At 47.3% G+C, this 134,213-nt stretch overlaps 5 protein-coding genes, 1 non-coding gene and 5 pseudogenes across 6 annotated transcripts; 4 read left to right on the forward strand and 7 right to left on the reverse strand.

Moving 5' to 3' along the window:
• Positions 1 to 1,767: 1,767 nt before the first annotated feature.
• Positions 1,768 to 2,463, reverse strand: LOC114808952 (olfactory receptor 14A16-like). The gene has a single exon (XM_029057255.1). The coding sequence runs from the start codon at positions 2,461 to 2,463 to the stop codon at positions 1,768 to 1,770; it is 696 nt and encodes a 231-aa protein (XP_028913088.1).
• A 10,331-nt stretch (positions 2,464 to 12,794) lies between these two features.
• On the reverse strand, positions 12,795 to 13,721 carry LOC100089702 (olfactory receptor 12-like). The gene is given in 1 exon segment (XM_001518991.4): positions 12,795 to 13,721. A coding segment is annotated over 1 exon segment (927 nt).
• A 546-nt stretch (positions 13,722 to 14,267) lies between these two features.
• LOC114808960 lies at positions 14,268 to 14,405 on the reverse strand. Its single transcript, XR_003756705.1, has one exon. It is a non-coding gene; the product is annotated as a small nucleolar RNA SNORA7 (small nucleolar RNA).
• A 16,519-nt stretch (positions 14,406 to 30,924) lies between these two features.
• Positions 30,925 to 31,848, reverse strand: LOC114808953 (olfactory receptor 14J1-like). Its single transcript, XM_029057256.2, has one exon. The coding sequence runs from the start codon at positions 31,846 to 31,848 to the stop codon at positions 30,925 to 30,927; it is 924 nt and encodes a 307-aa protein (XP_028913089.1).
• An 18,415-nt stretch (positions 31,849 to 50,263) lies between these two features.
• LOC100083290 (olfactory receptor 14A16-like) lies at positions 50,264 to 51,238 on the forward strand. Its single transcript, XM_001513818.5, has one exon. The coding sequence runs from the start codon at positions 50,264 to 50,266 to the stop codon at positions 51,236 to 51,238; it is 975 nt and encodes a 324-aa protein (XP_001513868.4).
• On the reverse strand, positions 53,750 to 54,692 carry ORNANAV1R-PS3582 (vomeronasal 1 receptor ornAnaV1R-ps3582 pseudogene; annotated as a pseudogene).
• LOC100087179 (olfactory receptor 14A16-like) lies at positions 72,739 to 84,220 on the forward strand. Its single transcript, XM_029057257.1, has 4 exons — positions 72,739 to 72,767; positions 73,892 to 73,978; positions 83,405 to 83,539; positions 83,623 to 84,220. The coding sequence occupies exons 1-4, from the start codon at positions 72,739 to 72,741 to the stop codon at positions 84,218 to 84,220; spliced, it is 849 nt and encodes a 282-aa protein (XP_028913090.1).
• On the forward strand, positions 97,873 to 98,565 carry ORNANAV1R-PS3344 (vomeronasal 1 receptor ornAnaV1R-ps3344 pseudogene; annotated as a pseudogene).
• On the forward strand, positions 109,978 to 110,878 carry ORNANAV1R-PS3974 (vomeronasal 1 receptor ornAnaV1R-ps3974 pseudogene; annotated as a pseudogene).
• LOC107547496 lies at positions 118,954 to 119,712 on the reverse strand (annotated as a pseudogene).
• Positions 119,713 to 131,144: 11,432 nt separating this feature from the next.
• On the reverse strand, positions 131,145 to 132,071 carry ORNANAV1R-PS3145 (annotated as a pseudogene).
• Positions 132,072 to 134,213: the final 2,142 nt, after the last annotated feature.

Genomic DNA, 134,213 nt, shown 5'->3' on the forward strand with positions numbered 1-134,213 from the left:
ATCTATTCTCCACCTCTCCCTCTGAGAGGCTTCACCATTTCTACATCTCGGTGGCCTGAAATGTCTCTTTTACTTACCCAAAAGCGTTATAATAATAATAACAAAAACAGCAGTAATAATCATAACAGTATTTAACACTTACTATGTACCATGCCCTGTGGTGGATACCAAAAAAATCGGATTGCCCACAATCAATCAATCAATGCTATTGAGTGTTTACCGTGTGCAGAGCAATCAGTTAATCCATTGTATTAATTGAGCACTTACTGTGCCAGTCAATCAATCAGTGGCATTTATTAAGTGTGTGGGCTGGGTTTATAGTGGGATTAGGGGAGTCCAGCACTGTGGAGACACAAAGGGCCATACCACTGCAGTATAATGGTGGGGGAGTCCAGCTTGGTAGAGGTAACCGGGATAATCACCCCTGTATTCTATCGGATGACCCCTTTGCTCCACCCAACTCCATGAAAGTAAGCTTCAGTGGTGGAGAGTCAAAATGAACTAGTGACCTGGGAGTCAAGTTCAATTAATCATATATATCGAGCACTTATCGTGGACAGGAGAGTAAGTGAATGAGACTGGGGTCAGTGTTGAATGACTGAAGGTAGCATTGCCCAAGGGGAAAGTAAGTAGCAGCAGTAAGCAGCAGCATGGCCTGAAAGTCAGAAGGTCATGGTTTAATTGTGACTCTGCGCTTAACTTCTCTGTGCCTCAGTTCCCTCAGCTGTAAAATGGGGGTTAAGACCGTGAGCCCTATGCGGGACAGGGACTGTGTCTAACCTGATTATCTCGTATCTATTCCAGTGCTCAGAACAGTGCCTGGAACATACTAAGCACTTAACAAATACCATAAGTATTAATAGCAGCAACAGCAGTGTTTGTAATGAGTAGTAATAGCATTATTGAATGGTATTTGTTAAGTTCCTATGATGTGCTAGGCACTGTACTAAGCACTGGGTAGAAAGAAGATAGTTTGGAGGACAGTCCAGTGAACCACAAGGGGCTCACAGCCTTAATCCCCATTTTACAGATGAGATAACTGGGGCACAACGAAGCAGCATGATCTAGTGGAAAGATCTCAGACCTGGGAGTCAGTGGACCTGCATTCTAATTCCAGGTCCACCACCACTTGTCAGTCAGCAGGTGAATCAGTCAGTCAATTGCATTTATTGAGAGCTTACTGCATGCAGAGCACTGTACTAAGCACTTGGGAGAGTACAACATAACAGATCCATTTCCTGCCTACTACGATCTTATAGCCTGTGTGACCTTGGGCAAATCACTTAATTTCTCTGTGCCTCAGTTACCTCACCTGTAAAATGAGGATTAAGACTGTGAGCCCTATTTGGGATGTGGACTGAGTCCAACCTGATTTGCTTGTATCTACCCCAGTTCTGAGTACAGTGCCTGGCACATAGTAAGGAATGAAGTGTGGGGATAACAAATGATGAAAATGGTGTATGCATTTTGCCTCCGGGAATATACTAAGCCAAATGGGAGATGTGCAGAGACCTCTCCTGTGCAAAATTTCCCCTTTAAGAATTTTCCCATTGTGACCTTCAGGTCCCTGTTCCTCAGGCTGTAGATGAGGGGGCTTAGGGTGGGGGGCTCCACTGTGTAAAACATAGACAGCAGAAGGTCCGTAACTGAGGGGGAGTCCAAGGGGGCCTTGAGGTAGGCAAAGAATGCCTTGAGGTAGGCAAAGAACCCAGTGGAGAGGGAAATGGTGATGATGAGATGGGGCAGGCAGGTAGAGAAGGCTTTGGTTCAGCCTTCTGTTGCCGGCATCCTCAGCACGGCTGCCATGATATGGATGTAGGAGACAGCGATGCCAATGAAACAGCAGAAGTCGAAAGCCACTTTGACGCAGATGGGCACCACCTCGTTGAGGAGGTCAGGAGAGTGGGAGATGGTGAGTAACTGGGGGATGTCACAGAAGAACTGGCCTACAACGTTGGACCCACAGAAAGAGAAGGAGAAGGTGCTGGCTGTGTGTAATGCAGCAGACAGCACCCAGCTCAGCCATGAGGCGGTGGTCATCTTCACACAGGCCCCTCGATTCATGACGACCTCATAGTGCAGGGGGCGGGAGATGGCCACATATTGGTTGTAGGACATCACTGTGAGGATGACCAGTTCTGTAAATACTGATGAAAGAGCAAAAAAAACCTGGAGGACACAGCCCAGGAAAGAGATGGATCTGTCATTAATCAGGGAGTTGTGGATGGATTTAGGGACAGTGATGGAGATGAGGCAGAGGTCGAGGACAGACAGGTGCCTGAGGAAGAAGTACATGGGGGTGTGGAGGCACCAGCCTAGGGTGGTGATGGTGATGATGAGGAGATTCCCCACCAGGGCCGCCAGGTAGACCAAGAGGAACAGCACGGCATGGACCAGCTGCAGCTCCTGGACCTCTGAGAACCCCAGGAGCAGGAATGCCGTCACTTGTGTGACGTTGGTCATTCTCTTAGGGTGTCTGATTCACTAGCTGTGTTCAAGGAGAAGTAGAAAAGATAATGAACAACACTAGTTATGTATTTTGTAAGTATATGAGTGCTGTGTGGTTACCCAAGAATCAAATATCAAGACAGGAATCAAAGATAAAAAGTCCTGGAATGTTGGTGCATGATAACAGCCACAGAGCATATGCCATCAATCAATCAATCAATCAATCTGAGTGCTTACTGTTTGTAGGGCACTGTACTAAGTACTTGAGAGAGTACAATATAGCAGAGTTGATAGACATGTTCCCTTCCCAGAATGAGTTTACAGTCTAGAGAAGGAGAAAGACATTAATATAGCTAAATAATTTGTAATATATAATTTACATATCTTCAATCACTCGTATTCACTGAGCACTTACTGTGTGCAAGCACTGTACTAAGTGCTTGGAAGAGTATAATATAACAAAGTTGGTAGAAATAATCCTGCCCACAATGAGCTTACAGTTTTAAAGAGGGAGACAGACAATAGTATAAATAAAGAAATTACAGATATGGCCATAAACACTGTGGGGCTGAAGAAGAGGTGACTAAAGGGAGCAAATCAAAGAGCAAGGGTGGCATAGAAGAGGTGGAGAGGATAGGAGGACAAAGTCGGGGAAGGCCTTTTGGAGAAGATGTAGTTTTAATAAGGCTTTGAAGTTGGGGAGAGTGACTGTTTGTCAGATATGAAGAGGAAGGGTGTTCCAGACCAGAGGCAGGATGTGGGAGAGAGGTCGGCAGTGAGATAGACGAGACTGAGATACAGTGAGTAGAGTGGCAACAGCGGAGCAAAGCATTCATTCATTCATTCATTCATTCAATGGTATTTATGGAGCACTTACTGTGTGCAGAGAACTGTACCAAGTGCTTAGAAAGTACAGTTCAGCAATAAAGAGACAATCCCTGCCCACAGTGGGCTTACAGTCTAGAAGGGGATAGACAGACATCAAAAAAAGTGAAAGGCATCAATAAATAGCATCAATATAAATAAATAGAATTATAGATATATGCCATCAAAACAGGTAAACAGGCATTAATATGATAAAATGGAATTATTGATATGTACATATATGCACAAGTGCTGTGGGGCAGAGGGTAGAGCAAAGAGCAAGTTGGGGCTATGGGAAGGGAAGGGGGGGAGCTGAGGGAAAAGAAGTTAAGTCTGGGAAGGCCTCTTGGAGGGGGTGAGCCTGCAGTAGGGCTTTGAAGGGAGGAAGTGTGTTTGGCAGATTTGAGGAGGGAGGGCGTTCAAGGCCAGAGGTAGGACGTGGGCCAGGGGTTGACAACAGGACAGGCAAGAACGAGGCACAGTAATAAGGTTAGCACCAGAGGAACGGAATGTGTGGGCTAGGATGTAGAAGGAGGGAAGGGAGGTGAGGAAGGAGGGGGCCAGGTGATGGAAAGCTTTGAAACCAATAGTGAGGAGTTTTGGCTTGATATGGAGGTTGATAGGCATCCACTGGAGATTTTTGAGGCAGGGGGTGACATGCCCAGAACGTTTCTGTAGAAAGATAATCCGGGCAGCAGAGTGAAGTATAGACTGAAGTGGGTAGAGACAGGAGGTTGGGAGGTCAGAAAGGATGCTGATGCAGTAATCCAGTCAGGATATTATGAGAGACTGTATTAACCTGGTAGCGGTTTGGATGGAGAGGAAAGGGCGGATGTTGGCGATGTTGCGAAGGTAAGACCTACAGGCTTGGTGACAGATTGGGTATGTGGAGTCAATGAGAGAGCAGAGTCAAGGATGACACCAAGATTGTGGGCTTTTGAGATGGGAAGAATGGTAGTGCTGTCCACTGTGATGGGAAAGTCAGGGAGAGGACAGGGTTTAGGAGGGAAGATAAGGAGCTCTCTCTTGGACATGTTAAATGTTAGGTGACTGGAGGACACCCGAGTAGAGATGTCCTGAAGGCAGGAGGAAATGCAAGCCTGGAGGGATGGGGAGAGAGCAGGGGAGGAGATGTAGATTTGGGTGTTATCTGCAGAGAGATGATAGTTGAAGCCTTGGGAGCGAATGAGCTCACCAAAGGAGTGAGTGTAGATGGAAAACAGAAGGGGGCCAAGAACTGACCCTTGAGGAACCCCTACAGCTAGGGGATGGGAGGGAGAGGAGGAACCAGTCAACACGATCAGGTCTGAGCTCCCCAGTCACCCCTCCGCCCTCCCCTCCCCCCCACCAACCCCTCCCCTACTTTCCCATCCTTCCCTGCAGATCCTCAGAAGATCTCTCCCTCCTCGCAAGTGTCACCCCTCCACCTGCGCCTCGGACCCCATTCCTCTCTCCTTCTTTAAAACCATCGCCCCTAGCCTCCTCCCTTCCTTAACTTCTATTTTTAACCACTCAATCTCCGAAGGGCTCCTTCCCCTCTGCCTTCAAACATGCCCACGTCTCCCCCATCCTAGAAAAACCGTCTTGACCCACTTCCCCTCCAATTATCGTCCTATCTCCCTACTCCCTTCTTTTCCAAAATCCTAGAACGAGTCGTCTACAGTCGATGCCTAGAATTCCTTAACTCCATTCTCTCCTAGACCCCCTCCAATCTGGCTTCAGTCCCTCCACTCTACGCGAGACTGCTCTCTCTAAGGTCACCCATGACCTCCTTCTTGCCAAATCCAATGGCTTCGCTACTCATTCTGATCCTCCTTGACCTCTCTGCTGCCTTTGACACTGTCGACATCCCTCCTCTCCATACCTTATCTCACCTTGGCTTCACGACTCTGTCCTCTCCTGGTTCTCCTCTTACCCTCTGGCCGATCATTCTCGTCGGTCTCCTTCGCTGGAGCCTCCTCCCTCCATCCTTTAACTGTTGGAGTTCTTCAAGGGTCAGTTCTTGGCCCTCTCTCTGTTCTCCATTTACACTCACTCCCTCGGTGAACTCATCCGCTCTCACGGCTTTGACTACCATCTCTACGCAGATGATACGCAGATCTACATCTCGCCCCTGTCCTCTCCCCTCCTTCGCTCGCATCTCCTCCTGCCTCCGGGACGTCTCCACCTGGATGTCGGCCCGCCACCTAAACTCAACATGAGCGACTGAGCTCCTCATCTTCCTCTCCCAAACCCGTCTCTTCCAGACTTCTCTATCACCAGTGGATTCGACCATCCTCCCGTCCGCGGGCCCACAATCTCGGTGTCATCCTTGACTCGTCCTCTCGTTCACCCACACATCCTATCCGTTACCAAACCTGCCGGGTTTCACCTCTAATATCGCCAAGATTCGCCCTTTCCTCTCCACCCAAACGGCTACCTTACTATTACGGGCTCTCGTTATATCCGCTAGACTACTGTGTCAGCCTTCTCTCTGACCTCCTTCCTCCTCTCTCGCCCCGCTCCGGTCTATTCTTCACTCCGCTGCCCGGCTCTCTTCCCGCAGAAACGATCTGGGCATGTCACTCCCCTTCTTAAACAACTCCAGTGTTGCCTATCGACCTCCGCTCCAAACAAAACTCCTCACTCTAGGCTTCAAGGCTCATCAATCACCTTGCCCTTACTACCTCTCCTCCCTTCTCTCTTTCTACCGCCCACCCCCCTCCGCTCCTCTGCCGCCCACGCTCCTCACCGTCCCTCGGTCTCGCCTATCCCGCCGGTCGACCCCTGGGTCACGTCCCGCGGGTCCTGGAACGCCCCTCCTTCACCTCCGCCAAACTGATTCTCTTTCCCTCTTCAAAACCCTACTTAAATCAATCACCTCCAAGAGGCGTTCCCAGACTGAGCTCCTCTTCCCCTCTACTCCCTCTGCCACCCTTTACCTCTCCGCAGCTAACCCTCATTTTCCCCTTTTCCCTTGCTCCTCCACCTCTCCCTTCCCATCCCACAGCACTGTACTCATCTGCTCAACTGTATATATTTTCGTTACCCATTTATTTTTTGTTAATGATTGTACAATCGCCTTGATTCTTTAGTTGCCATGTTTTACGAGATTCTTCCCCTTGACGCTGTTGAGTGCCGATTGTTCTTGTCTGTCCGTCTCCCCCGATTAGACTGTAAGCCCGTCAACGGCAGGGACCGTCTCGATCTGTTGCGCCGACTTGTTCAGCCAAGCGCTTAGTACAGTGCTCTGCACATAGTAAGCGCTCAGTGGGAGAGGAGGAACCAGTGAAGGAGACTGAGAATGAACGGCCAGAGAGATAAAAGCAGAACCTGGAGAGGACGGAGTCAGTGAAGCCATGGTTGGAGAACATGTTCAGGAGAAGGGGATGGTCGACAGTGTCAAAGCCAGCTGAGAGGTCGAGGAGGATTAGGGTGGAGTAGGAGCCGTTGGATTTGGCAGGAAGGAGGTCATCGGTAACCTTTGTGAGGGTGGTTTCAGTGGAGTGGAGGGGACGGAAGCCAGATTGGAGTGGGTTCAGGAGAGAGTTGGAGGAGAGGAATTCTAGGGAGTGAGTGTAGATGACTCGCTCCAGGAGTTTGGAAAAAAGGGTAGGAGGGAGATGGGGCAATAACTGGAGGGGGCTGTAGGGTAAAGGGAGGGTTTTTTTATAGGTTGGGGGAGTCATGAGCATGTTTGAAGGCAGAGGAGAAGAAGCAATAGGAGAGTGAGCAGTTGAAGATGGAATTTAAGGAGGGGAGGAGGGAAGGGGTGAGAATTTTTATAAGGTTGGGGGAATGGGGTCTGATGTGCATGTGGGAGGGGGGACACTTGAGAGGAAGGAGGAGATCTCCTCTGAAGATACTACAAGGAAGGATGGGAAAGTAGAAGAAGGGGTCAAGAGAAGGGAGGATGGAGGAGAGGGAAGGTGATTTCGGGAGTTCAGACCTGATGCTGTTAATTTTCCTGTTGAAGTAAGTGGCCAGATCGTTGTGGGTGAGGGTGATTCAGTCCCCTTCTATTCTCCATCTACACTCATTCCCTTGGAGAGCTTATTCTTTCCCACAGCTTCAATTACCATCTCTAGGCGAATGATATCCAAATTTACATCTCCTCCTCTGATCTCTCTTCCTCTCTCCAGGCTCGCATCTCCCCCTGGCTTCAAGACATCTCTACTTGGATGTCACCCTATCACCTCAAAATTAACATGTCCAAAACAGAATGCCTTATCTTCCCACCCAAACCTTGTCCTCTCCCAGACTTTCCCTTTACTCTAGGCGGCACCACCATCCTTCCTGTCTCACAAGCCTGTAACCTTGGCGTTATCCTTGACTCCGCTCGTTCATTCAACCCACATATCCAATGTCACCAAATCCTGTCGCTCTTTACCTTCACAACATTGTTAAAACCGACCTTTCCTCTCCATCCAAACTGCTACCACGTTAGTATAATCACTCATTCTATCCCTCCTAGATTACCGCATTAACTTGTTGAACTCCCAACCTCCTGCCTCTCCCCACTCTAGTCAATATTTCATTCCTCTGCCCAGATTATCATTCTACAGAAAAGTTCAGGACATGTCACCCCTCTCCTCCAAAATCTCCAGTGGTTGTCTCTCCACCTCCATATCAAATAAAAACTCCTCACTATTAGCTTTAACACACTCCATCACCTTGTGCCCTCCTACCTCACCTCACTCCTCTCTTTCTACAACCCAGCCCACACACTTCACTTCTCTGCTGCTAACCTTCTCACTGTGCTCATTCTTGCCTGTCTCACCACCAAACCCTGGCCCATATCCTACCTCTGGCTTGGAATGCTCTCCCTTCTCAAATCCGACAATCACTCTCCCCACCTTCAGAGCCCTACTGAAGGCACATCGCGTCCAAGAGGCCTTCCCAGACTAAGCCCCACTTTTCCTCCTCTCCCACTCCCTTCTGCATCACCCTGACTTGCTCTCTTTGCTCTTTCCCCCGCTCCTAGCCCCACAGCACTTATGTATCTATCTTTAATTTAATTTATTTATAGTGATGTCTATTTGTACTGATATCTGTCTCGCCCCTCTAGACTGTGAGCTCGTTTTGGGCAGGATTGTCCTCTTTATTGCTTTGTTATACTTTCCCAAGCACTTAGTACAGTGCTCTGCAAACAGTAAGTGCTCAATAAATATGATCAAATCAATGAATGAATCTTGCGTCTACCCCAATCCATAAATGGTATTCCCAGCTCTGCCACTTGTCGGCTGTGTGACTGTGGGCAAGTCACTTAACTTCTCTGTGCCTCAGTTCCCTCATCTGTAAAATGGGGATTAAGACTGTGAGCCCCACGAGGGACAACCTGATTCCCCTATGTCTACCCCAGCGCTTAGAACAGTGCTCGGCACATAGTAAGTGCTTAACAAATACCAACATTATTATCATTATTATTATTATTAATACTAATTGTGGCATTTGTTCAGCGCTTACTATGTACTAAGCACTATATTGAGTGCTGGAGTAAATATAAAATAATCAGGTCCTACATGGGAGTCACGGTCTAAGAAGGAGGGAGGAGAGGTATTGTATCTCCATTTTGCAGATAAGAGACCTGAGGCACCAAGAAATTCAGTGACTTGCTCAAGGTCCCACAGCAGACAAGTGGCAGAGATGGAATTAGAACCCAGGCCCTCTGCCTATAATAATAATTTACTGAGCACTTACTAAGTGCAGAGCACTGTCCTAAGTGCTTGGGAGAGTAATCACAACAGAGTTGGTAGACACCTTCCCAGCCCACAAGGAGCTCAGTCTAGGAGGGGAGACCTATATTAATCAATCAATCAATCAATCAGTGGTACTTATTGAGCACCTGTTGTGGGCAGAGCACTATACTAAGCACTTGGAAGAGTCCAATACAACAGATTTGGTAGATAGGTTCCCTGTCAAAGGTGAGCTTTCAGTCTAGAGGGAACGGGCTGTATGGGAGGCTTAGTGAAAGACTCACCTGAATGTTTCAAGCCCCAAGCTGACATCAGATTCAAAGGCTCTGGTTACCAGCTCTCTCCCTGTTGTGAGAAATGAGCAAGAGTTCAAGGGGGAACATTCTTCCTTGAGGAATGACCAACATGGCGGAAGAAAGGCACCGTTTTCCACAGTCCCTGTTCCAACAATTGCCATTGGTGGGGGTATTCAATCATTCAGTCAGTCAATTGCATTTTTCATATTTACTGGTAGTCCCAGTAAAGGGGCCAGGGACACAACAGCTATTAATGTCGTGAGGAGATTTTGGTATCGTGCACCCAAGTGAATTGCATCAGAAGGGACCGGAGTCCACAGTGCACATTGCTGCCTTGGTTTCCATGGATACAGAAATTGGATGGCTCAGAGGTGATTGGGGAATGATCAGCCAGGAATTGGTGTGGCAGGAAGAAATCCCAAGGAGCCCAGCTGCCATGTGAATGAGAAATGGGCTAGGTCAAAGCCACTTCGAGTGGAGAATCATGGATAATGATGCAAGTTACATTAAGGGAGTCATGTCTCCCTTCGGTGCCAGGAAGTCATTAATTCAATCATATCTATTGAGCACATACTGTGTGCAGAACACTTTATTAACTAATTGGGAGAGTACAAAATAACAATAAACAGACACATTCCCTGCCCAAAATGAGCTTAGTGTCTAGCCCCACTGAAAAGAGCTTCTCTGACCCTTTAGTTTAACCCCTTGGCTTACTCCTTTCGTTGTACACCACCTGTGGTGCAGCATGGGCTAGTGGACAGTACATGGGCTGGGATTCAGTAGCCCTGAATTCTAATCCCAGGTTCGCCCCTGACCTGCTGTGTGACTTTGGGTAAGTCGCTTAACGTCTCTGGGACTTGGCTTCCTCATCTATAAAATGAGAATAAGATACCCACTCCCCCTATCACTTTGATTGGAGACTATGTCCAATCTGATTACTTTATGCCCTTCATTTAGTACCTGGCATGTGCTTAATCAATCAATCTATCAGTCAGTGGCATTTATGGAGCTTTGACTGTGTGCAGAGCACTGTACTGAGCTCTCAGGAGAAGACGATACAGTAGAGTTGGTAGGCATGTCCCCTGACCACAAGGAGCTCACAGTCTAGACATGAAGGCAGACATTAAAATAAATGGATAAATTATGGTTATGTGCTTATGTGCTATGGGGTTGAGGGTGGGGTGAATATCAAGTGCTTAAAGGATAAAGATCCAAGTGCAAGGGTGATACAGAAGGGAGAAGAAATAGGGGAAAAGAGGACTTGGTTGGGGAAGCCCTTTGGATGGAGATATAATTTTAACAAGTCTTTGAAGGTAGGGAGAGTGATGGTCCATCACATATGAAATGGGAGGGAGTTCCAGGACAGAGGGAGGATATGGGCAAGGGGTCGGCAAAGAGATAGACAAGATTGAGGTCTAGAGAGTAGGTTGGCATTAGAGGAACTGATAGGGTCTGGGCATCAGAAGACCTAGGTTCTAATCCCAGCTCCACCACTTACCTGCTGGATGACCTGGGGCAAGTCACTTAACTTCTCTGTGCCTCAGTTTTCTCATCCACTAAATGGGGATTCAATACCTGTTCTCCCTCCTACTTCAACTGAGAGCCCCATGTGGGATCTAATTATCTTGTATCCACCCCAGTGCTTAGTTCAGTGTTTGACACACAGTAAGAGCTTATAACACAATTTTTATTGTTATTATTACAGTGAAGTATGTGGACTGGGTTGTAGTAGGAAAGCAGCAAGGTAAGGTAGGAGGGATTGTTCTTACTGGTAGAGTCAACCTGCTTAGGATTTTTCTCTACCTGAGTAAATCCTCCAGACTCAGGGGAAATGGGAGCATAGTCAGGGAAGGCCTCTTGGAAAACTGTTTTTAATAAGGATTTGAAGGTGGGAAGAGTGATTATCTGTCAGATATGAAGAGGGAGGGGATTCCAGGCCAGAGGCAGGACTTGGGCTAGAGGTTGGTGGCGAGTCTCCAGTCCATACTTCAATCATTTTTCTACAAAAACGTTTTGTACAAAAATGTTCAGGACTCATCACCCCATTTCCCAAAACCTCCAGTGTTTGCCCATTCACCTCTGCATCAAATAAAAACTTCTCACCATTAGCTTTAAAGCACTCAATCACCTTGCCCCCTCCTATCTCACTTTGCTACTCTCTTATTACAACGTGGCCCGCACACTTGGCTCCTCTAATGCTAACCTCACTGTGCCTCGACCTCTCCTGCCTCACTGCTGACCCCTCACTTGTGTCCTGCCTCTGGTCTGGAATGTCCTCTCTCCTCAAATCTGACAGACAATTACTCTCCCCTATCAAAGCCTTACTGAAGGCATATCCCCTCCAGGAGGCCTTCCCTGACTAAGTCCCCTCTTTCCTCTCCTTTCATTCATTCATTCAATCGTATTTATTGAGCAATTACTTTGTGCAGAGCACTGAACTAAGTGCTTGGAATGTACAATTCGGCAACAGATAGAGACAATCCCTGCCCAACAACGGGCTCACAGTCTAAAAGGGGAGACAGCAAAACAAACAAGTAGTCAGGCATCAATACCATCAAAATGGTAAATAGAATAAATAGAACCATATACACATCATTAATAAAATAGAGAAAGAATATATACAAATATACATTAGCGGAGTGAAGTATAGGCTGAAGCAGGGAGAGACAGGAGGATGGAAGATCAGAGAAGAGGCTGTTGCAATAATCCAGTCGGGATATTATGAGAGATTGTACCAGCAAGGCAGCAGTTTGGATGGAGAGGAAAGGGCGGTTCTGCTTCACCCTGACTTACTCCCATTATTCTTCCTCCCAGCACTTATGTACATATGTGTAATTCATTTATTTATATTAATGTCTGTCTCCCCCTACTAGAATGTAAGCTCGCTGTGGGCAGAGAATGTGTCTACTTATAGTTGTACTCTCCCAAGCGCTTAGTACAGTACTCTGTACACAGTAAGTCCTCATTAAATATGATTGAATGAATGAATGAATGAATGAATGAATGAATGAGATATTCGAGATGGAGGTACAGTGAGTAAATGGGCACCAAAGAAGTGAAATGTGTGGGCTAAGATGTGAAAGAGCCTGGGCTTGAGAGTCAGAGGTCATGAGTTCGAATCCCAGCTCTGCAACTTGTCAGCTGTGTGACTGTGGGCAAGTCACTTAACTTCCCTGTGCCTCAGTTCCCTCATCTGTAAAATGGGGATGAAGACGGTGAGCCTCATGTGGGACAACCTGATTACCCTGTATCTACCCCAGCGCTTAGAACAGTGCTCTGCACATAGTAAGCGCTTAACAAATATCAACATTATTATTATTAGTAAGAAATCGGGGAGATAAAGCAGTAGAGGACAAAGTGATTGAGTGCTTCAAAGCCTATGTTAAGGAATTTCTGTTTGATGCATAGGTGGATGGGCAACAATTGGAGGTTCTTGAGGAGTGGGGAAACATGGAATGAACTTTTTTGGCCCAGAGTTGTCCCAAGCCCTGTCCACCAGGTCATCAAATGATCACAGAGAGAGCTTCTTCCTGATCCTCTTCAATGCCTCCTTGACATCTTTGTTCCTCAGACTGTAGATGATAGGATTCAGCCCTGGAATGATGACGGTGTAGAAGATGGACACCACCTTGCTCTGCTCCATGTTCGAGGTGGCACCGGACTGGGCATACATGAAGAAGACAGAGCCATAAAACAGACCCACGCCCACCAGGTGGGAGACACAGGTGGAGAAGGCTCTCATCTGTCCCTCTGCTGAGAGGATCCTCAGGATGGTAGAGAGGACAAGGACGTAGGAGATCGAGACGATGGAGAAGGTGCCCATGATGATGGAGCCACCCAGGCCGAGCAAGACCAGCTGGTTGCTCAGCGTGTCGGAGCAGGACGGGGTCAGGATCGGGAGGACGTCGCAGAAGAAGCCATCGATTTTGTTGGGCCCACAGAACAGTAATCAGAAGATCATGGTGGTTTGGGTCAAGGCGTTGACCACTCCCCAGAGGTACAAGCCCCCCACCAGCAGATGGCAGATTCCATGGGACATGATCATGGAATAGTGGAGGGGGTCACAGATGACGATGAAGCGATCATATGCCATGGTGGCCAGGAGGAAAGCCTCTGTCGTCCCAAAGAGGGAGAGGAAAAAGAACTGAGTGGCACAGCCAGGGAAGGAGATGGCTGCCCGCTCTGAGACGAAATTAAGCAGGGCCCTGGGGGCGATAGTAGAGGAATAGCAGACTTCCAGGAGAGATAGGCTGCAGAGGAAGGAGTACATGGCAGTGTGAAGCTGGGAGTCCAGAGTGATGATGGCAACCATTCCGAGATTGCCCACCACGGTCACGCCGTACAGGACCAGGAACGTTAGAAATAGTGTTCCTTGCAACCACGGCCCGCCTCGGAACCCCAGGAGGATGAACTCAGTGACAGTGGTGAGATTCTCCATTGCTAATGAACCCCGTCCAATACCTTCTACTGGGATCTCCTGGACCAGTTGAGTCATGGTCGTTTGCTGATAATAATGACAATTACCATAATCATAATCACAATAATCATAATCATAATGGGATTTGTTAAATGTTTACTAAGTGCCAAGAACTGTACTAAGTATTAGAGGGGGAAACAGACATTAGTATACATAAGTAAGCTACAGATCCTCTAGACTGTAAGCTCATAGTAGGCAGGGAATGTATCTGTTTATTGTTGTATTGTACTCTCCCAAGCACTTAGACCAGTGCTCTGCACACAGTAAGGGCTCAATAAATATGATTGAGTGAATGAGTGGGGCTTGACTTCTGACTCATAGCGACTTCATAGACATATCTCTCCTAGAATGCCCCACCTCCATCTGCAATTGTTCCGGTAGCATATCCATATAGTTTTCTTGGTAAAAATACAGAAGTGGTTTACCATTGCCTCCTTCCGTGCAGTAAACCTGAGTCTCCACCCTTGACTCTCCCGTGCCACTGCTGCCCAGCACAGGTGAGTTTTGACTTCTAGCAGATTGCCTTCCACTCGCTAGCCACTGCCCAAGCTAGGAATAGAATGGGTAGGCCTCTGCTTGACTCTCCTTCCTGTAGCCAAGACTGGTAAAGTACTGGATACTCTCTAGGTGAGATCCTGAGACGGTAATGAATGGGTAGATAGAAGATAATCAGGTCCTGCAAGGGGCCTACAGTCTAAATAGAAGGGAGAACAGGTATCGAATCCACATTTGGAGATGAGAGAACTGAGGCACAGAGAAGTCAAGTGACTTACCCAAGGCCACACAGCAGAGAAATGGTGGAGCCAGGATTAGAATGCAGGTCCTCAGACTCCCAGGCCTGTGCTCTTTCTACTAGGGAAGAGGAAGAAGAAGAAGAAGGAGGAGGAGGAGGAGGAGGAGGAGGAGAAGAGAGAAGGAGAAGAAGAGGAATAGGAAGAAGAAGAAAAATATTTGTTAAGCACTTACTGTGTGCCAAGTACTAAGGGGTAGATATGTCATGTTGAACACAGTCCCTGCACATTGGGGGCTGATAGTCTAAGTTGGGGGAAGAACAGATATTGAATCCCCATTTTGCAGATGAGGGAACTGAGGCATAGAGAAGCAAAGTGACTTGCCTAAGGTTACACATCAGACAAGTGGCAGAGCTGGGGTTTTGTTTATGACAAATTTTCTCATTGTATCCTCATAATGACGCTCTGAAATAGGAAGAGGTAAGGAATATTATCCACACAGAGATTAAGGTGCTTCAATGAGTCAATCTTATTTATTGAGCACTTATTGGGTACAGAGCACTACACTAAGCACTTGGGAGATTACAATAGAACCGAGTTCCCTGCCCACAAGAATAAGTATTTAATCCCCATTTTGCAGATAATGAGACTAAGGCACAGAGTCCTCAAGTGACTTGCCCAAGGTCACACAGCACTCAAGTGGTGGAGTTGGGATTAAAACCCAGGTCTCCTAACTCCTGTGCCCTTTGCTGACAATGACCCATAAATTCACTCTTTTAGGCTTGCCTGCCATTTGTCATCGAATAACATTCGTCAGTTGCCCTGTTGAAAGTGCACTAGAAGCTGGTCTCTCTTTTTGCAGTGGGTCTTGGAACCACAGCCTAATAGGAGAAGCAGCACGGCTTAGAGGAAAGAGCACAGGCCTCAGAGTCAGCTCATTATGGGCGGGGAATGTGTCTGCTAATTCTGTTGTATTGTACTCTCCCAAGAGCTAAGAACAGAGCTCTGCACTTAGTACATGCTCAATAAATATAATTGATTGATAGTGCAGGCTCTGCTACTTGTCTGCTGTGTGACCTTGAGCAAGTCCCTTAACTTCTCTGTCCCCTCAGTTCCCTCATCTGTAAAATGGAGATTAAATCCTCCTCACTCCGATTTTGGCTGTGAGCTCCATGTGGGATAGGGATTGTGTCCAACCTGATGAGCTTGAATCTACTCCAGGACTTAGTAGACTGCCTGGTACTCAGTAAGTGCTTAACAAATACCATAAAAAAAAAAGATTGGACACCCACAAAGACCTTGCATGGGCTGTGTTCTCCTCCCAACTTGGTTTCTGAGATGAAAACAATCTGACTTCTCAAAGAACCGCATTTCTCAAAAACTGCTCCTCTTTTTTCTGCCCCCTAAAAAAGGGGCCTGGATCACCTCCCCAGACCATTTTAGAACAAAAGGCTGCCCAGGTTGTCAAGAATCACTGTGACTTTCTGTAGTTTAGGATGGGTGAAAGACTATGCCCCCTATCAGGGTCACACCTGGAGAGTTTCCATTACTCTACCAGTCTCAGCTATGGGAGGGAGAGTCAAGCAGAGGCCTACCCATTCCATTCCTAGTTTGGGCAGTGGCTAACAAGTAGAAGTCCATCTGCTACAAGTCAAAACTCCCCTGTGCTGGGCAACAGAGGTATGGGAGAGAGTCAAGGAAGGAGACTTGAATTTACTGAGCTGAAGGCGGCAATGGTAAACCACTTCTACATTTTCACCAAGAAAATTCTATGGATACACTACCAGAACGATTGCAGATGGAAAGCGGGGCGTTCTGGGAGAGATGTGTTTGTGGAGTCGTTATGGGTCAGAAATGACTTGACGGCATAAGACAAGACAAGAGAGACTATGGATTTAGAGGAATCAGAAGTTAGAATCTGTATTGTTAGAGAAGCAGCATGACCTAGAGGAAAGTGCATGAGCCAAAAAGTCAGAGGACCTGGGTTCTAATCCTGCCTCCACCACTTAGCTGCTGTGTGATCTTGAATGAGTCATTTCACTTCTCAGTGCCTCAGTTATCTCATTCTGTAAAATGGAGATTACCACTTTAAGCCCCACATGGGACATGGATTCTGTCCAAACTCATTAGTTTCTATCTATCCCAGCCTTTAGAACAGTGCCTGGCCCAAGGTAAGTGCTTAACAAATGCCACAAAAAAAACAAACAATCCCGGCTCTACCATTTAGGTTCTGAATGACCTTAAGCAAGTCATTTAACTTCCCTGTACCTCACTTACCTCCTCTGTGAAATGGGGATTAGTCAGTCAATTAGTCAATCTTATTTATTGAGTGCTTACTATTCATTCATTTATTAAACTGTATTTATTCATTCAATAGTATTTATTGAGCGCTTACTATGTGCAGAGCACCGTACTAAGCGCTTGGAATGAACAAGTCGGCAACAGATAGCGACAGTCCCTGCCGTCTGACGGGCTTACAGTCTAATCGGGGGAGACAGACAGACAAGAACAATGGCAATGAATAGAGTCAAGGGGAAGAACATTGCGTAAAAACAATGGCAACTAAATAGAATCAAGGCGATGTACATTTCATTAACAAACTAAATAGGGTAATGAAAATATATACAGTTGAGCAGACGAGTACAGTGCTGAGGGGATGGGAAGGTAGAGGGGGAGGAGCAGAGGGAAATGGGGGGAAAAGAGGGTTAAGCTGTGGAAATGTGAAGGGGAGGTGGTAGAGGGAGTAGAGGGAGAAGGGGAGCTCAGTCTGGGAAGGCCTCTTGGAGGAGGTGAGTTTTAAGTAAGGTTTTGAAGAGGGGAAGAGAATTAGCTTGGCAGAGGTGAGGAGGGAGGGAATTCCAGGACCGCGGGAGGACGTGGCCCAGGGGTCGACGGCGGGATAGGCGAGACTGAGGGACGGTGAGGAGGTGGGCAGCAGAGGAGCGGAGCGTGCGGGGTGGGCAGTAGAAAGAGAGAAGGGAGGAGAGGTAGGAAGGGGCAAGGTGATGGAGAGCCTCGAAGCCTAGAGTGAGGAGTTTCTGTTTGGAGCGGAGGTTGATAGGCAACCACTGGAGGTGTTTAAGAAGGGGAGTGACATGCCCAGATCCTTTCTGCAGGAAGATGAGCCGGGCAGAGGAGTGAAGAATAGACTGGAGCCGGGCGAGATTGGAGGAAGGGAGATCAGAGAGAAGGCTGACACAGTACTCTAGCCGGGATATAACGAGAGCCCGTAGCAGTAAGGTAGCCGTTTGGGTGGAGAGGAAAGGGTGGATCTTGGCGATATTGTAAAGGTGAAACCGGCAGGTCTTGGTAACGGATAGGATGTGTTGGGTGAACGTGAGAGACGAGTCAAGGATGACACCGAGATTGCGGGCCTGAGAGACGGGAAGGATGGTCGTGCCATCCACGTTGATAGGGAAGTCTGGGAGAGGACCGGGCTTGGGAGGGAAGATGAGGAACTCACTCTTGCTCATGTTGAGTTTTAGGTGGCTGGCCGACATCCAGGTGGAGACATCCTGGAGGCAGGAGGAGATGCGAGCCTGAAGGGAGGGGGAGAGGACAGGGGCAGAGATGTAGATCTGTGTGTCATCTGCGTAGAGATGGTAGTCAAAGCCGTGAGAGCGAATGAGTTCACCAAGGGAGTGAATGTAAATGGAGAACAGAAGAGGGCCAAGAACTAACCCTTGAGCAACTCCAACAGTTAAAGGATGGGAGGGGTAGGAGCCGCCTGCGAGGGAGACCGAGAATGACCGGCCAGAGAGATAAGAGGAGAACCAGGAGAGGACGGAGTCCGTGAAGCCAAGGTGAGATAAGGTATGGGGGGGGCGGGTGGTCGACAGTGTCAAAGGCAACAGAGAGGTCAAGGAGGATTAGAATGGAGTAGGAGCCATTGGATTTGGCAAGAAGCAGGTCATGGATGACCTTAAAGAGAGCAGTCTTGGTAGAGTGGAGGGGACGGAAGCCAGATTGGAGGGGGTCCAGGAGAGAATGGGAGTTAAGGAATTCTAAGCAGCGATTGTAGACGACTCGTTCTAGGATTTTGGAAAGAAAGGGTAGTAGGGAGGTAAGGCGATAACTGGAAGGGGAAGTGGGTCAAGAGCGGGTTTTTTTAGGATGGGGGAGACATGGGCATGTTTGAAGGCAGAGGGGAAGGAGCCATTGGAGACTGAGTGGTTAAAAATAGAAGGTAAAGAAAGGAGGAGGGCAGGGGTGATGTTTTTAATAAGGTGAGCAGGAATGGGGTCCGAGGCGCAGGTGGAGGGGGTGGCACTTGCGAGGAGGGAGGAGATCTCCTCTGAGGATACTGCAGGGAATGATGGAAAAGTAGGGGAGAGGGTTGGTGGGGGGGAGGGGAGAGGCGGAGGGGTGACTTTGGGGAGCTCAGACCTGATTGTGTTGATTTTTGTGATGAAGTAGGTGGCCAGATCATTGAGGGTGAGAGATGGGGGAGGGGGAGGAACAGGGGGCCTAAGGAGAGAGTTAAAGTCCGGAACAATTGGCAGGGGTGACGGGCATGGGTGTCGATGAGGGAGGAGAAGAGGTTTTGCCTGGCGGAGGAGAGGGCAGAGTTAAGGCAGGAATGGGGGACGGTGAAGATGTGGGTGGCAGAGGAGCGGAGCGTGCAGGGTGGGCAGTAGAAAGAGAGAAGGGAGGAGAGGTAGGAGGGGTCACGGTGATGGAGAGCCTTGAAGGCTAGAGTGAGAAGTTTTTGTTTCATGCAGAGGTTGACAGGCAACCACTGGAGGTTTTTAAGAAGGGGAGTCACACACACACTCACACACAACACACACACACTTTATTTACCCCTTCAACTCACCATGCACTTAGGCACACCCACCAAGCTCTGAACTATACACCCCACAACAATTAGGTATATATCCTTCCACTTAGGTCCTTACCTTACCTATATTGTATTAATTGGGTCCTCCCCATTCAACTGATGCTGGACCTATAAGATTCTAAGGGAACTCTGGTAGTATGTGGGAGACAAGCATACCTTGAAGGTGCAAGGGAAGGAGAGCAGAAAAGTGGGGACAGGTCTGTTAAGGTGGTGAGTCAGGGCTGCAGTGAACATGTCTGTTAATTCTGTTTTAGTGTATTCTCCTAACAAAGTAGTACAGTGCCCTACACATAGTAAGCACTAAGCAAACATCACTGATAAATTGCAGGAAGGAAGTGTCTCTTGGAATTTCCACAGCCACAGACAAAGGCTGGAGAACAAAGAGACAGTTTGAGTGGCGAAGAAGCCTTCTGAAAGGGAGTGTTAGGCTCTTCACCCCACTACCCACTTCCCTCACAGGCACGAATAAGGTCGGGAAAGGGGAAAGATTATACCTCCACATAGCCTGCCAATGACACCTTGAAGGAAATTACCTGGCCCAGAGAGCCCCTAGTAAGCAAGCCAGAAAGCACATTCAAAGTTACTCCAAACTCCACACCTCCTTCACCCCCAAAACTTTCCTCTTATCCTCCTAAACTCCACAACCCCTCACATTAAAGGCAACATATTCAACTCCAAATAGCCTCAGGCTCTGGAGGCTTATATAGGGCAGGGAGAGGAGGGTAGGGGCAGGGCCCGGCGTGACGTCAGTAATCCACTTGGTTAGTAGCAGCTGGGTTAGAGATCAGGTATCCTGGAGGGAAGCCCTATCAGCTTCATTGGAAGAGGGGATGGCTTTGGGAAAGATAGGGTAGGATGGGATAGGGGATAAGGGATAGGATTGGATTGAATCTCTAGCATGAAAAGCTTTGTCCAGGGAAGCACAAATTCATTCATTCGATAGTAGTTTTTCCAGCTCTCCAGAGGGTCTCATCTCTGACCTTACCCCCACCCCACCTTTTCTTTCCCTTCGCTCCTCAGAGCCCCCACATGTGACCTGCTGACACTGGACCCCAGGAGTAGTCAGAGCAGTCTGGCCCTGTAAAGTAGAAAGCAACATCACTTTCCACTTGAAAAGGGTTCGGGGCCAAGCCTGCAAGGCAAAGGCTGTGGGGCCTAAACTGGAAGAAAAGGGTTCAGGGCCCAATGTTCAAGTCAAAGCCTGCCTGGCCCAAACGAGAACGAAAAGGGTTCGGGGCCAAATCTGCAAGGCAAAGACTATGCGGGCCAAGCCTGAACAAAAAATATACAGGGCCAAACCTGCAAGGCAAACTCTTGGGTGGCCAAACTGGTTCCAGAAGTGTTTGGGGCTAAACCTGCAAGCAAAGGCTGCAGGACCCATACTGAAATGAAAAGTGTTCAGTGACAAACCTGCAAGGCAAACTCTGTGGAGACTAAACTGGAACAAAAAGTGTAGGGAGTCAAACCAGCAAGGCAAAGGCTGTGAGGGCTAAACCTGCAAGGCAAACTCTAGGGGTCCCAAACTGGAAACAAAATGATTCAGGGCCAAACCTGCAAGGCAAAGGCTGCGGGGCCCAAAGTGGAACCAAAAGGGTTCAGGGCCAAAGCTGCAAGGTAAAGGCTGTGGGACCCAAAGTGGAACCTAAAGCGTTCGGGGTCTAACCTGCAAGGCAAAGGCTGCGGGGTCCAAACTGGAAGGAAAAGGGTTTGGGTCCAAACCTGCCAGGCATAGGCTGCCTGGCCCAAACAGGAACAAAAAGAGTTCAAGGCCAAACCTGCCAGGCAAAGGCTGTGGGGCTCAAAACTGAACAAAAAAGATTCGGGGCCAAACTTGCAAGGCAAGCTCAAGGGGACCCAAACTGCAACCAAAAGTCTTCAGGGCCAAATCTGCAAGGCAAACTCTGGGGTGGCCAAACTGGTACTAAAAGGGTTTGGGGCCAAACCTGCAAGGCAAAGGCTGTGGGACCCAAATTAAAACGAAAAGGGTTCAGGGACAATCCTGAAAAGCAAACTCTCGGGGGAACTAACTGGAACAAAAAATGGTTGGGAACCAAACCTGCAAGGCAAAGGCTGCAGGGCCCAAACCAGAATGAAAAAGGTTCGAGGCCAAACAAGCAAGGCAAACTCTAGGGGTCCCAAACTGGAAACTAAATGGTTAAGGCTAAATCTGCAAGACGAAGGCTCTAGGGCCTAAACTGGAAACAAAAGTGTTTGGGGCCAAACCTGCAAGGCAAAGGTTGTGGGCCCAAGCCTGAACGAAAAGGGTTAGGGGCCAAAAATGCAGGGCAAAAGCTGCAGGGCCCAAACCTGAACGAAAAAGACTCGGGGACAAACCTGCAAGGCAAACTCTAGGGGACCAAAACTGGAAACAAATGGGTTCAGGCCAAACCTGCAAGACAAACTGGGGGGCGGGCAAACTGGTACCAAAGGTGTTTGGGGCTAAACCTGCCAGGCAAAAGTTGCAGGACTCAAAGTGAAACCAATAGCGTTCGGGGACAAACCTGCAAGGCAAACTCTGAGGTGGCCAAACTGGAACCAAAAGGATTCGGTGCCAAAGATCCAAGGCAAACTCTTGGGGGCCCAAACTGGAACGAGAAGTGTTCAAGGCCAAAAGTGAAATGAAACGGATTCAGGTCCAATCCTAGAAGGCAAACTGTCGGGGGGAGGGCAACTAGAACGAACAGGGTTGGGGGCCATACCTGCAAGACAAAGGCTGCAGGGCCCAAAACTGAATGAAAGGGTTTGGGGCCAAACCTGCAAAGCAAACTCTAGAGGGCCCCAACTGTAACCAAAAGTGTTTGGGGCCAAACCTGCAAGGCAAATGCTGCGGGACCCAAACAGGAACGAAAAAGGTTGGGGGCATAACCTGCAAGTCAAAGGCTGTGGGGCCCAAACTGGAACCAAATGTGTTAGGAGCCCAACAAACAAGGTAAAGTCTGTGGGGCCTAAACCTGAACCAAAACATTTCAGGGCCAAACCTGCAAGGCAATCTCTAGGGGGCCCAAACAGGAACAAAAAGGCTTCTGGGCAAAACCTGCAAGGCAAAGGCTGCGGGGCCCAAAATGGAAGCAAAAGGGTTAGGCCCAAACCTGCAAGGCAAATTCTGAGGGGGTGGGCAAACTAGTACAAAAGGTGTTGGGGGCTAAACCTGTCAGACAAATGTTGCAGGACTCAAACTGAAACGAAAATGGTTCGGGGACAAACCAGCAAGGCAAATTCTAGGGGGTCCAAATGGGAAAAAAAGAGTTGGGAGCCAAAATTGCAAGGCAAAGGCTGCAGAGCCCAAACCTGAATGAAAACGGTTCAGGGCCAAAACTGCAAGGCAAAGATCGGGGGCCCAAAATGGAACCAAAAGGGTTTGGGGCCAAAACTGCAAGGGAAAGGCTGTGGGGCCCAAACCTGAACGAAAAGCGTTGGGTGCCAAAGCTGCAAGGCAAAGGCAGGGGACAAACCTGCAAGGCAAAGGCCGTGGGGCCCAAACTGGGACCAAAAGGGTTTGGTCCCAAACCTGCAAGGCAAAGACTGCGGGCCCCAAACTGGAAACAAAAGGGTTCGGGGCCAATCCTGCAAGGCAAGAGCTGTGGGGCCTAAACTGGAACCAAAAGGGATCGGGGCCAAACCTGCAAGGCAAAGGCTGCTGGGTCTAATCCTCACCGAAAATGGTTAGGGGCCAAACCTGCAAGGCTAAAGCTGGGGGGACAAATCTAAAAGGCAAAGCCTGTGGGACCCAAACTGGAAGGAGAAGGGTCTGGGGCCCAATCTACAAGGCAAAGTCTGGGGGACCCAAACTGGAATGAAAAAGGTTCGGGGCCAAACATGCAAGGCAAATCGAGGGGGAGCAAACCTGCAAGGCAAAGGCCGCAGGGCCCAAAGTGGAACCAAAAGGGTTCAGGGCCAAACTTGAAAGGCAAAATCTAGGGGGCCCAAACTGGAACCAAAAGGGTTCAGGGCCAAACCTGCAAGGCAAAGGTTGCGGGCCCCAAACCTGAATGAAAAGGGTTCGGGGCCAAACACGCACGCCGAAGGCTGCAGGCCCAAACCAGAAAGAAAAAAGTTCGGGGCCAAACCTGCAAGGCAAACTCTAGGGGACCAAAACTGGAAACAAATGGATTCAGGCCAAACCTGCAAGGCAAGCTCTGGTACCAAAGGTGTTCGGGGCTAAACCTGCCAGGCAAAAGTTGCGGGACTCAAACTACAACCAATAGGGTTTGGGGACAAACCTGCAAGGCAAAGGCTGCCGGGGCCCAAACTGAAACCTAAAGGGTTCGGGGTCAATTCTGCAAGGCAAGCTCTGAGGGGGGGCACACTGGAACTAAAAGGGAAGGGGGCCATACCTGCAAGGCAAAGGCTGCGGGGCTGAAACCAGAACAAAATGGGTTCGGGGCAAAATCTGCAAGGCAAACTCTGTGGTGCCCAAAATGGAACCAAAAGGATTCAGGGCCAAAGCTGCAAGACAAAGGTTGTGGGGCCCAAACTGGAACCAAAAGGGTTGGGGGCCAAAGCTGCAAGGCAGAGCACTATATTAAGAGCCTAGAAGAGTACAGTATAACAATATCCCTCTCACATTGTGAACCCCATGTGGGACCTGATTATTTTGTTTTTACTTCAGCACTTATACAGTGCTGGCACAGAGTAAGTACTTAACAAATACCATCCTCTCTACTCATCTCAACTCTCTCGCCCCCCTTTCCCTCCACCGCTCTCGCTCCACTAACCCACAGCCCTGGATCACCTCCTCTATCCGCCTCCTACGCTCCTATGCTCGAGCTGCTGAGCGCTGCTGGCGAAAGTCCAAGCACCGAGCCGACCTCACACACTTCAAACTTATCCTTTCCTGCCTTAACTCTGCCCTCTCCTCCGCCAGGCAAAACTTCTTCTCCTCCCTCGACGCCCATGCACGTCACCCCCGCCAATTGTTCTGGACCTTTAACTCTATCCTTAGGCCCCCTGTTCCTCCCCCTCCCCCATCTCTCACCCCCAATGATCTGGCCACCTACTTCATCACAAAAATCAACACAATCAGGTCTGAGCTCCCCAAAGTCACCCCTCGCCTCTCCCCTCCCCCTCACCAACCCTCTCCCCTACTTTTCCATTCTTCCCTCCGTATCCTCAGAGGAGATCTCCTCCCTCCTCACAAGTGCCACCCCCTCCACCTGCACCTCGGACCCCATTCCCACTCACCTTATAAAAAACATCGCCCCTACCCTCCTCCCTTCCTTAACTTCTATTTTTAACCACTCAATCTCCAATGGATCCTTCCCCTCTGCCTTCAAAGATGCCCACATCTCCCCCATCCTAAAAAAACCCGCTCTCGACCCCACTTGCCCTTCCAGTTATCGTCCTATCTCCCTACTACCCTTCCTTTCCAAAATCCTAGAACGAGTAGTCTACAATCGCTGCTTAGAATTCCTTAACTCCCATTCTCTCCTGGACCCCCTCCAATCTGGCTTCCGTCCCCTCCACTCTACCGAGACTGCTCTCTCTAAGGTCACCCATGACCTCCTTCTTGCCAAATCCAATGGCTCCTATTCCATTCTAACCCTCCTTGACCTCTCTGCTGCCTTTGACACTGTCAACCATCCCCTCCTCCTCCACACCTTATCTCACCTTGGCTTCACGGACTCCGTCCTCTCCTGGTTCTCCTCTTATCTCTCTGGCTGGTCATTCTCGGTCTCCTTCACAGGCACCTCCTCCCCCTCCCATCCTTTGTTGGAGTTCCTCAAGGGTCAGTTCTTGGCCCTCTTCTGTTCTCCATTTACATTCACTCCCTTGGTGAACTCATTGGCTCTCACGGCTTTGACTACCATCTCTATGCAGATGACACACAGATCTACATCTCTGCCCCTGTCCTCTCCCCCTCCCTTCAGGCTTGCATCTCCTCCTGCCTCCAGGATGTCTCCACCTGGATGTCGGCCAGCCACCTAAAACTCAACATGAGCAAGACTGAGCTCCTCATCTTCCCTCCCAAGCCCGGTCCTCTCCCAGACTTCCCTATCACTGTGGATGGCACGACCATCCTTCCCGTCTCTCAGGCCCGCAATCTCGGTTTCATCTTTGACTCGTCTCTCTCGTTCACCCCACACATCCTATCCATTACCAACACCTGCCGGTTTCAACTTTACAATATCGCCAAGATCCGCCCTTTCCTCTCCACCCAAACGGCTACCTTACTGCTACGGGCTCTCGTTATATCCAGGCTAGACTACTCTGTCAGCCTTCTCTCTGATCTCCCTTCCTCCACTCTTGCCCGGCTCCAGTCTATTCTTCACTCCTCTGCCCGGCTCATCTTCCTGCAGAAAGGATCTGGGCATGTCACTCCCCTTCTTAAACACCTCCAGTGGTTGCCTATCAACCTCCGCTCCAAACAGAAACTCCTCACTCTAGGCTTCGAGGCTCTCCATCACCTTGCCCCTTCCTACCTCTCCTCCCTTCTCTCTTTCTACTGCCCACCCCGCATGCTCCGCTCCTCTGCCGCCCACCTCCTCACCGTCCCTCGGTCTCGCCTATCCCGCCGTCGACCCCGGGGCCACGTCCTCCTGCGGTCCTGGAATGCCCTCCCTCCTCACCGCCGCCAAACTAATTCTCTTCCCCTCTTCAAAACCCTACTTATAACTCACTTCCTCCAAGAGGCCTTCCCAGACTGAGCTCCCCTTCTCCCTCTACCCCCCCCTTCACCTCTCCGCAGGTTAACCCTCTTTTCCCCCCATTTCCCTCTGCTCCTCCCCTTCTCCCTTCCCATCCCCTCAGCACTGTACTCGTCTGCTCAAATCTATATATTTTCATTACCCTATTAATTTTGTTAATGAAATGTACATTGCCTTGATTCTATTTAGTTGCCATTGTTTTTACAAGATGTTCTTCCCCTTGACTCTATTTATTGCCATTGTTCTTGTCTGTCTGTCTCCCCCGATTAGACTGTAAGCCCGTCAAACGGCAGGGACTGTCTCTATCTGTTGCCGACTTGTTCATTCCAAGCGCTTACTACAGTGCTCTGCACATAGTAAGCGCTCAATAAATACTATTGAATGAATGAATGAATGAATGAATGAATGAATACCACAATTATCATTACTCTGCTCAGCACCCATCAAGTGTTCAACAAATCCCACTGATCAACTGTAAGAATGAAAAAGACCTAGAACAGGTAAGAGGGAAGTAGCAGTGTTTCCAAGCTTGGTGTTTTTCCAGGTCCTGGAACAGAGGGTTAGACTTGACAGAGGGCTGCCCAATTCATTTTTCTACAGAAATGTTTAGGCCATGTTTGCCCACTCCTCAAGAACCTCCAGTGGTGCCCATCCATCTCCATATCAAATAGAAAGTCCTTACCATAGACTTTAAAGCACTTAATCACCTTGCTCCTCCTACCTCACTTCGCTGCTCTCCTACTACACCCAGCCTGCACTTCGCTCCTCTAATGCTAACCTTCTCACTACCTTGATCTCGTCTATTTTACCACCTACCTCTCTTCCACATCTTGCCTCTGGCTTGCAACATCCTCCCTCCTCATACCAGATAGACAATTACTCTCCCCTCCTTGAAAGTCACATTTCCTCCAAAAGGCCTTCCCTGACTAAGCCCTCATTTCCTCTTCTACCACTCCCTCCTGGTTTCCATGACTTGCTCCCTTTTATTGACCCCCTCTACCAGCCCTACAGCACTTAAGTACATATATGTAATTAATTTATTTATATTACTGTCTCCCCTTCTAGACAGTAAGCTCATTCTGGGCAGGAATGTGTGCATTTATTGTTGTATTGTACTCTCCCAAGTGAGAGTACACGATTGAGTCAATGCATGAACTTGATAGCCTCTGTGACATGCTCTCATGGTGGAAAGAAAAGATGGCTAGGTATGGGTATTCCACTTCCACATTTTCACCAACAAAACTCTGTGGACCAGAATGATTGGGAATATATAGATATTCCTGCCTGTACTTTTGTTGCTGGTTTGGGGTTTCACAGAGCCCATTCATATGCAAATATGACTGAAAAATCTAGTGAGAGATCAGCTGTATTGTATTCAGTTAAAGATGAACACAATACCTTCCAGGTTTCTACCTTTCTACCCTAATAGGCTGTGCCAGTGTTTCCCTTCTCTCCTTTCTTCTTTTTCAATCTTGTCTCAGAGCCCTTCCGTTAAGCAGTCTAGGTATCCTGTGATCATCCATTCCACTGACAACTGCCTACTAGGCTCCAGTAGAACTGTCTTTGAAACTAAAGGAGAAATGTTTGTGCTGGAGTCCTCTCCCTCTTTATTCAACCCTCAAAAGCCCATTTCCCTGGATGTTCCAGAGGAGAGAAGCAGCATGGCCTAGTGGATACAGCAGGGGCCTTGGAGTCAGAAGGACCTGGGTTCTAATCTTAGCTCCACCACTTGTCTGCTGTGTGATCTTGGGCAAGTCATTTCACTTCTCTGGGCCTCGGTTACCTCATCTGTAAAATGGGGATTAAGACTCATTCATTCATTCAATAGTATTTATCGAAGACTCGTTGTGGGCAGGGAATGTGTTTGTTTACTGTTATAGTGTACTCTCTCTAGTGCTTAGTACAGTGCTCTGCACACAGTAAGTGCTCAATAAATATGATTGACTGACTGTGAGTCCCATGTTGGACATGGGCTGTATCCAACCTGATTAGCTTGTATCTACCCCAGGGCTTAGAACAGTGCCTGGCAGATAGTAAGTGCTTAACAAATACCATTCATTCCCTCTAGCCACCCTCAAAATAAATATATGTTTCCCCTCACCTCAGGTCCACAGTGCCTGTGAGGATGGGGTGAGGGTCTCTCTTTCTCTCTCTCCATCCCTGCTGGAGCTCTGTCATTCTGTTTCCCTGACAAGTTTCCCTCTGTCTCACTGAGCCCAGCAACAGGTGGGCACCCTGGGCGGCTAGAGATGAGTTGATCTGCCGGTGGTGTTGCTGCATTGAGATCGCCATCCCCCGGCAGTTTGGGTATAAGGAGATTGGCTGAACCCTGTTCCCCTGTGCCCGGGTGGGAGAGGCTGTCCCCAGAGAAGGAAGATCCTTCAGTCCAGATGTTACCACTGTCTCGAGGAACACCAAGGACTCATAGGCTCCCGGCTGAATAATTGCCCTTCTTTTTCCTAGGCAACCCCAATACCCCAGCATAGGTATCCATGGTGTGTCCAGAACAGTTATTTTGCAGAGGGGCTGGCTTTGGAGTCAGAGAATGTGGGTTCGAATCCCCGCTCGGCCACATGTCAGCTGTGTGACTTTGGGCAAGTCACTTAACTTCTCGGTGCCTCAGTTACCTCATCTGTAAAATGAGGATTAAGACTGTGAGCCCCACGTGGGACATCCTGATTCCCCTGTGTCTTCCCCAGTGCTTAGAACAGTGCTCGGCACATAGTAAGTGCTTAACAAATACCAACATTATTATTATTATTATTATATGCTGCTCTGGGCACAGTGGATGGAAGAAGTCCCAGCTAGCAGTCATCCCAAATTCTCCCTTTATGCACCCAAGAGAAGCAGTGTGGCTTAGTGGAAAGAGCCTGGGACTGGAAGTTAGAGGACCTGGCTTCCAATCCCAGTTCCACTATTTTCACTGTGCATATGGCAGTGGCCAAAGCAGAATGGAAAATCATGCAAACTTGTCATAGGCAGGGAATGTGTCCATCAATTTTGTCATATTGTACTCTTCCAAGTGCCTAGTACAGTTCTCTGCACACAGTAGGTGCTCAATAAATATGATTGATTGATTGGAATCATTCAATTGCTTATTCATTTATGTTAATGTCTATCTGCCCCTCTCTATGGTAAAGTCGCTATGGGCAGGGAACATGTCTACCAATTCTGTTATACTGCAGTCTCTCAAGTGCTTAGTATGGACCTCTGCTCACACTAACTGCTCAGTAAATAACACTGATTAATTATGGGGGGCTTAAAGGTGGGGAGAGCTGTGGCCTGGCAGTTTTGCCAGAGACTATGGAGTATGGGGATTTCAGGCTATTTCAGGCACCAGTGACCCCACCAGAATCTCAGTCACCATCTTTCTGCCGTCTTCAGTCTAGACCACCCTTTACTGCTCAAAGCATCTTTCTAAAACTTTTATTAAGAAAGCATCATACTCCTTCTCAAAATAATAATAATATTAAGAACGGTACTTGTTAAGTGCTTACTATTTGCCAAGCATTGTTCTAAGCCTTGGGGTGGATACATTCACTACCACAGATCCATCTTACCCCTGGCAGCCTCATCTTCAAACCAAATGACAACCCTAATACTTTTTTTAAGGTATTTGCTAGCACTTACTATGTGCTAGGCACTGTCCAAACCTTTGGAGTAGATACAAGTTAATAGGTTTGTACACAGTCCTTGTCCTGCAAGGGATTTACAATCTTAATCCCCATTTTACAGGTAACTGAGGCACAGAGAAGTCAAGTGACTTACCCAGGGTCACTCAGCATACAAGTTACAGAGCAGGGATTTGAACCCAGGCCCTTCAGACTTCCAGGCCTGTGTTCTATCTACTATACCAGACTGCTACTCTTCTGTAAAGCAACAAGTATAGTAAGTAGGCATAAGTAGTAAATACTAAAGTAACAACTCACTAGAAAATAAGCAAGTGAGAGGTAATTTATAGATTAAAGTTGTTCACTACATCTGATTGATTGCTTGATTTTTTAAAATAGTATTTGTTAAGTGCTTACTAGGTGTCAGGCACTGTTCTATGCACTGAAGTAGATCAATCAATCAATCAATTGCATTTTTGAGTGCTTACTGTGTGCAGAGCACTGTACTAAGTGCTCAGAAGAGTACAAGTCAACAGAATTAGTAGACATGATCCCTGCCCATAATGACCTTGCAGTCTAGAGGGGGAGACTCACAATGATAGGAATAAATAAGTAATGTGTAATATATAGTTTAAAGATGTATACATAAGTGCTATGGGGTTGGGAGTGGGATGACTATCAAGTGTCCAAAAGTCACAGATTCAAGTGCATAGATGATTCAGAAGGGAGAGCGAGTCATGGAAAATAGGGCTTAATCAGTGAAGGTCTCTTGGAGGAGGAGATACAAGAGGAGATACAAGGACATATAAGGCTAGATACCAGCTAATCAGGCTGAAGAGACTCCCCGTCCAACAGGGGGCTCACAATCTAAGTAGAAGGGAGAACAGGGAATGAATCCTCATTTTACAGTTGAAACTGAGGCACAGAGAGGGGGAGTGACTTGCCTGAGGTCAGCAGACAAGTGGCAGACTCCGGGATGAGACTCCAGGCCCTCTGGCTCCCAGTTCCTGACTCTTTCCACTAGGCCATGCTGCTCCTTGTGCAATAGTGGTAGAGGAAATTATAGTAGAAGAGGAAGCAGATTGAATATTTTTGCCAGTAGCCTCAATATTGTTTATTGAATGCTTACTGTGTGCAGAGCACTGAACTGAGCGTTTAGGAGAGCACAAAACAGCAACATAACATAAACAATAAACATTTCCTCCCCACAATGAGCTTACAGTCCAGAGGGGGAGACAGACATTAATATAAAAAAATAAATAAATGAGAGTCTACTTGGTGACCCCTAGGCTCTGCTTCGTCAGTAGTTCCAGAAACTTTATTTCAGGGCAAAGACCCTCATCCTAAGCAAATTCCTTTCCCCCTGAAGGCTTCCCCCAGGGCAGACTTTATGTCCCTGTTCCTCAGGCTATAAATAACAGGGTTCAGGGAGGGGGGTACTATGGCATAGAACACGGGAAGAAGGAAGTCCGGAAGAGAAGGGGAGTCAGGAACTGGATTGAGGTATTCAAACCCTCCAGAGGAGAGGAACAAGGTGACGACAATGAGGTGGGGCAGGCAGGTGGAGAAGGCTTTGGGCCAGCCCTCGGTGGATGGCATCCTCAGCACGGCCCAGAAGATGCTGACATAAGAGTAAACGATTAAAATCAAAGAGAAAAAAGCCACAGTGTCGATGAGGCAGATAACACCCACTTCTCCCGTTGTGTCTCCAGGGCAGACGAGCTTTAATACCTGGGGGACATCGCAGAAGAAATGGTGGATCATCGCGGGGCCACAGAAGGGCAGGGAGAAGATATTAGAGACATGAAGGATCCCCATGAGTTGCCCGCTGAGCCACGAGGCAAGGGCCATCTTCCCACAGGCCCCTGGAGCCATGATGACATCATAGCACGGGGGCCAGCAGATGGCCACACAGCGGTCGTAGGACATCGCCATGAGGATGCCCACCTCCGAACAGGCGCAGAAGGTAAAGAAGAGGACCTGAAGACCGCATCCAGCCGAGGAAATAGATCTACTGTTTATCACGGCGTTACTAATGGACTTGGGGACGGTAACGGAGATGAGGCAGAGGTCGAGGACGGACAGGTGCCTGAGGAAGAAGTACATGGAGGTGTGGAGACGCCGGTTGAAGACAGTGACGACAAAGATGAGGAGATTCCCCGTCAGGGCCACCAGGTAGACCAGGAGGTGGACCAGCTGCAGCTCCCGGACCTCAGAGAAACCCAGGAGGAGGTATTCCCTCACCGTGGTGACATTGGCCATGGGCCTGGAGGTGCCTGTTTGAATAGGAGAGGGGAAATGTAGGCAGTGTTGCCCAAAAATAGAGCACTAAGTTGGACATCAGGTTACCAGGTTCCAGTTCTGCCACTGGCTTGCTCTGTGACCTTAGGAAAGTTTAGAAATCTCTCTGTGCCTCAGTTTCCTCATCTGTAAAATGCGGATCATGCAGATGGTGAGCCCTAGGTCAGAACTAGAGAAGCAGCGTGGCTCAGTGGAAAGAGCACAGGCTTGGGAGTCAGAGGTCATGAGTTCGAATCCCAGCTCTGCCACTTGTCAGCTGTGTGCCTGTGGGCAAGTCACTTAACTTCTCTGTGCCTCAGTTACCTCATCAGTAAAATGGGGATTAACTGTGAGCCTCACGTGGGACACCCTGATTACCCTGTATCTACCTCAGCGCTTAGAACAGTGCTCGGCACATAGTAAGCGCTTAACAAATACCAACATTATTAACTGTGTCCTATCTAGCAATAGTTATGACATTTACTGAGTGCTTACTGTGTGCAGAGCACTGTACTAACCACTTGAGAGAGCACAATATAGCAGAGTTAGTAGACACATTCTCTGTCCACAATGAGTTTACGGTCTAGAGGAATAAATCAATCAGTGGTATTTATTAAGTGCTTACTGTGTGCAGAGCACTGTACTAATCACTTGGGAGAGTACAATATAATAGAGTTGGTAGACACATTTCCTGCCCACAACGAGCTTAGAGTGTAGAGGATGACTAAAAGTGAGAACTCCACTGATGTCTTAACAGAGTCCTATTTGAAATCACAAGGGATCCTTTATCCTATCCTCAAAACCACTGGGCAGTGGACGACACCACCTGGAGTCTTGCCTTAGGCTAGTTTTCTGTGACCTCAACACCGAGGCCTCTCAGAAACCAAGGGTGCCCACCCAGACTGAGTCAGGACTATCCCTGAGTAAAGACATAATTTTTTTATGGTATTTGTCAAGTGTACCAGGCACCATACTAAGCGCTGAGGTAGACAAAAGCTATTCAGGTTGGACAAAGTTCCTGTCCCACATGGGGCTCAGTCTTAATCTCCATATTACGGATGAGGGAACTGAGGCCCAGAGAAGTTAAGTGACTTGTCCAAGGTCACACAGCAGGCAAGTGACAGAACTGGGATTAGAACCCAGGTCCTTGTGACTCCCAGGCTAGGGATCTATCCACTAGGCCATGCTGCTTCTCACTGTTCATCAATGACATTTACTGAATGCTTATTAAATGTTATACACTCTGCTTAAGATTTAGGAAAAAACAACAGTAACGAGGCATATATTCTCTGCACTCAAGGAGCTTATTATTATTACTGATAATAACTAATAATAATAATAATTGTGATGCTTATTAAGACCTCACTGTGTGCCAAGCATTGTACTAAGTGCTGTGGTAGATAAAAGACAAACAAGTCTCACATTAAGTTTTCAGTCTAACTAGGAGGTAGAGCAGAGAAGCAGAGTGGCTTAGTGGGAATGGGACGGGCTTGGGACTCAGAGGACGTGGGTTCTAATTCCGGCTCTGCCACTTGTCTGCTGTATGACCTTGGGCAAATCACTTAACTTCTCTGTGCTTCAGTTACCTCAATTGTAAAATGGGGATTAAGACTGTGAGCCCCACCTGGGACAACCTGATTACCTTGTAACTACCCCAGTGCTTAGGACACTGCTTGGCATATAGTAAGTGCTTAACAAATTCCATAATTGTTATTATCATAATTAATATTAACAGGTATTGAATCCTCAGTTTGAAGATGGGAGAACAGAGGTATAGATAAGTGAAGTGGCTTGCCCACACTTATACAGCACACAAGGGTGGAGCTGGGATTAGAATCCAGGCCTCTTTCCACTAGGCTTCTCAATCTTCTCAGTCTAGATTACACTCTAGAGCACCGTGGCCTAGACATTCAGATTGGACACATACCCTGTTCCACATGGGACTCTCAGTCTAATTAGAGGGAGTAAGACTTAATATCTATTTTACAGATGGGGAAACTGAGGTAATGAGGCTTGACCAAGGTCACACAGCAGACAAGTGATAGAGCCTGAATTAGAACCCAGGTTGTAAGACAACCAGGCCCATGCTCTTTCCCTTAGGCCATGTTGGGACTCAGCAGAGAGAGAGTGCTCAGTGAATAATATTGATCGATTGGTTGAATGATTTTAAAATGGGGAGAGCTGTGGTGTAGTGGATTTTCAGGGGAGGAAGTTCCAGATTGGGGTGGGCTAAGCATAGCAAGAGGTATTTATTGAGCACTTCCTGTGTGCAAAGCATTCTACTACAACTCAGGAGGAGTGAAGACTGAGAGCTGGAAAGTAGCAGGACAAGAAAGTTAATGGATAGGCTGTGGAAAGCTCATGGAAGGCTTGGAAGCCAAAGGAATTGTCTATCATGCCTAATTACTGATCTCCCACTGCAGTGTTCTAGACTGTAAGCTCACTGTGGGCAAGGAGCATGTCTACCAAATCTGTTGTATCATACTCTCCCAAGTCCTTAGTTTAGTGCTGTGCACACATTAAACAATCGATCAATCAGGTGCATTCACTGAGTGCTTACCGTTTGCAGTACTGTATTAAACACTAGGGAGAGTACAACACGACACTATAGCAAGCATATTCCCTGGCCACAATGAGTAAGAGCCCAATAAATATAATCGATTAAGTGATGTCTGTCTGTCTCCCCCTCTAGACTGTAAGCTCATTGTGAGCAGGGAAGGTGTATATGAATTCTTCCAAGCACTTAGTACTCTGCCCACAATAAGAACTCAATAAATACCATTAGTTGATTGATTCTTCTAACTTCTAACAAGAGAAAAATGATTTGTCATGTCAGCTCATTAAGAGCAGGGTGTACTCTCCCAAGTGCTTAGTACAGTGTGCTGCACATAGTAAGTGCACAATAAATATATTTATAATAATAATTATGATATTTGTAAAGTGCTTACTATGTTCCGAGCACTGTTCTAAGCACTGGGGTAGATACAAGATAGATAGTCCCACGTGGGGCTCACAGTCTTACTCCCCCTTTTCGGATGAGGTAACTGGGGCACAGAAAAGTTAAGTGGCTTACCAAAGTCACACAGCAGACAAGTGGCAGACTCGGGATTAGAACCCACATCCTCTGACTCCCAAACCCGTGATCTTTCCCCCGAGCAACACTGCTTCTCTAATGATTCTTTAGTTGATTCTCTAATCAATATGATTGATTGATTAATTTTATGTGTCTTATGCATGTCACACTCCGTGACACAGTGAAATCACATCACTGAAGAATCATCTGCGGATAGATAGCAAGTCACCATTAAAAACCCCTAATTACAACTCTACTACAGCCATTACTTTCCCGCTCCATGGAGACTGTGAACGAGATATTCCTTCAGGACCATTGTGCCTGGGTCTCTCTTCCTGTTGCAGAGACAAACATCTCCTCCCCCTGGGAGGACCTTACAGTCTAGTGTGGTTTGCACATGCTGTGTGCAAAGCACTGTACTAAGTGCAGGAAAAGAATATATGGGTGGAAATTAGGTCCCTGGCTCTCAAGCAGATGAGCAGGGAGAGAGGACTGGGGACAGACACGTAAGGAGACTCAAACTCAGAAAAGCACTAAAGCATGTTGAAAACCAGTGTCAATAGTGGAAAGAGCCCGGGCCTGGGAGTCAGAGGAATCAATCAATAAATCAACCATATTTATTAAGCACTTACTGTGTGGGGAACAGTGTACTAAGGACCTGGGAACGTACAATACAACAATATAACAGACAGATTCCCTGCCCACAAGGAACTTACAGTTTAGCGATTTGAGGAACTAGGTTCCAATTCTGACTCCTCCACTTACCTGGTGTGTGACCTTGGGCAAGTCACTTAACTTCTCTGTGTCTCAGTTTCCTCATCTGCTGGGGGGATTCAATCCCTGTTCTCCCTCCCCATTGGACTGTGAGTCCTATGTGCAATAGGAACTGTACCCGGGACCGGTAATTGTGTATCTACTCCAAAGTGCTTAACTAGCATTATTGTTATTATTATTATTATTCTCTTCAGGGGTCTCCCAAGTTCTTAGAACTCTGCACACCGTAAATGCTCAACCATGCATTGATTGATTATTTATTTTAATATCTGTCTCCCCCCCAGACCAAAAGCTCATCATGGACAAGGGAACAAGTCCTCCAACTCTGTTGTACTCTCCCAAACACTCAGTACAGTGTTCTGCACACAGTAAGAGCTCAATACATACCATCGATTGATTGCTTGATCTGGAAAATTATAATAATGTTGGTATTTGTTAAGCGCTTACTATGTGCTGAGCACTGTTCTAAGCGCTGGGATAGACACAGGGGAATCAGGTGGTCCCACGTGGGGCTCACAGTCTTAATCCCCATTTTACAGATGAGGGAACTGAGGCACCGAGAAGTGAAGTGCCTTGCCCAAAGTCACACAGCTGACAAGTGGCCGAGCCGGGATTATGGGGATCAATCCAACCAAATTCTGAGTTAGTTAATTAATTTATTGATGAATTATGAAGTTTGTTAAGCACTTACTATTTGCCAGGCACTAAGCGCTGGGATAGAGTCAAGCAAATTGAGTTGGACACAGTCTCTGTCCCATGTGGGGCTCACAGTCTCAATCCCCATTTTACAGATGAGTTAACTGAGGCACAGAGAAGTAAAGTGACTTGCCCAAGGTCACACAGCAGAGAAGTGGCAAAGCAAGGATGAGAACCCATGACCTTCTGACTCCCAGGCCTGTGTTCTATCCACTATGCTGTGATGGGAAAGAGGGGAAATTCATGCCAGGCCTTTTCCCCTACCCCTACCCCTGGCCTTTTCCCCTGTCCACAGACCCTACATCCTTTAGGAACGATTGAGAATTAGGATTCAGACAGACAATCTGGTATCCCTGCCTCTTTGGTTCCTGGGGCTGTATCCTTCCTCCAGAGGCAGGGGAGGATCACGATGGTACCTGTAAATCACCCGGGTTTCTGTGGTTCTTCCCCGACTTCTCCAGTTTTCCCCACACACCTCGGCCCAGGGGTCTCAGTGGTCACCAAAGCGGAGCACAGCCAGAGACCTCCCCAGGTCTGGAGACAACAGTAACAGCAGCTGATACAAACTTTTAGCCTTTTATTCACGACATCACCAGAGTCCCTTGGACCCCTGGATTCTGCCCCATCTGAGTAGAGAGCATATTCCCATAATTCCATTCCTGATGAAGTAAGTGCCTCTTGGGTGCTAATTAGGACGTACTGGAGCCAAATGGGAAGGGAGGAGACTGAAATGCCCAACAATCTCAGTTTCCATTTTATATAAAGGCCCTGCGGCGTTTCCCCCTTCCCCCGACCCTGTTTTCACCCAATCATGATCTAAAGCTCTAACAAGCTCTCCCTCTCAGGATGATGTCTCTGGAGATCGGGGAGGCCCCCAGAGACACTGGTGCTGATGTTCACCAGGATAGAGCTGCACAATGGATAGGGATCATATCTACCAACTCTCTCATATATCTCTGCGCTGACCTCTCGCCCACATCCTGCCTCTTGTCTGGAACACCCTTCCGCCTCATATCCAACAGACAACTAGTCTCCCCACCTTCAAAGCCTTACTGAAGGCACATCTCCTCCAAGAGGATTTCCCTGAATAAGCACTCCTTTCCTCTTCTCCCACTCCCTTCTGCATCGCCCTGACTTACTCTCTTTATTCATCCCTTCTCCAACCTCACAGCACTTATGTATAGATATGTATTTTATTTATTTATATTTATCTCTGTCTCCCCCTCTAGAGTGTAAGTTCATTGTGTGCAGGGAACATGTCCATTTATTGTTACGCTGTCCTCTCCCAAGCACTTATTACAGTGTTCTGCACATGGTAAGCGCTTAATAAATAGGATTGACTGACTATAGTACTCTCCCAAATGCTTAGTACAGTGCTCTGCACACAGTAAGCGCTCTATAAATACGACTGACTGACTACCTCTTGTACTCTCCCAAGTGCTTAATACAATGTTCTGCACACAGTCAGTGCTCAATGCATACTACTGATTGATAAGGATAGGGTAGGAGGGGGAGGGTCAGAGTGGGTACCAGCACCTGGAATCCCAGGAGGGGAAGAACTTAATAGACACATTCAGTCTTGACTGATTAACCCAATAGCCCATCTACAGAGCAGAAAAGCAACCACTCTCCCCACCTTCAAACTCTTATTAAAACCTCATCTCCTCCATGAGGCCTTCCCTGACTAAGCCTCCATTTCCTTTTCTCTCACTCTCTTCTCTGTCACCATTACGCTTGGATTTGAACTCTTTATTCACCTTACCCTCCAGCCCCACAACACCCCTAGACTGTAAGTTCACTGTGGGCAGGGAATGTGTCTATTATATTATGTTTTGTTCTCTCCCAAATGCTTCAGTACAGTGCTCTGCACAGTAAACACTCATTAAATATGATTGATTGATTGATTATGTACATATCCATAATTTATTTATTCATATTATTATGTCTCTCCCTCTAGACTGTAAGCTCCTTGTGGTCAGGGAATGTGTCTACCAAATTCATTATATTGTAGTCTGTTATGCTGAGAAGCAGCGTGGCTTAGTGGATAGAACACGGGCCTGGGAGTGAGAAGGACCTGGGTTCTAATCTCACCTCTACCACATGTATTCTGTGTGACCTTGGGCAAGTCACTTAAGTTCTCTGGGCCTCAGTTACCTCATCTGTAAAATGGGGACCAAGACTGTGAGCCCCATGAGGGAAAGGGACTGGGTCCCACCTGATAAACCCGTACCTACCCCATTGCTTGGCACATAGTAAGTACTTAATATGTACCATAATAATAATAACTAGTGTCATTATTATTATTCTCCCTAGTACAGAGCTCTGAACATAGTAAGTGCTCAATAAATATGATTGATTGATTTAATGATAGATTGACAGATTAGGTAAGTGAAGCGCAGAAAAGTGAAGTGACCTGCTCAAAGTCACAGAGCAGGCAAGTAGTGAATCAGGGATTAGAACTCAGATCATCTGACTACCAGGCCCATCCTCTCTCCACTAGGCCATGCTGCTTTCCTTGTGTCCCCCATATAGTCACATGAGCACTTACGTCCTCAGAGACACTTACATACATGTACACATTCTCCTATTTTAGCACTCATTTATTCGCTTGCCTATCTTTCCATTCTCTTGTTGTCACCAGTTGTACCTCTCTTTATCACCTCCTCACTGAAAAAAGCGTTGTGTCTTTCTGATACCCTCACTAGACTGCAAGCTTCTTGAGGGCAAGGATCATATTTTCATTATCACTCTTATACTCTCCTAAGTGCTTAATACAGTGCTCTAAGCACCCTACAGAACAGATATATTGGGTGGATTGGGGAAATGTCAAATGAGTTATCCACAGGAGCAAATGAGTTATCCAGCAGAGTGGGTGGAGGCAGATCTACATCTCTGCCCCTGTCGTCTCCCCCTCCCTTCAGGCTCGTATCTCCTCCTGCCTCCGGGACGTCTCTACCTGGATGTCTGCCCACCACCTAAAACTCAACATGACCAAAACTGAGCTCCTCATCTTCCCTCCCAAGCCCGGTCCTCTCCCTGACTTCCCTTATCACCATGGACGGTACGACCATCCTTCCCGTCTCTCTGGCCCGCAACCTCGATGTCATCTTTGACTCGGCTCTCTCGTTCACCCCTCACATCCAATCCGTAACCAAAACCTGCCGGTCCCACCTTTATAATATCGCCAAGATCCGCCCTTTCCTCTCCACCCAAACGGCTACCTTACTGCTACAGGCTCTAGTAATATCCCAGCTAGATTACTGTGTCAGTCTTCTCTCTGATCTCCCTTCCTCCTCTCTTTCCCCGCTCCAGTCTATTCTTCACTCCGCTTCCCGGCTCATCTTCCTGCAGAAACGATCTGGGCATGTCACTCCCCTTCTTAAACACTTCCAGTGGTTGCCTATCAACCTCCGCACAAAACAAAAACTTCTCACTCTAGGCTTCAAGGCTCTCCATCACCTTGCCCCTTCCTACCTCTCCTGGGCTTCGGAGTCAGAGGTCATGGGTTCGACTCCCGGCTCTGCCACTTGTCAGCTGTGTGACTGTGGGCAAGTCACTTAACTTCTCTGTGCCTCAGTTACCTCATCTGTAAAATGGGAATTAACTGTGAGCCTCACGTGGGACAACCTGATTACCCTGTATCTACCCCTGCACTTAGAACAGTGCTCTGCACATAGTAAGCGCTTAACAAATACCAACATAATTATAGGGGAAGCAGCGTGGCTCAGTGGAAAAGAGCCTGGGCTTCGGAGTCAGAGGTCATGGGTTCGACTCCCAGCTCTGCCTTTTGTCAGCTGTGTGACTGTGGGCAAGTCACTTAACTTCTCTGTGCCTCGGTTACCTCATCTGTAAAATGGGGATTAGTAAGCGCTTAACAAATACCAACATTATTTCTACTGCCCACCCCGCACGCTCCGCTCCTCTGCCGCCCACCTCCTCACTGTCCCCCGTTCTCGCCTATCTTGCCGTCGACCCCTGGGCCACGTCCTACCGCGGTCCTGGAACGCCCTCCCTCCTCACCTCCGCCAAACTAATTCTCTTCCCCTCTTCAAAACCCTACTTAAAGTTCACCTCCTCCAAGAGGCCTTCCCAGACTGAGCTCTCCTTTTCCTTCTGCTTCCTCTACCCCCCTTCACCTCTCCGCAGCTAAACCCTCTTCTCCCCCCTTTCCCTCTTCTCCTCCCCCTCTCCCATCCCATCCCCTGAGCAATGTACTCGTCCGCTCAACTGTATATATCTTCATTACCCTATTTATTTTGTTAATGAGATGTACATCACCCTGATTCTATTTATCTGCTATTGTTTTAATGAGATGCTCTTCCCCTTGATTATATTTATTGCCATTGTTCTTGTCTGTCTGTCTCCCCCGATTAGACTGTAAGCCCGTCAAATGGCAGGGACTGTCTCTATCTGTTACCGATTTGTACATTCCAAGTGCTTAGTACAGTGCTCTGCACATAGTAAGCGCTCAATAAATACTATTGAATGAATGAATGAAATGGGGAAGTGGAGCCTGGGTTACTCAAAGAGCTTACAGTATGCTTGACGGTAAGCTTGCTGTGGGCAGGGAATGTGTCTACTTACTCAGTTATCAGTCAACTGTACAGAATACTGTACTAAATGCTTGAGAGAGTACAATACAGAAGATTTAGCAGACACATTCCCTGCTCATAATGAACTAGCACTCTAGAGGGGTAGGCAGACATGAATATGAATAAATAAGTCATTTATAATTTATAATTTAAAGATGCATATAGTATCTTCTCTCTAGAGATCTCCTGACTCTTCTCAAAATCCACCTGCACATTCAACCCCATTCCTTCATGGCTTATCAAAAAACTTGCCCCCTTCTTTCTTCCCTCCCTAAAAGCCATCTTCAACTGTTCTCTCTCCAGTGGCTTCTTCCTCATTGCTTTCAAACATGTCCTTGTCTCCCCTATCCTAAATAAATCCTCTCTTGACCCCATGGCTCTGTCCAGTTATCGCCCCATTCCCCTCCTACCATTTCTCTCCAAATTCTTTGAATGAGTTGCCTACACCAGCTGTCTCAAATTCCTCTCCTCCAATTCTCTCCCTGCCCCCCTCCAATCTGATTTCCATCCCCTTCACTCCACAGAAACTGACCTCTCAAAGGTCACCAATGATCTCCTTCTTGCCAAATCCAATGGCCTCTACTCCATCCTAATCTCCTTTGACCTTTAAGCTGCCTTTGACACTGTCAATCACCCCTTTCACCTGGAAACATTATCCAACCTCAGCTTTACTGACACTGTCCTCTCCTGGTTTTCCTCCTATCTCTCTGGCCACTGATTCTCAGTGTCCTTCTCTGGCTACTCCTCTGCCTCCCACCCCCAACTGGGGGGTCCCCTCAAGGTTCAGTTCTGGATCCCCTTCTATTCTCCACCTCCACCCATTCCCTTGGATAACTCATTTGTTCCCATGGCTTCAACTTCCACCTCTAAGCAGATGACATCCAAATCTACATCTCCAGTCTGATCTCTCTCCCTCTCTGCAGGCTCGCATTTCCTCTTGCCTTCAAGACTTCTCTGCTTGGATGTCCTCCCATCACCTCAAGCTAAGCATGGCCAAATCAGAACTCCTTTCCTTCCCTCCCAAACCCTGTCCTCTCCCTGACTTTCCCATCTCTGTAGATGACACCACCATCCTTCTTGTCTCACCAGCCCATAACCTTGGCATTATCCTTGAGCCCTCTCTGTCATTCAACCCACATATTCAATCTATCACTAAATCCTGTCGGTCCCACCTTCATACCATCACTAAAATCAGCCTTTTCGTCTCCATCTAAACTGCTACCACATTAATACAATCACTCATCCTATTCCTCCTGGATTACTGCATCGGTCTCCTTGCTGACCACCCAGCTTTCTGTCTCACCCAACTTGAGTCCATAATTCACTCTGATTCCCAGATCGTTTTTCTACAAAAACGTTCAGAAAATGTTTCCCTACTTCTCAAGAAACTCCAGTAGTTGCCCAGCCACCTCCTCATCAAACGAAAACTCCACACCATTGTCTTTAAAGCACTCAATCACCTTGCCCCCTCCTACCTCACCTCACTACTCTCCTACTACAATCCAGCCCCCACATTTCACTCCTCTAATGCCAACCTTCTCACTGTACCTCTATCTCATCTTTTGTACCACCCAACCCTCACCCACATGCTACCTCTGGACTGGAATGCCTTCCCTTCTTAAATCTGACAGACAATTACTCTCCCCACTTTCAATGTCTTATTGAGAGCACATCTCCTTCAAGAGGCCTTCCCTGACTAAACCCCTCTTTCCCCTTCTCCCACTCCCTTCTGCGTTGCCCTGAATTGTTTCCTTTTTTCATCCCCGCTCCCAGTCCTACAGCACTTATGTCCATATCTGAAATTTATTTATTTATATTAATGTCTCTCTCACACCCTCTAGACTGTAAGCTCATTGTGGACAGGGAAACAGTTAAGCACTTAGTACAGTTTTGCACACAGTAAGTGCTCAATAAATACAATTGAATGAATAAAAACATGAATGAATGACTGTTCATTTATTGCTGTACTGTAGTCTCCCAAGTGCTTAGTGCAGTGCTCTGTACACAGTTAAAGCTCAATCAATTCGATTGAATGAATATATATGCATATATACATGTATATATACAACACATGATATATAATATAGTTGTGTTGTATTCTCCCAAGCACTTAGTAGAATGTCCGGCACAGAGTAAATACTCACTAAACACCACTGATTGATTGATTATGGGCAGGAAGCATGTCTACCAACTCTGTTGTGTTGTACTCTCCCAACTCTTAGTATCGTAGTCTGCACAAAGTAAGTACTCCTTTCTGATCTCTCAACCTCCTGTCTTTCCCCATTTCAGTCTATACTTCTCTCTGCTGCCCAGATTATCTTTCTACAGAAACACTCTGGGCATGACACCCCCAGTGGTTGCCTATCAACCTTCATATCAAGCAAAAACTCCTCACTATTGGATTCAAAGCTCTCCATCACCTTGCCCCCTCCTACCTCACCTCCCTTCTCTCCTTCTACAGCCCAGTCCCCACACTCCACTCTTCTGCTGCTAACCTCCTCACTGTGCCTCGTTCTGGCCTGTCCTGCCGTCGACCCCTGGCTCACAACCTATCTCTGGCCTGGAATGCCCTCCCTCCTCACATCTGCCAAACTAGCACATGTCCACCCTTCAAAGCCCTACTGAAAGCTCACCTCCTCCAGGAGACCTTCCCGGACTGAGCCCCCCTTTTCCTCTGTTCCTCCTCCTCTCCCCATTGCCCCAACTCCCTTCTCTGCTCTACCCCCTCCCTACCCCATAGCACTTGTGTATATATGTAAATATTTATTATTCTATTCATTTTTTAATGATGTGAATAGATCCATAATTCTATTTATTTATATTGATGCTATTGATGCCTGTCTACTTGTTTTGTTTTGTTTTGTTGTCTGTCTCCCCCCTTCTAGACAGTGAGCCCGTTATTGGGTAGGGATTGTCTCTGTTTGCTGCCAAATAGTACTTTACAAGCACCTAGTATAGTGCTCTGCACACAGTAAATGCTCAATAAATAAATTGAATGAAGGAATGAATGAATGACAGAGAATCAATTAAGCACTTGGTACAGTGCTCTGCACAAAGTAAGTGCTCAATAAATACAATTGAATGAATGAAAAAATACAATTCAATGAATCTGTTTGTTCATTGTTGTATTGTACTCTCCCAAGTGCTTAGTACAATGCTCTGTACACAGAGCTCAATAAATTCTATTTAATGAATATATATGTATATGTATATACATACACAATACATGATATATATGTTGTGTTCTCCCAAGCACTTAATGCAGTCTTCTGTACAGAGTAAATACTCATTAAACACCACTGATTGATTGATTATGGGCAGGAAGCGTGTCTACCAACTCTGTTGTGTTGTACTCTCCCTAGCTCTTTGTACAGTGGACTGCACAAAGTAGGCACTCCATAAATACCATTAATAGTTGATTCATTGTGGCAAAGGAACATGTCAACAACTATGTTGCATTTTACTCTCCCAAGTACTTAGTTCAGTGTCCTGCACAGAGATGGGGATTGGTCTCCTTAGGAGCACAGTTCTCTCACTGGCTTTGAGCCTGGTCCACTCCCAGGGAAGTCCTGGAGGTCAGTTTGGGCTGTGGCCTTGATATATGAGGGTCCAGACAGACATATGAAGGTCCAAACCAGTACTGAGGAAGCTAGACTTGAGAGATTTAGAGTCACCTTCTTGGAGTGTCAAACCAAACTGGTATTATCCCTACTCTGGAAGATGTGAATTGATTATGATAATAACAATGATAATAATAATATTTGTTAAGCACTTACCACTTGTCAAGCACTGTTCTAAGTGCTGGGGTAGATACAAAAGTTAAACAAGTTGTCACCATTCCCTTTTTTAATGGAATTGTCAGCTGGTATTCACCCCATCTTCAGCCCCACAGCAAATATGTACATTATGAATTATTTATTTATATCGATGTCTCGCTCCCTCTCTAGACTGTAAGCATGTTGTGGGCAGTGAACGTGTCTACCAGGTCTGTTGTATTGAACTATCCCAACCACTTAGAACAGTGCTCTGCATATGGTAAGTGCTCAATAAATAACACTGATGATGATGATGGTAAGCATTTACATGTGCCAGACACTGTACTAAGAGCTGGAGTAAATATAAGATCATCAGTTTGGATGTAGTCCATGTCCTACACGGGGCTCACAGTCTTAATTCCCATGTTACAGATGAGGGAACTGAGGCACAGAGATAAAAACTGACTTGCCCAAGATCACTCCACAGACAAATGGCAGGGCTGGGATTAGAACCCAGGTCCTCTGACTCATTTGTTCATTCATTCATTCAATCATATTTATTAAGTATTTACAGTGTGCAGAGCACTGTACTAAGTTCTTGGGAGAGTACAATACAACAGTACAGAATAACAGTCCCTGCTCACAAGGAGCTCACAGTCTAGAGGGGAGGAGACAGACTTCAGTAAAAAATGAACAGACATCAATACAAATAAAGAAAATTACAGATATACACATAAGTACTGTGGGGCTGGGATTGGGGGGGCGGGGGAAGAGAAAAGGGAGCAAGGTAGGGCAACGCAGAAAGGAGTGGGAGATGAGGAAAAGTAGGGCTTAGTCTGGGAAGTCTGCTTGGAGGAGATATGCTTTCAGTAAGGCTTTGTTGGGGCCAGGGGTGGAAGTAAATTGTCTGGCAGATTTGAGGAGGGAGGGTCTTCTGGGCCAGAGGTAGGACATGGGCCAGGGGTCGATGGTGGGACAGGCAAGATCGAGGCACACTGAGAAGATTAGCACCAGAGGAACGAAGTATGTGGGCTGGGTTGTAGAAAGAGAGAAGCAAGGTGAGGTAGGAGGAAGCAAGGTGATGGAATGTTTTAAAGCCAATGGGTGAGGAGTTTTTGTTCGATAAGGATATGGATAGGAAAATACTGGAGATTTTTGAGGAGTGGGGTTAACTTGTCTTGAATGTTTCTGTAGAAAGATGATGCAGGCAGCCGAGTGAAGTCTGGACTGGAGTGGGGAGAGGCAGGAGGTTGGGAGGTAGGCAAGGAGGCTGATGCAGTAATCTAGGAGGGATAGGATGAGTGTAGTAACATGGTAGCAGTTTGGATGGAGGGGAGAGAGCAGATATTAGTAATGTTGTGAAGGTGGGACCGACAGGATTCGGTGATGGATTGAATATGTGGGTTGAATGAGAGAGAGGAGTCAAGGATAACGCCAAGGTTATGGGCTTATGAGACGGAAAGGATGGTGGTGCCATCTACAATGGTGGGAAAGTCTGGGAGTGGAGGGTTTGGGTGAGAAGATAAGAAGCTCAGTTTTGGGCATGGCTTCTGAGTCCTCTGACTCCCAGTCTCATGAGCTCCCCACTAGGCACGCTGCTCCTCATCATTAGCCCCACATGGGACATGAGTCTAAGTAGGAGGGAAAACAGGTATTGAATCCCCATTTTACATTGAGGAAACTGAGGCACAGAGAAGTTGAGTGACTTGCTCATGCTCACACAACAGGCAAGTGGCAGTGCTGGGATTAGAACCCAGGACCTCTGGCACCCAGACCCATGTTTCCACTAGACAAAAATTGTGCCTCTGCAAATATTCATTCATTCATTCAAATGTATTTATGGAACATGTGTGCAGAGTACTGTACTAAGCGCTTGGAAAGTACAGTCCAGCAACAGAGACAATCCCTACCCAACGGGCTCACAGTCTAGAAATATGAACCTCTAATAGCACTAAAATTCTGTTTTGCCTCCTCCTTTCTCCTCTTCCTCTCCCAGCAGACCACATCTCCACAACAGTGTCCACTGGGGCTAATTGCCTTCATCTCCCCCCATGGGACTTTCCCCATGACTCCTGTCTCCAAAAGCCACATCAGGTCATTAAATATCACCAGTTTCCCACCGATGCACTGAGACCTGATGAAACGTATTTGTGCGTCGGAGCATTTCAGATACACAGTTGAGTGTCTTTGTGGGTGTCAGGGAATTTCAGTGACAGCAGAAGATCTGAAACACTGACCACCTCTGTATGGATGGAGATTATCCTTCACGTTGAGTGATCTGACCGTAAACAAGTTCCTTCCATTATCTACCTTCTTCATTCCCATGACGATCCTGAAGCACAGAGAAAGGCTGATACTTGGCCAGGGTCTCCCAGCAAGTCAGCAAGAGAGCTGGAATTGGATCTCAGAGTAACCTGTTCCATCTTTCTGTCAGTCCACCTTCCAGACTGCCTTTGTCTCAGAAAAATATCAACATTTCCATATGGTAAGCGTTAAGGGACTATGATGAGTTTGTGTACTCAGATTCAGTGGCCTTTGGTATAATTATCCTTTTGGGGTAGAGCAGTGAAGTCTCTAAAATCTGTATCTGGGAGTAAAATTTTTGTTTGTCTCCTCCATTAGATTGAAAGATCCTTGGGGGCAGGGAACATGTATCTTGATTTGTTAGATGCTATTTGTTAAGCACTTACATTGTCCCAGGCACTGTACTAAGCTCTGGGTAAGATCCCTGAGGTCAGGGAAATGTACCTTGCTTCTGTTTAACTCTTCTAAGCTCGTTGTAGGCAGGGAATGTGTCTACCAATCCTATTATATTGTACTCTCCCAAGTGTTTAGTACAGTGCTCTGCACACAGTAAACATAAATGATTGAGTGAGTGACTGAGTGGACGTTGAAGGCCAGTGATTCATTGATTGATTAATATAATTTCAAAGTTTTTGTTCCAAGCTGATTCAAAATGGGCCCCTGCAATATGCAGGAACAGAATGGGGGAAAATATTCAAAGACAGAAAACTGATAAGGTTAACTATTTGCCATCCAATAACATATGGACAGAATGGTGACAGTCTTGAAATGATAATCACATTTGGTATAACATTAATGATGATATTTGTTAAACATTTACTTGCTTTATGTGTCGAACACTGGACTAAACGCTGGGGTAGATACAAGATTATCAAAAACATGGAAACAATAATGACTTCTTGTAATGATAATAATAATCACATTTGTTATAATAGAATAATGATATTTCTTAAGCATTTACTATGTGTTAAGCACTGTACTAAGTGATGGGATAGATACAGTAGGTAGCTGGGATAGATAGTGCTGGAGAAGCAGTGTGGTCTAGTGGATAGAACATGGGTCTGGGAATCAGAAGGATAGGGGTTCTAATCCCGGCTCTTCCACTTGTCTGCTGTGTGACCTTGGGTAAGTGTCACCTGTTGCCCGGGGATGGGTTCATTTGGGAATCGGAGCCATGAGAGAGACTGGGGATGGAAAGGCTGGGTTTTATACAAAATTTATTCCGCGAGACAAATTGAATTATTTGATTATCTTGGACACGGTGAAATGAACCTCCCTTTTGGGAGGAATATGATTATTTAGTGATATTAGAGCTTCCCTATCAGGAGGAATATACTTATGTGTTACTAGCACATGGTAAAACACCCAGATCCCAACCAGGAGGAATTCACTTATGGTTTGTTCGCATGTGGTGAGGTGACTAATTCCCACCCACATTCACTTCCCACTTGGGATGAATACACTTAGGCCTTACCCACTTGTGGCAAAGCGCCTAGCTTTCAGCCCCACGAGCATTCAGTGGGATGGGACACTCACCCATCCCACGACTCTTCACTTGGTGCAGGCAGAGTGGGCTTCTCAAGCTCTGGGCAGAGGTGACCCACAGCCGGCTGCTGCGAGTCTTGATACGCTGCACAGAAGGTCAGAGGCCACAGGTATTTATCACCTGTGCTCCTAGGCCACTCCAGCTTCTGGCCTCAGTTTATCCAATCTCCACTCTCCCCCCCTTCCTCCATACCTAATTTGATTGGCACAGGGGCGAAAGACACCTTCTGAATTCCTGGCTTGGGCTGTCAACCTAGCAGTTCTGGTTGTGGGAACGGTATCCCACCAGCACTTCTTGTGGGAATGGTATCCCACCAGCACTTCTAAGTTCTGCCTTAATGGCTCAAGCAGTCATGAGATAGCATTTGACCTTGAGATGATGGGAATCCCGGGTTTACCTTGGGACAGCAAGTCACTTCACTCCTCTGTGCCTCAGTTGCCTCATCTGTAAAATGGGGATTAAGAATGTGAGTCCCATGTGAGACATGGACTGTGTATCTACCCCAGCGATAGTACAGTGCCTAGCACATAGTAAGCACTTATTAAGTAGAAAAAAAAAACGGAAAATCAGGTCAGACTGTATTAGAATCTGATTTTCTTGTATCTATTCCAGCACTCAGTTCAGTGCTTAGAACATAGTAAACACTTCACGAATTCCCCAGTTATTGCCATTATTTAGTACCACACTCTGCACACTGTAAGCAATCAATAAATACCATTGATTGTTTGATTCATTAAGGGGTCAGGAGGAAAGTTTGTCTTCCTTTAGCAACTTCCACAATTCCTCCTTCCCACTTCCTCTACATGTGGGGCTAGCTGCATGACTCTCACAGCTCATTATAGGTATATTGAGGTAAGTGAAACCCATGTCCACCAGGCCTAAAAGGTGATAATGGATAATAATGGCATTTGTTAAGTGCTGACTATGTGCCAGGCACTGTACTAAGCACTGAGGTACTGTACTAGATATCCTAGACATCAACTACTTGTATCGGGAGGCATTTTTTTTTTTACTCTAAAACTAGTATTTAACTATTCCGGAAGTAAGTAGGTTTTCTAGGCAAGCAGCAAGGAAGAAATAAAGTTCTTGGAACTAGATGGAGGAAGTTCTATTTTGCAAATATTGAGACAGGACAGTGGTACCTTTCTATGCTCCTTTTCAGTACGTGGTAATGCCTAGACCAAACAGCATGGCCTAGTGGAAAAAACATGAGCCTGAGAGTCAGAGGAGCTGGGTGCTAATCCTGACCTACCAATTACCTGTTGTGTGACCTCGGATAAGTCACTTAATTTCCCTGTGCCTCAGTTCTCTCATTTCCAAAAGGGGGTTTCAATACCTGTACTCCCTCCTACTTAGACTTTGAGCCCCAGGTGGGACCTGATTATCTTGAATCTACACCAGCACTAAGACTGTGCTTGACACATAGTAAGCACTTCATAAATACCACAATCATTATTATTATTATTGTTATTAGTGCTAGGACTCTGAGGCCAGAAGTATTACACTCTAGGAAACCAAGAAGAGTAACTGGTTTATCACGAGAGTTATGGGAAGGATAAATTGAGAGGCACACTTTGTCAAGAACTCCTGTGCTCTCTTGCAGTTTTTGTCCACATGGGGACCTTTGTCACAACAGTTTTCAGACAGTCAATAAACTATGTCTTCTTGCTGTGTCACCAAACAGAAGTTTCCTCCAAACGTTCTTTTCACTCAGATGGCCAATGGCACGGAAGTGACAGAATTCCTCCTACTAGGGTTCTCTGAGGTCCAGGAACTGCAGCTAGTCCATGCCACGCTGTTCCTCCTGATCTACCTGGTGGCCCTGACGGGAAATCTCCTCATCGTCACCGTCACCACCCTCGACCGGCACCTCCACACCCCCAGGTTCTTCTTCCTCAGGCACCTGTCTGTCCTCGACCTCTGCCTCATCTCCGTCACTGTCCCCAAATCGTTCTTCAATTCAGTGACCAACAACTCCATTTCTTTCCAGGGCTGCGTTCTGCAAGTGTTTTTCTTTGTTTCGGCCGTTGTCTCTGAGGTGGCCCTGCTCACAGTGATGTCCTACGACTGCTACGCCGCCATCTGCCACCCCTTGCGCTACGAGGTCATCATGAACAGAGGAGTTTGTGGGAAGATGGCGGCCGCCTCCTGGCTCAGCGGGGGCCTCTCCGGCCTCATGCACATGGCCACCACCTTCTCTGAACCCTTCTCTGGGCCCAACGTGATCCACCAGTTCTTCTGTGACGTCCCCCAGCTTCTGAAGCTCTCTGGTCCCCAAGGAAACATAAGTGAATATTCACTCATTGTCCTGTCTGCCAGTTCCTTCGCTATCTGTTTCGCATACATAACCGTCTCGTACATTCGCATCTTCTCGGCTGTGCTGAAGATGCCATCGGCAGAGGGCCGATCCAAAGCCTTCTCCATCTGCCTGCCCCATCTCATCGTCATGACTTTCTTCATCTCCACGGGTGTTTCTGAATATCTAATTCCATCCTCCAATTGTCCAACAGGCCTAGACTTGCTTCTGTCCGTTTTCTATTCCATGGTACCCCCAGCTCTGAACCCTGTCATCTACAGTTTGAGGAATCAGGCTGTGAAAGCTGCTCTAAGGAGGATGTTATGCCTGGAATAATAATAATAACTGTGGTACTTGTTAAACACTTACTTACAGTGTGTCAGGCACCGTACTGTGCGCCGGGGTGGATACAAGCAAATCGGGTTGGACACAGTCCCTGTGCCACATGGGGCTCACAGTCTCATTCCCCATTTTACAGATGAGGTAACTGAGGCACAGAGAAGTGAAGGGACTTGCCCAAAGTCCCACAGTAAACTAGTGGCAGAGCTAGGAGTAGAACCCATGACCTTCTGACTCCCCAGCCCGTGCTCTATCCACTATATCATACTGCTTCTCATAATGGTTCTCTAATAGAAAACGGTTCCCTAACAGAAAATGACCATTTCTTCTGGAAGAGGTCAATCATCCGTTCTGAGAGCTGAAAATTCTCTTGCCCCAAAGTGAGGAGAAATGGCATGTCCCCCTACTACTTGGTTGGCACAAGAGTTTGTTTCCCTCTCCTCACTGTCCTGTCCCCATTCCCTGTTCTCCTCCTGCCCAGCTGTCCTCTAGAATGTAAACTCTTTGTGGTCAGGCATCATGTCTATCAATTCTGTTTTACTGTGCTTTTCCCAACACTTGGTACAGCATTTGGAGAACAGTAAGTGCTCAGTAAATACTATTAATTGATTGATTATTTTTGTTGGGGATTTTTAGACTGATTGAGGGATTACTTGATTGATGATTGACTAACTGATTATTTCCCCTATCAGGAATCGATTTCAATGTCCATCTTCCCCTCTAGACTGTGAGCTCTTTGTGGGTGGGGATTGCATTGACCAACTCTGTTCTATTGTACTCTCCCAAGTGCTTGGTACAGTGCTCTGCACACAGTAAGCTCTCAATAAATACCATTGATTGATTGACTAATTTCTGTAGACTGTAAGCTCATTGCAGGCAGAGTTGTTTACCAACTCTCTGGTACTGTAGTCTTCCAGGTTCTTAGTATAATTCTTTGGGCATAGTAAGCACTCAATAAAATATCACTGATTGATAAGAACTGGTCTCCCTGATGTTTGTAACATCTAACCCCTTGACCCACGCCATGGACCCCTGTGTGTCTCGAAAACACTTGCTTTTCTACTCCTCCTTTATTGAATCCTTTCACCTTTCACTCTCCATCACTTGTCTGCTATGTGACCTTGGACAAGCCATTTTACTTCTCTGGGCCTCAGTTCCCTCATCTGTAAAAGGGGGAATCAATATCTATCTCCCTCCTACTTAGAATGTGATAATAATAATAATAATAATAATGGTATTTGTTAAGTGCTTACTTTGTGCAAAGCACTGTTCTAAGCACTGGGGGGGATACAAGATGATCAAGTTGTCCCACGTGGGGTTCACAGTTTTAATCCCCATTCTAAAGATGAGGTAACTGAGGCACAGAGAAATTAAGTGACTTGACCAAAGTCACACAGCTGACAAGTAGCAGAGCCGGGATTAGAACCCATGACTTCTGACTCCCAAGCCCGGGCTCTTTTCACTGAGCCACCCTGCTTCTGATCTTGTATCTACACCAGTGCTTAATATATAGTGAGTACTTGACAAATATCATTATTTTCTCAGACCTCTTTCAGAGTTGGAAATGCTGTGATGATGAAGACAATGATGATGATGATGATGATGAGATGATGATAATAAGTAATTTGGGGGTAGGGGAGATTTGGAGGGATCAGAGGGATTGCTGGATGAAAATATTAGGGGCAAAAAATCACCTGAATTTAAAAAGTGCAAGGGCTCCAGACGGTCATATAAAGAGATTTACACTCCTCTACGGAGGGACATATAGAAATGGCACATCTAGGAGCCCCAGAATTTCATTCTCAAGAACAACATCCTTAATTCACCAACCCTTTCTGCTCCATGACTTTAGTAAAATTGTATTTGTTAAACATTTACTAGGTGACAAGCATTCTTCTAAACATTGGGTTAGATACAAGTTAATCAAGTCAGAGACACAATCCCTGCCCCACAAGGGCTCAAAGTCTAAGTATTGAATTTTACAGTTGACAAAACTGAGTCCCAGAGACATGGAATGACTTGCCCAAGCACACAGCAGACAAGTGGCAAAGCAGGGATTAGAACCCAAGTCTTCTGACTCTATCCCCCTCTATTCGATCCCTTGAACTCACTCGCTCCTTAATTCTGCACTGTAGCGCTGCCCACAGCTCCCTTATCACAAGAGACAGTATGTTCATCTTGTAATCTGAAAGTACTGAATTTGAGTGCTGTTTTTTTTTATGGCATTTGTTAAATGCTTACTATGTACCAGATACTGTACTAAGTGCTGGGGTAGATACAAATTAATCAAGTTGGACACAGTCCATGTCCCATATGGGACACACAGGCTTACTCTCTATTTTGCAGACGAAGTAACTGAGGCACAGAGAAGTTAAGTGACTTGCCCAAGGCCACACAGCAGGCAAGTGGCAGAGCTGGGATTAGAACCCAGGTCCTTCTGACTTCCAGGTGTGTGCTCTATCCACTAGGTCTTGCTACTACTCAGGAAGGATCCCTTGGTATAAAAGACTATCCTGGGAAGAACATAGGTTCCTCATGGAGATGGAGCCTTGTCTTCCTCAAACGGACCTCCCAGAACTTGGCAAGCTTGGAGTTACTGCTTAGCAGCAAGAAGGAGCTGACGGTGGCATAGCCGCTGACCACAAACATATTGGCATTCAGGAGGGTGATGTTGTTCCTGAGGGAACTCCCCAGAAACAGTGACAGTATGAAGTCCGTGCAGTAGAAGGCCACAAAGCAGCTGACCAGCAACAGAATGGTCTGGGTTGCTCTCATTTCTGGGGATTTCCAAGGAGGCGGGCGCTGGCCGTGGAGATGGCGGACCTTCCGGCTGTGTTGGAAGAGGAGGAAGAACATGTAGCCACTGGAGTTTCCCATGATTCCCAAGGCGAGGACGTCACAGAGTGCCATAAGGAAGAGGAACAGCCCTACGAGGCTGCTGATGGGCTTGATGGAACAGTAGTCATCACTGAATCTGGGCTGGCAGCTGGTCACGTTGGGAGAACAGGAGGTTGATGTCCATGATCAAGTTGAGGAGCCACAGGAGGATAAGGATTAGGAGGATATTCTTCTGAACCTGGGCTTTTAGCTGGGCTCAGAGAGAGGAACTCGGGCTGATGATCACGGACTGAACCATACTCAGGAGGCCGGTGGTACAGATGGAGAGGCCTCTGGTCACCCGGTACACCTACGCGAACGTCTTATATCCGATGTCCATCTGCAGAAGCTGCAGACGCTGAGCTGATGCTGACACAGTGACCACTCTGGTAAGGAGCATCGGAGTGTGGACCAGGGCCAGGTGGACAATGACCAGGTCTGTGGGTTTTGGCCTGGGTTCCAGGAGGATCATGGAAACGTGGAGAGTGATGGGGAAGGAGTTTCCCATGACCCCTGTTCCGGTCTGGAAGAGAAAGCAGATGCCCTGGACCACCTCATTGGAGAAAGTGAGCATTCTCACTTCTCGGGGTTTGTAGGTAGAGTCTTAAGAGGAACAGAATATGTAAAGGAAAGTAAGAGACCCTGTGCAACGGTCACCAGGAAAAATCTGACAGAACCCAGAATCCAACAGAACCCAGGGCACAGGGCTGAAGCAATTCCAACTCTCCCTCAATTGAACATATTTACTGAGTGCTTACTGTGTGCAGAGAATGGTACTAAGCACTTGGGAGGGTGATAATAGTCATGATAATCATGTATTTGTTAAGCACTTACTATGTGCTAAGTACTGTTCTAAGCACTAGGATAGATACAAGGTAATCAGGTTGTCCCACTTGGGGCTCATTGTCTTAATCCCCATTTTACAGATGAGGTTACTGAGGCATAGAGAAGTTAAGTGGATTGCACAAGGTCACACAGCAGTCAAGTGGCAGAGATGGAATTAGAACCGACAACCTCAGACTCCCAAGCCCATGCTCTTTCCACTAAGTCATGCAGAGTTGATAGACGTGGTCCCTACCCAAAACGAGCTTACAGTCTACAAACTGTACGCATCCAACTTCATCCTCGTTATAATAATAATAATAATTTTGGTATCTGTTAAGCACTTAATACATTCCAAGCACTGTTCTTAGGGCTGAAATAGATACAATGTAATCAGGTTGGACACAGTCTTTCTTTCATATGGGGATTACAGTCTAGGAAGTAGGATTTAATTCCCATTTTGCAGTTGAGAAAAGCGAGGCTCAGAGAAGTGAAAGGAAAGACCAGTGACAGATGCAGGATTAGAACCCAGGTCCTCTAACTCCCTGTACCATGCTCTTTCCATTAGGCCACGCTGCTTCTCTTCACATCTAAAACAGTGTACCTCATCTTCCCACCAAAATTCTATCCCAGACTTTCTCATCAACATAAGCAAGATCACCATCGTCTCTGTCTCATATACCCACAACCTTGGTGTTATTCTCGACTCATCTCCTAAGCACCAAGCCGACGTCACACACTTCAAATTTATCCTTTCCTGCCTTAACTCTGCCCTCTCCTCCTCCAGGCAAAACTTCTTCTCCTCTCTCATTGACACCCATGCCCGTCACCCCCGCCAATTGTTCCGGACCTTTAATTCTCTCCTTAGGCCCCCTGTTCCTCCCCCTCCTCCATCTCTCACCCCCAATGATCTGGCCACCTACATCATCACAAAAATCAACACAATCAGGTCTGAGCTCCCCAAAGTCACCCCTCCCCCTCTCCCCTACTTTTCCATCCTTCCCTCCAGTATCCTCAGAGGAGATCTCCTCCCTCCTCGCAAGTGCCACCCCCTCCACCTGCGCCTCGGACCCCATTCCGGCTCACCTTTTAAAAAACATCGCCCCTGCCCTCCTCCCTTCCTTAACTTCTATTTTTAACCACTCAATCTCCAATGGGTCCTTCCCCTCTGCCTTCAAACATGCCCACGTCTCCCCCATCCTAAAAAAACCCGCTCTCGACCCCACTTCCCCTTACAGTTATGGCCCTATCTCCCTACTACCCTTCCTTTCCAAAATCCTAGAACGAGTCGTCTATAATCGCTGCTTAGAATTCCTTAACTCCCATTCTCTCCTGGACCCCCTCCAATCTGGCTTCCGTCCCCTCCACTCTACCGAGACTGCTCTCTCTAAGGTCACCCATGACCTCCTTCTTGCCAAATCCAATGGCTCCTACTCCATTCTAATCCTCCTTGACCTCTCTGCTGCCTTTGACACAGTCGACCATCCCCTCCTCCTCCACACCTTATCTCACCTTGGCTTCACGGACTCCGTCCTCTCCTGGTTCTCCTCTTATCTCTCTGGCCGGTCATTCTCGGTCTCCTTCGCAGGCGCCTCCTCCCTCTCCCATCCTTTAACTGTTGGAGTTCCTCAAGGGTCAGTTCTTGGCCCTCTTCTGTTCTCCATTTACACTCACTCCCTTGGTGAACTCATTCGCTCTCACGGCTTTGACTACCATCTCTACGCAGATGACACGCAGATCTACATCTCTGCCCCTGTCCTCTCCCCCTCCCTTCAGGCTTGCATCTCCTCCTGCCTCCAGGATGTCTCCACCTGGATGTCGGCCAGCCACCTAAAACTCAACATGAGCAAGACTGAGCTCCTCATCTTCCCTCCCAAGCCCGGTCCTCTCCCAGACTTCCCTATCACCGTGGATGGCACGACCATCCTTCCCGTCTCTCAGGCCCGCAATCTCGGTGTCATCTTTGACTCGTCTCTCTCGTTCACCCCACACATCCTATCTGTTACCAAGACCTGCCGGTTTCACCTTTACAATATCGCCAAGATCCGCCCTTTCCTCTCCACCCAAACGGCTACCTTACTGCTACGGGCTCTTGTTATATCCCGGCTAGACTACTGTGTCAGCCTTCTCTCTGATCTCCCTTCCTCCTCTCTCGCCCCGCTCCAGTCTATTCTTCACTTCGCTGCCCGGCTCATCTTCCTGCAGAAACGCTCTGGGCATGTCACTCCCCTTCTTAAACACCTCCAGTGGTTGCCTATCAACCTCCGCTCTAAACAAAAACTCCTCACTCTAGGCTTCAAGGCTCTACATCACCTTGCCCCTTCCTACCTCTCCTCCCTTCTCTCTTTCTACCGCCCACCCCACACGCTCCGCTCCTCTGCCGCCCACCTCCTCACCGTCCCTCGGTCTCACCTATCCTGCTGTCGACCCCTGGGCCACGTCCTCCCGCGGTCCTGGAATGCCCTCCCTCCTCACCTCCGCCAAACTAATTCTCTTCCCCTCTTCAAAACCCTACTTAAAACTCACCTCCTCCAAGAGGCCTTCCCAGACTGAGCTCCCCTTCTCCCTCTACTCCCTCTACCGACCCCCCTTCACCTCTCCGCAGCTTAACCCTCTTTTCCCCCCATCTCCCTCTGCTCCTCCCCCTCTCCCTTCCCATCCCCTCAGCACTGTACTCGTCTGTTCAACTGTATATATTTTCATTACCCTATTTATTTTGTTAATGAAATGTACATCGCCTTGATTCTATTTAGTTGCCATTGGTTTTACGAGATGTTCTTCCCCTTGACTCAATTTATTGCCATTGTTCTTGTCTGTCCGTCTCCCCCGATTAGACTGTAAGCCCGTCAAATGGCAGGGACTGTCTCTATCTGTTGCCGACTTGTTCATTCCAAGCGCTTAGTACAGTGCTCTGCACATAGTAAGCGCTCAATAAATACTATTGAATTTAACCCACATATTCAATCTGTCATCAAATCCTCTCAGCTTTACTTTCACAGCATGTGTAGAATTTGCCCTTTCCTCTCCGAATAAACTGCTTCCACGCTGATCCAAGCACCTTTCCTATCCCATTTCTACTACTGAATCAGCTCCTTGCTGACCTCCCTGCCTCCTGTCACTTCTTCAAGTTCATACTTCACTTCTCTTCCTGGATTGTTTTTCTACAAAACAGAAGAGTCCACATCTCCCCACTCCTCAAGTGGTTGCCTATCCATAGCAGCATGGCTTCATGGAAAGAGCACGGGCTTGGGAGTCAGAGGTTGTGAGTTCTAATCCCGAATCAGCCACTTGTCAGCCATTTGATGTTGGCAAGTCACTTCACTTATTTGTGCCTCAGTTACCTCATCTTTAAAATGGGGATTAAGACTGTGAGCCCCACGTGGGACAACCTGATAACCTTGTATCTGTCCCAGCCCTTAGAACAGTGCTTGGCACATGCTTAACAAATACCATCATTATTATTATGATTATTAAAATCTATTTGCCATTGGCTTTAAGGCACTCCAACAGCTCTCCCCCTCCTGCCTTTCCTTGCTGATCTATTACAACCCAACATGCACATTTTGTTTCTCTAATGAAACTTGTATTAGAGCGCAGGTCTGGGAGTCAGAAGAACCTGGGTTCTAGTCCTGAGTCTGCCACTTGTTTGCTGTGTGACCTGGGGCAAATCACTGAACTTATATGTGTCTCAGTAACCTCTGAACTGTCAGCTCACTGTGGGCAGGGAACGTGTCAACCAACTCTGTTATATCATACTCTCCTTAGCACTTAGTGCAGTGGTTTGCACACCATAAGCACTCAATAAATACGATTGCCACTTGTCCTCTGCTGACCTTGGACAATGAATCAGAGTCAGCATTAGAACCCAGATCCCATGACTCCTAGACCCAGCTCTATCCACTAGCTGTTTCTCATCTTCATGTCTCCCTCCATCTCCAGTCTCAGATTCTGAGGCAGAAAAAAATCACTCACTGGGCTGGTGTATACTGGAGGGACGTGGACACGTCTGACCCAGCAGGGTCCGCTGGTCAGTGAGTTGAGACGATAGTTATAAAGAAAGATTTCATGAGCTCATCTCCCTCTAGGGTTGCCATTGTTCTGTTATCAGTAGGAGCCTGACACTGTCAGGTAGGAGCAGAGAGTGGGGAGTCCCTAGTGGTGATAAACCACTTGTTTCCTCATGGCAAAACAGCCAGGAGCAGCTGGGCCCTAACTGTTCTCTGAACTTCAGGTAGCTCCAAATCTGAGTCTGCCAGCATAGAGCTGTTAAATGAAGGATGGGGATCTGGAACCCAGAAGAGCAAAGGAAAAGAGAGGGTAAAAATAATAAAAATTGTATTTGTTAAGCATTGCCAAGTGTTGAGCTAGATGCAAGATAATCGGGTCCCACATGGGATTCACAGTCTAAATCCCCATTTTGCAGATGAGGGATCTGAGGCACAGAGAAGTTACGTGACTTGCCCAGTCACGCAGCAGAAGTGTTGCGGAGTGGGATTAGAACCTAGATCCTTCTGACTCCTAGGCCCGTACTGTTTCCACTCAGCTATTTCCACAGTTAGGTTTATTGAGTGCTTACTGTGTGCAGAGCCCTGTACTAAGCACTTGGGAGAGTGCAATAATAATAATAATAATAATAATTATAGCACTTGTTAAGCACTTACTATGTGCCAAGCACTATTCTAAGCACTGGGATAGATACAAGGTAATCAGGTTGGACACAGTCCCTGTCCCACATGGGGCTCACAGTCTTAATACCCATTTTACAAATGAGGTAACTGAGCCACAGAAAACTTAAGTGACTTGCCCAGGGTTGCACAGCAGACAAGTGTCAGAGCCAGGATTAGATCCCAGGTCCTTCTGACTCTCAGGTCCATGGTCTATCCACTAGGCCATGCTGCTTCTCTTCAACAGAGTCGATAGACATGTTCCCTGCCCACAAGGATCTTACAGTCCAGCAGGGGAGATAGACATTTTTGAATCAATCAACGGTGTTTATTGAGTGCTTACTGTGTGCAGAGTACTGCCCTAAGCACTTGGGAGAGTACAATATAACCGCGTTGGTAGATGTGTTCCCAGCCCACAAGGAGTTTACAATCTAGAGGGGTAGACAGACATTAATCAGTTAACAAGGTATTTATTGAGCACTTACTATGTGGAAAGCACTGCAGAAAGCTTTTGGGAGTGCACAATACAATAAAATTGTATTCCACTCTTTACACTGCCTCAAATTGTTGCAATTGAGAAAGAATGGTGGAAATAGAGAAACATTATTTATTGAGCATCGATTGGGTCCTGTTCACTATATTATGTCTTAGTATTATGTCTTAGTTACTGCATAACAAATATAATAATAGTATCATTATTATTATTACTATTATTATATTTGTTATGCAGTTACTGTGTGCTGAGCACTGTTCTAAGCAGTGGGATAGATACAACATTATCTAGTTGGACACAAATCCTGTCCCGAATGGGATTTATAGTCCAGTTGGGAGTGAGTGGGATTTAATCCCCATTTTACAGATTCATTCCTTAATTCCTTAATTCATTTAATTGTATTCATTGAATGCTTGCTGTGTGCAGAGCACTGTACTAAGCGATTGGAAGAGTACAATAGAACAGTAGAACAGACACATTCCTTACCCACCACGATCTTACGGTCTAGAGGGGGAGACGGACATTAAAATAAATAAATTACAGATGAGGAAACTGAGAGAGAGGGGATCAACTCACCCAGAATTGAGGTTGACAGAGAAAATCCTCCTCGGTGCAGCCTTCATGTCCCGGTTCCTCAGGCTGTAGATGAGGGGGTTCAGGGTTGGGGGGCACCACTGTGTAGAAAACGGACACCAACAGGCCCAGCGTCGAGGGAGAGTCTGAGGGAGGCTATAAATATGCAAAACCGGCAGTGAAGACAAAAACATTCATCACGGCGAGGTGAGGCAGGCAGGTGGAGAAGGCTTTGGCCTGACCTTCAGTGGATGGGAGCATCAGCAGGATGGAGAAGACGCGGAAGTAAGAGGTGATGATAGCTACAATGGAGAAGGAACCAAAGCCAATACCAATAGCCACGCTGACATCGATGACAAGGTGTGTTTTGGAGCAAGAAATCTTCAGCAGGGAGGGGATGTCACAGAAGAACTGCTGGATCGTGTTGGACTTGCAGAAGCTTAACGTGAATGTCCCGGCTGAGTACATCACCCCAAACAGGCCCCCACTAAGCCAGGAGGTGGCCACCATCTTCCCACAGGCCCCTCGGTTCATGATGATATCATAGCACAGGGAGCGGCAGATGGCAGCGTAGCGGTCATAGGACATCACCATGAGGACACACATCTCTGAACCCATGAAAAAAATCACACACAGGACTTGTGTCACACAGCCCCAATAATAGATTGAGTGTAGGTCAGTCAGGGAGGTGACGATGGACTTACGGTGACAGAGATCAGGCAGAGGTCGATGAAGGACAGGTTCCTGAGGAAGAAGTACATTGGGGTGTGGAGGCACTGGTCGAGGGCGGTAGTGGTGATGATGAGGAGAGTCCCTGTCAGGGCCGCCAGGTAGACCAGGAGGAACAGCACGGCATGGACCAGCTGCAGCTCCCGGACTTCCGAGAACCCCATGAGGAGGAATCCCGTCAGCGTGGTGAGGTTAGCCATGTGGTCCACGGTCTGCCTGAGGGTACCAAGAAAGAGATCGTGAGACATCCAGAGCAAACGTGGTCAGAAGGATGATTTTGTTGGTCTTCAAGTGAGCATAGGGTCTCCGCCTTGAGCCCTGTTGCTCATCTTAGACTCACACACCAGGCAGCCCTCCTCCCTCTGGTCTGGAACTCCATCCCCATGTACATATGCCAGACCACCACTCTCCCCACCTTCAAAGCCTTATTAAAGTCACATCTCCTACCAGAGGCCTTCCCAGATTAAGCCCTCTTTTCTCCAGCTCCCACTCCCTTCTGCATCATCTATGCGCATGAATCTGTGATCTTTGGACATCTGATGTCCTCCCCACCCTCAGCCCCACAGCACTTATGTATATAACTATAAATTATGTATTATAAATTCTCTTTGTATTAACGTCTTGCTCCTCCTCTAGACCTGTCCACTCACTCTGTTGCATTGTAGTCTCCCAAATGTTTCGTACAGTGCTCTGCACACAATAAGCACTCAATAAATACCACCGATGATAATTGATGATGGATTGTTTTGGCATTGTTGCCCCAAGAACCTCCAATGGTTACCCATAGTTTCTACATCAAGCAGAAAGTCCAAGAAAAAACCCATGCCTGGTAGTCAGAGGAGCTGGCTTCTAATTCTGCCTCTGCCACTTGTCTGCTGTGGGACCTTGGGCAAGTCACTTCACTTATCTGTGCCTCAGATACCTCATCTGTGAAATGGGGATTAAGACTATGAGCCCCATGAGGGACATGGACTGTGTCCAACCTGATTATCTTCACCCCAGGGCTTAGTATAGTATCTGGCACACAGTAAGCACTTAACTATTATTAAAAAGAAAAAAAGAGAGTGGGGAGAGGGGGAGAGAAAGAGGGAAATGGAACTGAAAATGGGTTATCTTCTGTCCCCATCTCCCCACCCATTATTCTTCACGGGCTGCTCCCAAACTTTCATTCTTCTTTCTTTCCAAGGTCCCCATCTAATTATGTCACTCTCAGCTCTCCCACCTTTGAACCCCTAGCTGAAATCCCCAAGATATCATATAAGGCTCACAGGCAAGGAGGTTACACAATTAGTCAGAACATGGGCAAAGGGTTTTTTGTGGTTTTGTTTTTGTTATTTTTTATGGCATTTGTCAAGCACCATACTAAGTGCTGAGGCAAATACAGGATCATAAGATCCCACATGGAGCTAACAGTCTAAGTAGGAGGGAGAACAAGTATTGAGTCCCCATTTTACAGTTGAGGAGCCTGAGGCCTAGAGAAGGTAAGTGACTTTTTATTGTATTTGTTTAGTGCTTATTGGTGCCAGGCACTGTACTAAGCGCTGGGGTAGATATATGTAGTCAGGTTAGATGCAGTCTATGTCCCACATGGGGCTCACAATCTTGATCCCCATTTGACAGACGAGGTAACTGAGACACAGAGCAGTGAAGTGATTTGCCCAAAGTCACAGAGCAGACAAGTGGTGGAACTGGGATCAGAACCCAGGGCCTTCTGACACCCAGCCCTGTACTATATCCACTAGGCCATGCTGCTTCTCCAAGGTCACACAACAAGGTTACACAAAAGTTCACTCAGGTCACACTTCCATGTGCCCAAGGTCACAAACAGGGAAGTGGCAGAGTCGGAATTAGAACCCACATTCGCTGGCTCCCAGGCCCATGATCTTTCCACCAGACCACGCTGCTTCACAGATGTTATATTTAATCACCCAGGTTCCTCTCCAGGAATGGGACATAATTCACTATAAATACTAAGTTACATCAAACATTGAATCTTTTTCATCCCTTCACGCATGAAAACAATTCAGGTTAAATGTGTTTCATTAACGGCATATAAGTGAGAATTGTCCCGTGGAGGATCAAAGAGTCATTTAGGGAATAGGAACAGGACCAGGGTTAGTCATAATAATGTTGGTATTTGTTAAGCGCTTACTATGTGAAGAGCACTATTCTAAGTGCTGGGGTAGACACAGGGGAATCTGGTTGTCCCACGTGGGGCTCACAGTCTTAATCCCCATTTTACTGATGAGGTAACTGAGGCACAGAGAAGTTAAGTGACTTGCCTTCCTAGGAATAGATTACCAAAGCATCCTGGGAGGAAGTGATGCTCAGGGAATGAACAGAAGTCTCATTCTGTGCAGAGAAGCAGTATGGCCTAGTGAGAAGCAATGTGGCCTATTGATATTTCTAAACAGTACAATGTGGATTATTGAGAGTTTTGATCCCTAGTTATGAAACAAGCAAATAAGGCAAAGACTACTCTATTGAGTGGGGATATAGCAGCAAGGACCAGTGGATAGAACACGGGACTAGGAATCAGAAGACCTGGGTTCTAATCCCGGCTCTGTTTGTCTGCTAAAGGACCTTGTACAAGTCACTTCACTTCTCTATGCCTCAGTTACCTCATCTGTAAATTGAGGATTAGACTGTGAGCCCTATGTGGGACAGGGACTGTGTCAAACCCAATTATATCATATCTACCCCAATACTTAGTACAGTGCCTGATATACAGTAAGCACCATCTCCACTTCACAGAACACTGTAGCAAGCACCTGGGAGAGTACAACAAACTTTGAAGAAGACACAAAAAGAAAGGTCAGAGACACAAACGATGTGAGATAGAGAAATAGATGTGGAAACATTTTGAAACACACAGAGACCAAGAAAGACAAGGGAAATGTAGCAGAGAAGGGGTCAGAGAAACAGAGTTTGAGAAAGAACCACCATGAAGCAATCAATCCATCGATCAACCATATTGATTGAGTGCTTACTGTGTGCACTCAATAAATAATAAACAGTAATAATAATAAATCATGTACTCAATAATGAATAAGTACTTGGGGGCAGAGCTACTGAGGTTCACGGATGGTTCACACCTATAAAGGCAAAGACCATCAGATGGAAAAATAGAAAGAGAAAGAAAAGAGGAAGGAGGTGAGCAAGACAAGGCAAAGAGGGAGGGAAAGAGAAAGAGAGTAAGAAGCAAGAGGAAAAGGGGGGAAAGAGAGCAGGAGAAGGAGAGAGAGAGGGTGATAGGATAGACGAGGAAACAAGAAGAAAAGAGAGGAGAGAGGGAGAGAAGAGATCAGTGACTGACAAGATACCTATATATAACTTTCTGTACACTAAATCAATATATTAATTGGGCACTTACTGTTTGCAGGAGCACTGTATTAAGCACTTTAGGAGAGTACAATCGGTCAATCGATGGCATTTATTGAATACTTACTGTCTGCAGACCACTATACTAAGTTCTTCTCCCTTATTTAAACTCACTGGGAAAGACTTGGGATGAGGGTTTAAACTCTATAATCCTTTATATTCTATAATAATAATAATAGTAATCTATAACCCCCAGATGGTAAGATCACTGTGAGCAGGGAACGTGTCTACCCACTCTGTTGTATTATAACCCTCCAAAGCTCTCAGTACAGTGCTCGGGGCACACAGTAAATGCTTAATAAATACCCCTGATTGATTGATTGAGGGTGCCGATCCCTGCTGGTCCCAAATATTCACATTTCCATTAGTCTCCCAGCTGTTCCTGGCTCTACTGAGATGCTCTAGTGTATAGGTATAATCTTCTGCTCCCTCTCTCCTCCTGCACGAAGGCTTGAAATACTTTCCTGCCGACTCTGGCAATCTCCTCTGACAAAGCTCTAGCTGTTCCTTGGAGGATTCCCAGAGGGCATCTAATGGGAGTTCTGCCTGGGAGTTGCATTTCTTGGAAGTCCATCCAATCTTTAATAATAATAATAATAATAATAATAATAATGGTATTTTTTAAGCACTTACTATGTGCCAAGCTCTGTTCTAAGCTCTGGGGGAGGTACAAGTTTATCAGATTGTCCCAAGTGGGGTTCACAGTCTTAATCCCCATTTTACTGATGAGGTAACTGAGGCATAGAGAAGTTAAGTGACTTGTCCAAAGTCACACAGCTGACAAGTGGCAGAGTCAGGATTAGAACCCACGATCCCTGACTCCCAAGCCCATGCTCTTTCCACTAAGCCACGCTGCTCCTGCGGACCCTGAAGTCCTGCAGAGAGGAGGTCCAGACCCTCTGGGAGCCTCCATGTTGGGACCTGCCCAATGTGATACTGATTTACCTGACATGATACTCTTTAGACTGTAAACTCATTGTGGGCAGGGAATGTGTCTGTTAATTGTTGTATTGTGCTCTCCCAAGCACTTAGTACAGTGTTCTGCACATGGTAAGTGCTCGGTAAATACCATCAATTGATTTGTTATAATAATAATAATATTATTGTTATTCTTCATATTATATATTATTATTAGATTACTTAATTCTATTGATGTCTGTGCTCCTCTTTAGACTGTAAGCTCATTGTGGGCAGGGAATGTGTCTACCAACTCTGCTATATTGCACTCTCCCAAGAGCTCAGTACTGTGCTCTGCACACAGTAAGTGCTCAATAAATATAAATATGATTGACTGATTGACTGATCTCTCCTACGAATCGTGGCAGGAGAACTTGCATATGCTGATGAAGTTTGGAGCTATGCCATGTACGGTTCCCATAATGAAAAAGTCTAAGCTGAAGAGTCAACAAAGTCAATTCACCTGTGCTGGGCAGCAGAGGCACGGGAAAGAATCAAAGAATCAAATCGAGGGATCAAAATGTTGTTCAAAGACAACAGCAGAGTCTCAGGTTTTTTACTGCGCAAAAGATGGCAATGAAAAAACACTTCTATATCTATACCAAGGATATGTAAACACATGCCAGAACGACTTTATGGTAGAAGATAGGATGTTCTGGAGAGGGAGTGTCCATGGAGTTGCTATGGATCAGAAATAACTCGACAGCATTTGAAGAAGAAGAAGATTGGCTGATTAGTTTCAGCCTCTTTGCTCACCCGCTTACCTTTCTTTGCTGGACACTGTGGGATTTAGCTTCATTTCATTTGAGGCTTGCGAGAGGCTGAAATAATGTGATCTCTCCTACCTTTTCCTTCACTAATATTCATTCATTCATTTGTGTATTCAATGAGTGCTTACTACTACTACTATTAGTAATAATAATAATAATATTAACAGGCACTTACTGTGTGTCAAACACTGTTCTAAGTCCCTGTCCCTCATACGGCTCACAGTCTTAATCTCCATTATATAGATGAAGTCACTGAGGCACAGAGAAGTGAAGTGACTTGCCCAAAGTCATACAGCAGACAAATAGCAGAGCTGGGATTAGAACCCAGGTCCTTCTGATTCCCAGGCCTTTGCTCTATGTACACAGACACATTTCCTTCCCAAGGAGAGCTTATTAATAATAATAGCAATAATAATAATGTACTCAGAAGTGGCAAATAAAGAAGCAGTGAGGACTAGTGGGTAGAGCATGCGGGCTGAGAGTCAGAATGATCTTTCATTCAATAGTATTTATTGAGCTCTTACTAAGTGCAGAGCACTGTACTAAGCGCTTGGAATGAACAAGTCGGCAACAGATAGAGACAGTCCCTGCCGTTTGACGGGCTTACAGTCTAATCGGGGGAGACAGACAGACAAGAACAAGACCTGGGTTCTAATACCAGCTCTGCCACTTATCTGCTGTGTGACCCTGGGCAAATCACTTCATTTCTCCATGCCTCAGTTACCTCATCTGTAAAATAGGGATTAAGACTGTGAGCCCCATGTGGGTCAGGGCCTCTGTCCAACCCGATTTGCTTGTAACCATCCCAGAGCTTAGTACAGTGCCTGGCACATAATAAACACTTAACAAATGCCATTAGTAGTAGTAGTAATAATAATAATAATAATAAATGTGGACATCGCAAAAACTAGCCCATACAGGACAGGGACTGTGTCCAATCTGATTAGCTTGTATCTACCCCAAAGCATAGTACAGTGCCTGGCACATAGTAAGTGTTTAACAAATTCTATTAAAAAAAAAAACTCAAAACTAGGTCCACACAAAAGAAAGGAAAGGGGAGCTCAGGAAAAGAATCACTCCTAAATAACCCTCACCGGGAGAAGGTTATTTAGTGGAGGTATTGAAGTCTCTAAAAGTATTTACTTGGAACCCAATCAAAGAGAGAATCAACCAATCAGTTTTATTTACTGAGTGCTTTCTGTGTGGATAGCACTGCACAAAATGCTTGGTAGAGTACAACAGAGTTGGTAGACACATTCCCTGCCCAAAAGGAACTCACAGTCTAGAGAAGGAGACAGGCATTAATATAAATAGATTATAGATAAATACATAAGTGCTGTGGGGCTGAGGATGGGGGGAATATCAAGTGCTTAAAGGGGATAGTTCTAAGTGCATTGGTGTAACAAAATGGAAAGGAAGTAGTGGAGAAGAGGGCATATTTGGGGGAGGCCTCTTGGAGGAGATGTGATTTTAACGAGAGAAGGATTGGAAAAGACGAAGCAGGGGGCAAGGTAGATGGAAAAAGAGGCCCTCAACTATCTGGGTGCTCAATGCCTGTTCTCCCTCTTATTTAGAGTGTGAGCCCCATGGGGGACCTCATTGCTTAGTACAGTGCTTGGCACATAATAAGCACTTAATAAATGTTATTCATTGAGCACACTGCTTCCCAGTAGACACTCAAGCAATTCGACTAATCGATTGATATTATTTGCCTTCAAGTCAGAAACTGCCAGAGCCTGCATCATTCTCTCCCCTTCACTTCTCTCACTCCGCTCACTCCAGATCCTCTCAGTTTGGGCATTTGGGCTGGGGGATTTTGAGGGTTGACATCACCTTCCCTCTCCCCTGGTGATTGTTTCCACTGCAGTGTCCCCTGGGTCTATGCAGAGATGCATTGTGGGCTGACTCCAGGGGATTTCAGCACCCTTGTCCCTAAAGGTTTCTGGATGATAAATCCCGAGGTTTCCCCCATGTACCGTGAGACCCTTGCCCATGCAAAGACGTAGAGGTTGTCCTTCTGATAAGTCACTCATTTAGAGGGGGACCAGAGGCTCCCAGCATTTACACAGTAGCAGCAGCAGAGAGAGGTAACTTAAACATCTCTGATTTGGGTCACTCCGATCGCTCCCTTCCCTCCTCTCCCCAGTCCCCACAGGCTCTTCAGTGCTCCCTGTCCTCTTGGCAGAGGGAGAACAGGACTTCAGGAAAGTGAGAGATGGAATCTGGATCTTCCAGCAGGTTAGACTGAGGCCACAGATATGGGTATGAGACCCAATTGATCTAATCCCAGTTTTGCCACTGACAGACTGGGTGACCTTAGGCAAGTCACATACACTGTGCTCCTCTATTTTCTGATCTTTAAAATGGGGATGACACCTACTTGCCCTACCTCTTAGACTAGGTGCCCCAAGTAATAATAATAATAATAATAATAATAATAATAATGTTGGTATTTGTTAAGCGCTTACTATGTGCAGAGCACTGTTCTAAGCGCTGGGGTAGACACAAGGGAATCAGGCTGTCCCACGTGGGGCTCACAATCTTAATCCCCATTTTACAGATGAGGTAACTGAGGCACAGAGAAGTTAAGTGACTTGCCCACAGTCACACAGCTGACAAGTGGCAGAGCCGGGATTCGAACCCATGATCTCTGACTCCAAAGCCCGTGCTCTTTCCACTGAGCCACGGTGCTACAACAGGGATGGTGTCTGATATAATAATACTTGTGGGATTCGTTAAGAGTTTACTATGTGCCTGAGACTGTACTAAGCAGTGGGGTAGTTACAATATAATTCGGGTAGATACAGAGTAATTGGGTTGGGCACAGCCTCTGTCCCTCATGGGGCTCACAGTCTTAATCCTCATTTTACAGATGAAGGAATTGAGGTACTATAACAGCACATGCCGTCGAGTTGCCCAGATTCCGGAAAAGGAAGCAGACCACGCCAGTCAGGCTTAGTGAGATCTATATAAAAGTGGTTTATTTGGGGAAGTTACTTACAGGACAGTCCTGGGTGGCAGCAGGGCTCAGGAGAAACACCACACCCCGCCTGACCAGAGCCACCCCTTTATATGCCGCATGACATGACTACAAAAGCAAAACAGCTTAGATAAGGTGTTTACCAGCTAGATCTGCACATATCCAGGGCGCATACCATACTCGTGAAAACACAGCCTTGGCCTTGAAAGTCTGGCGGGTCAGAGCCGGGGCACAACATCCCCTACACTCCACCTCTTCTGACCCGCTCATATAATCTTAGCCCGATAGTCTTCCGCAGAGGTCCCTGAGCGGTTCACAAGGGGCTTCACCATCAGGGAGGCGATGTGTGTCCCACAAAAGGTGACACATTGGAGGTACATACCACAACAACAATATACACCCATGCAAGCGAGGAGCAGAGAACATGAAGCATGTAACGCCTCCAGCCCACTCCCCATGCCTGCAACCACTTGTCAATGCTGTCCTGGGGGACAGAAAGGTGCTCTATTTCCCACCGGATGTGCTCTAAATAATGAGTCACATTACCCTCTTCATCTGGAATGTATACACAGCATGTGGTATGTACTTTAGCGCAAGTTCCCCCTTAGGCCACAGTTAGAATGTCGAGGGCCACGCGGTTCTGTAACACTACCTTTCGCATATGTGCCACCTCGATGTTCAGGAGGGACAGACCGTGGTAACTATCATTTATAGCAGCTTGCATATAAGCGTTCAAAGCTTCTACTTGCGTCATTACTAATTCTAGACTTATCCCGGGAGTAAATACGTTTAGGAGGTGGTTATACCAGTGAAATACCTCTCTGGTCCAACGAGCCCATACAAGGGGCAGGTTTGAAACTGCGGCTGTCAGGTGCCTATGTACCTGCCCCTGGGAAAAACGTATCCTATGGTGCAATCGGCCCACCCAACCTGCAGGTAGTCATGGCCACAGATACGGTCCGCAGCTCCACTGTGTCCCGTTTGGGGCCAAATGGACCAAGGTCGACCTCAGACATGTTCTTTGAGCCGAGCCAATGTGCACCATTCACCTGCCAGGTGTAGTTGCACAGCGACCGGGGGGGGTCCAACCCACCCGTAAGGGAGGCATGGGGCAACGGGGTGACCCTGCTACACTTAAACACCATATCGGGTCCTCCTGCTGTTCCCAACAGAGCGTGGCAGAGGCAGCTAATTGCCCAGACCCCGCTGTCACCCACATCTGACCCATCCAGAGCTGGTAAGTGTCCAAATTCCGAGTGGTGTTGAGCAGGTCTTGGGCTCGCAGCCAAGCCTCGGTACGGGTCGGGCTACTGCTGAAGGTGTGATTGCGTCCGGGTCCTCGGCTCTCCACTGGCCACAGGCTGGCAGCCACCACTCTGTCCCAGGCTTGCACCTCAGTCCAGTCAGTCCCTCGCAGAGGGGATACCCACCACGGGATACCTGAAACACTGGACACTGGCAGGTGGGCACACACCCAACAATCAGACTGGTTCATCACAGAGGCCATGGTGCTTGCCCAGTAAAGAAAGATGTTCCCTGTAGCCGGCACAAGTCCAGCCACAAGGAGTGCGAAAAGACAACATGTTAGACGGAACCCGAATGGGGCAGTCTTCTCCGTCTATCAGGATGTGTTGTCAGAATTGCTTTGATTGCCATGTCCACGGGGGGAGCTGACTGGTGCAACAAGGCGTATGCTGACTTATCCCCCTTAGGGACTGTATTGATGGCCTGCAGTGCTTCGGGCAACACTTTGGTCCACCCCTTGAGTGAGGGGTGACCCAGCAGAGGCTCCGAAAGATAGTATTTTGATTAGCTTTCCCACTAGGGAATGCCTGTAGAAGTCCAGTGGCTGTGTCCACACAAGTAAAGGCATATTTCTGCCATTCACTAATCGGGAGTGGCCCCATGTAATCAACTTGCCATGCCTGAGTAGGTATATCACAGCGGTAGCTATGGCCCAAGCCCCTGGGGACAGCTCTAGGTCTCAGGCTAGAGCACACCGGACATTGCGCAACTGCTTCTTCTAGCACACCGAGAGTGAGCCGTAAGCCTGTGCATTCCGCCATCCCGCTTTGGAGAAGCAGTGTGGCTCAGTGGAAAGAGCATGGGCTTTGGAGTCAGGGCTCATGAGTTCGAATCCCAGCTCTGCCACTTGTCAGCTTTGTGACTGTGGGCAAGTCACTTAACTTCTCTGTGCCTCAGTTCCCTCATCTGTAAAATGGGGATTAAGACTGTGAGCCCCACGTGGGACAACCTGATTCCCCTATGTCTACTCCAGCGCTTAGAACAGTGCTCGGCACATAGTAAGCGCTTAACAAATACCAACATTATTATTATTCTTCTATGTCCACTACGACGGTGGACCCAGTCTGCCATTTCTCTCGGGCTAGAGGGCACTATAATGTGCATCTGGGCAATAGCATCCACCTCCTGATTACCAGAGGGTGTTGTATTACAGTGTACTGGGACATGATACACCGTGAGATCATCTGTGGCAGTGGCTCTCTGGGCTCAAATGTCGCTCCACATATCTGCTCCCCACAAGGGCTTACTCCCGATCGACCAGGCCTCACGCTTCCACTGTTCCATCCACATAGTAAAACCTCGATACACTGCCCAGCCGTCTGTACGAAGAGATAAGGGTAATGGCTTGTGGGTAAGAACCAGCCTGGCGGCACGCAACTCGCCCCACTGACTACTCTTACCATCCCCCTCTTCCAACCACACGATATCAGTGCAGGGTTGTACAGCTACAGCTGACCAACGCGGGGGCCTACCTCTACATGACCCATCAGTATACCATGCCATCTCAGGAATAGTCCCTATACCCTCATGGACCCGAGGTGGAGGCTCTATATCCCCTGGAGTGGGTGGCACCTCCGGGTCTACAACCTGCACGGGCCCCAGTAGGCGTTGTAATTCCACAGAGGGGGGCTGCGTGATAATGGTCCTCTTTATTGTAAATATGCATGCCATTTTAACAGCATTTGTGCCTGAGTTACGGCTGATAAAGGACGTCCAAATAAGGCATGCACCCACCCAGCTATGGGGCAGGTTGTGTGCACGGTGACTTCTGTAGCCCCAGTCCAGGGCTCTACTCGTTGTAAGGCCAGGTATATGGCATTCAACTGCTTCCCAATGGCAGTATACCGTCCCTTGACCCCCTTCCGTACCTGTGACCAGAACCCTAAGGGGATACGGCCCTCCGGGCTGGTATACGATAGGGCCCAGCCCATGCCAGCATCATCGACATGGGCACCCAGAGAGAATGGGACTTCGGGTATACAGGTGCCTAAGGCCTGTATTTGCGCTACTGGCACTTCAACCTTCTCAAATGCTTGCTGTTGTGTAGTCCCTCAGTCCCACTGGGCTCCCCTCTTTGCCAGTCAATACAGGGGACGGGAGGCTAAGGGGCTAAGAACCAGCCCCCCTCCGCCTCCACCCCCAGGGGAGGGGCTAGGGCGAGAACCAGCCCTCCTCCGCCTCCACCCCCAGGGGTGGGGCTGGGATAAGAACCAGCCCTCCTCCAACACCACCCCTAGGGGAGGGGCTGGGGCGAGAACCAGCCCTCCTCCGCCACCTACCCCTCTTCTACCATCGCGGGGGGCGGGGAGGAGCCGGGGCAGGGACGAATCGAAGGGTCGACACTGCTGTGGCGGGCGTAGCCCCGTTGTGCCCAGCCTAATGACTACATTAGGTTGTTGATTAATCCTTTCTCGCGGGGTTCCCGCACGAAGGAGATGTCTCCACCGCTGTGTAGGGATGACCCTCACCCCCCCCCCCCCCGCTCCCTCTTTGGGGTAGGTCCTGGGGCCTGTCGGTCCATCCCGCGGACGGGACCATCCCGGCTCTCCTCCCGTCCGCTCCACCTCGCCTACATCCGCCCCACAATCTCGTTGGCGCACTCACTAGCCAGGCGGCTAGAGTCTCTCGCCCCTTCTGTTGGAACGGAGAGGCAAGCTCTATCAGCTCTGCCGGGGCGTAATCCCAAATGGGTACATTCTCTTCCGTGCTATTCCGATCCCTTCCCCCATCGTCAGCAACGCGCTGTCCCTCAAACCTCCGCGTCACGATAGGGCGTGCCCTCGGCGGGCACAGACCAGAGTAGGGTCGGCCACCCTCCCCAGTTGCTCTCACTTCGTCTTCTTCCTCCGTGTCCTCACTGTCCCCCTCCCAAGGCTTCCAGGCCTTTGCATCCCACCCCGGGGGCGCATTAATCATGCACACTCTCGGGCGAGGCATCCTACGGCCTCCTAACCGCACAAACCTACATGCTAAATTCCCTCGTTTTCTCCCCTGCTCTTCCAGCCTCTTTGATAACTCGGAGGCTACCAGAGTAGTAGACGTACTCACATCCCATTCCCGTGCTAATTCGTCTCGCCTCTGAGCTATTTCACTTTCTAGTGCAATCATCCGGGCCTCTGCCCGCACAAACCTACATGCTAAATTCCCCTGCTCCTCCGACCTTTCCGATGACTCGGAGGTTAGCAGGTGGGTAGCCGTACTCACATCCCGTCCCCGAGCTAATTCGTTAGGTGTCTGAGCTATTTCACTTTCTACTGCAGTACTCCGCCCGCATTTGTGCCTCCGCAATTAGTCTGACAGCCCACAAGAGAAGGCAGGCCATGGCCTCGGCCCCTCGGCGCCATTCCTTCGCTGGCGCCATCCCCGCTCCCTCCGTCAGGAGATTTACTAACCTAGCGGGGATCTTAGGGCCCTCCCCATCCTCCCGTGGGGAGCCCCACCCATCAATCATTTAGGCTGCCTTCGTCCACATCGAAGTGGCCGACCATTCTGGGACTCCCTCCGGCAACGTCCCTTTCCCCATGCTTCCTTTTTCGGAATCCTGCCGACTACGCCAATTGTAACGGCACACGCCGTCGAGTTGCCCAGATTCCGGAAAAGGAAGCAGACCACGCCAGTCAGGTTTAGTGAGATCTATATAAAAGTGGTTTATTTGGGGAAATTACTTACGGGACAGCCCTGGGTGGCGGCAGGGCACAGGAGACACACCACCCCCTGCCTAACCAGAGCCACCCCTTTATATGCCGCATGACATCACTACAAAAGCAAAACAGCTTAGATAAGGTGTTTACCAGCTAGATCTGCACATATCCAGGGCGCATACCATACTCGCGAAAACACAGCCTTGGCCTTGAAACTCTGGCGGGTCAGAGCCGGGGCACAACATCCCCTACAGGTACAGAGAGGTTGAATGACTTGCCCAAGGTCACACAGCAGACAAGAGGCAGAACCGGGATTAGAAGGCAGATCCTTCTGACTCCTAGGCCCGTGCTCTATCCATTAGGCAACGCTGCTTCCCTTATCATCTCACCTCTCCCCAGCACTTGTCACAGTCCTGGGCATCTTTGAGTGCCTACCGTATATGATAACCAACAAAATCCTCACCACTGTCTATACAGAAAAGATTGATTTCTCTGAACATTTGGGCCAGGGACTGTGTCCAATCTGCATCTACCCCAATGTTCAATACAGTGCTTGGCACAAAGTAAATACTTAACAAATACCACTACTATTACATCATTAGGTTAGGCTTTTTTCCCCTGGTTGCATGACTGTAATTCCTGAGGGGATTCTAAAAAGCCACGGACTATTAGAAATGGCCATCTGGGTTACGCTGGTACTTCTTCCAGTCCAGTATTCTGTCTTCTATAGTGGCGACAGATAATGCTTTTCCTCCAGAGCTATTCACTTATTCAATCATATTTATTGAGCACATACTGTGTGTAGAGCACTGTACTAAGCGCTCTAAGATCAATCAATCATCAATGATATTTATGGAGTATTTCCTGTTTGTAGCACTCTGTACTAAGTGCTTGAGAGTGTATAGTATAATAGAGTTGGCAGACACAATCCACAGCATGGTTTAGTGGAAAGAGCAAAGGCTTGGGAGTCAGAGGTCATGGGTTCTAATCCCAGCTCCGCCACCTGTCAGCTGTGTGACCTTGGGCAAAGCAGCGTGGCTCAGTGGAAAGAGCCCGGGCCTGGGAGTCAGAGGTCATGGGTTCGAATCCCGGCTCTGCCGCTTGTCAGCTGTGTGACTGTGGGCAAGTCACTTAACTTCTCTGTGCCTCAGTTACCTCATCTGTAAAATGGGGATTAAAACTGTGAGCCTCATGTGGGGCAACCTGATTACCCTGTATCTACCCTAGCGCTTAGAACAGTGCTCTGCAGATAGTAAGCGCTTAACAAATACCCCCATTATTATTATTTACCTTCTCTGTGGCTCAGTTACCTCATCTCTAAAATGGGGATGAAGACTGTGAGCCCCACGAGGGACAACCCGACTACCTTGTATCTACCCCAGCGCTTAGAATAGTGCTTGGCACAGAGTAAATTCTTAACAAATATCAACATTATTATTATTATTATTGTAATCCATGTCCACAAGGAGCTTACAGTCTAGAGAAATTAGTCAATCAATGGTATTTATTGAGCACTTCTGGTGTGCAGAGCTCTGTACTAAGCTCTTGGGAGAGTACAATATGACGGAGTTGGTCAACTTGGAGCTTGCAGTTTAGAGGTGGGGGTTAGAGTTAGTGCTTAGAACACTGTGGTCTGCATACAGTAAGTACTCAATAAGAACAATTGATTGATTATAGCTACATCCATAGTCTTTCCAACTAGCTTTCTGTCTCATTCTTGTGGTTTCTTACTGTAAAGCCTGGCTTTCTACTGGTCAGAATAGACACTAGACTGGATGCTCACTGTGGGCAGGGAATCTGTCTACCAAGTCTTGCTGTATTGTCTTCACCCTGTGCTTAGTACTGTGCTCTACACACAGTAAGCACTCCATGAATACCTTTGCCTGACTGTCTATTCTTCTAGACTGTAAGCTCCTTGTCACTTGATCGATTGATTGATAGATCTCCGAAGCACCTAATGCCATGTTCTGCACTCAATCAGCATTCGATAAGTAACAATGGTCCATTGAGCGATTGATTTGTTGAATAATATGCCACTTGAGGCTCTTAGGTGCTCTGGAGGAGAATGCAGTAGCTCTGAAACATAGGCCGGGGTCCCCCTGGAAACAAGTTTGGTGATCTTCCACAAATCAATGTCATATTTTTTGAGTGCTTACCATGTGCAGAGCACTGTACAAAGCACTTGGGAGAGTACAATACGACAGAGTTTGTAGGCTCATTCCCTGACCATAGAGAGGACCTGGACTCTAATCCTGGCTCTGCCACTCCTCTGTTATGCGACCTTAGGCAAATCACTTCACTTCTCTGTGCCTCAGTTCTCTCATCTGTAAAACAAGGAGGAAGACAGTGAGTCCGACGTGGGACATGGAGTGTGGTCAATATGATTAGCTCGAATCTACTTGGGAGAATACAACACAGATTCAGAGATTCTGGGTTTGCATCCCAGTTCTGCCACTCATTCACTCTGTGACCTTGGGCAAGTCACTTGTCTATGCCTCAGTTTCCTCAACTGGAAAATGGTGATTCAAGATCTGTTCTCCCTTCTACTTAGACTGTGAGTCCCATCTGGGACAGGGACAGTATGCAAACCAATTAACTGGTATGTACCTCATCATTTAGAACAGTGATTGAGGAGCACTATTATCATTATTATTATTGCTATCATTATTATTGCTATTAATAAGAATAATAGTGAATGTAGTAAAGCAGTAGTGTTAACAGAGGTAATAGTTGTGATAGTAATAGCAGATGTAATGGAGGTAGTAGCATTAATGAATATAAATAAATATTAATATAAATAGAGAAGCAGCATGGCTCAGTGGAAAGAGCACGGGCTTTGGAGTCAGAGGTCATGGGTTCAAATCCCGGCTCGGCCACTTGTCAGTTGTGTGACTTTGGGCAAGTCACTTAACTTCTCGGTGCCTCAGTTACCTCATCTGTAAAATGGGGATTGACTGTGAGCCCCACGTGGGACAACCTGATTCCCCTGTGTCTACCCCAGCGCTTAGAACAGTGCTCGGCACATAGTAAATGCTTAACAAATACCAACATTATTATTATTAATAAATGTAAGAGGAATAATACTAAAGGTAGTTGTAGTAGAGGCAGCAGTATTATTCAACAGTATTTATTGACGGCTTACTATGTGCAGAGCACTGTACTAAGCGCTTGGAATGTACAAATCGGTAACAGAGACAATCCCTGCCCTTTGATGGGCTTACAGTCTAATCGGGGGAGACGGACAGACAAGAACAATAGCAATAAATAGAATTGAGTGGATGAACATCTCCTTAAAACAATAGCAAATAAATAGAATCAAGGCGATGTACATTTCATTAACAAAATAAATAGGGTAATGAAAATATATACAGTTGAGCAGACGAGTACAGTGCTAAGGGGATGGGAAGGGAGAGGGAAAGGGGGGAAAAGAGGGTTTAGCTGCGGAGAGGTGAAGGGGGGCGGTAGAGGGAGTAGAGGGAGAAGGGGAGCTCAGTTTGGGAAGGCCTCTTGGAGGAGGTGAGCTGTAAGTAGGATTTTGAAGAGGGGAAGAGAATTAGTTTGGCGGAGGTGAGGAGGGAGGGCATTCCAGGACCGCGGGAGGGCGTGGCCCAGGGGTCGACGGCGGGATAGGGGAGAACGGGGGACGGTGAGGAGGTGGGCGGCAGAGGAGCGGAGTGTGCGAGGTGGGCAGTGGAAAGAGAGAAGGGAGGAGAGGTAGGAGGGGGCAAGGTGATGGAGAGCCTTGAAGCCTAGAGTGAAAAGATTTTATTTTGCGTGGAGGTTGATAGGTAACCACTGGAGGTTTTTAAGAAGGGGAGTGACATGCCCAGAGCGTTTCTGCAGGAAGATGAGCCGGGCAGCAGAGTGAAGAATAGACTGGAGCGGGAAGAGAGAGGAGGAAGGGAGATCAGACAGCAGGCTGACAAAGTAATCTAGCCGGGATATTACGAGAGCCCGTAACAGTAAGATAGACGTATGGGTGGAGAAGAAAGGCGGATCTTGGCTATATTATAAAGGTGAGACCGGCAGGTTTTGGTGACAGATCGGATGTATGGGGTGAACGAGAGAGCCGAGTCAAAGATGACATCGAGGTTGCGGGCCTGAGAGACGGGAAGGATGGTCGTACCATCCACAGTGATAGCGAAGTCAGGGAGAGGACAGGACTTGGGAGGGAAGATGAGGAGCTCAGCTTTGCTCATGTTGAGTTTTAGGTGGCGGGCCGACATCCAGGTGGAGACGTCTTGGAGGCAGGAGGAGATACGAGCCTGAAGGGAGGTGGAGAGGACGGGGCAGAGATGTAGATCTGTGTGTCATCTGCATAGAGGTGATAGTTGAAGCCGTGAGAGCAAATGAGTGCACCAAGGGAGTGAGTGTAGAGGGAGAACAGAAGAGGGCCAAGAACTGACCCTTGGGGAACCCCAAAAGTTAGAGAATGGGAGGGGGAGGAGGAGCCTGCGAAGGAGACCGAGAATGACCGGCCAGAGAGATAAGAGGAGAACCAGGAGAGGACGGAGTCCGTGAAGCCAAAGTGAGATACGGTGTGGGGGAGAAGGGGATGGTCGACAGTGTCAAAGGCAGCTGAGAGGCCAAGGAGGATTAGAATAGAGTAGGAGCCATTGGATTTGGTAAAAAGGACGTCATGGGTGACCATAGAGAGAGCAGTTTCGGTAGAGTGGAGGGGACGGAAGCCAGATTGGAGGGGGTCCAGAAGAGAATGGGAGTTAAGGAATTGTAAGCAGCGAGTGTAGACGACTCGTTCTAGGATCTTGGAAAAGAAGGGTAGTAGGGAGATAGGGCGGTAAATGGAAGGGGAGGTGGGCTGGAGAGAGGGTATTTTTAGGATGGGGGAGACGTGGGGATGTTTGAAGGCAGAGGGGAAGAAGCCATTGGAGAGTGAGCGGTTAAAGATAAAAGTTAAGGAGGGGCAGAGGGCAGGGGCAATGGTTTTCATAAGGTGAACGGAAATTGGGTCCGAGGCACAGGTGGAGGGGGGCGGCACTTGCGAGGAGGGAGGAGATCTCCTCTGAGGATACTGCAGGGAAGGATGGGAAAGTAGGGGAGAGGGTTGGGGGGGCGAGGCAAGAGGGGGAGAGGTGACCTTGGGGAGTTCAGACCTGATTGTGTTAATTTTCGTGATGAAGTAGGTGGCCAGATCACTGGGGTTGAGGGATGGGGGAAGGGGAGGAACAGGGGGCCTAAGGAGAGAGTTAAAAGGTCCGGAATAATTGGCGGGTGTGACGGGCATGGGTGTCGATGAGGGAGGAGAAGAAGTTTTGCCTGGCGGAGGAGAGGGCAGAGTTAAGGCAGGAAAGGATAAATTTGCAATGGATAAGGTTGGCTTGGTGCTTGGATCTTCGCCAGCAGCGCTTGGCAGTCCGAGCATAGGAGCGTAGGAGGCAGACAGAGGCAGTGATCTAGGGCTGTGGGTTAGTGGAGCGAGAGCAACGGAGGGAAAGGGGGGCGAGAGAGTTGAGATGAGTAGAGAGGGTGGAGTTGAGCGCGGTGACCTGATCATCGAGAGTGGGAAGAGAGGTCAGGGGCGCAAGGTGGGAAGAGATGCTTTTGGAGAGATGGATGGGATCAAGAAAGCGGAGGTCTCTGTGGGGGAGTAGCAAAGATTTGTAGGGGGAGGGAATGTGTGAGATGAGGCAGGTGAGAAGGTTATGGTCCGAGAGAGGGATTTCAGAGTTGGTGAGGGAGGAGGTAGTGCAGCGGTAGGAGATGATGAGATCGAGGCTGTGACCGAGTCGGTGAGTGGGCGAGGTATGGTGGAGCAGGAGGTCGGCAGAGTCGAGGAGCGATAGCAGGCGGGGCGGCAGAGGAGTCACCGGGTACATCCATGTGGATGTTGATGTCTCCGAGGATCAGAGTGGGGAGAGAGAAGGAGAGAAGGAAGGTGAGAAAGGGGTCTAGGTGGTTGAAGAAGTCGGAGGTGGGACCAGGAGGGCGGTAGATGACAGCTACAAGTATCTGGAGGGGGTGGTAGAGGCGAATGATGTGGGCTTCAAAGGAGGGGAAGGAGAGGGAAGGGGGAGGAGGGATAGTGCAGAAGCGGCAACGGGGTAAGAGGAGGAAGCCGACGCCTCCTCCCCTTCCAGTGAGTCTGGGGGAGTGGGAGAAGGAGAGGCCTCCGCTGGAGAGAGCAGCGGCGGAGACCGTGTCATCAGAAGTGAGCCAGGTTTCCGTAAGGGCGAGGAGGAGGAGAGAGCGGGAAAGGAAAAGGTCATGGATGAAAGGTAGTTTACCTGTAATGGAGCGGGGCTTCCAGAGGCCACACTTGAAAGTAGCTGTGGGTGCAAGGGGAGAAGAAGGAGGGGAGCGGGGGGAGGGGAGGGTTTGGATGGGAACGAGGTGGCGGGGCCCTGGGCGGGGAGAGGGGGAGGCGCGGTGGCGGTGGGACAGGAGGACTGGATGGGGCATGGGTGGGGAAGAGGGAGGGGTGGAGGCGGGAGTTTGGTGGGGAGGAGCGTAGGGGGAGGGGGAAGAGGGGTGGCGCTGGTAAAGTGGGGTTCTAGGGCGGGGGAGGGGAGAGGGAGGGTGGGCAGAGGAGACAGCGGGAAAGAGCTGGGCAAGAGAGGGGAAGGGGAAGGAGAGGATTGGGAGGGGCAGGAAGGAGGAGCGGGGGTGGAAGGACATGGTGAGGCCAGGGAGGTAGGTGGCAGCTCTGACAACAATTAATGATAACATGTGAAATCGGCACTATAGTAATATGATACAGTATGCTACAATAGAATAGTATTAATAAGCAGGTGATGACCAGGGTCGGGGGTCGACTTGACTAAGGGTCGACTTGATCAAAATCAAAGTCAAAAGGCTAGCGGCAAGGAGAGTCTCCGGGCTCATGTCCAAATGTCGTTGGGGCGGCGGCGGGAGCCCTGAGGATGTCCGGGGTGGGTTGCGGACGTAGGCGGCGGCTAAGGTAAGGTAACACGGTGAGAACAAGGACCTCGTCGCCCGGGGCGGGGGCGGGGAGATGAATCACCTCACGGGGGAAGAGGGATTGAGGGCTTCCCAAAACGGCCGCTTCGGGCGGAGTAGGGGAAAGGCGGTTGGGGAGCACAGTATCCCCGGGCCCGATCAGGGGGACAAAATGTCCCCAGAGCCAAGCAGGGGAGCACGATATCCCCAGGGGAGCACAATGTCCCCAGTTCCGAGCAGGGGAGCACAGTGTCTCCGGGGCCGAGCAGGGGAGCACAATATCCCCAGGGGAACACAATGTCCCCAGTTCCGAGCAGGGGAGCACAGTGTCCCCAGGGCCAAGCAGGGGAGCACAAAGTCCCCAGGCCCAAGCGGGGGAGCAGAATGGGAGCTAATGGCTCGGGGGTCTGCGGGGGCGGGGTGGGGGGCGATCCTTAGTGTCGGAGTCCTTGAGAGGGGGTGCGGAGGTCCGGGTTGCGAAGGGTTGAGGCGGGCGCGGGTCCGGGCGGTCCAAGGCGCAGCTCCCGGGAGAGGCGGTGGCGGCGCGGATTAGTCAGCGAGCGGCAGCCGAAGGGCTTGCCGGGGATAGGGGCCGGGGGGTGCAAGGCTCCGCTGCAAGGGAGAGGAGCTCCCGAGTCCATGTGGCGGCCGATTCAGTCGGGAACAAGGGGCCCAGCGGTCCGGAGCTCACCTCCAAGGGAGCAGAGATCCCCAGCCCATGTGGCGATGGATCCAAGGGGCCGGGCGGTCTCAAGGCTCAGCTCCCAGGAGAGGCGGGCCCGGCGCAGATGAGTCGGCGATCTGCAGCCAGAGAGCTATCCGGGAATAGGGGCCGGGCGGTGCAAGGCTTCGCTGCAAGGGAGAGGAGCTCCCGAGTCCATGTGGTGGCCGATTCAATCGGGAACAAGTATTAGTAGATGTAGTAATGATAGTGATAGGTGTAACAGAGGTCATAGTAGTAGAAGCAGTAATAATACTGGCAATTTATATATGGCTTACTAGGATCTGTACAGTGTGCTTGTGAAAGAACAAAATAGTCATAAGGCAAGGAGTTTATACTCTGGGAGGTGGGACAGTTATAAACATATTTACAGAAAAGTAGGCTACCTGGGTTGTCTGCCTCCTAGCAGGATTCCCACCCCTTCCTCTTCCTGGAATGACCAAAATTCAATGACGTTGGATCCAGTAAGTAGTGGAAGGGATACAACTGAGGCAGGTGGAGACCAACAGGGGCATTCGTCGCCGTATCCAGTGGCTTCCAGTTTTTCTACCTGACCAGGAAGCAGGGTGACCTAGTGGAGAGTGCAGGAATCTAGCAGTCAGAAGGATATGGGTTCTAATCCCAGCTCTGCCACTTGTCGGCTGTGTGATCTTGACTGTGTAACTGACTTCACTCCTCATTGCCTCAGTTACCTCATCTGTAGAATGAGGATTAAGATTGTGAGCCCCATGTGCGACTTGGACTGTGTCCAATCTAATTAGCATGGATCTACCCCAGCATTTAGTACAATGTCTGGCACATAGTAAGTGCTTAACAAATAGGGCTGAAAAAAAAGGCCCTGAATAGACTATAGAGGCAACTCCAGCCTGCTCATGTGATTCCTCCTCCACACCTTAAAAATCAACTCAGAGAGGGTCTAGTGGTATTTGTTAAGCACTTACTAAGTGCCAGACACTGTACTAAATGCTGGGGTATATACATGCAAATTGGGTTGGACACAGCCCCTGTTCAACGAGGGGCTCGCAATCTTAATCCCCATTTTACAGACGAGGGAAGTGAGGCATAGAGAAGTCAAATGACTCACCCAAGTCCACACAGCAGATAAGTGGCAGAAAGGGATTTGTTCTGACTCCCAGGCTCATGCTATATCCACTACATCATGCTGCTTCTTGGTGGACACACAAAGGTGAGGGCAGTAAAGGAATGTCAGGAATTCTTTAGCGCATCAGGACCAGGAGGGATCAAAACTGTGTGAGTGCACATGGGAGGCGGAATGGTTCCTCTTGATCTTCCTGTTCTCCACCACCCTTCTCATTCTCCACGGTCCTTTAGTTCCCTCAGGCTGGAAAACATCTTCCCCGTAAAAAAGGCCAATAGCATGGCTATGATTGAATTCCTCATCCTGAGATTCTCGGAGGTCTGGGAGCTGCAGCTGGTCCAGGCCACTCTGTTCCTCCTGGCTACCCGGTGGCCCTGACGGGGAATCTCCTCATAGTCACCGTCACTGCCCTTGACTGGCGCCTCCACACCTATATGTATTTCTTCTTCAGGCACCTGTCCATCCTTGACCTCTGCTACATCTATGTCACCACCCCCAAATCCATCCTCAACTCCCTGACCGACAACCGCTCCATCTCGTTTCTGGGCTGTGCTTTCCAAGTGTTTGCGTTCATACTGTGTTCCTGTGCAGAGACACCCCTGCTCACAGCGATGTCCTTTGACCATTTTGCAGCCATCTGCCACCCCCTGCACTATGAGGTTATCATGGACGATGGGACCTGGGTAAAAATGGCGGCCGCCTCATGGTTCTTTGGTACACTGAGCACCATGGCGCACACTGTTGCCACCTTCTCCGCCCTCATCTGGTGGTCTAACGACCTCCCTCGGTTCTTCTGTGATATCCCTCAGCTCATCAGACTCACGGGATCTGATAGAAATCTCCAGGAATTTATGGCCAAAACTTCCTCCGCCGGCCTCACCTTTGGTTATTTCCTTGCCATCGTCGTCACGTACATGTGCATTTTCTGGGCCGTGCTGAAGATGCTGACTGCTGAGGTCCAGGCCAAAGCCTTCTCCACCTGCCTGCCCTACTTCACCGTTATGACTTTGTTCATCATGAACAGGCCTTTCCCCACCTCAAGCCCGTGACTGACTCCCCTTCGGCCGTGGACCTGCTGATGTCCGTGTTCTACACGGTGGTGCCTCCCACCCTGAACCTTGTCATCTACAGTCTGAGGAACCAGGACATGAAGGCCACTCTGAGGAGAATGATAGCGGGGAAATGCCTCTAAAATGGCGGTAGAACCTCCTTCTCCATGAGGTCATGGACATTTCTAGCCCAGGGGGTGCTAGATCTTCCGCCCCTTGGCATCAGTCACAAGAGAATCACTGGTGTCGATGGAGTCTCCTACAGAGAAAGATGGCTGACCCAGTTGCTGAGACCTCAGGATGAAGGACCACCATGCCTGAAAGGGTTATAACGTCAGCTTCTGCTCAGTGCACCCTTCCCCTCTTTGTCCCTGCCAATCCAATTTCCTCTGAGGTACGGAGTAGACTGAGTGCTTGGGTGGTCAGGGGTGAAGTACATTATAAGGGGCCAGCATACATTCTCTTACCCATCCATTTATGGCCAAAGCGACCAGAACTTTGTACCATAGCAGTGCCTTTGGGTCATGATTGAGCAGCCTCAATAGCCACTGCTGACTGCTATGTTAGCCAACTATTTTGGCTGTGTGCCCCTTAAGCACTTTCATCCTCACCCCAGCTCCAAAGCACATACATAGAAATTCTTAGACTCCACAATTTCTCCTATCCCTAATCTATTTTAATGCCTGTCTCCACCTGAAGCTGCATGGCTTAGTGGATAGAGCATGGGCCTGGGAGTCAGACTGTCATGGGTTCTAATCCCGGCTCCGCCACATGTCTGCTGTGTGACTTTGGGCAAGTCACTTCACTTCTCTGGTCCTCAGCTGTCAAATGGGGATGAGGAGCGCGAACCCTACATGGGACAGGGACTGTGTCCAACCTGACTGACTAATTTGTATCTACTCCAGTGCTTGGAACAGTGCTTGCCACATAGTAAGCATTTTAATAATAATAATGTTGGTATTTGTTAAGCGCTTACTATGTGCAGAGCACTGTTCTAAGCACTAGGGTAAATACAGGGTAATCAGGTTGTCCCACGTGAGGCTCACAGTTACTCCCCATTTTACAGATGAGGAAACTGAGGCACAGAGAAGTGAAGTGACTTGCCTACAATCACACAGCTGACAAGTGGCAGAGCCGGGATTTGAACCCATGACCGCTGTCCCCCAAGCCCGGGCTCTTCCAATGAGCCATCCTCTTCGTGGTCAGGGGTCATGTCTATCACCTCTGTTGTGCTGTACTCTCCCAAGTGCTTAGTGCAGTTCTCTATACCCAGTAAGCCCTCAGTAAATATCATCAGTTGTTCAATTAATTGTATCTATCGACTTCTGTATTGTACTTTCCTGACTGCTTAGTACAGTTCTCTGCATACAGCATACTCTCAATAAATGCCATTATTTGATTGATTGATTGATTGATTGTGTCTCCTAACTCTGTTGTATTATACTTTTGCAACTGCTTATTACAGCCCCTAGTACAGTACCAGTACCTAGTACCAGACTATCAATCAATTAATGATATTGATGGAGCATTTACTGTGTGTGGATCTCTGCACTAAGATCTTGGAAGAGTACAAGACTCAAAATTTGGTAGCCACTAGCCGTGCCCACCAGCTGCTCAATAAAGTCTAGGCTGAGAAGCAGTGTTGCCTAGTGGAAAGAGCACGGGCCTGAGCATCAGAGAACCCTGGTTCTAATCCCGGCTCTGCCAATTGCTTGCTGTGTGACCTTGGGCGAGTCGATGACTTTTCTGTGCTTTAGTTACCTCATCTGTACAGTGGGGATTAAGACTGAGTCCCATGTGGGCTGTGTCAAACCTTGTCTTTACCCCAGCGCTTAGAACAGTGGCTGGCACATAGTGAATGCTTAACAAATTCCATTTCAAAAAATCCCTGTTCCCTCTCTTACTTAGACTGTAAACCCCAAGTGGGACAAGGACTGTGTCCTTCCTGATTAGCTTATACCTACCTCAGTGCTTGAAACAGTGCTTTACACATAGTGAGCACTTAAAAAATGCAATGACAATATAGCAGTAGCAATAATAATAATAACTGGGGTATTTGTTAAGTACTTACTATGTGCCAAGCACTGTTCTAAGCGTTGGGGTAGGCACAAGGTAATCAGATTGGCCACAGTCCCTGTCCCACATGGGGCTCACAGTTTTAAAATCTCCTTTTTACAGATGAGGCAACTGAGGCAAAGAGAAGTTAAGTGACTTGCCTAAGGTCACGCAGTAGGCAGGTGGCAGAGCTGGGATTAGAACACACGTCCTTTGACTTCCAGGCCTGTGCTCTTTCTACTAGAACATGCTGTGACCATTGATGTAAAGCCATCTGTTCCACTGAAACTGCTCTCTTCAAGGTCCTGACTGACAAGACATTCTATGGGAGCAACACCAGGCTGCTCATAAGATTCCACCCAACATGTTGAAAATCATCTTCATCATCATCATCAATGCACTTTATTAATAACTTTGGGCAGAGCACTGGGCTAAGTGTGTGGGAGAGTACAATACAACAGAGTTGGTAGACACATTCCCAGCCCATGATCTTACAGTCTAGAGTGGGGGGAATGGGTATTAATTAATCAGTCAATGGTATTTTTTGAGTGCTTACTGTGTGCAGAGTACTGTATTAAACGCTTGGCAGAGTATATTATACAGAGTTGCTAGAGACATTTCCTGCCGACAATGAGCTTACATTCTCCAGGGGCAGGATAGGCATTAAAATAAATAAATTAGAGACATGCACACATGGGCAGTGGGGCTGAAAGTGGGGTGAATAAAGGATTCAAATCCAAGTGTGAAGGTGAGAAGAGTCGAGTGGGAGAAGAAGAACCGAGGACAATTTAGTGGCATGCGCTTCGTAGGCTGGGATGACTATCTTTGGATGTGTTCGCGTTGAGTCACTGAGCATTGTAAATAGTCAAACGATTGTATCGTAGTGCAGGTGTCCCAGGATTGAGGAGCTTTGCAGCAAGTCCATAGTCAAGAAGCTGAATGTCCGAGAATTGGTTCTGCCCCTTTGACCTGAAACCATGTGAAAATTAATCTATCAGTGGTATTTGCTGAGCACTTATTGTGTGCAGAACACTGGATGGGTTGCTTGAGAGAGTAATAATAATAATAATGATAATGATGATAATGTTGGTATTTGTTAAGTGCTTACTATGTGCAGAGCACTGTTCTAAGTGCTGGGGTAGATACAGGGTAATCAGGTTGTCCCACATGAGGCTCACAGTTAATCCCCATTTGACAGATGAGGTAACTGAGGCACAGAGAAGTTAAGTGACTTGCCCACAGTCACACAGCTGACAAGAGGCAGAGCGGAGAGTCGAACCCATGACCTCTGACTCCGAAGCTCAGGCTTTTTCCACTGAGCCACGCTGCTTCTCAGCAGCGTACAGCGTACGCTGTACGCTGTACAGAGTACAGTAGAACAGAGTTGCTAGACATGTTTCCTGTCCACAAGGAGCTTACACTCTCCCCATCTTCAAAACCTTCCTAAATAATCCAATGACATTTATTGAACACTTACTGTGTGCAGGCCACTCAACTAAGCACTTGGGACAGTCCAATACAATAGCGTTCATAGACACATTTTCTGCCCCCAAAGAGCTTACAGTCTAAAGTCAGTCGGTCAATCATATTTATGGAGCGCTTACTGTGTGAAGACCACTGTAAGAAGTGCTTGAGAGAGTCCACTATGATAATAAACAGACACATTCCCTGCCCACAACGAGCTTACAGTCTAGAGGGCCAGATAGTAATATAAATAAATTACATATACGTACCTAAGTGCCTTGGGGCTGAGAGGAGGGATGAATAAAGGGAGCAAGTCAGGGTGATGCAGAAAGGAGTGGGAGAAGAGGAAAGGAGGGCTTAGTCAGGGAAGCCCTCTTGAAGGAGATGTGTCTTTTATATGGCTTTGAAGGTGGGGAAAGGTGAGCAGAGAGGTGTCAGATATGAGGAGGGAGGGCAATCCAGGCCAGAGACCAGATGTGAGCAAGAAGTTGGTGGCAAGATGGATGAGATTGAGGTACAGTGAGGAGGTGGGAAGCAGCGTGGCTTAGTGGAAAGAGCACAGGCTTGGGAGTTAGAAGTCATGGGATCTAATCCCAGTTCTGCCACTTGTCTGCTGTGTGACCTTGGGCAGGTCACTTAGCTTCCCTGTGCCTTAGTTACTTCATCTGCAAAATGGGGATGAAGACTGTGAGCCCCAAGTGAGACAACCTGATTACCTTGTATCTACCCCAGCACTTGGAACAGTGTTTGGCATAGTAAGCACTTAACAAATACCATAATTATTATTATTATTATTATTATTATTATTATTAAAAGAGTGAAGTGTGTGGGCTGCATTGTAGTACAAGAGTAGTGAGGTGAGGTAGAAGGGGATGAAGTGATTGGGTGCTTTAAAGTTAATAGTAAGGAGTTTCTGTTGATGAGGAGGTGGATGGGCAACAATTGGAGCTTCTTGAAGAGTGAGGAAACATGGCCTGAACATTTTTGCAGAAAAATGATGCAGGTAGCAGAGTGAAGTATGGACTGGAGTGGGGAGAGACAGGAGACACAGACATTCATATAAATAATACATAAGATATCATTTATAGATATGTACATAAGTGTTGTGGGGTTGAAGGTGAGTGAATGACAAACGTCCACAAGTCAATGACTCAAGTTCATAGACGAAGCCGAAGGGAGAGGAAGTCGAGGAAAAGAGGGTTTAATCAGAGAAGGCATGGAAGAGATGGGACCTCAATAATGCTTTGAGGGTGGGGAGAGTGGTAGTCTGGTGTATACAGGTGTGTGGCCGAGGGGAGAAGAGTTCCAGGCCAGCGGCAGGACGTGGGCAAGAGGTTGGCCACAAGATACATGAGATAGTGATTCAGTGAGTTGGGTGGCATTAGAGGAGCAAAGTGTATATGCTGGGCTGTAGTAGGAGATCAGTGGGGTGAAGGGAGGAGGGAGTGAAATACTTGAGTGATTTAAAGCCAATGGTAAGGATCTGTTTGCTGCGCCGGTGGATGGACAGCCAATGGAAGATTTTGCGGAGTGAGGAAACATGGACTGAAAGTTTTTGTAGAAAAATGAAGTGAAGTTTAGACTGAAGTAGAAAGAGACAGAGAGGAGTGACTGCGCCAAGATCTCATTTGGGATTGTCCAGGCCTTTCCACGGGGTCATGCAGTGAACCATTCCAGTGGAGGTGGGAGAACGGTGCAGAGACGATGTAGGGAATAGCTGGGCTCTGGGGACCACTGGTCCCCTCCCTCCACTCCCCTCCCTCCACCACGGCCTGAAGGGCTTATTATTCAGGAGCCTGCATTGGCAGCAACATCACCGCTGGGGGTGTTCTATGGCTTGTGGGTCTCCCGGGAAAGAAGAGAAATGGGGAGAGATTCTGTGCGGTCAGGAGAAAATCTCCCGTTCTCTTGATGCACCAGCCGGCAGAAAGAGGCAGGCTGTGAAGAAGCCAGCTGCTCCAGACCCTTCCAGGTGAGTGTAGAAGTGGATGGAAGTGCTGTGAACTCTCAGGAATGGTGGTGATATAATGATAAAAATAATAATAATTGTGGTATTTGTTAAACTCTTACTAGGTGCCTGACACCGTACTAAATGCTGGGTTGGATTCAAGCAAATAGGGTTGGACACAATCCCTGTCTACATAGGACTCAGAGTCTTAGTCCCCATTTTACAGATGAGGGAATTGAAGCACAGAGAAGTAAAGTGACTAGCCCAAGTTCACCCAGGTGACAAGTGGCAGAGCCAGGATTAGAATCCAGGTACTTTAAACTCCCAAGCCTGTACTCTATCCACTAGGCCATGCTGCTTCTCTCGTCCAGCCCATTCCCAGATTGAATTTCAGCCCTGCACTCTGCTCCCAGCCCGTCTCCCCACCACTGGCAGGAAGGCTCCAGCCACCCATCCCCAAAACACAAAGTCCCCAAAGTCCAGAGGGTGTGGGGATGGCCGAATGGAAAGAGACTGGGCCTGGGAGTCAGAGGACCTGGGTTGTAACTCTGGCTCTGCCACTTGTCTGCTGTGTGGCCTTGGGGAAGTAACTTCACTTCTCTGTGCCTCAGTTTCTTCATCTGTAAAATGGAGGATTCAATCCTCCTCCCTCTTATAAGATTGTGAGCTCCATGTAGACAAGGACTAAGTCCAACCTGATCATCATTTATCTATCTTAGTACAGTATTTGGAACATCAATCATTCAGTCTTATTAATTGAGCACTTACTTTGTGCGTGCACTGTACTAAGCTCTTGGGAGAGTTCAATACAACAGAATTAGCAGAATCGTTCCCTGCTCATAATGAGTTTACAGTCTAGAGATGAGCTTACAGTCTAATAGTAAGTGTTTGACAAATACCACAATTATTATAATTATTATAATCATTCTTTCAGGTGGGGTAGTCTGAGTTCCTGAGAACTCAGGTTTGGGAAGGGTCAGTCCACTTGCCCCTTTTTTTATGGTATTAAGCACTTATCATGTACCAGGCTTTGACCTAAATGTTGAGGGTGATACGAACTAATCAGATTGGACACAGTCCATGTCCCACATGGGGCTCACAGTCTTAATCCCCATTTCATAGACAGAGAAGTTAAACTACTTGTCCAAGGTCATGTGGCAGACAATTGGTGGAGCCAGGATTAGAACCCAGGTTCTTCTAGGGAAAGAGGAATACAGTGGGGTTGTTGAGCTCAGAGAAGAGAAGGGTGAGAGGGTCATGGAGTCCGGGAGAGAGCAGGAGATGAGGGGAGGGAAGATGGAAAAATCCCTGAGCTATGAGGATGAGGGAATAATAAGGATGTATATTAAATTATTTTTTATTTGCTCAGCACTTAGGCAGTTTACAAAATAATCGTATTGGACACAGTCCTAGTCCCACATGGGGTTCACAGTCAGAGAGAGAGAACAGGGATTTTTCTCCCTATTTTATGGATGAGGAAACTAAGGCCCAGAGAAGGTAAGTGACTTTCCCAAGGTCACAAAGGTCACCAAACACACAGAGAGCAGAGCAGGAGCTGGAATCCTGGCTGTGGGGCTTCCAGTCCTAGTCTCTTTCTCTTGGACAGGCATGAGGGGTGGTTTTATATATGGATCAGGCATTTGAAGGGGACTGATATCCTGGGGCTGAGGAAACTAAAAGTCAGAAACGGGAGGAAGGAGGAGGCATTTTGCTGCAATTCTTGGAAATGTGTGTTGTTTGATGTGAATGAATTCATAGCAAGGACATTTCTCCCTCATCTTTTTTTTTAGGGTGTTTTTAAGTGCTTACTATGTGGCAGGCACTGTACTAAGTTCTGGGGAAGATATGAGCTATTAGATTTGGACACAGTCCATGGCCCACATTCATTCATTCAATCATATTTATTGAGGGCTTTCTGTACGTAAAGCACTGTACTAAGCACTTGGGAGAGTACAATATAAGAACAGACACATTCCCTGCCCACAGTGGGCTTGGGGCTCACAGTCTTAATCTCCATTTTACAGGTGAGGTAACTGAGGCACAGAGAAGTGAAATGACTTGCCTGGCATCACACAGCAGATGCATGGAGGAGCCGGGATTAGAACCCAGGTCCTTCTGATCCATTAGATCTCCTGTTCATGATCATATCGTTTCCCTGGTTCCTCCGCGGAAACTCATTATATTTAACTGGAAATGGCCAACCGCACGGTGGTGACGGAATTCCTCCTACTGGGGTTCTCAGAGGTCCGGGAGCTGCAGCTGATCCATGCCGCGCTGTTCCTCCTGGTCTACTTGGCGGCCCTGGCAGGGAATCTCTTCATTGTCAGCATCACCGCCCTCGACCGGCGCCTCCACACCCCCATGTACTTTTTCCTCAGGCACCTGTCTGTCCTTGACCTCTGCTACATCTCTGTCACCATCCCCAAATCCATCTTCAACTCCCTGACCAACCTGAACCGAGGGGCTTGTGAGAAGATGGCAGCCACCTCCTGGCTCAGCGGGGCCCTGTCTGCCATCCTGCATACTTCCGCCACGTTCTCGGTTCCCCTGGGAGGGTCCAATGTGATCCACCAATTCTTTTGTGAGATTCCCCCAGGTCATCAGACTCTCCGATTCCAGTGGGAAGATTTGGGAGCTCATATCAACTACCTTCTCGGCAAGTCTGACTTTAATCTGTTTTGTCTCCATTGTCGTATCCTACGTCCACATCTTCGTGGCCGTGCTGAGAATGCCATCCGGAGAGAGCCGATCCAAAGCCTTCTCCACCTGCCTGCCACACCTCATCGTTGTCACTTAGTTTGTCTCCACCGGTGATGCTGCCTATCTCAAGCCCCTGTCTGACTCCCCCTCAGCGCTGGACCTGCTGGTGTCTATGTTCTACACCGTGGTGCTCCCTGCCCTGAACCCCCTCATCTACAGCCTGAGGAACAGGGATATGAAGGCCGCCATGTTGAGGATGTTGGGAGGGAAACAGGTCTGCTTGACAAGTTTTCCTTTGGCTATTCTGTGGAGATTCTTGGTAGGTTGAAGTTAAAGTATTTTTCTGTTCTCCTTTGCCTTGCTCTCTTCACAGACTTAGTCAGGGCTGACCAAGCCTTCTAAACCAACATAGTCAGTGAAAGGTTGGTCAAACCTTCAAGGAAAAAAGTCCATAGACAGTGAACCCCATGTAGGACTGGGATTGTAACTGATCTGATTCTACCTTATTGACTATATCGTGTCTGCTTTGATATCTTCTATCTCACCACCAACCCCTCACCCTTGTCCTCACTTTGGTCTCAAAATCCCTTCCACTTCATATCTGGCAGATCTTCATTCTCCCCAGTTTAAAAGCCTTATTAAAATGACATCTCCTCAAAAGGTCCTTCCCCAGCTAAGCCCTCATTTCCCCTACTACCTTTCCCTTCTCTGTCACCCTTGCGCTTGGATTTGTACCCTTTATTTGCCCCTCCCTCGGCCATTCAGCACTTACCACATATCTGTATTTTAATTCTAATGTCTGTCTCCCCCTCTCAGCTGTGAGCTCGTTATGGGCAGGGAATGTGTTCATTAATTCTGTTGTATTGTCCTCTCCCAAGTTCTTAGTACAGTGCTCTACAAATAGTAAGCGCTCAATAAATACCACTGATTGAATGATTAATGTCTGTCTTGCCCTGTAGGCTGGAAGCTCCTTGAGGACAGGGAACATGTCTACCAACTCTGTTGTATTGTACTCTTGTAAGCTCTTAGTACAGTGCTTGCTACACAGTAAGCACTCAATCAATGCAATTGATTGATTAATTCACTGAGTGAGTGACACACAGTGAAGCAAGATAAGGAAGCTAGGCTAGGATGGGAAACTGTAAAAGTTTGTGTGGAGGAGTGGAGATAGGCTAAGGTAGAAACAAAGAGCTAACACAAGCATACTGAAGGGCTGTTATGAGAATGAGAGCAAATGCCGTAGAGAAAATAGGACAAAAGTCACTCACAGCTCCACTGCCAGGAGGTGACTTTGACTGGACACATGACATGGTCCAACATACATACGAACCATAAAAGCGAAGACTATAACCCATAGCTCTATACTCAAGAGGTGACTTCACCTTGACTTTTAACATACAACATACAAACCATAAAAAAGAAGACTTGCCCATAGCTCCACCCTTAAGAGGTGACTCTGACTAAACACAGAACATGGCTTATATTGTGTTCTCCCAAGCACTTAGCACAGTGCTCTGCATACGTTAAGTGCTCAAAAAATACGATGGATTGATTTATTAACATAAAAAATACTAGAGGGATGGCCACTGCCTAAAATGCAACATTGCCTAGTGGGTAGAGCATGGGCCTAGGAGTCAGGAGGATTGGGTTCTAATCCCAGCTCTGCCTCTTGTCTGCTGTATGACCTTGGGAAAGCCACTTCACTTCACAGTGCTTCAGTTACCTCAGTCACCTCAGTTACCTTAAAAGACTGTGAGCCTCATCTGGGACAGGGACTGCATCTAATGTGCCTGTTTATTGTTAAATGGTACCCCCCCCCCCCGCCCAGCACTTAGTACAGTAGCTTGTACCCAGTAAATGCTCAATAAATACAACTGAATGAATGAATAACCTGATTCCCTTGTATCTACCCCAGTGCTTAGAACAGTGCCTGGTACACAGTAAGCACTTAACAACTACCATTAATGCAAAAAAAAAAAGGTGACTTCGACTGAACACGGAACATGATCAGCTAGATTGCTTGGTAATCACCCCCACTGCCATCTTGTGAGTTCAATTTTAGCTCCCTGAACTAGCACACGAATCAGTAATATTTTTCAAACTCCTCCAAGAGGCCTTTCCTGTTTAAGCCCTCTTTTCATTCGTAATTATTGAGCACTTACTGTGTGCAGAGCACTGGACTAAGTGCTTGGGAAAGTATAATACAACAATAAATAGACACATTCACATTCCCTGCCCACATTGAGCTTACAGTCTAGAGGCCTTTTCCCTGAATTGCTCTCCCTTCTGTGTCATCTATGCACCTACATGTCTATGTACCTTTTGGGCACTTTATATTCACCTCACCCTCAGTCCTAAAGCACTTATGTACACATCTGTAAATTATTTCCTTATGGTAATGTCTGTCACCGCTCCTCCAGACTGTAATCTAGTCATGGGCAGGGAATACATCTGTGAATTCTGTTGTATTGTACTCTCCCAAGAGCTTAGTACAGTACTCTGCACCTAGTAAGTGCTCAATAAATACTATTAATTGATTGATTAAAGCTTACTCTGGGCAGAAAATAATAATAATGTTGGTATTTGTTAAGCGCTTACTATGTGCTGAGCAATGTTCTAAGCGCTGGGGTAGATACAGGGTAATCAGGTTGTCCCACGTGAGGCTCACAGTCTTAATCCCCATTTTACAGATGAGGTCCCTGAGGCACAGAGAAGTTTAGTGACTTGCCCACAGTCACACAGCTGACAAGTGGCAGAGCTAGGATTCAAACCCATGACCTCTGACTCCCAAGTCCGGGATCTTTCCCCTGAACCACACTGCTTCTGTAGAAAATGTGTCTAGAACTCTTGTACTCCTCCAAGCTCTTAGTACGGAGCTCTGCACACAGTAAGTGCTCAATAAATGCCACTGATTGAGGCTTCCCATCTAAACTTCAGCCCCTGGAATTTAGCTAATTTCTATCAGACAAAGCTGATAAAGTTCAAAGTCCAAAATCAAATCCAGTCACCAAAACATCCTTTCCCATTACTACATTTTCTCTTGTTGTCAGGCAAGGATGTGAGGATGCATACTTTCCTCCAAGGCCAGTGCTCCCTCCTGAAATCCACTACCATACTCCTCCCTCTCCGTGTTTACCTCTCTCTCATGAAGGAGAGTGATGAGTACAAGATAATGCATAGAGAAGCAGAATGGCCTAGCAGATAAAGCCCGTGTCTGGGAGTCCTGGCTCTGACACTCATCTGCTGTGACCTTGGGCAAGTCACTTCACTTCTCTATGCCTCACTTCCCTCATCTGTAAAATGGGGGTTAAGACTGTGAGTCCCATGTGGGACAGGGACTGTGTCCAATGATTTGCTTATATGTACTGCAGTGCTTAGTACAGTGCCTGGCACCTAGGAAGTGCTTAACAGAAAAGTAGCGTGGCTAAGTGGCAAGAGCATGGGCTTGGGAGTCCAAGGTCATGGGTTCTAATTCCACCCCGCCACTTGTCAGCTGTGTGACTTTGGGCAAGTCACTTCACTTCTCTGTGCCTCAGTTACCTCATCTGTAAAATGGGAATTGAGACTATGAGCCCCACGTGGGACAATCTGATTACCTTGTAACTACCCCAGCACTTAGAACAGTGCTTGGTACATAGTAAGCACTTAACAAATACCATCATTATTATTATTATTATTAAATACCATAAAAAAGAGCGAGAGAGAGAGTGTCAAACATACACTAGAGGCACAGGCTTGCCTCCTGATGGAGCAGGGCCCTGGAATGGAGTTGGAATCCCTCTAAAACCTGCAGGAATTGTCACTGACTTGGGTAGGTCTCTCCAGGACTGTCTCAGAAATAGAAGAATAGAAATAAATAATGGAGGGGAGACATCTAGGGCTCATTCTAGTCCCAGGATTTGGAGATCAGGGAAGGGAAGCCAGAGATTTCCCAGGTAGAGTGTCAGAGTGAATAAATGCTAAGTGATCCAGCCAGCTGCACATATCCTAATTACCCCCTGAGGGAGGGGAGAAAGAGGGAGGCCTCTGATAAAGGTTGACTCAGCCTTGTTCTCCCTGAGAGCTGCCTTCTTACTGACTGGAAGGTCGGAGATGGGTAAGTAGGATTGAGCCATTTCCATATCGATGGGATTCCAGGGTTCCAAATTATTCTGCTCAGAGAGAATTTCTGACATTAATTGAGACTTGGTACTATTCCCATCTCTCTTCCATCTCCCTATTCCTCAGAACTTCAGAGCAGACCAAGTTAGCTTCTGTCTGCGGTTTCTAAAATGTAAATCAATCAATCGATGGCATTTATTGAGTGCTTACTGTGGACGGAGCACTGTACTCAGCACTTGGGAGAGTACAACAGAATTAGCGGACACATTCCCTGTCCACAAGAAGCTTATAGGCTACTTTACTTACCCTGAATTGTATTACAGTATACTGTATCCTTTCTAAGTGCTTAACACAGTGTTCTGCACACACTAGGCACTCAGTGTCTTTTTTTTAGTGGTATTAGTTAAGCACTTCGAACAGTTTCAGTTAAGCCCTGCTGTGGGTCTGGGGGAAAGAACATGCCCAGGAAATGAGAGAGCCTGAACTACTAATAGTAATAATAATTGTGACATTTGTCAAGTGCTTATTATGTGCCAGACACTGTATTAAGGGCTAGGGTAGGCGCAAGTTAATCAAGTTGAATACAATCTATATCTCACATGGGTTCACAGTCATAACCCCCATTTTACAGATGAGATAACTGAGGTACAGGAAAGTAAAGTGACTTGCTCAAGGTCACACAGCAAACAAGTGGTGGAGCTAGGATTAGAACCCAGGTCCTCTGACACCGAGGCCTGGGCTCTTTTCACTAGGCCGCACTGCTTCTAGTTCTCCCTCTGCCTTAGATTGTGAGCCCCATGTGGGACAGGGGTTTTATCTCACCTGATGGATTTGATTCTACCCCAGGGCTTAGGACAATGCTTAACATACAGTAAGCGCTTAACAAATACGATTAAAATAAATAAATAAATAAACAAACAAACAAACAAATAAATAAATAAATAAATAAATAAATAAATAAATAAATAAATACCATTGATTGACTGATTGATCCATTAGACTCTGGACCCTGATGTGTTAAAATCATTTTCTTCCTTAGAGCAATTTTCATGGCAAATTCAGTCGTTTAAGTCAGTATCTGGCACACTAAGAGCTTAACAAATACCATTTTAAAAAAGGTTTGAGGGAAGTGATACAAGGCATAAGAACTTAACTAATGTAAATTCCAAAGTGCATTCTCTCTCTCTACTTCTCTCTCCTTTACCTCTCTTTCTTTCTCCCCTTCCCTCTCTTTCTCTCCTATCCCCCCCCACAACCCTCTCTTTCTCCCCCCACCATCTCTCTCTCTTTTCCTCCTTCCCAGGACGCTCTACAGGAGGAAGTCTTCTCTAATTCTAGCTCCCATTGCAAGACAGTGAGCAATACCTGGCTTTCTTTTGGGACCATGATTCTGTCGGGGATCAGCTTCGATGTCTCCGTCAATGTATTTCTGCTCCTATTTTATTCCCACGTGGTCTTTGATGCTCATAAATTGAGCCCATCCGACTTGGTCCTCACCCAGCTGGCCTTAGCCAACACCATCATCCTCCACACCTTTGGGATCACGGAGACCCTGTTCGCTTGGGGGCTGACAAAATTCCCGAACGATGTTGGATGCAAAATCCTCATGTATCTGTACTGAGTGACCTGGAGTCTGGTCATCTGCAGCACCTGCCTCCTGACTGTGTTCCAGGCTGATACCATCGGCCCTGGGACCTTGCAGTGGGCCTGGATCAAGACCAGCTTACCCAAATGCATCCTCCCCTCCTGCCTCCTCTTCTGGGGCCTCAATATGCTGATAGTGCTTGATACACTGATGAAAGTAACCAGCCCTCAAAGCAGCGGTAGTGTTCACATTACATTGGACCTCAAATATTACACTAAAGTTAGTGATGATGCAGAAACCACTCTGGTCATCATTGTTGCATTCTCCCTCCATGATCTGTTCTTCGTGAGGCTCATTAGCACAGCCAGAGGCTACATGGCACAGGCAACACCTCCACACACCAGGACGACCCCCCAGAGTGATGCCTGAGGTCAGGGCAGCCAAGAGGGACATGGCGATGGTTGCCCTGCTTGTCCTCCTTTTTTTAAAAAAAAGTATTTGTTAAGCAACTACTATGTGCCAAGCACTCTTCTAAGCGCTGGGTGAAATACAAGGTAATCAGGTTGTCCATATGGGGCTCACAGTCTTAATTCTCATTTTAGAGATGAGGCAACTGAGGCACCAAGAAGTGAAGTGACTTGCCTAAAGTCACACAGCTGACAAGTGGCGGAGCAACGATTCGAACCTACAACCTCTGACTCCCAAGTCCTTGCTCTTTCCACTGAGCCACGCTGCTTCTCATGCTGCTTTAAGGGCAGCAGACCAGAATGCTGAGTGTTATAATAAACACGAAGGAGAATTTTCCTCTTTTGCTGAACAGCCACACGGCATGGGATTCACCCTCTATGTGGTCAGTCCATTCCTGATTATTTCAGGTGACAGGAAATGGAAAAAAGACTCTCCAGTTTGCAGTATGGATCCTTAATGGGGGCCCAGTGAGGCAGACTTATCCACCTCTGGGAGGAGAAGCAGCGTGGCGCAGTGGAAAGAGCACGGGCTTTGGAGTGAGGGCTCATGAGTTCGAATCCCAGCTCTGCCACTTGTCAGCTGTGTGACTGTGGGCAAGTCACTTAGCTTCTCTGTGCCTCAGTTCCCTCATCTGTAAAATGGGGATTAAGACTGTGAGCCCCACGTGGGACATCCTGATTCTCCTGTGTCTACCCCAGCGCTTAGAACAGTGCTCGGCACATAGTAAGCGCTTAACAAATACCAACATTATTATTATTATGAGTCCCTTCACTCTGCTGCCCCAATCATTCTTTTATCAAAACATTCAGTCTGTGTCTCCTCACTCCTCAAGGACCTCCGGTGGATGCCCATCCACCTCCACATCAGACAGAAACTTCTTACCCTCAGCTTTAAAACAGTCAATCTCCTTGCCCCCTCCTCCCTCACATCCTTAATTCCTTGCTACAGCCCAGCCCTCACATTTCACTCTTCTAGTGTCAACCTACTCCCTGTACCTCGATCTCAACTATCTCACCACTGGACTCTCACCAGTTCCTGCCTCTGGTCTGGAACGCCCCCCCCCCCCCCCACCGACTTCATATTCGACAAATGATTACTCGTTCAACTTTCAAATTCTTACTAAGAACACATCTCCAGAGGTCTTCCCTGATTAAGTCCTCATTTCTCCTTCTCCCTATCCCTTCTGCATCACCCTGATTTGCTCCCTTCATTCATCCCCTCTCCCAGCCCCACAGCACTTACGTACATATCTGGAATTTATTTGTTTATATTAATGTCTGTCTCTCCCTCTAGTCTGTAAACTCGTTGTGGGCAGGGAATATGCCTGCTATATTTTTATACTGTACTCGCCCAAGTGCTAAGGACAGTGCTCTGTACACTGAAAGCTTTCAATAAATATGATGGACTGTCTGACTGACTATCATTATTATTATTATTGTTTAGGCCACGCTGCAGGGCTCAGAGACTCTTGGGAAGAGTTCAGTGGTGGGGCTCCTCCAATTTCATTTCAGTACTCTATTAGGGAACATTTGGGTACTGGCTGTGAGAAAGTGTGGAAATACCTGGTATAATTTTTTAAAAAATAGTGTTTGTAAAGCACTTACTATGTGGCAAACACTCTTCTAAGCGCTAGGATAGTAACATTCATTCATTCATTCAATAGTATTTATTGAGCGCTTACTATGTGAGGAGCACTGTACTAAGCACTTGGAATGTACAATTCGGCAACAGATAGAGACAATCCCTGCCCATCGACGGGCTTACAGTCTAATCGGGGGAGACAGACGGACAAAAATAAGACAACTTAATCGCAATAAATAGAATCAAGGGGATGTACACCTCATTAACAAAATAAATGGGGTAATAAAATAAATAGGGTAATAAAAATACATACAAATGAGCACAGTGCTGAGGCGAGAGAAAGGGAGAGGGGGAGGAGCAGAGGGAAAGGGGGGAAAGGGGGCTTAGCTGAGGGGAGGTGAAGGGAGGGCAGAGAGGGAGCACGGGGAGCAGAGGGAAAAGGGGAAGCTCAGTCTGGGAAGGCCTCTTGGAAGAGGTGAGCTCTCAGTAGGGCTTTGAAGAGGGGAAGAGAGTTAATTTGGCGGAGGTGAGGAGGGAGGGCATTCCAGGACAGCGGGAGGACATGGGCCAGGGGTCGACATGATAGGTGTGAACGGGCTACCCTGAGGAGGTGAGCGGCAGAGGAGTGGAGCGTGCGGGGTGGGCAGTAGAGAGAAGGGAGGAGAGGTAGGAGGGGGCAAGGTGATGGAGAGCCTTGAAGCCCCGAGTGAGAAGTTTTTGTTTTGTGTGGAGGTTGATAGGCAACCACTGGAGGATTTTAAGGAGGGGAGTGGCATGCCCAGAGTGTTTCTGCAGGAAGATGATCCGGGCAGCGGAATGAAGAATAGACTGGAGCGGGGAGAGACAGGAGGAAGGAAGATCAGAGAGAAGGCTGACACAATAGTCCAGCCGGGATAGGAGGTTGGACACAGTCCCTGTCCTGCATGGGGCTCACAGTCTAACTAGAAGGGAGGACAGGAGAACTGAGGAATGGAGAAGTTAAGTGACTTGTCCAAGGTCACACAGCAAACAATTGGCAGAATCAGGATTAGAACCCAGGTCTTCTGACTCTCAGGACTGCACTCTCTCCACTAGGAAATGCTGCTTCTCTATTTCTGTAAAATTCTCCTGCCCAACTTGTCTTTTTTTTATGGTATTTGCTAAACATTTACTCTCTGTCAAGCACTGTGCTAGAAACTGGTCCTCTGGCCCTCAGGTTGGCGCTCTTTCCACAAAGCCACACTGTTCTTTATGGTATTTGTTAATAATAACAACAATAATGATAATAATGGTGTTTGTTAAGCGCTTACTATATGCCAACCATTGTTCTAAGCACTGGGATAGATGCAAGGTTATCAGGTTGTCTCTCCTACATGGGGCTCACAGTCTTAATCTCCATTTTAGACGAGGTAACTGAGGGCACAGAGAAGTTAAGTGGCTTGCCTCAAGTCTCACTGCTGGGATTAGAACCCACAACCTCCGACTCCCAAGCCTGTGCTCTTTCTACTAATCCATGCTGCTTCTCATAGCATGGCTTACTATAGGCCAGGGACTGTACCAAACGCCAGGGTAGATGCAAGCTAATCAGGTTGAACACAGTTCCTGTCCCTCATGGGGCTCACAATCTGTATCCCCATTTAGCAATTGAGGAAAATGAGGCACAGGGAAGTTAAATGACTTGTCCAAGGTCACACAGTAGTAAGTGGCAGACCAGGATTAGAACCCAGGTCCTCTGACTCCCAGGCCTGTGTTTTATCCACTAGGCCAAGCTGCTTCCTGCAGTCCTCAAGATGCATATCTAGACAGTCATGGAGATGAAACCTGGAGTGTCTGACCTGCAGTCTAGACACAGTCTGGGATTTCAATCATGGCAACAGGAACTCGGGTTTGAAGGCTTTTTTCTTGGAGTTCGGCAAACACTCTCTTAATTGTTAAGCACTTTCTATGTGCCAAAAGAGCTGGAGCTGGGGTTGATACAAGATAATCAGGTTAGATTTAGGAAAGCAGTGTGGCCTGAGGGCCAAAGGACCTGGCTTCAAATCTCAGCTTTGTCACTTGTCTGCTGTGTGATTTTGGACAGGTCACTTCACTTCTCTGTTCCTCACTTATCTTGTCAACGAAATGGGGATTAAAACTGTCAGCCCCATGAGGGACAGGAAATGAGTCCAACCTGATTAGCTTACACCTACCCCAGCATTTAGTATAGTGCAGTAACCGTTTAACAAATATCATTTTTAAAAAAAAGTGTGGCTTAGTGGAAAGAGCACCGGTCTGAGGGCCAGAGGACCAGGGTTCTAATCCCGGCTCCACTACTTGTCTGCTGTGTGACCTTGGGCAAGTCACTTCACTTCTCTGGATCTCAGTTACCTCATCTGATAAATGGGGATTAAGACTGTGAGCCCCATGAGGGACAGGGACTATGCTGTCCTATCTGATTACCTTGTATCTGCCCCAATGTTTAGTAGAGTGCCTAGCACACTGTAAGCACTTAACAAATACCACAAAAAAAAACAAAAAACAGAGCCATATTTCTTGTCACTCATTGGTTTCACAGTCTATGTAGTGGGGAGAAAAAACATTTAACAATGTGGATAGGGAATGTATCTACCAAATCTGTTATATTGTACTCTCCCAAGTGCTTAGTTACCACTTAAATGGCACTGATTGAAGAAACTGACACCCAAAGAAATGAAGTGATTTGCCCAAAGTCACACAGCTGTCAAGTGGCAAAGCTGGAATTAGAAACCAGGTCCTCTGAGTTTCTACTAGGCCATGCTGGATAGGAAATAGGAAATTTCCAGGTCCTTTCAGAGGCAGCCCTGCCCTGTCTCTCCATGGGTCACTCTTCACCACCTCATGTCAAGAGGGAAAATCTCAGAGATTACTGAATCCCAGATAATTCATTCATTCATTCATTCATTCATTCATATTTATTGAGGGCTTACTATGTGCAGAGCACTGTACTAAGCACTTGGAATGTACAAATCGGCAATAGATACAGTCCCTGCCCATTGACGGGCTTACAGTCTAATCAGGGGAGACAGACAAAAACAATAGCAATAAATAGAATCAAGGGGATGTACATCTCATTAACAAAATAAATATGGTAATGAAAATATATACAAATGAGTAGCGGACGAGCACAGTGCTGAGGGGAGGGGAAGGGAGAGGGGGAGGAGCAGAGGGAAAGGGGGGGAAAGGGGGCTTAGCTTAGGGGAGGTAAAGAGGGGAGAGGCAGCAGAGGGAGCAGAGGGAAAAGGGGAAGCTCAATCTGGGAAGTCCTCTTGGAGGAGGTGAGCTCTCAGTAGGGCTTTGAAGAGGGGAAGAGAAATAGTTTGGTGGAGGTGAGGAGGGAGGGCATTCCGGGACAGCAGGAGGACGTGGCCCAGGGATTGACAGCGGCATAGGCGAGAACGGGGGACGGGGAGGAGGTGGGCGGCAGAAGAGCGAAGCATGCAGGGTGGGCAGTAGAAAGAGAGAAGGGATGAGAGGTAGGAGGGGGCAAGGTGATGGAGAGCCTTGTAGTCTAGAGTGAGAAGTTTTTGTTTCATGCGAAGGTTGATAGGCAACCACTGGAGGTTTTTAAGAAGGGGAGTGACATGCCCAGAGCGTTTCTGCAGGAAGATGAGCCGGGAAGCGGAATGAAGAATAGACTGCAGTGGGGAGAGACAGGAGGAAGGGAGATCAGAGAGAAAGCTGACACAATAATCCAGCCGGGATATTATGAGAGCCTGTACCAGTAAGATAGCCATTTGGGTGGAGAGGAAAGGGTGGATCTTGGCGATATTATAAAGTTGAGACTGGCAGGTCTTGGTGACGGATTGGATGTGTGGGGTGAATGAGAGAGCCGAGTCAAAGATGACACCGAGGTTGCGGGCTTGAGAGATGGGAAAGATGGTCGTATCATCCACAGTGATAGGGAAGTCAGGAATAGGACAGGGCTTGGAAGGGAAGATAAGGAGCTCAGTTTGGGACATGTTGAGTTTATCAGGCAGTGGGGAGGGGATTCTGGGAATTGTCATAAATGTCCCACTGGAACTGTCAGAATGGATTCATGCTTCAGTGGTGCACTCATTCACACACACACACACACACCCAAAAATCATCACCAGAAGGAGGGGAGATATGAGAATGGAAGCTTATAAATACTGCCTCACCCTTCTTCTGCCAGTCTGACTATCCTTGATTTTGCCCTCACAGGTTGTAGGAGCAATGGAGATACGTGAGTAGGAGTTTATTATCATCATCATTGTCATTATTATTATTGTTGTTATAATATTTGTTAAAAAACTAATTATATGTCAAGCACTGTTCTAGGTGCTGGGGTCGATATAAGTTATCCCTGTCCCACATGGGGTTCACAGTCTAAGTAGAAAGAACAGATATTGAATCCACAATTTACAGATGAGGTAACCAAGGCACAGAAAAGTTCATGACTTGCGCAAGGTCATACAACAGAACCAGGAATAGAACCTAAGTACTTCTGACTCTCAAGCCAATACTTCGTTTTTTTAAAATGGTATTTTTTAAGCGCTTACTATGTGCAAAGCACTGTTCTAAGTGCTGGGGGAATACAAGGTGATCAGGTTGTCCCATGTGGGGCTCACAGTTTTAATCCCCATTTTACAGATGAGGTAACTGAGGCACAGAGAAGTTAAGTGGCTTGCCCAAAGTCACACAGCTGACAAGGTAAGTACTTACTGTGTACCAAACAGTGTACTAAGCACTGGGGTAGCTACAGGATATACATGGGGATCCCAGTCTAAGTAGGCGGAAGAACAGGGATTGAATCCCCATTTTACAGATGAGGGAAATGAGGCAAAGAGAAATGAAGTGACTTGCCTAAGTCATACAGCAGAAGCTCATTATGGGCAGGGAATGTGTCTGTGATATTACTGCATTGTCCTCTCCCAAGTGCTCAATAGTACTATGCTCTGCACGTAGTAAGTGCTCAGTAAATACAACTGACTGGCTGACCAGTCATAGAGTGGGATTAGAACCCAGGTCCTTGGACTCCCAGGCACTAGCTCTTTCCATTAGGCCATGCTGCTTCTCAAACAGGGAGGCAACTCTCTGTTAGAGGAATTTCAGGGTCGGGAGGAGGAACAGAGATGATTGAGCGGGATACACTAGCCATGTTTTGGACTCATTATGTGGTTGAACTGGGTAAGGTCTCCAAGAAAGGAGCCTGACTTGGAGGGGTGGAGAGTGAAAGATGGGAGGTGGGATGAAGATGGGGGATTTAAACTCCAGGACACGTTGATCCTGCCACCTTATTCCACAGAATTTCCTGCTATCCCTCCTGGATACAAATAGTAATAATAATAATAATAATGGTACCTGTTAAGTGCTTACTATGTGCCAAGCATTGTTCTAATCACTGGGGTAGATACAAGGTCATCAGGTTGCCCCATGTGGGGCTCACAGTCTTCATCTCCATTTTACAGATGAGGTAACTGAGGCACAGAGAAGTTAAGTGACTTGCCCAAAGTCACACAGCTGGCAAGTGGTGGAGTTGGGATTAGACCCCACAACCTCTGACTCCCAAGCCCATGCTCTTTCCACTAAGCCACACTGTTTCTCACAAATGAGGCACAGTTGTCTGAGGAAGGGACTGAGATTCATTCATTCATTCATTCATTCATTCATTCATTCATTCATTCGTATTTACTGAGCACTGTACTAAGTGCTTGGAAAGTCCCATTCAGCAACAGAGACAATTCCTGCCCACAACGGGCTCACAGTCTAGAAGGGGGGAGACAGGCATCCAAACAAGTAACCAAACATTAGTAGCATCAATATAAATAAATAGAATAATAAATTGATATAAATAGAATTACAAATAGAATTATAAATATGTACATATATAGACAAGTGCTTTGGGGAGGGTGGTAGAGCAAAGGGAGCGAGGTGGGGTGATGGGGGGGGCGGGAGGAGATGTTTGGGTTTGCTCTGTTTGCTCAGCCCTGCCCCCTGACTCTACTCCACCTCTACCTTCTAATAATTCCCCCCCAATAACAGTAATAGTATAGTATTTGTTAGGCACTTACTATGTGCCAAAAACTAGTCTATTTACTGGGGTAGATACAAGTTAATCAGGTCAGACACTGCCCCTGTCCCACAAGGGGCTCACACTCTTAATCCCCATTTTACAGTTGAGGTAACTGAGGCACAGAAAAATACAATAACTTTCCCAAGGTCACAGAGCAGATAAGTGGTGGAGCCGGGATTAGACCCCAGGTCCTTCAGACTCCCAGGCCCATACTTTATCCACTAAGCCACACTGCTTCTCACCTGATTCCTCCATGCTGTGTAAGCATGAAAATGTATCCACTAGTAATTAGGGTTTTAGAAATATGTCGAGTGTAGATTTCACCAACACCAGTCATTACCTGATTAAGCCCTCTTTTTCCTGCTCACTTTCCCTTCTCCATCATCTATGCACTTGGATCTATGACTTCTGGACATCTGATATTTGTCCCACCAACCCCACAGCACTTATTATTATTCGTTATAAATGACTTAATAGTCATACTAATGTTTGCCTACCCCTCTAGAATGTAAGTTCATTATGGGCAGGGAATGTGTCTGCTAATTCTGTTATATTGTACTCTCCCAAGCCCTTAGAATGGTGCTCCGCATAACACAAGTGCTCAATAAATACCACTGATTGACATTGATTTCTTGCCCCACAAAGCCTCCTTCCAGGAAAGTCAGTGTGGTTTAGCAGAAAAAGCACAGACTGTGGAGTCAGAGGATCAGGGTTCTAATCCTGGATTTGCCCCGTGCCTGCTGTGTGACCTTGAGCAAATCACTTCACTTCTTTGTACCTCAGCTCCCTCATCTGTAAGATTCATTCAATCATATTTATTGAGCGCTTACTATGTGCAGAGCACTGTACTAAGCACTTGGAATGTACAATTCAGCAACAGATAGAGACAATCCCTGCCCAGTAACGGGCTCACTGTCTAAAAGATGGTAATTCAATACCCGTTATCACTCCAACTTAAACTGTGAGCCCTGTGTGGGACCTGATTCTCATATATATTCCCCAGTGTTTAGTCCAGTGTTTGGGACACAGTAAGCACTTGAAAAATACCATAATGGTACCACAGTTATTAGTATTATTCTTCTTTCAGGTCCAAATCGTCAGAGAAAAAAAAAACCCATCACTGACATCACATCGCCCAATTGCATGCTGAAATCATTCATTCATTCAATTATATTTATTGAGCACTTACTGTTTGAAGAACACTGTGCTAAGAGCTTGGGAGAGCACTTTACAACAATAAACAGACACATTCCCTGGCCACAATGAGCTTATAGTCTAATAATAATAATTATTATTATGGTATTTGTTAAGCACTTACTGTGTGCACCAGGCATTGTACTAAACTCTGGGGTGGATACAACATATCGGGTTAGATACAGTCCCTGTCCCACATGGGGCTCACAGTCTCGATCCCCCTTTTACAGAGGAGGTAACTGAGGCACGGAGAAGTGAAGCGACTTGCCCAAGGTCACACAGCAGACAACTGGGGAAGCCAACACTAGAACCCATGACCTTCAAAAGCGCAGGCCCTTGCTCTATCCATTATGCCATGCTGCTCCTCTAGAGGTGGGGAGACAGACATTAATATAAATAAATAAATTACAGATATGTACATAAGTGCTGCGGGGCTGCGAGGGGGAAGTACAAAGGGAGAAAGTCAGGGTGGCGCAGAAGGGATTGGGAGAAGAGGAAAAGGAGGCTTAGGAAAGCCTTCTGGAGGAGATGTGCCTTCAGTAAGGCTTTGAAGGTGGCAGAGTCACTGTCTGTTGGAATTGAGGAGGAAGGGAGTTCCAGGCCAGAGAGGCAAGACATGGGAGAAGGATCGACAGCAAGATAGACAAGATCGGTGAGAAGGTTAGCATTAGAGTGAAATGTGCAGGCTGGGCTGTAGTAGGAGAGTAGTGAGGTGATGTAGGAGGGGGCAAGGTGATCGAGTGTTTCGAAGCCAATGGTGAGGAGTTTTTGTTTGATGCAGAGATGGATGGGTAACCACTAGAGTTTTTTGAGGAGTGGGAAAACATACCCTAAACATTTTTGTAGAAAAATGATTCGGGCAGCAGAGTGAAGTATGGAATGGAGTGGGGAGAGACAGGAGGTTGGGAGGTCACCAAGGAGCCTGATGCAGTAATCCAGGAGCGATAGGATGAGTGGTTGTATTAACATGGTAGCAGTTTGGAGGGAGAGGAAAGGGTGGATTTTAGTGATGTGATGGTGGGACTGTCAGGATTTAGTGATGGATTGAATATGTGGGGAATATGTGGGAAATCAGGAAAGCCCCACCACTAAAAGCCACCCTGGAACCCCTGAGCACTGCAGTGTGGCCTCATGGTTAGAGCACGAGCCTGGGAGTCAGAAGGACCTGTGTTCTAATTACAGTTCCACCACTTGCCTGCTGTGCAACCTTGGGGAAGTCATTTCACTTCTCTGTGTTCCAGTTACCTCATCTGCAAAAGGGGGATTCAATGCCTATTCTCCTTCCCTTTTAGAGTGTGTGCTCTATGGGGACAGGGACTATGTCCAACCTGATTATCTTGTGTCTACCTCAGTGCTCAGTACACTCTTTGGACTAATCATAATAATAATAATAATAATGTTGGTATTTGTTAAGCGCTTACTATGTGCTGAGCACTGTTCTAAGCGCTGGGGTAGACATAGGGGAATCAGGTTGTCCCACGTGGGGCTCACAGTCTTAATCCCCATTTTACAGATGAGGGAACTGAGGCACAGAGAAGTTAAGTGACTTGCCCACAGTCACACAGCCGACAAGTGGCAGAGTTGGGATTCGAACTCATGAGCCCTGACTCCAAAGCCCGTGCTCTTTCCACTGAACCACGCTGCTTCTCACTTAACAGATACCACAGCTTTCATTATTTAGTAGTACAGCTGCCATTGACATTGACATTCAACCCAGTCCCACAGCACTTATGTAAATATTCTTACACTTATTTCCCCATCCCTAACATATTTTAATGTGTGACTCCCCCTATAAACTATATATATATATATGTATATATACATATATATATAAACAGGCACACACACATATATATGCTATATATATAGCTATAAACTCATTGGGGCTGGGATCAACTCTCCCAAGCCCTTAGAACAGTGCTCTGCACGTGGTAACTCCTCGATAAATATCATTAAACGATTGATTGATTCACTCTAGACTGCAAGCTCATCATGGGCAGGGAATGTGTCTACCACCTGTCGCATTGTACTCTCCCAAGTGCTTATCACACTGCTCTGCACACAGTAAGCACTCAATAAATATCATTGATTGATTAATGCCCAGGGACTCAATGGCCAATCAGGAGGCTTACAGGAAGAAGTGGTCCTGATACAATATCGCCTTCATCCTCAGCCCCAACCTGATGTTGGAATTTTGGCAAATTGGTAGTGACTATGATACAACAAATAAGTGACACACCAGATGTTATTGTTTCTTTCTTCACTTCATGACAACTTGGTTTGGGGTAGGTCATAGGTCCTAATGACAGCTTCTCTCTCTCTCCCATTGACAGCTTCTCTCTCCCTCTCCAATGAGAACTTTTCTCTCCCTCTCCCAGTGACAGCTTTCTCTCGCCCTCTCCAATGACAGCTTCTCTCTCCCTCTTGCAATGACAGCTCTCTCCCTCCTGCAATGACAGCTTCTCTCTCTCTCTCTAATGACAACTTCTCTATCTCTCTCCAATGACAGCTCTTCCCCTCTCCCAAGGACAGCAGCTCTCTCTCTCTCTTTGCCTCTCTCTCTTTCACTTCCTCTCTCCCTTGGTTCCTCTCCAGGAGGCCACCTCTATTGTGATAGAGAATCCTGGTGAATGGACCCCAGCGTCACCTCCTTTGGAATCTTGATGCTCTTTCAGGTGAGCACTGGGATATCAGTGAATGGATACCTCCTCCTGTTTTATACCTGCATGGTCCCCATCAGCCACAAGTTCAGTTCCTCAGACCTGATCCTCACCCAGCTGACTGGCCAATCTGCTCATCCTTCTCACCCTCGGGATCCCGGAGACCATGTCAGTTTGGGGGCTGGGGAATTTTCTGGACGATGTCGGCTGTAAACTCCTCATGTACCTGTACCGTGTGGCCCGGGGTCTGGCCATCTGCACCACCTGCCTCCTGAGCATCTTCCAAGCAGTCACCATCAGCCCCGGCATTCCCGGGTGGGCCCGGATCAAGTTGAAGTTACAAAGAGCTATTCTCCCCTCCTGTTTCCTCTCCTGGATCTTCAATCTGTTTGTAGGAGCGGGCGCACCGATGTATGTGACAGGTCCCCGGAACGGCTCCAGTTTTCGAAGCACGCTGGATCTGAAATATTGCACAGAGGTCCCTGTCAGTGCAGCAACCACCTTGTTGAATGCAATTGTTCTCTCCCTCAGAGATCTCTTCTTCGTGGTTCTGATGTGCACAGCCAGTAGCTACACGGTGTGGGTCCTGCAAAGACAGCACTGGCAGGTCCAACACCTCCGCGTGCCTGGACGCCCCCCCGGGGTGATGCCCGAGGTCAGGGTGGCCAAGAGGGTCGTGGCCCTGGTCACCCTCTACATCCTCCTCTATGGACGGCAGTCAATCATGTTCAGTGTTTTGCTAAATAGGAAAGAGAATTATCCAGCGCCGGTGAACAGCCATGTGGTTTTTTCACTGACCTTCTCAGCCCTGAGTCCATTCCTGATGATTCACAGCGACCGGAGAATGAGGAGTTGTGGAAAAGATAATCTCTTCTTTCCATCAAGGATCCCTCATAGAATCCCAGCGATATGACTTGTTCTCACATGGTTCCCCTGGGAGCACTGGAAAGAGAGTTCCCATATGGTTAATAATAATGATGATGTTTCTTAAATGCTTACTACAAGCTAAGCGGACTGGATGCAGTCCCTCTCTCACATAAGGATCACAGTCTTAATCCCCATTTTACAGATGAGGGAACTGAGGCCCAGAGAAGTTAAGTGACTTGTCCATGGTCACAGAGCAGATGAGTGGTGGAGCTGGGATTAGAATCCAGGTCCTTCTGACTCCCAGGCCCAAGCTCTATCCACTAAGCCCCTGGGAGCCCTGGAGAGAGAGTTCTCAAATGGTTCCCCCGGGAGCACTGGAGAAAGAATGGCAGGCATCCCTGGTGGGAAAATCGTGATGGAACCCAATCAACCAATCAATCAATGGCATTTATTGAGCACTTACTGTGGGCAGAGCCCTGTACTAAGTGCTTAGGAGAGTACAATATAGCAGAGTGGGTAGGCATGTTCCCTATCCACAGGAAGCGTACGGTTTAGAGGAATCCAGTTAGACACAGTCCCTGTCCAACAGTCTAAGTAGGTGGGAGAACAAGTATCAAATCCCCATTTTATAGCTGAGGAAATTGAGGCAGAGAGAAGTTAAATGACTTGCCCAAGGTAACACAGCAAGCAATTGGCAGAACTGGAATTAGAACTGAAGTCCTCTGTCTCCTAGGCCCATGTTCTTTTCATGAGGGCACACTGCTTGGTTACCAAAGGATGCAATTTTGGAAATAAATGGGATGTATTCTCTAGACTGTAAGCTTGTTGTAGGCAGGGAATGTGTGTACCAACTGTGTTGGAGTATACTGGCCCAAGCATTTAATGCAGTGCTCTGACCACAGTAAGTACTCAATAAATACCACTGATTGTTAACCAGGCGGGAGGGATTTCTTGGAAGAAATGAATACCTTGGTCTCTCACCAGTTCCCAGGGTCCCTGACTTCCTAATTCAAGTCAAATAAACACCAACTGTAGACTCCTCCTGGTAGACCCTCAAAATATTCCCTATTTTGTCTGTGATTAGGTAAGGCATTAACACTCTGGAAAAACAAACTTCTGGTTTCGTAACATCATAAAAGTGACTGGTGACACGTATTGTGTGACACGTCATGCCTCTGGCCTGGAACAGACTCTCCCTTCATATCTGACAAACAATCAGTCTTCCCACTTTCAAAGCGTTATTGAAGGCACACCTCCTCCAAGAGGTCTTCCGTGACTAAACCCTTGTTTCCTCTTCTCCCTCTCCCTTTTGTGTCACCTTTGCACTTGGATTGGCAACCTTCCCTCAGCCCATCACTTAGGTGTATATCCATAATGTATTTATTCATATGAATGTTTGTTTCCTCCTTTAGACTGTAAGCTCACCGTGGGCAGAGATCATGTCTACCAACTCTATTGTATAATTATTAATAATAATAATAATAATGGTATTTATTAAGCTTTTACTCTCTGCCAGGCACTGTCCTAAGTGCAAGGGTAGATACAAGAAAATCAGGTTGGACACAGTCCCTGTCACATCTGGGGCTCACAGCCTCAATCTCTATTTTACAGATGAGATAACTGAGGCACAGAGAAGTGAAACGACTTGCCCTAGGTCACCAAGCAGACAGGTGATGGAGCCAGGATTAGAATCTATGACCTTCTGACTCCCAGGCCCGTGCTTTATCCCCTATGTCATTGTATTGAACTCTCCCAACACTTAGTACAGTGCTCTGCACACAGTAAACACTCAATAAATGCCATTGATTGATTGATCGTTTGATCGTCTTTGATGGTATTGATGTCTGACTACTTGTTTTGTTTTTCTGTCTGTCTCCCCCTTTTAGACTTTGAGCCCATTGTTGGGCAGAAGTTGCCTCTATCTGTTGCCAAATTGTACATTCCAAGTGCTTAGTACAGTGCTCTGCAAATAGTAAGCGCCCAATAAATATGATTAAATGAATGAATGAATCATCTCTCTCCCCCTCTATACTATAAGGTCGTTGTGGGCAGAGAACGTGTCTGCCAACTCTGCTAGAGTGTACTCTCCCAAGTACTTAGTACAAACAACTTTCTTTACCTCTAAGACTAGAAAAATGTGATAGCCCTATTTCAGTTTGTAATAAGTTTACTCATACTGTCAACTCACAGAGTTTAACTTCAAGAAGTATGTAAAAAGATGGTAGTAAAGCAACTTGCTTTGCTGAACTGACAAGTCTTTTGAGGTGAGACAAAAGACTAACCATCTCCGAATGTCACTGTGAGAAGTGAGCTTGTACTCATCTTAAGAGCACTGTTCTAAACAGGTCTGAATCCTCTTCTGATTCTTGCAGGAGACCATAATAAATTGCAACTTGGAAGAGACTTCCAACTGGCAAATTAACCAGATATTTTAAGCAATTCATTTCTGGGGTGCATCAGTAGATTTTTTTTTTTCTTCAACCACCTTTGGGTGCATGCTGACATATCCTGAACAAATCTTTCAAATGTCCTAGTTTCTTGAGGTGACTGATGATACATTCCCTGCAATCTAGCATTTCCTCCTGCCTTCAAGACATATCTATTTGAATGTCCCACTGACACCTCAAATTAAACATGTGTAAAACTGAATGTCTTGTCTTCCCACCCAAACCCTGTCCTCCACGCTTTTCCCACCACCGTAGACACCACCACCATCCTCTCAGTCTTCGCCCCTGTAACCTTGGTGTTGTCCTCGGCTCATCTCTCTCATTCCACCCACAGATTCAGTGTCACCAAATCCTGTCGCTTCTACCTTAGCAGCATTGTTAAAATCTGCCCTTTCCTCTCCACCCAAACTGCTACTATGCTGATCCAAGCACTTATCCTATTCTGTGTATCTGCCTCCTCACTGACCTCCCAGCCTCCTGTATCTCCCCATTCCAATCCATACTTCGGTCTGCTGCATGAATCATTTATCAACAAAAAATTCAGTTCATGTCTCAACACTCCTCAAGAACATCCAATGGCTGCCCATTCATTCATTCATTTAATCGTCTTTTTTTTTTGAGCACTTACTGTGTGCCCAGCACTGTACTAAGTGCTTGCGAGACCACAGTACAACAATAGACAAATTCCTTACTCACAGTGAGCTTAGAGTCTAGAGGCAGTGGAGACAGACATTAATATAAATGAATGAATTACAGATATGTACATAAGTGCTATGGGGCTGGGAGGGGGGAAGAAAAAAGGGAACAAGTCTGGGGGATGCAGAGTGGGGGAAGAGGATGGGAGGCTTAGTCAGGGAAGGTCTCTTGGAGGAGATGTGCCTTCAATAAGGTGAAGCCTTCCCTGATTAAGCCCTCTTTTCCCCAGCTCACTCTCCCTTCTGTGTCATCTATGAACTTAGATCTGTGACCACTGGACACATTTGCTATTCGCCCTAGCCTCAACTCTACATCATTTATGTATGTAAATTTAAATTATTTATTAGAAGTTATTTATTCATATTAATGTCTGTCTCACCCTCTAGACTGTAAGCTCATTATGGGCAGGGAACATGTCTGATCCTTCTCTTGTACTGTACTCTCCCAACTGCTTAGAACAGTGCTCTGCACATAAGTAGGGCTCAATAAGTAAACATCGACTGATTGCTTCTCATGGGAAGGTGGTAAGATACATTCAGGTTTACTTATCCTGTCCATCTCCCTCTCTAGACTGTAGGCTTGTTGTGGGCAGGGAATGTGTCTACCAACGCTGTTGGATTGTACTCTCCCAAGTGTTGATAATAATGCTGGTATTTGTTAAGCGCTTACTATGTGCAGAGCACTGTTCTAAGCACTGGGGTAGATACAGGGTAATCAGGTTGTCCCACATGAGGCTCACAGTCTTAATCCCCATTTTACAGATGAGGTGACTGAGGCACAGAGAAGTTAAGTGACTTGCCCAAGGTCACACAGCTGACAAGTGTTAGGTACAATGCTCCGCATGCAGTAAGTGCTCAATAAATACCATTGATTGATTAATACTAGCTGAGGTAGTAGTAGGAATAGTAGTAGTAAAGATGGTGATAGACCGCACTCTTCACACCTCACAGCACTTGTGTACATATGTACATATTTATAATTACAATTCTTATTCATTTTATATATTTTATAGATACTTTATTTTATATTATTTTATATTTTATAGATATTATTTATCTGTAATTATATTCATTTATAATAATGCTACTGTTGCCTGTTTACTTGTTTTGATGTCTGTCTTCCCCTCTTCTGGACTGTGAGCCCTTTGTGGGCTGAGATTGTCTCTATTTGTTGCTGAATTGTACTTCCCAAGCGCTTAGTACAGTGCTCTGCACACAATAAGCACTCAATAAATGTGATTGATTGAATGAATGAATGAATGAATGAATGAATAGTAGCAGAATTTCTTGTACTGTACTCTCCCAAGTAGTGTTCTGCACACAGTAAGTGCTCAATAAATACCACTGATTGCTCGAGTGATAGTAGGTGAGGTAGTAGTAGTAGTGGTGGCAGTATTACTATATTGTACTCTCCCAAGCACTTAGTACAGTGCTTTGCACACAGATGTGTTCAATAACTACTACGGTTTGATCCATAGCAGGTGAGGTAGTAGCAGCATGGCTTAGTGGATAGAGCATGGGCCTGTGAGCAGAAGGATCTGGGTTCTAATCCCGGTTCCACCACTTGTCTGCTGGGCGACCTTGGGCAAGTCACTTCACTTCTCTGGGCCTCAGTTCCCTCAACTGTAAAATGGAGAGGAAGACTGTGAGCACCATATGGGACAGGGACTGTGTCCAACCTGATTAGCTTCCCGACACCCCCCCCCCACTCCCGGTACTTAGAACAGTGCTTGGCACATAGTAAGCGCTTAACAAGTACTATTATTATTATTATAGTAGTAGCAGTGGTTATGGTGGTGGTAGTAGTAAAAAAGGTGATGGTAGTAGTAGTAGTATTTCTTGTATTGTACTCTCTCAAACACTTAGCAGATTGACTTGCCCACAGCAAGCGTTCAAAAAATACTATTGATTGATAGTAACAGAGGAATAGTAGTTATGGTGGTCGTAGCTGTATTTGTTGTATTGTACTCTCCTAAGCGCTTAGTACAGTGCTCTGCACAGTAATTGTTCAATAAATGCTAATGACTGATAGTAATAGAAGAATAGTGGTGATGGTGGTCGTATCAGTATTTGTTGTATTGTACTGTCCTAGGCGGTTAGTACAGTGCTTTGAACAGTAATTACTCAATAAATACTACTGATTGAAGGATAATAATGGTGGTGGTGGCAGTATTTGTTGCATTGCTCCGCCCTGTGTGCATAGTACAGTACTCTGCACACAATAAATAGTAAACATCGTCCTGGCCTGGGAGAGAGTGGGATGCAGAGGGAGAGGGGGAGAGGGGTTCCTCTGCCCTTCATTTCTCTGCCTGCCCTGTTGTTGAGTACCTTGGACAATTTATTCACCATTTTACTTATTAACTTCATTTAATACATTTTTAATTTAATACTTCATTTACATTATTACTACTGTATCTTTCATGGGTCTGCTCATACCGTGTTATTGGCATGTAAAGAAGGCAGTCCCGAGGTTCATCTTCCATCAGACTCAGATTTAGATAGGATGAATTCACCCTTGTTTTCCAGTAACTTTGGTTTCTGTTGCCAGAGGGGAAAAGAATGAAAGGAGGGTGGGGTCATTATTTTTCTGCTTGGTTATTAAATGAACATTCAAATATATAAACCAAAATATATAAACCATAAACCAGAATAAGAGCAAGTGTGAGCTCATTATTATCATCCTTATTATTGTTGCATTTGTTAAGCACTTACTATGTATCAAACACTTTATCAAGCATGGGGGTAGATATAAGTTAGGTTGGACACAGTCCCTTGTCCCACATGGGGCTCATTGTCCCACATGGGGCTCACAGTCTTAATTCCCATTTTACAGATGAGGGAACTGAGGCACAGAGAAGTTAAGTAACTTGCCCAAGGTCACACATAAGACAAGTGGAGGAGCTGGAATTCGAACCCACGTTCTTCTGACTCTCAGGCCCATGCTCTGTCCACTAAGCCATGCTGCTTCTCATGTTGTGAAGCACGGGTAACAAGGCAGCACTTCTTTTCTTTATTCATTTTAAAAGTTTCATTTTCTTGTAATGAAAACCCGACCTTAGGAGATCAGTCAGTCTATAGTTATTTAGTACTTAATGTATGCAGAGCACTGTACTAGGCACTTGGAGGAGTACAATACAACAGAGTTGGCAGACACATTCCCTGTCCACAATGAGATTAGAGTCTAGAGGGAGAGACAGACATTAAAATAAATTACAGATGAGGAAATGGCAGGTTATAAGAATGTATACATAAGTGCTGAGGGAGGAGTGGACATCAATCAGTGGCATTTATTGAGCACTTACTGTGCACAGAGCACTGTACTAAGCACTTGGGAGAATGCAATAAAACAGAGCTGGTAGACACATTCCTTGCCCACAGGGGGCTTATAGTCTAGAGGGGGAGACAGACATTAAAATAAATTACAGATATAGGCATAAGTGCTGAAGGGAGGGGTGAATAAAGGGTACAAATCCAAGTGCAAGGGTGACAGAGAAGAGAGAGGGAGTAGGGGACATCAGAGTTTAGAGAGGGAAGGCCTATTAGAAGAGATGTGATTTGAGGGTGACTTTGAAGGCGGAGAGAGGGATCATCTGTCAGTTATAAAGTTTCAGGCCAGAGGCAGGATGTAGGTGAGGGGTCAACCATGAGATAGTGTAGCATTTCATCTTACTGCTTCTGGATTCCTGATTTTGGGTTGGTGGGAGAGGCCTAAATTTCAGGAGTTCTAGGTGATCCAGGAAAAGCAGTCTGCAAGACTACTTTTGTGTGGTATTAATTAAGTGTTTACTAGCCACCAGGCACTCTACTAAATGCTGGCGTAGATACAATCTAATCAGGTGGGACACAATCCATGTCCCTCGTGAGGCTCACAGTTTTAATCCCCATTTTACAGCTGTGGTAACTGAGCCACAGGGAAGTGAAGTGACTTGCCAAAGGCCAAACAGTAGACAAGTGGTGGAGGAAGGATTAGAACCCAGATCCTTTTGACTCCCAGGCCAGTGGAGGAAGCAGCTGGGAGAAAGAGGAGTAGGTTGGGGGGAGGAGGAGGAGAAGATTGAGAGGAGAAAGTTGGGGAGAGGAGGAAGAGGAAGATAGAGGTTAGAGGAAGAAGCTGGGGGTTAGAAGAGAAAACTAGGTGATGGAGTAGGAAGCTGGGGGTTGGAGGAGGAATCTGGGGAGGGGAAAATTCAGGGTTAGAGGAGGAAATTAGGGGTTGGAGGAGGAAGTTGAGGGCTGCAGGAGGACACTGGGAGTTGGAGGAGAAGGTGACAGCTGAGGCGATAGGAAAAAGAAAAAAGGGAAGAGGCAGAGTACAGCAGAGCAAATTAGAGACAATCCTTTCCTTCAGTGAAATCAATACCTGTTGCCAGTCAGCCTCAGGAATCTCATATCTCACTCTTCAACCTAAAGGAGGTCTGAGCAAATATGAAACATTATGATCATTCTTTGGAGGACTAGAATTTTCAGAGTGAAAGAGGGCACTTTATTCTAGGTGAGTAGCTTTTTCCTTTGTGGTATTTGTTAAGCACTTTCTATGTGCCAGGCACTGTGTTAACCTCCCGGGTAGATATAAGCCACTCAGTTTGGACACAGTCCATGTCCCACATGGGGCTCCAGGTCTTCATCCCCATTTTATAGATGAGGTAACCTGAGGCACAGAGAAGTGAAGTGACTTGCCCAAGATCACACAGCAGACAAGTGAGGAGCCGAGGACTAGAACCCAGATCCTTCTAATCCCAGCCCCAAGCTCTATCGATTAGAGCCATGCTGCCATGCTGCTTCTCAGTTTTCCCCAGGCCACCCTCCCCAGGGCGGATTTCATGTCCCTGTTCCTCAAGCTGTAGAAGAGGGGGTTCAGGGCAGGGGGCACCACTGTGTAAAACACGGACACCAGCAGGTCCGGCATCGAGGGGAAGTCTGAGGGAGGCTTCAGATACTCAAAGCTGCTTGTTAACGGTGACGACAACGAGATGGGGCAGGCAGGTGGAGAAGGTTTTGGCCTGGTCCTCGACTGATGGCATCTTCAGAACAGCCCAGAAGATGTGAACATAAGAGACGCCGATGAACGCAAAGCAGATTAAAGCCAATAGGGTAAGGGATGTGCAGACCCCCACTTCCTGCAGCATGCCCTCAGAGCCAGAGAGTCTCATGAGCTGGGGAATGTCACAGAAGAACTGGTGGACCACATTAACTCTGCAGAAAGGTAGAGAGGAGACTGTGGCTGAGTGCATGATGCCAGAGAGGCCTCCTCTGAGCCAGGAAGGTGGTGGCCATCTTCCCACAAGCCCTTGGGTTCATGATGACCTCGTAGTGCAGGGGGCAGCAGATGGCCACGTAGCGGTCATAGGACATCGATGTGAGGAGGGTGATCTTTGACGACGCAAATGAGATAAAGAAAAACACTTGAAGGACACAGCCCAGGAAAGAGATGGGTCTACGGTCGGTCAGGGAGTTGAGGATTGAGTTGGGGACAGTGACGGAGATGAGGCAGAGGTCGAGGATGGACAGGTTCCTGAGGAAGAAGTACATGGGGGTGTGGAGTGCCGATCGAGGATGGTGACGGCAAAGATGAGGAGATTCCCCATCAGGGCCGCCAGGTAGACTAGGAGGAACAGCGTGGCATGGACCTGCTGCAGCTCCCGGACCTCCGAGAACCCCAGCAGGAGGAATTCCATTACTGTGGTGCAGTTTGACATGTCCTCTCTGGTGGGGAAAGACAATGAATATGAAAATATTGAGATATTGGTGCTGTTACTCTCTGTCTCTCCCCATTTTAGTCCAAACTTCGCTCCACTGCCCAGATCATTTTTCTACAAAACTGTTCAGTCCATGTTTATCCACTTCTCAAGGACCTCCTGTGGTTGCCCATCCACCTCCCCATCAAACAGAAACTCCTTACCACTGGCTTTAAAGCACTTAATCTCCTTGTCTCCTCCTACCTTACCTCGTTGCTCTCCCATAATAATGGTATTAATAATTACGGTATTTGTTGAGCACTTACTGTGTGCCAGGTATTGTACTAATCACCGGGGTGGATACAAGAAAACTGGGTTGGACACAGTCCTTGTCCCACCTGGGGCTCAAAGTCTCAACCCATATTTTACAGATGAGATAACTGAGGCACAGAGAAGTTAAGTGACTTACCCAAGGTCATACAGCAAACAGGTGGCAGAGCTAGGATTTTAACCGATGACCTGACTCCCAGGCCTGTGCTCTATCCACAACATCATGCTGCTTCCTATTATAGCCTAGCCCACACAGTTCACTCTAACACCAACCTACTCACTGTACGTAGATCTCCTCTATCTCACCACTGGCCCCTTTCCCCCATCCTCCCTCTGGCCTGGAACTCCTTCCCCCTATGAATACGCTGGACCACCACTCTCCCTACTTTCAAAGCCTCATTAAGGTCATATCTTCTCCAAGAGGCCTTCCCTGATTGAGCCCTCTTTTCCCCGGCTCCCTCTCCCTTCTGCCTCAACTTGGCTCTGTGGCCTTTGAACCTGAAACCCAAATCTACATCTCCTCCTCTGATCTCTCTCCCTCTCTCCAGGCTCACATCTCACCCTCTTTCAAGACATCTCTACTTGGGTGTCCTCCCGTCACCTCAAACTTAACATGGCCAAAACAGAGCTCATCTTCCTACCTAAACCCTGTCCTCTACCTGACGTTCCCGTCACTGTAGATGGCACCACCATCCTTCCCGTCTCACAACCCCATAACCTTGGCATTATCCTTGACTCCTCTGTCTCATTCAACCCACGTTTTCAATCCATCAACAAATCCTGTCAGTCCCACCTTCACATCATTAAAATCTGCCCTTTCTTCTCCATCCAAACTGCTACCACGGTAATACAGTCGCTCATCCTATCCTGCCTAGATTACTGCATCAACGTCTTTGCTGACCTCCCAACCTCCTGTCTCTCCCCATTCTGCTCCATACTTCATGCCGCTGCCTGGATCATCTTTCTACAGAAACGCTCAGGTCATCTCACCTCCCTCTTCAAAAATCTCCAGTGGTTGCCTATCTATTTCCATCTCAAATCAAAAAATCCTTACCATTGGCTTTAAAGCACTCCATCACCTTGCTCCCTCCTACCTCACCTCACTTTTCTTCTTCTATAGTCCAGCTCACATACTTCGCTCCTCTGGTGCTAACCTTCTCACTGTGCCTCGATCTCACCTGTCTCACCACAAACCCCTGGTTAATGTCCTGCCTCTGGCCCAGAATGCCCTCCCTCCTCTAATCTGACAGAAAATTACTCTCCCACCCTTCGAGGCCTTATTGAAAGCAAGTCTCCTCCAAGAGCCCTTCCCAGACTAAGCCCCACTTTTCCTCATCTCCCACTCCCTTCTGCATCACCCTAACTTGATCTCTTTGCTCTTCCTCCGCACCTCCCAGCCCCACTGTTTATTGTTTATTAAACTGTCACTGTTTATTATGGCATTGTTCTTCCCCAAGGGCTTAGTACAGTGCTATGTACTAAGCGCTTAAGCACAATAAACACTTGAGAAATGCGATTGAATGAATGAATGAATGAATAAATGGATGAGTTCTACCAACTCTGTTGTATTGTACTCTCCCAAGGTCTTAGTTCAGAGTTCTGCACACAGTAAATTCTCAATAAACCCCACTGATTGATTAAGTAGTGCTAAACTGAAAGAGATAAGGACCTGGAGACCCAGCAGCAGCAAAAGAAACTTGAGTGTCTGACTAGGCTGTGTGTGAACCCCAAGTGGGACAGGGACAGTGTCTAACCTGATTACCTTCTATCTACCCCAGTTCCTAGCACAGTGCTTGGTACATAGTAAATGCTTAACAAATACCACAGTTATTATTATTCACAAGAGGGAACAAAAATCAATTCAGGACATAGTCTTTCAGCCTTGCACATATCTTTAGCAGCTCAGTCCAATCTCAATTTACCTCCTCTGAGAGATTTGGCTAGATCTGATTGGTCAGAAAGATTGCTCCTCCAAAGACACAGCATGGCCTACAGGAAGGAGCCCAGAGTTGGGAGGCAGAGAACTTCGGTTCTAATCCCAACTCTTCCATTACTTCATAATGATGACATTTGTTAAGCACTTACGATGTGCCAAGTACTGTTCTAAGCGCTGGGGTAGATGTAAGGTAATCAGGTTGTCCCACGTGGGGCTCAGAGTCTTAATCCCCATTTTACAGATGAGGTAACTGAGGCACAGAGAAGATAAGTGATTTGCCCAAAGTCACACTGCTGACAAGTGGCGGAGCCGGAATTAGAACCCACGGCCTCTGACTCCCAAGCCTGTGCTCTTTCCACTAATCCACGCTGCTTCTCTTAACTTGCCATGTGATCTTGGGCAAGTCACTTCACTTCTCTGGGCCTCAATTTTCTCACCTATAAAATGGGGATTCATTACCTGTTCTCCCTCCCATTTAGATTTTAAGCCCCACGTGGGGCAGGGAGTGTGTCCAAACTGATAAACCTCTATCTACCCCAGCACTTAGAACTGTGTTTGAACACACAGTAAGTACCTAACAAATGCCATAAAAAGAACCTCTCCCCACCCCATGCAAACTGAGAAAAGCTTTACTGTGGCAAGGGTGCTGATATTGGCTGAATGGGGGTGATCCAGTGGCAGAATGACTGGAAACTCAGCCAATCGTAGACCTCATCCTGGCTCTGCTCTGGACATTCAGGAAAATCACCTGATGTCTCAGTTTCTCCCTTTGAGAAAAAGCTTGACTAGGAAAGAAGGATAGAAGACAGGTCACTAGTGAAACATGTGAAAGAGAAGTTCCTCCCACATCCACTACAATCGTCGTCTACAATCGCTGCTTAGAATTCCTTAACTCCCATTCTCTCCTGGACCCCCTCCAATCTGGCTTCCGTCCCCTCCACTCTACCGAGACTGCTCTCTCTAAGGTCACCCATGACCTCCTTCCTGCCAAATCCAATGGCTCCTACTCCATTCTAATCCTCCTTGACCTCTCTGCTGCCTTTGACACTGTCGACCATCCCCTCCTCCTCCATACCTTATCTCACCTTGGCTTCACGGACTCCGTCCTCTCCTGGTTCTCCTCTTATCTCTCTGGCCAGTCATTCTCGGTCTCCTTCGCAGGCACCTCCTCCCCCTCCCATCCTTTAACTGTTGGAGTTCCTCAAGAGTCAGTTCTTGGCCCGCTTCTGTTCTCCATTTACACTCACTCCCTTGGTGAACTCATTCGCTCTCACAGCTTTGACTACCATCTCTACGCAGATGACACACAGATCTACATCTCTGGCCCTGTCCTCTCCCCCTCCCTTCAGGCTCGCATCTCCTCCTGCCTCCAGGATGTCTCCACCTGGATGTCGGCCAGCCACCTAAAACTCAACATGAGCAAGACTGAGCTCCTCATCTTCCCTCCCAAGCCCGGTCCTCTCCCAGACTTCCCTATCACCGTGGATGGCACAAACATCCTTCCTGTCTCTCAGGCCCGCAATCTCGGTGTCATCCTTGATTCATCTCTCTCGTTCACCCCACACATCCTATCCGTTACCAAGACCTGCCGGTTTCACCTTTACAATATCGCCAAGATCCGCCCTTTCCTCTCCACCCAAATGGCTACCTTACGGCTACAGGCTCTTGTTATATCCCGGCTAGACTACTGTGTCAGCCTTCTCTCTGATCTCCCTTCCTCCTCTCTCGTCCCGCTCCAGTCTATTCTTCACTCCGCTGCCCGGCTCATCTTCCCGCACAAACGATCCGGGCATGTCACTCCCCTTCTTAAACACCTCCAGTGGTTGCCTATCAACCTCCGCTCTAAACAAAAACTCCTCACTCTAAGCTTCAAGGCTCTACATCACCTTGCCCCTTCCTACCTCTCCTCCCTTCTCTTTTTCTACTGCCTACCCCGCACGCTCCGCTCCTCTGCTGCCCACCTCCTCACCGTCCCTTGGTCTCGCCTATCTCGCCATCGACCCCGGGGCCACATCCTCCCGCAGTCCTGGAATGCCCTCCCTCTTCACCGCCGCCAAACTAATTCTCTTCCCCTCTTCAAAACCCTACTTAAAACTCACCTCTTCCGAGAGGCCTTCCCAGACTGAGCTCCCCTTCTCCCTCTACTCCCTCTACCGCCCCCCCCTTCACCTCTCCACAGCTTAACCCTCTTTTCCTCTCATTTCCCTCTGCTCCTCCCCCTCTCCCTTCCCATCCCCTCAGCACTGTACTCGTCTGCTCAACTGTATATATTTTCATTACCCTATTTATTTCGTTAATGAAATGTACATCGCCTCGATTCTATTTAGTTGCCATTGTTTTTACGAGATGTTCTTCCCCTTGACTCTATTTATTGCTATTGTTCTTGTCTGTCTGTCTCCCCCGATTAGACTGTAAGCCGTCGAACGGCAGGGACTGTCTCTATCTGTTGCCGACTTGTTCATTCCAAGTGCTTAGTACAGTGCTCTGCACATAGTAAGCGCTCAATAAATACTATTGAATGAATGAATCCGCTATCAACGAACAGGTAGACAGACTGATGGATAGACATGCAGAAGGAGAGGCAGACAGATTGAATGGTAGAGAAACAATCAGATAGAAAGGCAGTAGAGAGAGGGATATGTAGACAGTTAACAACTGGAGAAAGGAGACTGTAAGGTCTTCTAAACAATAGCTCCTTGTGGGCAGGGAATGTGTCAACAAACCCTGTTGTATTACACTCTCTCAAGTACCTAGTACAGTGCTCTGCACACAGTAAGCTTTCAAAAAATGCCATTGATGATGATAATGCTCTGCCCTCATTGTGGTCAGCGAATGCCACTACCAGTTCTGTTGTACTGTACTCTCCCAAGCGCTTAGTACTGTGCTCTGAACACAATAAATATCAACGATGATGGAAAAAAAATACCACTGATCAGGTGAGTGATTAAGAGAAGGGAGAGGGACGGACAAATAGATTTATGAATGGATACAGGTGGATAGTCAGTCGTTCAATCGTATTTATTTAGTGCTTACTGTGTGCAGAGCACTGTACTAAGTGCTTGGGAGAGTACAATAGAACAGACACATTCCCTGGCCACAACAAGCTTACAGTCTAGACGGGGAGACCTACATTAATAAAAATGAATAAATAAATTAATTAAATAAATAAATAAATAAAGTGTTGTGGGGCTGAGTGTAGGGAGGAATAAAGGGAGTCAGGACAGTACAGAAGGAAGTGAAAGAAAAAGAAAAGACGGTTTAGTCATGGAAGGGAGAAAATGTGCCTTTAATATGGCTTTGAAGGGGAGTGGAAGGGAAGAGTAATCTGTCAGATATGAGAAGGGAGGGCATTCCAGGCCAGAGGCAGGACATGGGCGAGAGACTGGTGGCAAGTTAGACAAGATCAAGGTAGAGAGCAGGAAACAGAGACCAAGAGGGAGCGAGAAAGACAGCAGCCTTGACCTTCAAGAAGTTTAAATACTCTAAGGATATGATTCAATCTGGTATGATTCAATTCGATTCATCTGAGCGACTTCATTTTTTCAAAATAGTTAAGGGGCTGGAGGTTTTATCCTCGTTGAGATTGGTTTCCTGGGGCTCAACGCAGCCCCTCGGGACACAGAGGCAATGCTGAAAGAGCTGATTAATCCCAGCAGACTCCGGAGTCTGTGCGGAACCAAGACATTGTATCGAGCCTGCAGGAGTTGTGGCTTGCTACACCCACCGTCTCTGTTTACCCTGTGGAATTCCATCCTTTTTCTCCTTGCCTCATGGGACCAGAATCCTCTATCTGGGAGAAGTCATTCCACTGGCCACAAGCATCCCCACATCTCTCCACAAAGATGAGCAACTTTTCTGAGTTTCAAGCTCTGCTGTGTGACCTTGGGCAAGTCATTTCACTTCTCTGGGCCTCAGTTACCTCATCAGTAAAATCAGGATTAAGACTGGGAGCCCCACGTGGGACACAGACTGTGTCCAACCTGATTAGCTTGTATCTATCCCAGTGCTTAGTTCAGTGTCTGGCACATAGTAAACATTTAACAAATACCACTTTAAATTTTTAAAGAAAAGTCTCCCAAAGGAGATTAACATTCTTCCTCCATTTGCTGCTCCACACTGCACCACATTTGCTAGAGGTTGAAAAGGGGTGATCCAGAATATGGGCATCAGTCAGTCGATTGTATTTACTGAGAGCTTACTGATTGAGACAGACATTAATATAAATAAATTAATTGCATATATGATCATAAATACTCTGGGGCTGGGAGGGAGATGAACAAAGGGAGCAAGTTAGAATGATGCAGAAGGGAGTGGGAGAAGAAAGAGGGTTTAGTCGGGGAAGGCCTCTTGGAGAAGATATGCCTTCAATAAGGCTTTGAAGTGGGGGAGAGTAATTGCCTGTTGGATTTGAGGAGAGAAGGCCAGTGGCAAGACAGGGGCAAGGGGTCAGTGGTGAGATGGATGAGATCAAGGTATAGTGCGAAGGTTGGCATTAGAGGAGTCATTCATTCATTCAATAGTATTTATTGAGTGCTTACTATGTGCAGAGCACTGTACTAAGCGCTTGGAATGTACAAATCGGTAACAGATACAGTCCCTGCCCCTTGATGGGCTTACAGTCTATTCGGGGGAGACAGACAGACAAAAACAATAGCAATAAAAAAGGATCCAAGTGTGAGGGCTGGGTACTAGTAGGAGAGTAGCGAGGTGAGGTAGGAAGGGGCAAGGTGATTGAGTGCTTTAAAGCCAATGGTGAGAAGATTTTGTTTAATGCGGAGGTGGATGGGCAACCACTGGAGTGTCTTGAGTAGTGGGGAAACGTGTCCTGAATGTTTTTGTAAAAAAAATGATCCAGGCAGCAGAGTGAAGTATGGACTGGAGTGGGGAGAGGCAGGAGGCTGGGAGGTCAGCAAGGATGCTGATGCAGTAATCCAGGTGGGCTAGGATTGTGATTGTATTGATATGGTAGTAGTTTGTATGGAGAGGAAAGGGCGGATTTTAATGATGTGGTGAAGGTGGGACCCACAGGATTTAGTGATGGATTGAATATGTGGGTTGCATGACAGAGAGGAGTAAAAGCTAACAACAAGGCTTGTGAGACAGGAAGGATGATGGTGCAGTGATGAGAAAGTCAGCACGAGGACAGGGTTCAGGTGGGAAGATAAGGAGTTCTGTTTCGAACGTGTTAAGCTTGAGGTGACAGGAGGACATATGAGTAGAGAGTGCAGAGAGGGAGAGAGATCAGGGCTGGAGATGTAGATTTGGGTATTATCTGCAAAGAGGTGGTAGTTGAAGCTTTGGGAATGAATGAGTTCTCCAAGGGAGTGGGTGTAGGTGGAGAATAGAAGGGGACCCAGAAGTGAACCTTAAGGGAGCCCCAAAGGTAGGGGGTGGGAGGCAGAGGAGGAGCCCGCAAAAGAGACTGAGGATAAGCAGTCAGAGAGATGAGGTGAACCAGGAGAGGGCAACGTCAGTGAAGCCAAGGTTGGATAAAGTTTCCAGGAGAAGTGGGTGGTCCACAGTGTCGAAGGCAGCTGAGAGGTCAAGGACGACTGGGTTGGAGTAGAGGCCGCTGGATTTGGCAAGAAGGAGATCATTGGTGACCTTTGAGAGGTAGTGTCTGTGGAGTGAAGGGGACAGAAACCAGACTGGAGGGGCTCAAGAAGAGAATTGGAGGAGAGGAATTTGAGACGGAGGATGTAGACAGTTCGCTCAAGGAGTTTGCAGAGGCATGGTAGGAGGGAGATGGAGTGATAATTGAAGGGAGCCGTGGGGTCAAGGAAGGATTTATTTAGGAGAGGGGAGACACGGGCATGTTTGAAAGCAGTGGAAAGAAGCCATGGAGAGTGAACAGTTGAAGAAGCCTGTTAAGGAGGGAGGAAGGAGGGGGCAAGTGTTTTGATAAATTGCAAAGGAATGGAGTCGGATGTGCAGGTGGAGGAGGTGAATTTTGAGAGGAGGCAGGAGATCTCCTCTTTAGATACTCCTGGGAAAGATGGGAGAGTTGAAGCCGGGGCAGGAGTGGGGAGGGACTGAGGTGGGGTAGAGGAGATTTTAGGGAGGTCATGCCTGATATTGTCAATTTTCTTAATAAAGTAGGTGACCAGGTCCCTGGGGGCAAGGGCTGGAGGAGGTGAGGGGACATGGAGCCTGAGGAGGGAGTTAAATGTCTGGAACAACTGGCGAGAGCAATAGGCATAGGTGTCAGTAAGGGTGGAGAAAACATTTTGCTGGGCTGAGGAGAGGGCAGAGTTTAAGCACGCAAGGTTAAACATGAAGTTGACTAAGTCGGCCTGATATTTAGATTTCCACCAACAGTGCTCTGCGGGTTGAGCACCAGGGCAAAGGAGGTGGACTGTGCAGGTGATCCAGGGCTGTGGGTTAGTGGTACAAGAATGACAAAGGGATAGAGGAGTGAGTGAGTTGAGTTAAGTAGAGTGGTGTTGAGAGTGTCGATTTGGTAATCAATAATAATAATGTTGGCATTTGTTAAGCGCTTACTATATGCAGAGCACTGTTCTAAGCGCTGGGGTAGATACAGGGTCATCAGGTTGTCCCACGTGAGGCTCACAGTCTTTAACCCCATTTTACAGATGAGGTAACTGAGGCCCAGAGAAGTGAAGTGACTTGCCCACAGTCACACAGTTGACAAGTGGCAGAGCCGGGATTCGAACCCATGACCTCTGACTCCCAAGCCCAACCTCTTTCCACTGAGCCACGCTGCTTCTCTAATCAAGGAAAGGTAGTTTGAGTATAAAGGCTAAGTGGGGCATTTTGAATTGAGAAAATTGGAAGGGTGCAAAAGATCGGAGGTCTCTGTTGGGGAATAGTACAGATTTACAGGGAGGAGGTGTGTGGGAGAGGAGGCAGGTGAGGAGACTGTGGTCAGATGGAGGGATTTCAGAGTAGGTGAAGGTCGAGATTGTGCAGTGGCTAGAGATGAGATCTAGTGAGTGTCCAAGTTGGTGAGTGGGGAGGTGGGGGAGCGGGGAGCAGGAGGTCAGCAGAGTTAAGGAATGATAGAAGGCAGGCAGCTGAAGGGTCATCAAGAACGTCTATGTGGATATTGAAATCCTCAAGGATCAATGTAGGCATGGAGAAAGAGAGGAGGAATGTGAGAAAGGGATCAAAATGGTTAAAGAAGTTGGAGTTGGGACCTGGGGGGTGGTAGATGTCCCATTACTAGAATCTGGAGTGGGTGGTAGAGGCTGGTGATATGGGCTTCAAAGGAGGGGAAAGAAAGGGATGGGATATATGCGGAATGGTGTGAAAGCAGCATTGGGGTGGAAGAGGAAACTAATGCCTCCTCCTTTCCCAGTCAATCTGGGGGAGTGGAAGAAGAAGAAGCTCCTTCTGGTGAGAGCAGCAGGGGAGACCGTGTCCTTGGGGGAGAGCCAGGGTTTAGTGATTGTGAGAAGGAGAAATGACTGAATCAGAAACAAGTCAAGGATGAAGGGAAGCATCCTCATGATGCAGCAGGGGTTCCACAGGCCACACTTGGCTGAAGCTGTGGCAGGGAGAGGTAGTAGGGGAGAGGACAGTGCGAAGTTTGGGGAAGATTTGGATGGGATTTGATGGGGGCCAGTACAGGGGGAGGGGGACAAGGGGTGGTGCTTGTATAGAATTACTGGGATGGGGCAGGGAGCATGGGTGGGGAGGGGTTGGGTGTCAGAGGTGGTGAGGAAGGGGTGGTGGGAGGGGAGGACTGGAGTGGTTTGATAGAAAGGGATGGATTGAAGGGTGGAAGGGTCGGTGAAGTAATACACAGCACTAAAAACTTAATCCAGTGATACCCAGAAGAATGTTGAATTGTCCTCGGGTCAACGACTTCTAATCCCGGCTCTGCCACTTGCCTGCTGTGTGACCTTAGGCAAGCCACTTAACTTCTCTGTGCCTCAGTTACCTCATCTGTAAAATGGGAATTAAGACTGCAAGCCCCACGTGGGACAACCCGATTACCTTGTATCTACCCCAGCACTTAGAACAATGCTTGGCACAAAGGAGATGCTTAACAAATAACCATAATTATTTTAATCAATATTATTATCATTATCAACTTCTCTGAGCCTCAGTTACCTCATATGTAAAATGGAGATCAAGACTGTGAGTCCCATGTGAGACAGGGACTTTGTTCAACCTAATTTGCTTGTATCCAACCCAGCGCTTGGCACAGCGCCTGGCACATAGTAAATTCTTAACAAATACCATTATTATTATTATTATTATTATTGAGGGTGAAAAGGCCAGATTAGGAGAGCCCTTAGTGATAGTGATATAATGATATTGTGATAAATGTGATAATGATATTGTTAGAAGCAGTGTAACCTAATGGGTCAAGCATGGGCCTGGGAGTCAGAAGGACGTGGATTCTAATCCGGCTGCCACTTGCATGCTGTGTGACCTTGGGCAAATCACTTAACTTCTCTGTGCCTCAGTTACCTCAACTGTAAAATGGGGATTAAGACTGCGAGCCCCATGTGTGGCAGGGACTGCATCCAACCTGATTATCTTGTATCTGTCGCAGCACTTAGAACAGTGCTTGATGCATAGTAAGCGCTTAACAAATATCATCATCATTATTATTAAGTGCTTACTGTGTGCCCAGGCATTAAATGCTGGGGTAGATACAAGATACAGGTTGGACATAGTCCCTGCCCCACATGGGGCTCGCAGACTCAATCTCCATTTTACAGGTGAGGTAAATGAGGTACAGAGAAGTGAAGTGACCAGCCCAAGGTCACACAGCAGGCAAGTGGCAGAGCCAGGATTAGAAGCCGGGTCCTCTGATTCCCAGGCTCATGCTATTTCTGCTAGGCCACTAGGCATTACGGGGCTACCCAAATAAGGAACGTCCGGCCACCTGATTTCAGTGGGAGTGGAGACAGGGCTCTTGTGAGAAGCAGTATGGTTCAGTGGAAAGAGCCTGGGCTTGGGAGTCAGAGGTCATGGGTTCTAATCCCAGCTCCACCGCTTGTCAGTTGTGTGCCCTTGGGCAAGTCACTTAACTTCTCTGGGCCTCAGTTACTTCATTTGTAAAATGGTGATGAAGACTGTGAGCCCTACATGGGACAACCTGATTACCTTGTATCTACTCCAGCGCTTAGAACAGTGCTTGGCACATAGTAAGTGCTTAACAAATACCAACATACCAGCATTATCATTGTTATTATTGTGACTTCCATGGAAGCTATGAACTGCTAGCGTTGGCATCAGGAGATTCCCCGTTCCAGAATATCCTGATTCTCCTGTCACTGTGAATCATCATGAGCGGATTCACGGAAGAGAATGTGAATCCTAATACTATGTGGCTGCTCACCAACAGAGAGGGTTTCTCTTTCATGTTTAGCAAAATACTGAACATGACGGTCTGCCGTCCTTGGAGGAGGACATAGAATGTCTCCAGGGCCACGACCCTCTTGGCTGCCCTGACCTCGGGCATCGCCTGGGGGACCGTCCGGGCACGTGGAGGTGACGGACCTGCCGGTGGTGCCTGTGCAGGACAAACACCATGTACCCACTGGCTGTGCTCACGAACCCCAAAAAGAACAGATCAAGGAAGGAACACACAACTGCAATGAGCAGGTTGATTTCTGCGCTGTCACTGATTTTCGAGCAATATTTGAGAACCAGCATGAGTTGAACGCTGCTGTTCTGGGGGCCTGTCATGTTCACCAGCGCATCAAAGTCTACGAGCAGACTGAGGCCCCAGGAGAGGAAGGGAAGGGACAAGGCATCTGGGTAACCTGGCTTTGATCCGGGCCCACCGGGGGTTCCCGGGGCTGATGGTGATGGCCTGGAACACACTCAGGAGGCAGGTGCTGCAGATGGCGAGGCTGCAAGCCACTCGAAACAGATCAGTGAGGATTTGGCATCCAACACTGTCCAGGAAATTTCTCCACCCCCAAGCGGACATGGTCTCTGGGATTCCAAAGGCAAAGAGGATGGTGGTATTAGCCAAGGCCAGGTGGGCAAGGCCCAAGTCAGACGGGCTCAGCTTGGGGCTGGCAGAAGTCATGCGGGCATAGAACAGGAGAAGGAAAATATTCCCTGAGAGGTCAATGCCCATCGGGAGTAGAAACGTGATCCCAAAAGCGAGCTCACTGGTGCTCACCATCTTGAATTGTCCTTGAATTTCACCGAAGGTCTCAATCAATCAATGGTACTTTTGAGCACTTACTGTGGGCAGAGCACTATACTAAGCACTTGGAAGAGTACAGTACAGCAGAGTTCATAGACACGTCCCTGTCCACAACAAACTTACAGTCTAGAGGGGACACACAGATATTTATCTATCAATCATTGATATTTATTGAGCACCTACTCTGGGCAGAGCACTGTACTAATCATTTGGGAGAGAATAACACAACACAGTTAGTAGACACATTCCCTGCCCACAAGGAGCTTACAGTTTACAGCCTCCTGCCAAACATGCTGTAGATGGGGAGAGAGAGAGTTCTTTGAACTTTTATATACACCAAATAATATATTTTATTTGGTATTTGTATACCAAACTGTAGTTAACCTATCAATAGTATTTATCAAATGTGTAGCATATACAGGCTCTGTACTAAGTGCGTGGAAGAGCACAACAGAACTGATAACATGATCCCTTCTCTTCAGACGTTTACAATCTGACAAGAAGAGCAGCGTGGCTTAGTGCAAAGAGCATGGGCCTGGGAGTTAGAAGGATCTGAGTTCTAATTCCGGATTCACCACGTCACCTGTGTGACCTTGGGCAAGTCACTTCACTTCTCTGTTCCTCAGGTACCTCACCTATAAAATGGTGATTTAGACTGTGAGCCCCGTGTGGGACATGGACTGTGTCCAAAGAGATTAGTTTACATCAACTCCGGCGCTTAGTACAATGCCTGGCTTAACAAATACCATTTAAAAAAGGAGAATTAGGTGCTAAAATAAATTCCAAAAAGGACAAAGTAATAGAATGTAAAGATATATAATAATAATGTTGGCATTGTTAAGCGCTTACTATGTGCAGAGCACTGTTCTAAGCGCTGGGGTAGACACAGGGGAATCAGATTGTCCCCCGTGGGGCTCACAGTCTTAATCCCCATTTTACAGATGAGGTAACTGAGGCACAGAGAAGTTAAGTGATTTGCCCACAGTGACACAGCTGACAAGTGGCAGAGCTGGGATTTGAACTCGTGACCTCTGACTCCAAAGCCCGTGCTCTTTCCACTGAGCCACGTTGCTTCTCCTATGATAATGTTGGTATTTGTTAAGCGCTTACTATGTGCAGAGCACTGTTCTAAGCACTGGGGTAGATACAGGGTAATCAGGTTGTCCCACGTGAGGCTCACAATCTTAATCCCCATTTTACAGATGAGGTAACTGAAGCACAGAGAGGTTAAGTGACTTGCCCACAGTCACACAGCTGACAAGTGGCAGAGCTGGAATTCGAACCCATGACCTCTGACTCCCAAGCCCGTGCTCTTTCCACTGAGCCATGCTGCAAAAGTGATAGTGGAGGTGTGCAGAATTAAGTGCCTGGGGGGCCCAGGAGGGCTGAAATAGAAATTGAGTGATATAATATCATGGGTCATGGGTTCGAATTCCGCTCTGCCGCTTGTCAGCTGTGTGACATTGGGCAAGTCACTTCACTTCTCTGTGCCTCAGTGACCTCATCTGTAAAATGGGGATTAAGACTGTGAGCCTCACATGGGACAACCTGATTACCCTCTATCCACCCCAGCACTTACAACAGTGCTCTGCACATAGTAAGCACTTAACAAATACCAACATTATTATTATAACGTGGGATGATTAGAAATATAGATGTACTCAAGAGATTCGGCAGCAGGCTGAAAAGTTAAAATTATCTGACCAAAATAGTTACATAATGATCTTGTCTTAAACACCAAAGTTTGGTCCAAATGATGCTCAGAAAGCTGGGAGAATCTTAGTTTGGGCTCTCAGGGCCCTTTGGCTGGGCTTTACTCAGGCAGATAACACCTGAAGTGATCATTAGTATTGATTTAGTTTACTGTCAGGCATCTCTATGGCCAATTATAAGAATTCTCCAAGTAGATTTGGAGGGAAATGATGTTTTCTACCAAAATAAAAATATCAGGAAATCTTGGAGAAGCAGTGTGGCTTAGTGGATAGAGCACGGGTCTGGGACTCAGAAGGACTTGGGTTCTAAACTTGAGTCTACCTTGTGTCTGCTGTGTGAACTTGAGCAAGTAGCTTCACTTCTCTGGATCTCAGTTACCTCATCTGGAAAATGGGGATTAAGACC

The sequence above is a fragment of the Ornithorhynchus anatinus genome, unplaced genomic scaffold (genome assembly GCF_004115215.2).
Source record: "Ornithorhynchus anatinus isolate Pmale09 unplaced genomic scaffold, mOrnAna1.pri.v4 scaffold_77_arrow_ctg1, whole genome shotgun sequence".
Taxonomy (NCBI): Eukaryota; Metazoa; Chordata; class Mammalia; order Monotremata; family Ornithorhynchidae; genus Ornithorhynchus; species Ornithorhynchus anatinus.

What these genes read in the sequence shown, in the direction of transcription:
- LOC100087179 (XM_029057257.1), top strand. Translation starts at nt 72,739, where the DNA reads ATGGGCACCCAGAGAGAATGGGACTTCGG. An exon ending in GATGACTCGGAGGTTAGCAG is followed by an intron (nt 73,979 to 83,404) that starts GTGGGTAGCCGT and finishes ACGGTCCTTTAG; the next exon opens with TTCCCTCAGGCTGGAAAACA. An exon ending in CTGTTCCTCCTGGCTACCCG is followed by an intron (nt 83,540 to 83,622) that starts GTGGCCCTGACG and finishes TTTCTTCTTCAG; the next exon opens with GCACCTGTCCATCCTTGACC.
- LOC114808953 (XM_029057256.2), bottom strand. Translation starts at nt 31,848, where the DNA reads ATGGCCAATGTCACCACGGTGAGGGAATACCTCCTCCTGGGTTTCTCT.
- LOC114808952 (XM_029057255.1), bottom strand. Translation starts at nt 2,463, where the DNA reads ATGACCAACGTCACACAAGTGACGGCATTCCTGCTCCTGGGGTTCTCA.
- LOC100083290 (XM_001513818.5), top strand. Translation starts at nt 50,264, where the DNA reads ATGTCTTCTTGCTGTGTCACCAAACAGAAGTTTCCTCCAAACGTTCTT.